The following is a 135,248-nucleotide window of genomic DNA, read 5'->3' as shown; positions in this document are numbered from 1 at the left end:
AAACCATGCAACAGGAGTACTTTGCATGATCTCTTGGGTTGAGCAGAAATACTTACCCTTGAGTTGCATTGATTTCCTAATGGCATATTGTAGCAGAACATAAGCAAATGATTTTGGGACTGGCTTCTCTCCCCACCCACCCCCACCCCTGCTTTTAATTGTTTGGCTCATGGGGGCTGTGAGGGAAAGTACGTGCAGAGGAGGCTTGCCATTGCGAAAGATGTGTTCCCTTGGTTTTTCTTCTCTTGGCTTGGCAGGAAACGTGGGCTTTTGACTTCCTGTAAGCAGCAGATGCCTTATTCTTTGTATTCCCCAAATAGGAAGTGTGAGAACCCTTCTGCCAAGCACATGGAAACTTAATTTCATTTTCAGTGCAGGATTAATAGCTAGGAAGTTATATTGTTGCTCAGGGTTGGCTACTGCTAATTACTTCAAACATTAATGCAACTTCCTTGAACAGAAGTGCAGTGTCATCTCTCCTAACTTGCAGTTCCCTGGGGCTAGGGGTGGCATGTCCTGTTTTGCCACTTGAGGTGACACGGGAGCGTGCCAGCCCAGCCCTGCTGCCATCCTGCCACTGGCACCCGCTGCCCCATTCCACCCCTGAAGTCTCCCTTGGGTGTGTTGCATTTGTGCCTCCCGCAGACCACCAGTGGCAATGATGGCGGTCGCCTCCAGTGAAATCTCTCGAGTTCTCCCCAAAATACTGCGAAATCTTGTGCGCTCTGTGAGATCTCATGACACAGGCGCCGAGTTGCGCCTGACATTGGGGGAGGGGCTAACATCACATATGCAATGTCATGGCGCATGATGTCACTTGCATTGTGTGTCATGTACAAGACTGTTGCATCGGGAGAGACTCCCAGTGTGACATTCGCCCGCCAGGTCGCATTGGTCTGTGTAGCACCTCCCAATGCTGTACGGCTCAGGGCAACATTCGGCCAGGCATCCTCTGCCCCCCTCACGATGGGGGGGGGCTGAGCCCCATCCCAGCAGACATTGGGGGGCTGTAGAGGCCTCAGCCCCATGGAGTTGACACACCTGTCTCATGAGATTTCAGCAAGATCTTTTGAGATCTCAGTGGAAACTGGTGCCACTGCTGGCACCACTCCTCTGCTAGCAGCAGAGGAAGTGGGGCACCCAAAAGGGTGCCACCTAGCAGGCTTCCACCACTTAAGGCAGTGTCCTCACCTTGCCTCATGGGAGGACCAGTCCTGCCTGGTGCCATCTCTTAAAGCCCTCACTTCCTGTATGAGACCCTGGGCCTGAAACATTTTGAGGCCTGAATTAGAGTAGGAAATCCCGTCCCCCACATGTACTCAGTCAAGTAGTACCCCTGAACATGCACAGAGCTGGCTCTAAAGGACATTTTTATTTCAGATCTGTAGGTAGACGAAACATTTGGGCTATGATTAATATATGTTTATCTTTCTGAGAATAATTCCATTTAATTTTGTAAAACACAAACAAAGGGAAAGAAAATATACCTTGACATCTTTATTCCTCCTGAAAGTTTTAAAAGCAGTATGCTCCAAATATGTTAACAAACCTGTGCAAACTGATCCTGATCCCAAGAATGTAATCTGAATGGAAATCGTAACAGTGATTATAGTGAGCTATGGGTGGGTTCGGATGTAACGATCCTGACTTGATAAACCATACAGTGATACCTTGGTTCTCAGACTTAATCCATTCCGGGAGTCCATTCGAAAACCATTCGAAAACCAAGGCGCAGCTTCCAATTGGCTGCAGGAGCTTCCTGCACTCAAGCGGAAGCTGCACCGGACGTTCGGCTTGCGAGAAACATTCGCAAACCAGAACACTTACTTCCAGGTTTGCGGCGTTCAGGAGCCGATTTGTTCAGGAGTCAAGCCATTCGGGAACCAAGGTACCACTGTAGTTCAACTTTATTAAAACATGAACAAGCGTTGGGCCCACATTCTCCCCCAGCCCTTTCTCCTTCCCTTATAGGTTGACTTTGGATCTTTGGTCATGGTTTCTTTAAACCACAGTTGTATACTGATTTCAGACGTTGGTTAGTGAACTAATGGAAAACCACAGCTCTCCATTTTGGAGACCATGAACAAGACATCAAAGTCCAGTGCATGAGGAGGGAAGGACACGGAGAGCACATGGACTTGATAATCCCTTAATCAGCTATGGTTTATGAAGCTTGGGTCATTATGACCAAACTGACCTACTTAATAAATATGGTTTTCAGAGTTTAGGAGCTGTATTTCTGACATCTGGCTACTGTCTGCCAGAGGCAGCTGAGGCATGAGTGTTGAGCTTGTGGGCTCTCTAGGTTCAATGAGGCCTTTTAAGTCTGGCTTTTTGTGCTCCTTCACACCAAAAGAGCACTGGAGCCACATTTCCTTTTACTCCTACATTTTCTTTCTTTGTGGAATAATGTCAAGGGCTGTTCATTTCTGTCTTGACATTCACAGCCTTTGGATTGGAGACATGCAAAATCCTTCAGCGTTGTAACGTGAAGTTTATGGAGATGTTTCCTCAGGGGGGAGGGCATCATTCTTTAAAAAGTTTCTTTTGGTCATGTCACTGTTCTCATCAATACCCAAAAATATAGATTGCCCGTTTCCCAAAATGATAGATTTGCTTTACTGCAAAAAAGAAAAGTGTGTGAGTGGGGAGGAAAGCCTTTCAAATTATCCTCATCCTGCCAAGCACTGAGCATGACCCAACACCGCATTTTTACTGCATACTTCCATTGCACTCTGAAAGCTCCCTGGGTTCAGAAGGGTCGCCTCCTATGACTTCAGAGTTGTACTGGAGCGTTCATAAATTAGGCCTTTCCTGTACATTAGTACTTTGGCCCCTTGCCATGGAGTTGTAGTCCAAGAACTTACAGCCAAGAGCTTGGGGTTGTTGCTGTCTGTGACAAAGGTTAAAGGATGGAAAGAATTCACTCTTTCCCTATTCTGCCACTGCCCTCTTTGACAAGTATGAAAAATTGAAGTGATGCACAACTAAGAAAATGAAATCCTTTAATATACCTCTAGGACTGAGACTGCTGACCGGTGCTCACTCAGTCAAGAGAGGGTTTAACTTTTATTCCATTTGGATGTTTCCCTCTTGGACTGCAAAGAACTAATGCCTGGAGCAAATCTGGAATACTGCAGCACTGGGGCCACTTTTGTGAAACACTAGTTTTTGTAAAGAGAAGCCATATGGTTCAGGCAAATGAAGTAGTTCCTTCAGCAGAGCCATGCAGCACAGGCCTGAACCAGTCTAGTCAAGTGAACAATATCATGGCGAAAATCTAAAGAACAAAAGACTTTGATTAACCAATGAACTAATTAGTTGCAGATTTCTAAAGCAGGCCCATGATGTAGCCAAATTTTGGCAGATGCTCCTTCATTCTAAGTGTCTGAATTCATATCTGCCTCTGTTCTCTTTAGACATATATTCAGAAGGTATCTGTTATGGACTGAGGAATGGTGGAAGGAACTAGCTGGGGAACTCCCAAGGCAAGAAAGCTCAGAGCCCAGGGTTGGTGGTGGGATGACAGTGAGTGGCCAGAGAGAAAGAGGCAGAAGACTTGGGGGGGGGGAGGTGTCAGAAATTGAATCCACATTAAATTCTTCAATTGCAATGCTTTAGCATGATGTGGAGAAAGTGGGTATTGATATATTTTTCTCCCTCCCTCATAGTATTAGAACCTGGGCCCATCCAATAGAGCTGAAGGTGGAGGACAGGGCATAGTTAAACTATGGAATTTGCTCCCATAAGATATAGCAATGGATTTGAAAGGGTCTTGGGCAAAATGGTGGAGAATATGGCTACCAATGGCTGCTAGCCCTGATGGCTATGTGCTCCCTCAAATGTTGGAGACAGTATGCCTTTGAACTGGAGTCCAGTCCGTGAGTCCAGCTTTGCCATAATAAATTTGTTCGTCTTCAAGATGTCTCAAGACTCTTTGTCTGCTTTCAATAAAATAAAATTATACGAGTTTGACTCCAATAAATGAACCGCTACACCAAAATGATTTATGCAATCATTTGATCAGAAAGATCAGAAAGTTCTGTCTCAATATTTATATGGTATGAAACCCAGTAATTTCCCAACTTCCCTCCACCACCTCAAGGGAGCAGAGGCTGAAACAAAATAAAGCACAATCAAAAGCACACCACAGTCCACAAAACTCAGTGGGTACACTCTTTTTCTCTGTAAGCAACATGTGACAGTTGTGAGGAGGGGCTAAGTGCACATGTTTCCTGATTCCTGCTCATGGAAATGTGGAAATTCCACATATGATGCAGGATTGGGACAAGAACAATAGCTGTCCCCCAACCCCAACCCGCATCTCCATCTAGCTCAATAACTTGGATTGTAACCTTCTGGAGTGGGGAGTCTCCTGGACTCATGGCAGTCCCTATGCAGCGCAGAAACATAGGAAATCAGAGTTCTACATCATGTGGGTTCACCCCCATGAACAGAAGAGGGACAATGGAGAAGTGGGTGGAGCTAGAGATGGGTGCATCTGTCCATGTTAGTTTCACTATTTCTCATTTTCCAATCTTTAAGTTCCATTCACTCCATTTCCACATGATTTTTTAAATGCCACACGAAAATCCATATGCATATTTGTGTGCATTTCTCCCGACGTATGCATTTTGGTATGGGATCTTGCCTGGCACATGTGCTTTTGCATGCCTAGAATCCATTTTTGTACATTGTTTTCACTAATATACATATTTTGGGAGGTGCATTTTCACTAGCAAAAACGTGTTTGTGTGCATTCTTTGGTTAAGAGAGCTGTACTGCAAAATTCAGAGCATGGCACATTTTGGAGGAGCTTTGTGCTTGGTTTCTGTCTTGGGTCATGAAATGCAAACTTGGTAGGCTGACATTAGAATGGGAACCAAAAGAATTTCACTCCCATCCTTAGGTGGAACCACCACATTTGTCCCCGCAGGGCCCCTTCAAATGTGAAATTTCCATATTTCTAAAACACTGGACTAGGATTTTGATAGGTGGGTTATCTGCAATTAAGGTTAGCGAGAATCATGCACTGACTGGATGCAATGGTATACTGCAGGGGTCAGCAAACTTTTTCAGCAGGGGGCCAGTCCACTGTCCCTCAGACCTTATGGGGGGCCAGACTACAGTGGTACCTCGGGTTAAGTACTTAATTCGTTCCGGAGGTCCATTCTTAACCTGAAACTGTTCTTAACCTGAAGCACCACTTTAGCTAATGGGGCCTCCTGCTGCTGCCGCACCGCCAGAGCACGATTTCTGTTCTTATCCTGAAGCAAAGTTCTTAACTTGAAGCACTATTTCTGGGTTACTGGAGTGTGTAACCTGAAGCGTGTGTAACCTGAAGCGTATGTAACCCGAGGTACCACTGTATATTTTTTGGGGGGGAAATGAACAAATTCCTATGCCCCACAAATAACCCAGAGTTGCATTTTAAATAAAAGCACACATTCTACTCAAGTAAAAACACGCTGATTCCTGGACTGTCTGCGGGCCGGATTTAGAAGGAAATTGGGCCGCATCCAGCCCCTGGCCTTAGTTTGCCTACCCATGGTATACTGTATCTATAGGGTTGGAGGAGAAATTCAATTACACTTTCCAAAACAATATGCAAATTGAAACATAGCCATCCTTCAGTATTCACACTTATCCAAAGTTTGCAATGCAGTTCACCAACCAAAAAATGCATGAAGGTATTTTATATATATATATGAAAATTGCTGCAGAATTTGGACAGCTAAATTTAAGACTGGAAAATGAGAAACCAAGAGACCTGAAAATGACAGATTCTCCCACCCATATCTGTGAGTGCATAAACCCGAACACAGCTTCTTAAAGTTGTAACATGAAAGCGGAAGCTACTATGGGCATATCTGCCAGGAGACAATAGAAGGATAGCATGTTTATTACATTGGCTAGACCAAAGAAACCTAATTATAGGCATGGTCTGAGACAACACAGAGCATCTCCACTGTGTGCACACAGAAAACATGAATGAAATGAAAACTCAGCTCAGCTTAAGGAAACAATTAACTATTTGCATTTAAAATCCGCTCTTGGGTTCTGTTAGGGCTCAGACTTCTGCTGTGCTTGTTGGCATTTGATCTGTACACCAGTGACTAAAATAACCTTGCTCTATACCATAAGCAAGACAAGCAGTCTGTTTTCTGTAGTAGCCCTTGTAATTCTGAACTCTGGAAGAGCTGGCATTTATTTTCGCCTCCTCGTGGCTTTCGCTGGTGATTGAAAGAGCCCAACCCAGCAGCAACTGGTGGGATAGGGCAGGGTTGTGAATTTGTCCTGCTGAGATGGATGTCGGTACAGTTTCCCTGGATGGGGCTATATAGTGACAAGGACGAGGCTGCACAGACGCCAGTCCACATTGCCCTAACCTCGCTGCTGCCCTGACCTGTCACAGCCGTTTACAGGTAAGCTGTAGCAATACAGGTTTTGGGTTGACAGCTCTGTTAGTCTGCCGAAATACCAGTGGTGGCATAAGGAAAAAATTGGTGGGGGGAACGGAAAAGACATAGGATATTTTGAGGTGGCCGAGTTGTATCACACATGGTAAGCTAACTGACAGAAAAATGGTAGTATATGTCAATGGCACAAGTCCAGCAAAGGTGAGGGCAAGGGCGGGGGCAAGCTCCTTGTATGAGAGGGCACTTCACACACACCCCTCCAGCACTACTCATGCCCAGTACACTGGGTCATATATATTGGACCAACCCAAAGGAATCCTAATGTGAATGGCCTCGGTCCAGTATATCTGAAGGAGCGTCTTGCCCCCATCATTCTACCCAGACACTGAGGTCCAGCACAGAGGGCTGTCTGGGGGGTTTTCACTGCAAAAAGCCAAGTTACAGGGAACCAGGCAGAGGGCCTTCTCGGTAGTGGCACCCGCCCTGTGGAACGCTCTCCCACCAGATGTCAAAGAGAACAACAACTACCAGAGTTTTAGAAGACATCTGAAGGCAGCCCTGTTTACGGAAGCTTTTAATGTTTGATGCATTACCGTATTTTAATATTTTGTTGGAAGCCGCCCAGAGTGGCTGGGGAAGCCCAGCAAGGTGGGCGAGGTATAAATAATAATAATAATAATAATAATAATAATAATAATAATAATAATAATAATGCTAGAAAAATAGATCATCTCACTGTGTGTGCTCAATAAGAGCTTAGCAAAAACCTCAATCAGAACTTAGAAAAAGCTGACAAAGGCCAGGTTTTTCAACAATATCTACTAGATTGTCGGAAAGAGAATAAAGGAATATTAGCAAGGTCAGTCTTTCCTGTAATAATTCATGAAAGGCTGGAGCGTTAGTATATGTGACTTTCAAGGCGAACTTTCCAAATGGAAAGCAACATTTGCAGAAAAGAGAAAAACATCTAAAAATAAGTGCTCATCATTCTTGCATGCACAGAAATACCAAGGGGCAAAATCTGGCTTTCCACATTGTGCAATGACTCATCCTCACTCCCCCACCCCCACTGCCCTGCCCCAAGTTGTAATTGGCGTGGAAGACATGTATTTAGCAGAATGATTCATTCCAAATGGCCACCGGGTTACTAGCTGGGCTGGAAATAAGGGGATGAAAACTGACGTAAAGGCCGAGGGACTTGGAATGCACCAGCTATTTGGAGACCAAGTATGGCAGACATTAACACTCAGTTGTCACTTGTAAATCTTCAATTGCTTTGACAGGTGGCAGAATGGGACATGCGAATACCTATATTTTTCAGAGAGTACCACACTGCTTGGAAAGTGGGTCGTGGCCAAAGCAACAGTCTATATTTTATTTATATCTGTGGGGCGGGAGAGATGTCAGGGGAGCCTGGTAAACTTTTGCCAAGCAAGCTTTCTCATTTTCAACTGTGGATGTGTCAAACTACTTCCTTACTCTGCTCCAGATTTGTGTAGGGTTTACTTCTTAGCCTTTTCTTATCCCAAAGATATCCCACAAGGCAGCAGAGGTTTAGGATCAGAGTTTTCCTTCACCTAGATTGTCTACCTTCCCAGGTTGATGAGCCCCACCTGCCCCTCACTTCCCTCTACAGCATGTTGCACAAACCACCTTATTGACTGTGGGACCCACTATTGTTCTTGTCTTCGTAATCTGCCAGAGCAGATGCAGGGGAAGTCCCTAACTCACTGAAGGATTGAGACCCATTGGCTACCCTCAGATGGTTTAGCCTGCCAGTCAAAGCTGTTCCTGGGGTGTGGCTGCTGTCTCATCATGCTGACAGCTTCTAAGAGCCACAGGCAAGATCACCCACCCAATCTGTGGTCTTGTGTAAGCTATTAAAGGTTAAGGAAACTCAGCCTCTTTTTCCCCCATCGGGTCACCCCTGCCATTTATTGTGTGAAAAAATTAATCCTCCTTTGACGCAGCCCATTTGTGTAAGAGGTAAGATTTGCAGAGCAAATGGAACATTTCTTTGATTCATACAAATTGCTCAACTTTAGAATAATGGACACGGTTCCACTAGGAAAGGACTGCCGCTCAAGGGAACTACAATGCTGAAGCTGAGATAAACGAAACCAAAAGCTTTTCACAGAACGAACAATGGAGGATGTTCTCATCTGGGTCAAGCTGGACAGCTACACCCAGAGAAAGTGCAACTCCTTCTCTGGAGGAAAAGCTCATTAATCATGTCACAACCGAGGCCAGAATTATAAAGGGAATTTCAGGTGCTCCATATTTTAATGCCCCCCGTCTTTTTTAACAAGCTAAACAAACATCTAATTGAGTCCTTGGTACCAAAACAGATGGTTTATTAAATATCATTCACCAAATATTTATATGAACTTGTCAAATGTATGAGAAATTCATAGAGTAATTATATATACCAATGACATAGTTGGTGTATATATATCTAATATTATGTATTAGATAGTATATAGCAGTTCTACCGGGTTGGTTCCCTTCATGGATCACTGCCTTGTTGTGGCAAGGGGGCTTGAATAACTCCGAGACGCTATGAGCTATGCCGTGCAGGGCCACCCAAGACGGACAGGTCATAGCCGAGAGTTTAGACTCAATGTGATCCACCTGGAGAAGGAACTGGCAAACCACTCCAGTATTTTGCCAAGAAAACTCCATGGACATAAAAAAGGAGAAGCTTTGAGAAGAAAGTGAAAGTTTCCAAGGCATGCTCTGGTTCATGGGGTCACAGAGAGTCGAACACGACTAAGATGACTAAACAACAACAACCGGGTTGGTAGGTGAGAGAAAGATGCTGCTGATACACCAGTAATATATCCTTTACTTACCCAGTGTAGGAGACAGGGATGTTAGAGAATTCTGATGGAAAAGATTATGGAGATTGTCAATGTTTGCTTATTCATCCTATGTCTGGAATGGAAATCAAGCCAATTATTGTTTTCAGTCTGCAAACAGTATGTAACTGGTGACATTCCCCCCCCCCCACATTGAAAGAAATGGCCTTTTTGCATTGAAATAAATGGTGTGGAATAAAATAATAATTGTGTAATTGCATAATTAAATGTGCAAAATTCCACCATGGAAACCATTTTTGTCAGAGCCGAACTGCTGCGAAACGGAAACAGCACTACATGCAATGAACACAGGTCAGAACAAACATTGCCATCTTTTTACATCCTTAGCAGGAATTATGGCAGTGGGCAATGTAACACTCAGAAAAGTCCAACAAATGACCAACACACCTCCTCATGTTACGTGCTTTGGTCTGAAACAAAAACAAGCAGTCCTTTTTGTGTGCCTCCCACACACCACATCTCTTTTGCTTCTGAAATTGGTAGAAAAGGGCAAGCACCAATAAATTAGAAATAAACAGTCCTGCTTCCACATATTGGAATACAGTACTGGAGAGAAATTAAACATGGTTGTTTCAATTTATGCTGAATTTATATTTGTGTTTCCCTTGGAACAAAGGGATGTCCGAGAATCTATTAAGAGCTGTAGCGACATCCAGCGAAACAAACGCAGCTAATGTCATGCTTGGGGCATCTGCAAGTGAGAGGGTACAACTATTTCATGTGTTCTATAGGGTCCTGGGTCTACTTCTGATCTCCCTTGTGGGTTTTTAAAATTAGAGCATCCATAAGTCATCAGAAATGCATGAATAAATGCAGAATAAAACTTGCATTTTGCAAAACTCTCACGTGTTTACATGTCTCATACTGTACATGGGTCTGACTTTTTAGAATTTACAGAAACTGTGACACTTTGGTCTGTGTTCTGGGCGTCCACTTATAAATGCACATTTGTTTATTTTGTCTCTGCCAAAATAAAGTTTGGGGGTAGCAATTGGCTGCCGTTGATTAAGTTGTAAAACACTTCAGGATGGGAACAACGGCAGTATTGAGGGACCCCTCTTCACGCACCCATGCATGCACACCTGGCCCCCACGGTTTGGTGTTGAACCCTAAGGCGCCTTTCTTCACTTCCTCAGCTATTTGCCTGCTAGGGACATGGCTCTTCCTAAGGTTATGGACTCGCCTTCATTGGAGGTTTTTAAGCAAAGGTTGGATGGCAGTTGAGATTCCTGCATTGCAGGGGGTTGGACTAGATGACTCTTGAGGTCCCTTCCAATCCTACGATTCTGTGATTCAGAGAGTTCCATCCACTTCAGCTTCTGACTCACCCCAACCTTGACAGTTCTGCCCCTTGAAAAGAACACCGTCCTTGGCATTTGCTCAGGTATGCCTGGTGCTAGGGCAATCCCCGGAATGGCTGTGCTGAAGTCAATAACGCCCAGCCCCACAGGGAGCTATATAAATATAGTCTGCAACTAAACCAAACACTTGGGGAATTCTTACTCAGTCTGCAGGGGGTGTATTCCTACTACATTTAAAAGAAAATCAAATTCCAAAACCCTTAGTGCAGTTGTGACTGCTACAAATTACCAGGCCGCTCTGAATCGTCCTCTTCTAGATTAAGAGGCGACGATTCAGTCTCTGCAGCTGTTGAGTGAATGCATATATTTCTTGACGCCGATATTTTTATTCTGGTCATGTTGAATAGTTAGCTGATACTGCATTACTGTCAAGGTAAGAATAGAAATGGGTGTTTTCTGGCTGAACAGCTGCAGACACTCCATCTGCTAAGGATTCCTTCACTCTGGGTATGCAAAGGTCACCGCCTTCTTCTTGGCAATGTTCCTGTTCCTGTAACAGCTGCATGGTGGGCAGAAATTCAACAGGTGTAGTTTTTGTGGCCTAGAAATGCAGAGCGTTGGGATGGTCTACATGTTAAGGGTATGGGAGCCCCCTTAGGGAAATAACCTGGAGATATGCCATGACATTACAATGGCCCTAGGTAGGACATGACTTACAACACCTGTGCCTGATTTTCAGGAAACTGAAAAGTCTGCTATTAAGAAGTTGTGGAGTGACTCATCTACCTTAGGGCTTTAAGGCTTTGACTCAAAGTAAGAGTGGAACACCTGCTCACTCTTGCTCAAATTACACACAAAGGATATTTGCTGTCGTTATGATTCTTCCCCATTCAGGACAGTGGTAAAGGAATGAATGAAAGGGTACACAATGCAAAGAATGTGCAGTTCACCTCAGAATTCCAGTTAAACATTCCACGGTATACAGCGGTGCAGAAAACGAGACGCCAGGTCAACAAGTACACATAGCGAAAACAGCAAGGAGACGAGCAGAGGCATGATGAAGATAAATTAACTCAAAAGGTCAAGTGGTTAAAATACGTAAATACACTTTCCCAACATCAGGCAGCCTCCCATTTAATGAAAGTAACATATTGACTTTTTAAAAGAAGAACCTCGGAGCGCTTCACAAACATCTTCTCAGCCCTGCTGATGCACAGAATCAGTTATTTAAACAGCAGACAGTGTGCTCTAAATGTTCCCATTTGTTTATTTGTCTATTTTGGATCACAGACTCTACAATTTCATCAGAATACGGCTCTGGAAACAGCAGCACCTCACAAATCTGGTGGTATCAAAAAGCTGAATTCCAGTTTGGATCAAAACTAACATAGCAACATTGCAATGAAATCAGAAGTGGTACAAATCCAAAACACAGCACGCATAGCATTGGATCTGCCTGTGTTGGCTATTATGCCTTAGCCTAAGCCGTATAGGGGGTCAGAAAACCTTAGGAATGAGACATCTGTATTAAAATACTGTGTCATAGTATAAAGGGAGCACAGGGGGAAAGTACTTGAGGAGCTATGTGATCACACATTTGACCTGGGAGTTTGCCTGAAAATAGCAGGCTGGCTTATTGTGCTCTTGGCAAGGCCTCCCCACTCCCATTCATTGAGAATCTTCATCTGTGGCACCAGGCTGCCTTTCTTGCCTTTCCAAGGCTCCTACTTACCTTGTCCATCTCTGAAAGATGCTATCCCGGAACAAGTTCAAACCCAGTGACCTTTCCCTCTTGACTAGGCTCTCCCGTTCCGAGTGACTGGACCCTCAATTGACAGTGCTAGCTAGGTAATAATTGGCCCAGAAATGCTTTTCAGACTTTCAGAGTGGGTTGAAGAACACCCTTCCAGACATCAGGCTTAGCCCCATACCCTTAGGTACTTTGGCTTGGCCCTCAGGGATGATCTTGGCCAGCAGGTTCAGCACCCTCCCATGATCTCCCTAATTTCTCTGCTTCATTTTTTACTGTCTCAAGGAGATGGGTTAGAAAAGAAGAGTCTGAGCCATGGGTAGGCAAACTAAGGTCCAGGGACCGGATCTGGCCCAATCGCCTTCTAAATCCAGCCCACAGACAGTCCGGGAATCAGCATGTTTTTACATGAGTAGAATGTGTCCTTTTATTTAAAATGCATCTCTGGGTTATTTGTGGGGCATAGGAATTTGTTCATCCCCCCCAAAAAATATAATCCGGCCCCCCACAAGGTCTGAAGGACAGTGGACCAGCCCCCTGCTGAAAAAGTTTGCTGACCCCTGAGCTATGGAGGTCCTTCTCTCATATGGGACTCAAGGATATGGATGAATCATGCCGCTGAAAAAATTCCGCAATGTTGCTCCTTTGTAAACAAGGAAAGGGATGTTGCCTACATGCGAACCTGGAGATTGTACAGGTATAGGAGAGAGGGAGTTTTTAATTACACACACACACACACACACACACACACACACACACACACCCCTACCTTTCCCTTTTTATTTCTCCACCTTAGTTTGCCCTTTTCCCCTCCACATCATCACAGTTACTGTAATGTTAGCCCTTAATGCTGGTTTTGAATTATCAACATAACAAGCCCTGAAACCTCGGGATACTGTTGGGAGAAGAGCCACAACAGACGCTTTAGTGTTTGAAAGATATTTGCCTTCTATTAGAGGGGGAGAGACGTTCCTGTGCTTGCCACCATCAGCTAGAATCCTCACTAGAGTTCTAGCCGTCGCATCTCAGAACTAACAAGGAGGGCTACACATAAATCAAATTCAGCACAGCTTTCCCTAAGGGAATGATTTCTGCTGACTTGGGCAGGGTTTTGTTTTGTTTTTTAGGTTAAGCCCTGATCTGAAAAGCACCAAGGCCTATGTATCATTTGACGGAGACAAACAGCGTATCCGAAGCAAACCCCATGTTACCAATATTGTGCTGATATGGTTCTAAATTGTGTAACAGGGTCTTTTCTGTCTGCATCTTTTTTTTACAGGAGCAGCTACAATTCTCCTTGTCCTTACACTCCAATCCACCAATTGACACCAGACAGACATCTTGAGGCAGCCTGGCCCTGTAAAAGAAGCAGGCAGAGCTCCACCATGTGCGTATCTCATATTACTCAAGAGTTCCCCTTTTCCATCCTCCCCCTTGACTATTAAGCTAACCAATAATAGCTGTTGGGGAGGGTATTTCCTAGCAACTGTCTGGAGCAATTGCAGCCTTTACCTTTATACCTATAAGTCAGCCAGTCATTAATGCCAGGAAATTACCTTCTCATTGGCCTATTGCCGTTATAATGAGTCTGAAATTGACTCATCGATTGTAGTTCTGCAAACTTGACAAGTCTACTTGAAGTTGATAAGGTTTCTTTTCCTCCGCTGATCAATTTTCACTAAGGGACTGGAGCTCTTATGAGTTGGCAGCCTCGATTACTGTGAGCAACCAAGGGGAGGTCAGGGACTTCATATCAATATTCCTTAATAGCTGGGGTTGGTGGAGGGTGGATGTTTGCCTTAATACCCAAAAATCTCTCTCCAGCCTTAAAAAGCAACCGTTTCCAACTGGAGAGTAGGGCGGATAGTTTGGAGCAAGTGTGGATTTGGAAAGAGTACGACAGAAACTGACAGAATGGGAGTTTTTGAAAATGTAAGCCGTCTGAAAATACCCATGCCGACTGTTGTGGACAGACATTCAGAAGTGTGCAAATGGGATTTAAAATGCAGCAAATAACAAAAACAAAAAACGGCCTTGCTGTGCCTTAAGCCCATAATGTATACCCAGCTTTAGACTTCTGGTTATACTAAGTGAATTGCATTTTGGTCAGGATGTTGAATAAACTCACACTTCTCTTAGTTTCTCCTTAAGGACTTAGTATTGATTTCTTGTTTGCAGTGAAGGGGGACAACCCTTGCTAACAGGACTCATTTGCAGGAGAACTTGATGCTATTCAGTTTGCCATCTGGGGTGTCTGCATGCACTGCTAAGTATAGAGAATTTGGGAATATGTCAATCCAGTGCATGCATGGCCTGGCAGAAACACATTAAACCAGTGAATGGAAATGGTAACATTTTACTCCTTTCATTTCCCACAGATTGGAATTTTATGTTTTCATGCACACTCTTAGAAAGCAAAATTATAGGGTCGTGTTTGTTTGGTGGGGTTTTTGTTGTTGATGTTGTTTAAAAACACCATTCTGTGTCAATTTAAACACTGAAATAAAAGTGTTACCATCTCTGGAAAAGGTCCTTTTCACTCAGGCGTGGACCATTTTCAGCCCAAAGGCCACTCACCCACCTGGGAAGCCTTCTGAGGGCCACAGGATAGTAGCAGGCCGGGTCAGAGACAACAATGGGTAAAGCAAGGAATGCAGATTTTGTCTTTGTACAGTAGCCTATCATCCATCCATGTCAGCAAGAAGCATGATCAGGGTTCAATGACACATCCTGCTGTCAGAAACACTCAAGTGAGGGGAGAAAGATCCAGGGAGAACCCTGTAGGGTCAACATTCAGCCCCCAGGTCTGAGGTTCCCCACCCATTTAGCCTGATGCCTTGTCTAGTCTTTCATTATTAGTAGCCCATGTTTTGCATTGCTTTCTGTCACCTTCAGCTCCACTGATGTTAAATTTTGTGGTGCGCATAGGATGGGAATTAGAAAGAAGTATAACTGGGAGGGGCAGCGCTAATGGGGTAGATATCTCCTGCATTCTATTGTGAACAAAATACATTAATACAAACCTTTTATTTAAAAAAGCCTTATTGTGACAAGAAGATATCATGGTGGGTTAAGAGAATGCACATGGCAGAGCAAAAAGTGAGCATTATACTCAAATTAATTTGGCTGAGCCTGGCACTGGGAGTGAAGTTTCTGTACAGCTGAAAGACAGAAGTGACCTTAAAACAGAGATGGGGAAACTGCAACCTTCCAGATGATCTCCCACCAAACCCAACTTACACACCCAATGGTCAAGGATTATAGGACAGACATGTTAAGAGGGCCACAGGATCCCCAGCTCAGTCTTAAAACATGTCGGAACTGAGCTGCATTCAGCTTTTCAAGCTTCAAGGAATTGACAGTTGTTTTCTACCTGCTGAACTCAATTAAAGGTGTGTATCTAGAAGCAGGAGTGGGTGTGGGCTTTTCTGCTAGTGTGAGATCTGCTTCCCCCTTCCTTCACAGAACAGAAACAGAACCTGGACCATAATGAAAGACATGGTGAACAGACATTGCTTACAGTCAGAGTTGACATAGCTGGAATCAGAAAGGATTTCCCCCAGCAGGTGTCATGAACCTGTATTGAGGTCTCTCCACTTACCGTATTTTGAGTCATCATCTGGAGCTATTTGTCTGCACAGACCTTGTCTAGTGCACCTTATCACTCTAGTAACATGTTGAATGGATTAATTGATTGATTAATCTGTATTGAACTGATGTGCAGGTTATTCTGGTGTGAGGAGAGGTTTTTCTTCAACTTTTGCTGGCAATTTGCACTAGATCTCTTTATCAGGCAGGTAGGCTAACTCTACGCAGACCAGGGGTAGGCAACCTGTGGCTCATGGGCCACACGTGACCCACAGGGGTAGTTTAACTGGCCCCCAAACTGAGCAACCCACTCAATGAGTCCCCACGCGCGGCGCTAAACTGTTGCAGCGCAGCGCGGGGACTGACTTCTGCGACGATGGAAATTGCATCTGCACCGCTGCTCACACACGCCCACAATCCAGCCCATGGACGGATCTCCGCTGGAGTGAACCGGCCCAGGCGAGGTAAACCTTGCCAACCCCTGACATGGACCAATGCTGGGTCTCTTTTGTCACTGACAGGAACAAAGAAGGCACTGCTTTCTGGCTGATACAGAATTAACTTCACAAAGCTGTCAAGCACAAATGTTGTGACTCTGTACAGAGACCTGTCTGAACAACTTCAGGACAGTGGGGGTGTCAGGCCACTCATTCTTGGATTACCTGCCGAGTCACAGCAGTAATCCCCAGATCTGATTGGTTTGTTCTGTTTCTTAGTATTTGCTGACACATAGATTTTGCCCAATGAAGCAGACAGCTCCCAAGCACTTCAAAGCATACAAGGGATGAATCACCATGGCTACAGAAATCCCTCCTATAATGGGATGTCTACTTCGAACTCACCAGCCTTTTATTTGCATCTGACTGACACTAAATGGATCTCCTGCACAAGCAAGGGTTTTTTGTACCAAAAGTCACTCAAGTCAAGCTATATAAGGCAAATATAATATCTTGCTGGAGCATGAAATTTTGAGGACACAAACTTGTCCACACATTAGAATTTAAGCAACGTGCAGCCTGTGCAATAGTTACTGCATAGTTGATGTGCCATGTTGGGGTCTGTGAACCAAATAGCTATACCTAAATGAACTGAGGACCACCTCTGCTGCATTATTTCCAGTCTCCAGAAGCCAAAATACATAGAGCAGTATTCAGTCAAGTTTTACTCAGAGCAGACCCACTGAAATGACTGTGACTCAGTTAGGACCATTAATGCCAATGGGTTTACTCTGAGTGAAACTTCCTTGAATACCACCCATAGAAAAACTGCAGAGTGTAGAGCTGGCAGTCATATCTGGTAATATCTTTCTATGGGGTTGCACCTAACTTTTATTATTTCTAATTAAGGCATTTATACCCTACGTTTCAGTTTCAAAAGCCTACAAGGCTTTTCACAAAACAGAACCAATAATGGTAACAGTATAAAAGCACACTTAAAATGCTACAGCTGATAAAAGCAGCAGTTAAAAAGATCTTAAACACCATTTAAAGCATGGGAGAATTAAGATGGGCTTCAGGTATCTGACAGAAAACCATGATAGTGTCAGGTGAACATGACCAGGCAGTGTTTACTTTGGCCACAAACACTAAAACGGCCCCTTCAGCTAACAAAGACAGCAATGACTCCCCAAGATTGACTTTAGATACTCAGGTCTCAGGCATTTAGGGCTTTGGTTCCGCTTTGGGATTTTCTGAAGGCAAGAGAGCAGAACTGAGCTTGCCATAGTGTACTGTGACAAAGGTGCAGGGATATGACTTTTTCTATAAAGTGGAATAGTTGATGTCCATATATTGTAACCCTGAAGGGAAATTAAGTTGAGACAGACATTAGTAAAGCCCAACGGTTGAGTTTTCATTTCACCTTAATCTCTCAAATGTACCACTATAATGTAGTGGTTGTCAACTGGTCATTTGTAGATTTAAACTGCCACTGCCATTTTCAGTGAATGTGTGGAAGAGGACCATGCCAACCAGCCCCACCCCAATATTGCCACTCGTAATCATCAATCTTGCATAAACTGGTAAACCTCATGTCAGAATAAAAAGGGAATCGGCACTCATCCAAACTCTTTCTACAGTAAACATAGATAACACTCCCTTTAGCCATCCACATCTGAATGATCTGTCAATTACTTTAATAATGCTCTAACTAGATATACATCTTCCCACAAACACACAAATAAAGTGAAAGAACACAAACAGAACTTTAAAAAGGAGATTGCCCAAACAGATATAAATGGGATGGTTGTTGCCTTTTAAATGTCTGTTCTTTTTGATCTGCCATCAAGAGACTACTAAGAGAACACCTCCTTTCCTGCTTCTCTTAACTGAGATCAGACTGATGTTAATGAGTGGCCTAGGAAACTGAGACTCTAGCTGTGTCAAACTTGCAGTCTCTTAAAAGGTCCGGGCTAGCATTACATACTGTCAGCATTGTTAGATTTAAAACAGGAATTCAGCACACTGCATCATTACTACAGATTCCTCTAGGGCACTTTTTGACATCAACACATGTCTGATTCCCTACTCATCATACCACAGGAAGAATAAATAACAAGAATAGAGGGTCTTGCAAGAAAATCAAGTACAAACTTTGGTTACAGTTCAGTTTGTTTGGAGCAAGGCAAACCATGAAGTCAGGTTTACACGTAACACCAAGACAAGCCATGGTGTAGCTCTCAGGAAGTGTGACAGCAGCAGGATCAGGGGAGAACTGAAGTGGTTGTGATATTTATCACCAGGCACCAGAACACATGCTTGTTCACAGTAAGACATAGTCTGGCATCCCATTATGCGCAAAGACCATAGTCAATGACAACATTTCCAGCAGCAAAAGATTTATTCAACATCATGTTTCAATCATCTGAAAGTGACAAATGTAACTTGCATGTAACCAGCTGCAGTTTATTCAAACCATTTAATCTTTGACTTCAAACATCTTAAAGCAGAAATAATAATGTCTAGTGAGCTTGGGTGAGATGGTTTGATGTAATGTGGCTAGCCTGGGAATTCTGATGTATCCTATTTATGGCTGAAATTACTTTCTTCTGTGAAGCAACACTGGTCACATACAAACACACAAATCTACTTACAAGAAGAACCTGTTTTTTGAATGCATGCATAATTTTACAAATTACTACAACACTGGAAAAAAATGCTGGAGAAGATAACAATGTTATAGAACACAACCTTATATTTCACTCTCTAATATTTTAAGGTCCTCAAGCAGTTCTCGGGCCAGGATTTGTAGATCTGCATTGCGGCTTTTTGACAGCATATGGATACGTGGAAGTGGCAGAGAGTCACGTATTTCAGGAGCTGACTTGGTTAAAACATCTGGCTCTAAAACCACAGACTGGAGAAGCCGTAGAACATGAAGACATATTTCTGGATCTGGATCTAAACGTGAAAGACAAAACTAACTAAACCAATTATCATAATTTATAAAAGAACAGACTTCTCATTGAGCACAGCAAATGAAGTTTTTCTACATCCAACTTTCATTTTCTCACTATTAAATGGAGTCACATCCATTGTCCCTGGCTCCTTGCTAATGTTCCTGTTTGATTCTGTGCATTTTCTGGAATGTGTGAACAAGGACCAAATGCACAGTTGTCGGCATGTAAGCTATTCCACACAATTGGGAATCCTGTTCATGCAGCGTTCGGGATCACATAGAGGAGCTGGACTGGCTCCCCATTCAGACTTTTCAACAAACGCAGAGATCAGGAAGATGGAACTTGTGGGTACCATGGCATAAGGGAGGCCAACAAGTAGAGCTCTGCTTTTTCCTCCCCATGCTCTAAGTTGTCTGGAGGGGCAGTTGTGAAAGGGGCTACGATGTTGCTGTATTATTTCCAATGTAGCATAAATACTTGCAGAAATATCAACTTGTACCTTTTGTTTATTGTTTACCAGGACAGTTTTGCAACTGGTATGTTACAACACAAAACTAGATCACAAGCTACCGGGTTTCCAAAGCAATGCCACTTTGTAACAAACATTTGTTCATTTAAAATATTAATACAGTCGTACCTTGGTTCTCAAACAGAATGTGTTCCGTTCAACTCCCGGTATCGTTAAAAAACCAAGCCGCACCGGACATTCAGCTTCCGAAAATCGTTCGAAAACCGGAACGCTCACTTCCCAGTTTCGATCGTTCGGGAGCCCATTTGTTCAAGAGCCAAAGCGTTTGAGATCCAAGGTACGACTGAAGCTGTGTTTCTGGACAAAGTCCACCCAAGGCAGTGAACAATGTAGACGTGAAACTACAATTACATTAAAAACTAGAAAATTAAGATAATAGAAAGATACATTAAAATATAAATTTAGGTAGTACAAAACAAGTGTAAAAGTGGCAGCAACAAATCAGAATAATGTTAAATAAAAACACATCTGCAGAAAGACACTTGAAACAAGTAGGTTTCAAAGTTGTTGTTGTTTTTTAATAATACAACTGAAGCGCACAACTTCACACCCTCTGGCTCCACATAGCAGCAGCTGCTACTGAGAACCCTTGTTCCTAAAACCTGCCAATCTGACCAATCTTAAAGGTGGTCCAACAAGTCAATGACAAAAGCTTATGCAGGTTGAAATGGGCATAACCTGCCCCAAACCATTTCGGACTTTTGACGGTCAAAACCCACACTTGGCTTTCAGCCCAGAAATGTATCCGTATCCAATGCAACTGACACAAAATTTATGCAGTATACTATGGATGCCTAGCAAAAAAAAGCACCCAAGCTGCTGCATTCTGTACTAGCAGAAATGTCCAGGTCAACTTGAAAGGCAACACAGAGTACATTACGGTAGTGCAGTTTCCACTACAACACCAAATACCTTTTCTCAGGGAAAAAGTGTTTCTGAACTGTGTTAGCTTAGGTCCGCATGAAACAATACAATATCCTCCCCGCAAAGAACTGGTGATGAAACATTTTGGGTGATTAAAAATATATATTAATAATTTAAAGACAATAGTCTGGATGCTTGCATGAGCTCATGAGTAGGAGCTGCCTATAAAAGCTGACACAATTTTAACAACCTACTGAAAATCTACCTTAACATCACTGACATGAACTGTACCGTAGTATTTGATGTCATTTGCGTTCAGTCACTAACAGAAGCAACTGATAAGCCAGAGAGTTATTGTAGTCACATGTGTCATTAGAAGTATACTCACAGATGAACTATTCTCTATAATGGGGTTTAAGTAATTGAATTACTTCAATGCTAAACTGTTAATCTGCAATCGGCTATGGAAGTGTGGTGTGAATTCAACTGACAGGTGCTTGCAACATTCTTTAGTCATCAAAGACATAATTTATCAAGCTGACAAGTAACAGGTACCAAGTTCAAATATTACTAATTTACAAGCTTTTCAATCATTCTACTCACAGTCATTATAACATTTTAGTATAATTTCATACAAGCAATATGTGAGCTGGCCACTGACTGCATGCTTAAACCTACAATATTTATGTACAAACCTGGAACGAAGTTTCATGAAATTCAGTGGCCCTTTTTTCAATGCAAACAAGCATATCATGAAGCTGAAATGCAGATTGCTGTCATAGGGAGTATAAAGTTACAACAGATATCTCTTTATTGCTTAATTTAAATGAGGTGGGAGGCTGCACTAGCAACAGGCTAAGTAATTAACAAGAATTGCACAGGTTAGGAACAATTGCGGCTGTGGTGAAGATTTGGCAGAGAACAATCAGGGAAATGGGTGGAAAGAGGGAATATTGGCAGTAAATCTCCCTTAAAAATAGACTGGAAAGTCCTGCTCTCAGGTATTTTCATTATTTTTGTGTGCTCTAGTCTTGTGCTTCCCTGCATTATTGTGCCTTTAGAATGTGAGTTTTCAGGGAGGGACACCTATTTCAAAAACACTTATGAAACTTGAGTCTTGGAGAGAATTCCACACACACAAATCTAACTAGCAGTAAACTAAACCTCCTTTTACAATAAATTAAGGGCTGACACCAATACTTGGTACAGAAAAGAAGCTTCCTGAAATATATTTGCAGTGAGTCAGGTCTCATTGCTGCACAATGGGCAAGTTGTTGCTATGCTACTGAGAAATACCACACACCAAGCCCGCCCAAGCTGGTGGGGTGCTTCCCTTCTATTTGCTAATGACAGGTTATTTCATCACTGGGAAATGTAAGAGCTGATGTGAAGAAGACCCCTCCAAACTGCACAATTTGGAAGTTTCAAGCATTTCCTCAAGCAATGTCCCAAATCTTATAAGGGTAGGTACCATATATACTCGAGTATAAGCTGACCCGAATATAATTTTAGCACAAAAAACTGGGAAAAGTTATTGACTCGAGTATAAGCCGGTTCACCACGCCACAAACCTGGTGGTGGTGGCAGCGGCAGAGGAAGAACAAGCAGCCTGAAAGGGCTCCTTTCAGGCTGCTTGTTCCTCTGCTGCTGCCTCTGCCGCTCGCAAGAGCAGGCATAGGAGCCGCGGTTGGGAGAGGCACAGCGCAGCGCAGCCCCTCTCCCAACCGTGGCTCCTGTGCCTGCCCTTGCGAGAGGCGGGCAGCAGCAGAGGAAGGGCTCCTTTTGGGCCGCTCGTCCCTCTGCCGCCCGCCTCGCTCGAGTATAAGCCGAGGGGGGCTTTTTCAGCATAAAAAATGTGCTGAAAAAGTCGGCTTATACTTGAGTATATACGGTAGCTGTGTTAGACACGTTTTATGACTGTATGCAGTGGAAATTAGACAGAATGCGGTGCTGAGGAGCACTAACAAAAAATGATTTGTTGTGTGTCAAACCTCAGAGGGCAAGTCTTGATAAAAATATTTGGAAATGCCTGGTCTATTGTATTACCTATGTGATTTAAGTCCTGCTTTGGCGTTGGCTGGGGGAACAACACAGCTGTTTTGGAGGTAAGCAGGCCTCTCTCAGTAGTCAAGAATCAAAATTGAGAGATTTTCTGTTCTTTGAAAGAAAAGTCTCAAATCGTAACAAACAGTCAAGATGAGGTATGTCTAAGATATATTTTGCACCAGTGCCCCTTGTCACATTTCAGTTCAATTCTGTTAGTCCCCTCCCATGGAGACCTGAAAAGTCCAAGCCCTATCATTCTGCAATAAGCCGTAATACATTTTAACTTGGGATTGCTTTTAAAAGCTGGGCAGCAAGCAGATACTGTGTAATTTATGGAAATAATGTATTTAATACTTTTATAATAATATATAACACTTTTATAAATATTTATAGATTTTACCAAGTGTTGATTTTAGAACTGATACATATCCTAAGACTGAATAACAGAGAAAGTTATAAATTAAATCAAAGTGAGAATCTAATAAATAAAATATAGCTGAAGCAGGAAGTTAACAAGGGCAGAATCATAACTTTTCCTTTTGCCCTTCAGGACAAATGTTCAGACTTATCTTTCCATCAACAGTTGCAGTGTTTTTGTTTTTAAGAAGATGTCAAGCCATTTAATTAAACAATAGATTACATCGAATAGTTTCAAGCAAGAACAGCTTCTTTGTTCTAACATTGCATTTCAAGGGCATGGTCTAGATCCTTAATTTTAATAACTGACTTTTAAAAACCCCAAGCCTGAAATTAATTAACTAATAGCTCAATCCTATGTACTTTTCTCACCATAAAGTCTCATCAAGTCCAATGAGTGGCCCTCCCCAGTAAGAGTGGACAGGATTTCAGCAGTGCATAAATGAAGAATGTGTGATAGTTTTCTATATGCATAGGATAATCAACATACAAACCGTTTTAGCAGGAGTAATCCCGTTTATACAACTCATCCTTCCATTCTCCATTCTCATGCCTATCACATCTTAAGTTCCAAACTATGTCTTTTCTTACATGCTATACAAGGTGTTTTGATAAACAACAAGGAGCTGGTTTATTTCCATTTAGCTAATATACTGACATTTGTTACGTAGTAAAAACATGTGTAGCACAATCTAGTACCGTATTGCATTCATAAAGGTCTTACCATTCAGGAGCCACCAGAGTAATGGAAAGAACCCTGGGCTTTCACTGATGTACTTCAAGCCTTTCACATTGATACTGACATTGTATAAGGACATCAGCATCAGTCTGTAAGAAAAGTTTAAAAGGGGACTGAGTATATGGATTTGCATCCCACTACAAAAGCTGCAAACCATGTTAAGAACACAAGCCTCAGGAAGCTTAGCACATTCCTCATGTTTAAAAAGCAAAGACTGAATGGATATATCAATATTAATATAATCCTGTGTGTTCTTTTTATTCATTTTGTAATAATGTAGTGTAAAGAAACCTGGCAGCAGTCAAATCCTATTGAACTAGTGGGGTGTTCATATGAACACAGCCTTATATGATCACACAACACATTCAGTGAAATCCTCTTAATTGAGACTCCTCAGCAATAGCCTATCATCCTGATTAAGTGCTTGTCCTCCTGACAAACAGAAAACAGAGGTCACTTAAAAAAATTAGCCTGTCAAGGCTTAATTGAAAATCCTGTCACAAATGTAACAAATTCCAATACAATTTTATCCTTCATTCATTCTCTTCTTTTTAGCTTCAACTTTAACTTTATTATCAGCTTGTCATGTCTCTAACAAACGTATATGGCAAACACATCAATGCCTAACTCCAGCTGACCCTTCTTCACGCACAAAGCTGTGCCTCTCTCACACCCAGACAGCCTGTATTAGATTAAACTTCACAATAAAAGATGTGCCCCATTCCCAAAATTCACTGCCAACAATGTTCCTGAAGACCCCTGTTACATCAGAACATAAACTAAACTAAACTACTTACAACGTTTAGGGCTGGGCGATATCTGGTTTTCAGCATCACAATATATCACCAGCTAAACATTGTGATATATTGATATATCATGATGCCCCAAATAAGGATGGAATTATGTAGAGGTGAACACAACTTCATATTATTAATTTGCTGAGATACTTGAGATCCAAGATGGCTTGACCCCACCACCTCTTTCAATGTTCTTTTTGTTTTGTTTAAAAAAGCTTGATTTTTCTGTATCTCGCTTTTTTTTTTCAACTGACATGTCTTGCAAAGAGAATAGGGTCTCTAAATGTCAGGATTTTTTGAAAATCTGTTGTTGTCTTCCTTCTTCACATTTGTGAATAAAACTTTTTTATCCTTAGGTACTACAAAGACAACCTCTGGAGCCCTACATAAATAAAATTTATGCTGAACTGAGTATCCCTGATATCACTTTTGGATTTTTCAGCTATGGCCCAGGCCTAAGTCAAAAACTTCTTCTAGGTGCTACATTAGATACTCTTGCTGAAAAGTCTGCAGTGAGTAGAGACGGATCCCTGAAGCTCTTTCTATAAGCTATGGCCCTGAACCAGGGGTAGGCAACCTAAGGCCCATGGGCCGGATGCGGCCCAATCGCCTTCTCAATCCGGCCTGTGGATGGTCTGGGAATCAACGTGTTTTTACATTAGAACATGTCCTTTTATTTAAAATGCATCTCTGGGTTATTTCTGGGGCCTGCCTAGTGTTTTTGCCTGAGTAGAATGTGTGCTTTTATTTAAAATGCAGCTCTGGGTTATTTATGGGGCATAGGAATTCATTCATAATTTTTTTCAAAATATAGTCCGGCCCACCACATGGCCTGAGGGTCGGTGGACCGGCCCACGACTGAAAAAGGTTGCTGACCCCTGCCCTGAACCATCAGACATATCTGACAGGCTCACAGGTACACCAGCCTAGTAAAGACAGAGGAGGTTCTGGAGGCCTGAAACACCACAGCTCTGCAAAAGGCCTACTGGAAAGACTAACAGCACTCCTGTTATCCAGCTCTACATTCCTGGGCTAAGTAGCAAGGGGTCAGAGCCATCATTAAAGATTTTTTCTGCCTAAGCAGCTTGTTTCTCTTGGATTTGCTGCCCGGCTTACTCCATCACCTGTCCTACCTAATTTCAGTACAGAGGGGTCAAGAAAGGTGAAAGGCAGATTCATTCAATATACCTTTTTTGTTTGATAAAGAGCTCTAGCTAAAACCCTGCTGTCTCCTAAGAGACAGGAAACAGACTGGTCCTGCAAGGAAGCTCCTCCTTTGGGAGGAAGTCATCAATCTTAATCCTGCCTGTTCTCATGCCACATGGAGCAACTGCCAAGTATTCTAGTCTGTTAGTCTGCTTCTGAAGGAGAACAGACTCACATGACATGCATTCTTCTAAAAACTTATGTCCACCACTTTGAAGTTCACATAATAAGAATATATGATCTGAATGTTTGAGCCATATCAATAGAGAGTGAAATTCCAAGATTACACAAAGACAATAAAACAACTTCTACTATTCAAAATCTGTGCTAAATTTTTGTGAAAAGAAAAGCTTTTTCTCCCCCAGTTATCAGCTTTCAATCAGATAGCAAACCAGGGCTTATCTGTTGTGAGGTTGAGAAGAAAATACTCTTAACAAGACTTTCCCACCATTACCTCAGATGAACAAGTTAGCCTTTTATTTACATTTCAGAAAGGCCAAAGCATATTTTGTTGAATTACATAAAGTCACCAACTATGCCATTATTTCTGAAGTGACACTACTCTTGTCAAACCACTTGTTACTGTTTACACAGCACTCTGAAAATATACACAGTGGATAAGTGCTATGCTCAGTCAGCTATTTTCAAAAGCCTCCAGAAATGTTTCATAACACCGCTTTGCTAAATTGTATGCTTCCTAAACCCTCAAACAATGAGATAATAAAATTTTAAATTATGCTTCTTCTGTTACGACAGGAATTTATTCCTTCCAACTTAAAATTTTCCCTTAAAAAATAAACGGTTGAGAATCAACATGAAAAACAAAACACAGCTGTCATTACATTAAACTGATCTGCTTTAGATTACTGAGTCTCGTTGGCTATCGTAGATTTTGCTCTCAAAATGCTCTGGTAAGCCACCTTCACCATAAGAGTGGTGGGTCCAAAAATATTTTCAGATTCTGTTGCTAGTATCTGCGCCTTTGGTCTATGTTCTTCTTTGGTCTCTGATACTTCTGAGTCATGGTGGCATCTGGTCTTAAACCTTTGGATTGAATGCAATCCTAGGGTGAGGTGGAGAGGCTGAGCCTTGGATAATTCACCTGCCCTGTACAAACTGGTATGGCATCCACATTTTCTCTTTTTCCTAACATTTCTGAACAAGCTTGACATAAAGGTGGATAGTATTTGAATTCATATGAAATACTTCCCCGGTATGCTTTATAGTGTGGATTCTGCCACTGGCACACCTGTAATATGACCTGTGGTCCCTGCTACTATTCCGACGGGGGGGGCGGGGGGGAGAGGAGAGGGGAAAAGGACAAGGATCTGCCATGTTCAGGTTGGAAATGCTATCTGAAGCAAAGGGAAAAGGCAGCAAAAAAAATACCTTGCATTCCACCTTGATAGGCTTCAAGATGCTTCAGTCACTACAGATACAAATTTTCTTTCCCACATCATGTTGCATCATTCCACAACCCCCTTTGGTTGCGGGGCTGTGGGGGGAGTGGGCTCTATCAGGGCCTCGAAGATTGTCTATTCAGCAGGTGCTGGGCCCCCTATGTAAGATGGGGATTAGGCAAAGAGACCTCAGCTTTTGCAACTCTCTCTGTTTTCTAAATCTATTATCCAGAGCAGAAATGTGAAAATGAAAATAGCTTTGATGGCAATCGACTCAAATCTTTCTCCAAGTTAGCAGAAAAAATGGGAAAAGAGAGGAAATCACATCCTTCTCCAGACCTTCACATTCATTCCTGCTTATCATATTCCAGAGGACGGCCATATCGTGATACAAAAGGATCTCTTGCAGTGTCTGCTGTTCAGTATCATTAACCCATGTAAAATTATGTAACATTTCTTACAGTGCAAGGGATTAATACTTCTTGATATGGTCTTTCAGTCTGTTTATCAGTAGTATCAGTAGATAACAAAACGGATTAAAAGTGACGTAGAGAAACATGGCTGTGCTTTGTGTTTTCCTTTCAGCTGTTTGTTTTGTAGGGAACTGAGGGATTGCTTATGGTGAACTGAAAAAGTAAAGCAGTAAAAAATACTAACAGAGGGAAACAGAGTTTAAACATCTTCTGCTAAGCTGTTCAAAGGGCAAAGCTGTCTGCCAAAGCAAACAGCCTGGGAGTTGATTCCTATTTCTTCAGCACCACATTCTATCATCAACTGCTCTTATATTTGCTATACTACAAAACTATACCGATACTTTAAAAAATGTTCACACGTTTTAATAAGGTATCTCATTTTAGTTATCTCTTGAACTATAAGTTTTCTGGGACAAGAAAATACAGATTTATGACCAGCAGTAGTTCTGTCTAGAAATGCTAACTTTGTAAGTGTTTTACAAAGCCTGGAGCACCATCTGGTGGCCATCCTTTGTGACAACATATAGAGACAACTGAAATTTATATGGCGTATTTTCAGTAGCAAACAAGACAAAGCTGGATTTTAATGTATTTGGAGCTACAGACTAAAGTACAAATCCTCTATCTTCCCTGCCTAGGAGTTACATATCTAAACAGCTTATTAAGGAAGTAATACAGAAAGCCTCTTTACCCATTCATAAACTCTTGCACAAATGTGTTTGGTTTGCTGCTCCTTCACCCAGCAAACTGACAGAGGCACATCTCTAAGGACGTCAGTTCTGAAACTTTCCAGAGATTTGGATTCGATCTTTTGGGCTGACTGCGAGGCTCAAATGCAAGGATGGCCAAAGTACTTGCTATAATTTTATCCCCATGTTCAATATGCTATGACATCTACAATGCTTGTAAGGAAGATGCTCTACTGCTACAATCTTTTCCCCCAGTGGGAAGGGTCAAGGGGAAGAAGTGAATAGGACAGTGCACACACAACAGCAACACCAATCCAGTGCTCCTGCCAGTACATTCACCCTGCCACTTCACCCATCCCACTCTTCTTCCCCATAAGCAGCAGCAACACAGCTGTTGGGAGGTCAGGTAAGTGCTGCTGCCACACCACACCATCCACTAACGACTGCACCCTGGAAACCCATTGTCTTCTGTCAATAAAGATGACTTGCCCACTCTTGTAGTGTCTTCATAAACCTTACCTGGGAGCCTCTCTCATGTTACTCATGACCAATGTTAGTACACACAAGAAAGCAGAGGCATTTGTATGGTAGGCAAGTATTATTATCCTCCATATTAAAGATACAGAGGGAGGGAGGGGTTAGGGGTTAAGTCTAACAGCAGCTTACCTAAATTATAGACTCCCCACTAACAACTCATTTTAGTTCACAGCACTTTAAACATTCCCCCACGCTATATATCATTCTTGACTATATTAGATTGTTAAGACAACAAGTTTCATTCTAAAAACATCCAATCATCATACACTTTAAGTTTTGTGCAGCATCCAAGCTTCATGTCTCCCAGAAGTTGCATCATTGTGTCCAACAATACTTGATTTGAATTAACTAGGAATTCACGACCACATGCTAAAGCAGCAACATCTACAAAAGAGAACACACACAAAAAAACCCATAATTTAAAGAGAGAAGAATTCTTATTCAGCACAATTTTGTAAGCTAACAGCACTACTGAAAATTCTGTACAGTAATTGTTGGGAAGGCTATGGGAAGGTTATTTCTAGAAAATAATCCCCCACAAGACAACAATAACAATGTGCTGGTTTTGGGTGCTATGTTTCACTACAGCATCTCCTAGAGATTAAAAAAATCAAGAAATGTTGTAGCTATGGAGGAAAACCATGGGCTGAGAGGGACAAATTCTGCAGAAACCTGAAATATAAGCACAACCCACTTCCTTATCAAGCCTAGTTGTAATGAGTTTTTACAAATGTTATTATGTAAAATAACACTGTTTTTGCAAATATTATGAACAATAAAGTACATACATAATTCAGATACATATATAAATGTATCAATCACACCTGACTAAAGTGTATTTAAGTATTATTTCACTGTTTGTAAAAGTTATTACAATCCTCACAAATGCAAAAGCCTACTTGAGGTATAAAAATAAATAACAAAAACATTACAATAATGTTTACATTGCTAATTTATATAAAAATATTCCTATATGTCCCCCACTAAAGAGTAGTATTGGGCTAGGTCTTGCACTTTATTATTCCAGTAGACTAATAGAGGATAAAGAGATTCCACTTTTCAATACATTAATTATATTTTTGTCTGCCTTCCTTTACTCTTATGAAGTTTGTTAATTTAGCTTACATGGTTAAGGATGTTTCTGAGGTTATAAAAAGCCTGTGTAGGATTTGCATGCCATGGACAGCTTTAATTTGAGCGGTGTGGGTGTCCCAGCTGCTTCACAGGCCTTTTGCAAGCCCTGAGGGATTTGCTTCGAGTGCTGGGGGAGAAGCAACAGGATAGCTTCCCCATCACTTCATGGTTACAGGATACGCTCTTAAGAACATAAGACGATCCTGCTGGGTCAGGTCAATGACCCATCCAATTCATCATCCCGTTTCCACAGTGACTGACCAGATGCTTGTGGAAAGCCTTCAAGCACTCTGCCTACTTCCTGGGTAGAGAGAGAAGGATCTGTGGGGTGTGGGTGAAAGATACACTTTTGGATAGAGACAGAAGGATCTGCGAGGTGGGGCAGGGAGATATTCCTGTATTGAGAGAGGAAAAGAAGGATCAGCAAGGTGGGGAGCAAAAGATGCTAATGGAGAAAAAAAGTATGTACACTGGGGTGTGGGGGAAGTATGTATGTGTAGCTGTTTGTATGTAGTGTGAGTGACTGAGACATATGTTTCTAGCCTGTATATATGTGGTGTTTGCATGCACTGGGCAGTGCAAGTGAGTGTGAAGTAGAGTGAATCTGTCACAGGGGCAACGTTTCCCTAGTTCTATTTAAAATCATGCATCGGTTTTATTATCCTACACATAAGAAGCAATTTACAGTGGTACCTCAGGCTAAGTACTTAATTCGTTCCAGAGGTCCGTACTTAACCTGAAACTGTTCTTAACCTGAAGCACCACTTTAGCTAATGGGGCCTCCTGCTGCCGCCAGAGCACGATTTCTGTTCTCATCCTGAAGCAAAGTTCTTAACCTTAAGCATTATTTCTGGATTAGCGGAGTTTGTAACCTGAAGCGTATGTAACAAGCTTATGTAACCAGAGGTATCACTGCACTCAATATTTGTTCTCAAGCAGGAAGTCATTAATATGGGGAGGTCAGTTTTGCTAAATGCTACAGCTAAACTACTAAAAGTTACTCTGAAGTATATCAGCTCAGAAAAAGTCTTTTGAAAGGTAGAAACTTTTTTTAAAAATGCTAACTTATATATGATGTGTTTCATTATTCCTATGACATTCCAGGACAAACTTACTTGTAACAATCCCTGCCAAACCTAACACAAACTGACTTTCATCAGAATCCATGTCTTGCTGTTTGATATCTTCACTTAATGATCGCACAAAACTCTCCATAGTCTGTCCAGCAATGCTAAAAAACTTTATAGCTTTACTCTGAAAATTCATAAGGAAAAATTACTACTTTATGGTTATGAACTTATGAGTTTTTAAATAATGGTTAGTTTTTTTCAGTAGGTAAAACTCAATGGCACTATGATACTGATCTGCACAGAACATTACCAAGACTCCGCTATTAAGACAAATGTTTTTCAGTGACTTTAACTCTCCTAGCAACTGTAGCAAGAAGAGTTTAACTAGGAAAATAATGTCTACAAACATTATGAAACTAGGCATCAGATTAGTAGGATTCCAACATATTATTGAGATGCCATTCAGTGCATACATCAAGAATGTAACCCATGTTCAAGAGGAGCAGCAGAACAGGTGGTTTCACCTATGTACAGAGCACAAACATTTCCAGATGTGTAGCTGTGTTAGTAGCAAAAACAACGAAGGATCCTGTGGCACTTTATTTCCTTTCATTAGTTTATTCATTCTTGAGATTTATATCCTGCACAAGAGGTCCTTGGCAGGTCACAACTCTATAAAATATAATCTTAGAAAACAGAAACCGAAATCAACCTGCAATGCAGCCTTTCTCAACCTTGGGTTCCCAAATGTTCTTGAACTACAACTCCGATCATCACTGACCATCTTGTCTAGGAATGATGGGAGTTGTAATCCAATAACATCTAGGAGCCCAAGGCTGAGAAAGGCTGTGCTAATGTATTCAGATGGCCTATCCAAAGGCCCAGAGGACAAGAAGCTAGTTCCAAAAGTTAGATTTATGAAAAACTAATAAATAATATCAGGGCATAAATAAATGTGTGCCATAATATATGCCACTAATCTCCTTGTTTCTGTGCAGGGGACAGCACCTCAGATAAAGAAAGAAAAAACCCCAAAGTGCATGTGCCAGCAGAGACAAGCTGCTCAGGTTGTGACAGAAAAAGCAACAAGGGAAATGTATTATACCATTTAACTTCAAAGGAATTCAAGGTGCCATACAGGGTCATCTATCCACCTGTCCTCCTAATTTAAGCTTCACAACAAGACAGGCCAACAGATAATGTAACCAAGTGACACCCAGTAAGCTTAATGGCAGGGTGGAAATTTGAAACTGGGTCTCCCTAGTCCTAATTTGATTATGCTAACCACTACACCATATTAATATGCTGCAGCAATTATTGTCTTAAACATAGCTGTTGAAAAAAAATTGTCTTACACATAGCAGTTGGGAAATTATGGTTTGAGCTGGGTAAACCTAGCACATAGACTGAATTTGTCATATATAGTTCATTCACAGATTACAATTACTGTGGGTTCATACATTTTGTATTTTCCCTAAGGAATTTTATTTTGAAGTCTGGATATTTATTCACAAATTAAAGTGACTTACAGTGGAATCCTATACACATCTACTTACTTGGTTGCTGATTTGGTACCAGGCCAGGTTCAACTTTACTGTGTAAATTCACAAAGCCCTAAAAACATGAGCCCAAAGTCCCTTAAAGGCCACCTAATTCCTTATGCACCATGATCACAGAGATCATGTGACGGGACATTTTTGGTGGTGTCCTTTACATCTACAGTGGTGCCCCACAAGACGAATGCCTCGCAAGACAAAAAACTCGCTAGACGAAAGAGTTTTCCGTTTTTTGAGTCGTTCCGCAAGACGAATTTCCCTATGGGCTTGCTTCGCAAGACGAAACGTCTTGCGAGTTCTTGCGAGTTTGTTTCCTTTTTCTTAAAGCCGCTAAGCCGTTAATAGCCGCTAAGCCGCTAATAGCCGTGCTTCGCAAGACGAAAAAACTGCAAGACGAAGAGACTCACGGAACGGATTAATTTCGTCTTGCGAGGCACCACTGTAGTTGGTCTTTACCAGAGACTGAGTCTTTAGTGTACCAGGTCCTGCTCTAAGGAAATCCTTGGCAACAGAAGTCTGGCAGGAGTTATCACTGCCTTTCAATGTATTATACCATTTAACTTCAAAGGAATTCAAAATACATCTTTGAAAACTGTACTGTTCACAAAGGCATTTGGAATAGGAACTTTTAACCACTTTTCCTGATGTATTGGGAAGTTTTTAATGTTTTATGTTTTACAATGTTATATATATGCTGTAAGCCGCCCAGAGTGGCTGGGGATACCTAGCCTGGTGGGCGGTGTAGAAATACTACTAATACTACTACTAATAATAATAATGTAGCAATTTTAGTGTCTCAATCACAGTAAACAAATGCAGATTGTCAGCTGCTATATGGACATTCTAATCAGAATGACACAAAAGTAATTTTTAAAAAAAAATGTTTGAGTCAACGCTGTCATTTGTGTATAATATGTAACAAATAAAGATCTCTGCAGTCACTGAACTTACACTTCCTAGAATACTTTTAACTGCTTCTTCATTGCTAGAGATACTCCACAACAACGTGCAAACTGCAGCACCCATTTCTGTACAGTATTCAGCTTGCTGCAATAATTGTTGCTTTGCCTCATTCAGCTGCTGCCGAACAGTTAATTTTTCCTGAAAGTAATAAAGCTAATATGTGATTCATATTGGATTATATCAGACCGTTCTAATTAGATTTCTCAATAAGTTCCAAAGTCCTCTGAGCATTAAACAAAAAACAAAAAAACTTGGCTCTGGTGAAGTAGATCTGCTAAGATTTAAATTCTTCCTAAACTGTGGAATTCTCTCATATTTGCATACGTAGAAGACTTTTTGCTTATTTATATTTAAATTTACATTCCACTTTCCTTCAAGGAGCTTGATATAGAACGCATGGCAAACTTAAGCATATTCATCAGAATTTCATCTCGCAGCTTCTATGGCAACATTACACTGTCATAAGCAGAAGAAAAGAACAGTCTGGATAATTATATAAAAATAGATAGTAGCAATGTTCTCAAACAAGTATTCTTGGTAATATAAGCCACAATTCTAACAATGTTTACTCAAAAGTAAATCCTAACTGCATTAAATAGGAATTATATTGTAATAGTTGGTAGGAGCATGGTGCTAGTAATGCCAAGGTTGCAGGTTTTATCCCCTGTAATGAATATTCCTGCACTGCAGAAGGTTGGACTAGACCATCCTCATGGTCCCTTCCAACTCTACAATTCTATTCCTAATGTAAATTGCGTTAGGATTACAACCTGAGCCAGGCAAAAGATATGCTTTCCATTAGTGCAGCTCCCTCTTTGGCAAAGGGGCAAGCTTTTGTCTTTGGTACCACAAGGAGGTTTGGAGGGAAACAGAACTCAAAAGATTTGTTAGCTTTCTCCTGAAAACTCTTGCCTGATACATCTTATGTAAACTAGTACACTTTTGGTACAATTGTTCCTCTATCAGCGTGGTAAAAATGCATTCTCCATGTGAAGATGCAGTTACAAAACCTGCAAATAAGCTATACAGAATTTAAAGGTAAGTGTGCATGGGGCTGCACATAAAGGAATGGGGAGGTGAGTGAAGCAGAAATAGCAGACATTCCCCAAACCTTGTCCAGAAAGAAAAAATGAAAACAATTCAAGAAATTACACTACAGAATTAATCCTAGCTAGAAAAGATCCAGTAACACTAAATTACCGCATTTCCCCCTCTATAGGACACACTTTTCCCCCTCCAAAAATGAAGGGGAAATGTGTGTGTATCCTATGGAGCGAATGCAGGCTTTCGCTGAAACCTGGAGAGCGAGAGGGGTTGGTGCACACCGACCCCTCCCGCTCTTGAGGCTTCAGGCAGCTATCCGCAAGCCTTCTGAGCGCGACGGGAGTTCCCGCTGGGCTCCAAAGGCTTGTGGATAGCAGCCTGTTCTGGGGGCGGGGGAAGCTTGGGCTTCCCCCATACCAGCCCCGCGGCTAAAAACAAAGCCGTGCGCAGCTTCTGCCGCCTGGAGAGGTTGCGCGTGGCTAAAGAGGAAGCCAAGACAGCCAGTGGGATGGATCCTGCTGGCTGTCTTGGCTCTTTGGGGCTGGGGGAAAAATTCTTTATTCCGCCCCCCTAAAAACTAGGTGCGCCCTATGGTCCGGTGCACCCTATGGAGCGAAAAATACAGTAATTGAATCATTCCTGTGATATGCTAGCATGAACATAAGACAGCAAACCAGCAGGAAAGTCCTGTATTGTAGGTTAATACATGAAACATACAGAGGCAAATCCCACTAAAGTCAATGGCGTTTACTACCAGGAAAGTGACTGGAGGACTGTAGTCTAAAATGTCAACAAAAGTTGCGATCAATAGTTACTTGGAACTCTCACTGAGCTCAATGTGAGTTGACATATGTTACAAACAGCTATGTTCTGATGGACCTCCACAGTGCTACTTAGAGCATCTGGAACCCTTAGTATGAACCATATATCCTTAACTGTTTCTGAACAAACACTCAGGATTGAAGATTTTTCACAATGTTGCATCCAAATGTAGCTTTAAATTTTTCAATATACTGTACAGCTGTAAAATTGTTTCAAAGGTGGAACTAACCTCTAAGTAATTTTCTAGCTGGCCAGAGAACAATTACATCAGAGATGGAAGAGGTTTCATGACAGAGCCAAGCAATAACCCATCATGGGAAGGAGGCCAACTTTGCTTAGTCTCTGATTCCCATAAATATGTGAAACTTTCATTTCAGTTTTTTATATTCTGGGAAACACCTAAGCAAGAGTCAAAGATGCTCTCTCTCTCTCTCAGAACCTCTGTTTTACCAGGAACTCTGAATGTGCTCTGAAATCCAAGAAAATACTCAAGCAGGTAACTGGCTAAGTTAGATAGTCTCTACTGGTTTTATTTGTAAATCTGTATGCGAGACTGTTGCCTTCCTTGTTTTCCTAATACAATTCTTTAGCTTCATTGGCATTAAAAAGCAATTCTCCATAATTTCTCCCTGGAATATTTTCCATGTGATGGATGGCATAGATGCTAATGTTATCCCTTGTTTCCTGAGAATATTACACAAGATTTTGGGAAATTCCATATTCACAGAACTCTGGAAAGATCAATCCAAAGCTTCTCTTTTGTTTTTTCTTATACCTCGGCTAGGTCTTTACAGCAGGGCTCAGAAACTCCCCAAGCAACTTGTAGGATGTAACAGGCTACCATAAGACAGAATGAACCTTCTTTCATACCTCTTTTTGCAGGAACCTTTCTACAAAAAGGAGGGGGGTTGCCAGTACGGAAAAGCATGCCCCCCCAACTGTCTCAACACATATGGACATTGCACTTCTTCCTACACTTAGCTGGAGTTAAGTCCCACTGAACTTACCTCTGAGTAGGCATGTTTACGATTGCCCTTATTGTTAGAGGTATAGCACAATTGTGTATGTAAAAAGAGTGGGTTTCAGCTAATAATCTACCTACCTTTCTTTCTTTCATACAATCTGCTTGGGCTGCTTCTAAACGGGCTTTATAGTGTTCGCAATCCATTCTTAATTGCTCCACTTCAATATCTTTCCTTTCCACAACTGTAAAAAATGGAGGGCTCAAGTAAAACAATAAAAAGAAGAACAAGCATTCTCAAATACAGTGGTACCTCGGGTTAAGAACTTAATTCATTCTGGAGGTATGTTCTTAACCTGAAACTGTTCTTAACCTGAGGTACCACTTTAGCTAATAAGGCATCCCGCTGCCGCTGCACCGCCACCGCATGGTTTCTGTTCTCATCCTGAAGCAAAGTTCTTAACCCAAGGTACTATTTCTGGGTTAGCGGAGTCTGAAGCATCTGTAAACCGAGGTACCACTTTACTATAATGCACATGTAGCCACTAATCAGTAGCAATATAAAATGTGGCTAAGTGAAAAAGCTCAGATTCTGCCATGAGAAATATGTAAAGAAGGTGCTGGAGAGAAGCAGTGAAAAGGCAGGTGCTTAACCCTTTCCCTGCCAACCATTTCTCCACTCCAAATCACTATTCCCTCCCAAAGCTGTTTTTCCCCAGGGAGCATCAGACAAGGAAAGGATTGGGCATTCCCTTATCTCTCTGACATTTTGAAATCCTCTTCTCACCCAACCACAAGTATTTTCTTTAGGTCAAGAATGAGTTAAACGTTTCTATGTCCTATCTAACTTGGACCTCGATTATTCAACTTTCAGTTACTTCAAGAATATTCACCACCACCACCACAAACTTAAGTTGTTCGCTCGAAGCTGCTTTTATGGCATTAATGATTTTATAGCATTAATGACAGAACCTAAGAACTCACTTGTTTCAACAGCATCCAATTTCTGCAAGTTCTCCAAGATATCATAATTCAGTATTTTGGGCAAAATGTCATGTAGCTGCATCACTTCAGTAGTCAGCCTCTCCAAAGCTCTCTTTCTGACTTTAACAAATTCCCCTTGCGTCTCCACTTTCTGTAACAGAAACAAAAACTCATTATCTTTTTCTCTGCACTTACTATTTACCGTATATGACATGTTGGCCACATTCTAGAACTGTTTTCAGCTTTTAAGACCCCTGAAATTTCTTCACCCTTCCCCCAACTACAATAACCACAGTCCAACCTAAGTTTCCAAGTCCAGAAGTCTACATTACAGGGGTGTTGTAAACAACTATTTCTCAGTTCTGAATGACAAATTGAAGGCACCATCTTAAGCACTAGCAAAAGAACCCGGATGCCTCAAATTTCAGTCCATGACTCCAAAGCCACCACGCACCAAGGAAAATGTTCCAGTCATAAAGTTTTCGATAACTTTTGACCCTCCATAAGTTGTCAGGACTACAACTCCCACCAGCCCCAGTTCTGTTAACTGCTAGGCCTGCTGGCCTCTGTTGTCTGTGACACAGACAGGGGAAGAGAGGGGAAAGAGCAGAAGGGCGTATCTGACTCCATGTTTGGGCCAAGGTCGCCCTTTATAAGGAGCTGGAGGCTGCACCCACAACTGCCCTTCTCCCTTTTTTTATCCCCTCAACCATCGTATCATTTAAGCTTGAGAGCGCGCGGCTATCCCAACGTCCCCCGGTGTGTTTTGTGGGGTAGAGGCGGGAACAGGACTGGGGACGAAGGTGCCTCAGAGGCTGCTGTGAGGAGGGCGAAGAGGGGCTCGTCCCTCATCCCCGCGCTCAGCTCCGGATCCTAACGGAACGAGAGCAGGCCGAGGCGCTTCCTTCGTCCTCCTGGGCCGAGCCCTCGCGCTACCTGCTCGCCCTCCCGCGGGCAGCACGCGCTGCCTCGGCTCGCGCGCTTCATAGCAACGCCAGCCAGCCGCGAAGCAAGCGAGCGAGCGAGCGAGCAAGATAGGAGTCCCTTCTGGCCCCGCCCAGCTAACCCTCCCAACGCGTGATAGGAGGAGGGTGGGGGGAAGTGGGTGGGGTCACGCACCTCGGAACTTCCGTTCCGAATTCGGAAGCCGCCCCAGTCCAAATTCTCGATGGTGTCCGCTCTACACCTTTCGCACCTCTGTGGCGGAGACCCCATACTTAACGTTGGAAGCTCGCGCAAAAAACCATAGAGATTAATTTCGAAGAAACCCTTCGCTCCTCCTTTATCAGCGGCGAGCTCCGTTTGGTGGAAGGGTGAACTCAAGCCTGAGAGAAGACGGGGGGGGGGAATGGCACGGAAATGTGAAGCAGGGGATAAAATTGAGATTCCTCGCATGTGCGCACAGTCTGTTAAGAGGAATCATAGAAGTGTAGAGTTGGAAGGTACCCAAGGGTCATCTATTCTAGCCCAACCCCCTGCAATGTAGGGTGGTGCAGTTTACATGAAATCGGTTCTGCATAGGTTAGCAATAAAATAATTTTTGTTTCTTTTGCCACGCGCCGCCTTGCCCCCTCCGCTATGCCCCGCCCCTTTCTCTCCAGCGGCCGAATTGGCGGGCTCGCGGCGTTCTGCGCCTGTGGGTCTGCGACGGAGCAGCGGCTGTGACGTCATCCGCAGGCGTCCGGGAGGCTGCCCGGGCTCGGCCCACGTAGGGCGGCGCGTTACCTTTCTCTCTCTCTCTCCGGCGAGCAGGGCTGGTGGGGGTGTCATGGCTCCCGCCGCCGCCGCGCAGCCTCCGGAGGTTCAGTTCGCACAGAGGCTGGCCGCCAACGAGAAGCGAGTTCGGGACCGGGCGCTGAAGAAGCTGCGCGGCTACCTCGCTCTCCGGACTCGGAGCCCGGCGAGTAAGAGCGGGGAAGGGATGCGGGGGAAGCACGTGGCGCTGGTGGGGCAGAGCAGCCGGGCGCCCCGGATTGCTGGAGCGGCGGAGAGGGCAGCGCGCGGGGCTGCTCACCTGGGCAGAAGAGCAGCCGCTCGAAACAGCGACAGGACTGAGGAGGGAAAGGCGGGCTTGGGGTTGAGCGGGCACGTGGGTGCCGGGACGTGAGGTGCTTGCAACTGGGCTCTGCTTCTCAGGTACCGTGTGAACTACTGAGGGTCGGTGTGATAAGCGAGTGTGGAGTCATGGTACGGTTGAAGGGGAGGCGCCGCTCTTCATGGGCAAATGGGCTCCCGTTATCTCTAGGGGTTAGGGGCTTTTTGTAGGACAGACTGGGGAAACTTGCCTCCTTTTCTCTAATGCGCAGTTTACTTCTGTTGCTCCAGGTACCTTTAGCCAGGAAGAATGGCTGAAAATATGGAAAGGACTGTTCTATTGCATGTGGATGCAGGATAAACCCCTGCTTCAGGTATGTACAATCTGTGTAAGGATGCATTGCCGTTGAATGGAGCAGTTGTCTGTGGACCTTGCCTGCTCCACCCTCTGGAGCAGTGTAATGGCTGGAGGGGACATTGTGGCCCTTCTTCATCATGCACTGACGTTGCTTATGCTTTTATTCGTGTATTTTCCCCCTCCGGCATGTTACAGTATATGGGGGTAACAAAATGCTCATTGTTCAGTTGGATTTTGGAGGTGATTTTTCCTTTGTCCCCAAAACAACATGAAAGACAATTGTACAGGGTGAGGAGTGTGGTAAGTAAATAGTAAGTGGTTGAAATTTGGAGACATGTTTGCTACTGTACAGGTAGCACAGAAGACTATGTTATAGGTCTGTCTCTGACCAAATTCTGCATTGAAATGTCCACCCTGTTTTGGGTAAGAAGGTTCTTCATTTGTCTACTATTTCAGACCACTGTGATAATATATTTTGACCTTATTGGTCAAGTTCTCAAATACAGTGGTACCCCGCAAGACGAACGCCTCGCAAGACGGAAAACCCGCTAGACGAAAGGGTTTTCCGTTTTGGAGGCGCTTCGCAAAACGAATTTCCCTATGGGCTTGCTTCGCAAGACGACAGCCCATAGGGAAATCTCAGGGACAGCGGGGAAGCGCAGCGCGTCTTCCCCACTGTCCTCGGACCTCCTCCGAAGCCGGGCGGTGGGGAGGGAACACCTCCCGCCGCCGCCCGGCTTCGGAACGGTGCTCCGAAGCCGGGCGGGGGGGAGGGAACACCTTCTGAAGGCGGGCGGGGGGCGAAAGTCTTTGCTCCCCCCTGCCTGCCTGTCCCGGAGGGCTTTTGAAGGCAGGCGGGGGGGAGCAAAGACTTTCGCCCCCCGCCCGCCTTCAGAAGAGGTCCAGGACCTCTTCTGAAGGCTGGCGGGGGTATCTTTGTCCCCCCTGCCTGCCTGTCCCGGAGGGCTTTTGAAGGCAGGCGGGGGGGAGCAAAGACTTTCGCCCCCTGCCCGCCTTCAGAAGAGGTCCAGGACCTCTTCTGAAGGCTGGCGGGGGGCAAAAGTCTTTGTCCCCCCCTGCCTGCCTTCCCAGGGGCTTTTAAATCGCCCCGGACAGCGGAGAAGTCCTCCGCTGTCCCGGGGCGATTTTAAAATGCCGCCCGCCAGCATTTTAAGATTGCCCGGACAGCGGAGAAGTCCTCCGCTGTCCCGGCGTTTTTTAAAATGCTGGGGGTGGGAAGAAAAGCCCTTGTCCCCCCCCCCCCCAGCCTTCAGAAGAGGTCCGGGGACAGACTGGTCTGAAGGCGGTTTCCCTAGGAACGCATTAATTGATTTTCAATGCATTCCTATGGGAAACCATGCATCGCAAGACAAAAAACTCGCAAGACGAAGAGACTTGCGGAATGAATTAATTTCGTCTTGCGAGGCACCACTTTAGTCTTTTCTTTGTTTGGGGGAGTTTAGAGAGCAGTTTCAGTGTTTGAGAGTGAGGGGGTAGTTTCTGAAATAGAAAAATGGAATCTACTCTTGGAACACTGTATACTAAAAAAAATCCTTTCATTTTTAGGAGGAGTTGTCGAACAATATAGCACAACTTACCCATGTAATAGAGAATATAGATGCTTGTAAGTTATTTTTAATTTTTTTAGTTTTTACTTTTAATATATGTTCAGGGGTTTCCAGCCAAGTTTGTTTGTTCTGCTTATTAGCATATAAAAAAAAATGATGTCCTGAAGCATTGTCTTCATTTTGTATGAAAACCACATGAATAGCCCATTATTATTTTTTGAGGGCAGTGTTTGGGGAACCACTGTTTGCTGCAGAACTGCGTACCTTACTACATATAAGAGGCTCTATTGGTCACAAGGTGAAATTCTTACGCATCATCAAGACTCCTGTAGAACTCATCAGTGCAGGCAGCTATACTTAACCATAGAATTCAGCTGAAACATGTGGAATGCTAGGTCAGACATTCTCTCCATCTGTACCGAGCAGTTTTGAGAAGCAACTGGAATAACATGTGAATAGGTCCTGTGTATATTTCTGTTTGCTGGAGGAGATGGACTCCAAGAAGATCAAACCTATCCATTCTTAAGGAAATCAGCCCTGAGTGCTCACTGGAAGGACAGATCGTGAAGCTGAGGCTCCAATACTTTGGCTACCTCATGAAAAGAGAAGACTCCTGAGAAGAGAAGAAAAGACCCTGGTGTTGGGAAAGATTGAGGGCACAAGGAGAAGGGGACGACAGAGGACAAGATGCTTGGACAGCGTTCTTGAAGCTACCAGCATGAGTTTGACCAAGCTGAGGGAGGCAGTGGAAGACAGGAGTGCCTGGCGTACTCTGGTCCATGGGGTCACGAAGAGTCGGACACGACTAAACAACAACAAATATTTCTGTTGGGAGAATGAAATGTCAGATCCCTCTGGATAAATCTTGGAAGATTAGGCCTTGGGGAGTGGGTTGGATTTGATGACTTTCAGATCCTTGCCAAGCCCTTCAGGTTTTTTGCTTCAGCAACACACTGATGGCTTTGTGCTTCCTTCACTTATTGAGAACAGAGAGATAATTAACTACCATTGTTCACCTTGGAGTTGTCTTAATTTTCCTTCACATGTGAAAATAGCTAGAATCCTGCTGGCCACATCTAGTCCAGCATCCTGCTCACAGTGGCCAGCCAGATGCCTCTGAGAAGCCTATAACTAGGGCCTGACTACAGAAGTGCTCTCCGCACTTATGAATCCCAGGAACTCGTATTCAGCAGCATACTGCCTCTAACACCAGAGGCAGCATAACCAGCCATCATGGCTAGGGGCCATTTGTAGCCTTATCTTTCATGAATTGATTAAATCCTCTTTTCAAGCCATCTGAGTTGGTGGTTGTCATTACATCTTGTGAAAACAGTTCTACAGTAGCTAGCATTTATTTATTTGTTTATCATTTTCTGTATACATTTTAAGGTGATGTAAATAATGCAATAAAAACAGTTTAAAACAATACAGAAAATAGTGGATAAAAATAAATGCAAAATAGACACCAGTGACCCTGCTGGGAAAGTGTAATAACAGATATGTCTTCAATTGTTTCTGGAAAATGCAAATAGTGGGCACCTGTCATATTGCTACAGGAATGCTGTTCCACAAAACACACTAAAATCCTGCATTACTGTGGAGCAAGCTTCTGAAAGCTTTGGAACTTGTAGGAAAATCTCTTCTGCAGACTGCAATGACCAACTTGGGTAGATAGAGGATAAAGCCATCTGTCAAGTACACGTTGTGTGAAGTAGTACTATCTTTTGTCTCTGCTGAATCTTCTAACATTCTGCTTCATTGGGTGGTCTCACTTTTTGTATTATGAGAGAGAGAAACTATCTGCTTTTATCACATTGCACATAATTTTTTACACCTCGTATGCATTCCCCACCTTACAGTACTCAACTTTCTTTTAAACTGCAAGCTTCAGCTTTGTATTTCCCCCTCCATTTGTGAAAGGTGTAGTGAAAATGTTTTGAACTAACACAGCTTGTATGGAACTTTAAAGCTGCCTCTATTTATTTCACTGCAGGGCATTTGTTCATTCAGACTTTTTGGCAGACCATGAACCGTGAGTGGAATGGAATAGACAACCTGCGCTTAGATAAATTTTACATGGTAAAAGCTGTTTCTTCTACTATCTTTTAAAGGAGCATAATCAGTGGTGTAGGGTGAAAAATCTTCCACTTTTTGGATTGCCCTGTTTCGTAAAATTAGGTAGTAGCATAATGAATGAACACAACACAAGTAAGATTCAGCCATCGGAATAGATAGAGAACTCTTCAAATCTAAAGTTAGAATTCACATTTTTAAACCAGAGTGGAGAGACGTGAACATGTCATGTTTAATCTTTACTGTTGTGTGCTGGGGGATTTTGGTGTTATGGAGAAACCTTGCATGAGTTCTGCAGTCCCACCATACTTCCGTAATCCATTTAGCATCAAGAGAAGACTTTAAATTTCTGTATGTGAAGTTACGTTCTTACAAAAACAGGAAAATCGGCTATAATCCTATAAGTGCTGATTTGAGGGTAAAGCCAAATCAAAACAGTAGGTGTTATAGACGTGTATAAGGTTGCATGGATGGTTAAGATGTTTGTCAACAAAGTGATGATTTCCTATCAATTGAAACATGATGGGATGCATCTTTTTCTAACCTAGTTGATCCGCATGGTGCTGAGACAGTCCTTTGAAGTACTGAAAAGAAATGGATGGAATGAAAGGTAGGTGGCACCTCTGGGGAGTGTGTGTGAGACAGGCAGACAGACAGACACACAGAAACTGTTCTTGCTCACTCTAAATCTATTGATGAATTACGAATTAATTTTCTTTTACAATCCCTGATAAGCATTATAGAACCATAGAATTTTAGAGTTGGAGGGGACCCTGAGGATCATCTAGCCCAGCCCCCTGCAATGCAGGAATATGTAGCTGTCCCATATGGTGATCAAACCTATAACCTGGGCATTTTTGGCACCAAGCTGTAACAAGCTGAGCTATCCAGGCTGGCATAATGGGCCTCATCCCAAAAACTCATCTTGTGCTCACTTCCTTTATACATATTTTTCTGCAAATCTGGTTTTGTATTCCAAGCAGCAATTCTAAGATAAAATGAACACATATGTGACATATTTCCAGGTAGACATACATTAACGGCATTGTTAAAACTTGTACTACAGCCATAAATTGAATAGCAATAGTAAGAATACTTCACTGGGGATTATTCATCCATAACATCCATAGAGTTGGAGCTATATAAAGTAGCAATACAATAATAATAAAAATTTCTTATAATTAAATTTCAGTGGTTCTGCTATTATTTTCTCCTACACACTTGCATCCTGCCTTTTATGCACACAATAAATTTTGTTGCTGAAGAAAAAAGAGGCACATGGCCTATTTGTTAAAACGGCCTCAGTGCAACCCACTAGAAATACCAGATTGTGCTCCTAGAAGAAAATAAAGGTTTGAGTAGAGGTGCAGTAGATTAATTGCACTGTGAGAAAAGTTAGGAATTGTTTAATAGTTAAAATCTGTGTTGTATCTATTTCCGATCTATATAAAATCTTCATTGCTTAGCTGCGATTCCCATGAATCCTGTGCAAGTTGTGTCAGCTGTGCAAATTATACCAATGTACATATTTGCTTGATCAAAATAATTAATGGCCACTGAAAATTTTGGATTTTGAAGTCCTACCATCTTATATCCAGTGAATTGCTATAAGTAAGTTGTCAGGGAACTGCCATCAGCTTAGAGGAGGGAGGTGGAAGGGCAGTTAGGTTACAGGGAGCTGCCGAAGATCACCGAGCCGGAGCAAAGCGGGGGGGAGGCAGGTCCCCCTTTGCCCATGCCCTCTCTGCGCAGTAGGCTTACACGCAGAGAGGGGAGGCGTAGGATGGGGGTCAAAAGACTGCTCTGCTGGGGAAAGTTTAAGGACCGCCCACTCCCAGATTCTGCTAGCAACTGAGCAGACATGGATTTGAGACGTTCTGCATTATGAATGTTTTGGACAGATAATAAAGCCTTGAAAAGACCAGTGGGAGTCTTGCCTGTTCGCTCTTGAGCAACCATGCCGGCATTCATAACATAAGTGTCTCTTTGGCATAAGGGTGCAGTGGGACACCTCTGCTCCCACCATGCCCCCTAAATCTGTTGTGGGGTTCCCCCGAACCCTTCAGAGCAGATTGTGGATGGTGTGGGGCAGTCCTGTTGCACAAGCTGGAAACCTTTATACTGCATTGGATACAAAGAAAAGTTTAGAGCTGTGTTTTCCAAACTTGGGGTTTCAGCTGTTTGGGGACTACAGTTCCCGTCAACCCTAACCTCTGGTCCTGCTAGCTAGGGATGATGGGAGTTGTAGTCCCAAAAGCTGGAGACCCACATTTGGGAAACACTGGTTTAGGGGCTTAGTGCAGAATTCTAGAATACCTCTACAATTTTAAATTGCATATTACTGACATCACACAGTTTTTTATACGTTAAGTTATTAAAACAAGCTTTCATTAAAGGATTTGTTTGGAGAGGGTAAACCTGTTGGAACTCTCACCCTGGTAAATCACTTAGAGAAGAAAACATCCGATTCACACTGTTGCTCTATTTCAGTGGATCAGATTGTTTTCTGTTTCAAAAGCACTGGCTACTCTTTTGGAACTGATGCAATGCCATATGACGTTGCACAGATGAATGGACCGTGCTTTATTTTCTCCCCGCCCTGCTTTTCATCCAGTTTTACTGAGCCATTTCTGAACCTGCTAATGAAGGAGGTTATTCACCCAGACAGCAAGGCTCCTGTTGGGATAAAATTGCATTTTATTGACATCTATCTGGAAGAATTGGCTAAAGTTGGTGCTAAAGAGGTAGGAAACAAAACGTCTCTGTGCATTGCTGTGTAATCTAGTAAGTCTCCCTAAAATATATGCTTAAAACAAGTGCTGTTAATGTCTTCACCTAGGAAGGATATTAAAGACAAGTTTACTCTGTGTGTGTTTACTATTTGCTTAGGGTGGGCACGCTATCTAATTGATTGTTGCTGTTGTAGTGCTATATAAACATATAAAATCAGATAAAATTTGAAAAAATTTGTTAATGCTAATAAAAGCAAATCCTAACCATGGAGCAACTTGTGGATTGCAGATTTGCTCAACTTTTTATGTTACCTAAAATGTAAAATGTCTTGCTTAAATACAGTGGAAATCACTAGACTTTGTATAATGCTTCCCATCTGACATTACAAAGGGGTGTCAGTAATATCATCATGATATGTGTTTCCATCTTTTTGAAATTGGTCAGGCTATATCAAAAGGAAACAAAATAATCCATAATAATGACAACCTTAACAGATGATAGGATAATACATCCTGTCAAATCCTGACAGCATTTCAGTTGGTTACACAGTAATTTATAAATATATATTTAGAAATAAAATATATTTCCTCCTTGTATTTCTGTTGTTGTAGGCTATCATATTGGTTTTAGCCAGCCTGTGTTAGTATCTTTTGGCAAGAGAGAGCTTATCGTCTATGATATATTTACTGTATTTTTCGCCCCATAGGATGCACCTAGTTTTTTGGGGGGGGAAATAAAGAAAAAGCCCGAGCTTCCCCCAATCCCAGCCCCGAGAACAGCCTGCTATCTGCAAGCCTAGGGAGGCCAGCAGTAAGTCGCGCCAGTCTCCCCAGGCTTCGGAATGCAGGCAGCTCTGCGCAACCCTCGGGAGGTGGGCGCGAAGTGGCGCCGGTCTCCCGAGGGTTGCACAGAGCTTCCTGAAGCCTGGAGAGCGAGAGGGGTCGGTGTGCATTCGGCGCATAGGACGCACACACATTTCCCCTTCATTTTTGGAGGGGGAAAAGTGCGTCCTATAGGGCGAAAAATACGGTGCCCCAACTGTAAAATGCTTCTTTCCCCTTGAGTCCTAGCTCTTTTCAAGTAACCTTGGGAATATTCAGATAGGAAAATTTCCCATCTCTTTGAGTAGAATTGGAATAGGTGGGCCAGGTTGATGTTGAACTAACCATGTATTTTATTTTTTTGCAGCTCACCGCAGACCAGAATCTCAAATTTATAGAACCATTCTGCAAAATCATTGCCAAGACCAAGGAGTATGTTATATAGCTATGTTTTGCTGCTTGACTCTGAACTTAAAGGGTTGGGGGGGCGTTCTTCTTAAATAGTAGATAACGTCTGGATAGACTCGCAGAGCATAATTAAAACAGAAGAAGCGAGATAGTGAAATGTTCAGTTTGTGAAGCAAAGCTTTCTTTTGTGTGCCTTGAAATGAAAGTGTGTAGCTATGGGAACTGCATGAGTTCCTTTTATACTGATGATAAAAAAGCTAGTTTCTGATCCTCGGGCGCTACTATGGTGATATTGAAGAAAACTGGGCGAATCCAAAGACAGCAGCTTCTGATTCACAATCTATGTGATTGACTTATTGGTAGTTCTTTTATTTACTCTTTCCAAATGGCATACAATTTTTGCAATTTTCATGGGTTAGTTTTTGATAGATTGGAAAGAGGGTCCATAAATTGGAATGCTTTTGTGATGCTCCTTTTTTCCCTCCCCTTCCTCCCCCCTTAATGGTTCAGTCATCTTTTGCTGCAAGTCATAATCCGTGGCATCTTTGAAACCATTGTTGATCAGTCCCCGTTTGCTATAGAAGATTTAATGAAAGAACTGAAAGCGGGGAGCGATGATGACTTATCAGAAGATGAAAGTAATGAAGGAGAGAACGAGCCAGTCAAAGGTATGGGTCTGGCCACAGTAATAACTGTAACTTCTAGAATGGATTCCTGTCATGTCTTCTGCTTTGAAAACTTCAACTCGGAATGCAACCATCTGCTTACTAGTAAAAGCGAGCTTATGGGAGCATGTGACACCTGTGGGAGCAGTCTTTCCTAGCCCCACCTAGAGATACCAGGGATTGAACCAAAACCTAATGTGTGCAAAGCTTAGTACTCTGTCTCCTTTTCAAATTTCCCCACCTTTCTGGCCGCTGTTTTAACATGACACATGTTGTGTCCTTCGCCTGAGGGTAAAGGGAGATTGTGTGTGTGCGCGCACGCACTGTCCTTGAGGTGCTGGTGTGCAACATTAACCATCTAACAGCTTGCATAAAGCATCTCTCCTTTATGTTGATGGCAGCTTCACTGACCTTAGTGAAGGCTGTTATGGATTTCACATTTGGTGCTCTGTAAAATGTGTTGCTTTTATCCTGCAGGCACAGACTTGCCAAGCAAACATTCCCAAGATTCAGAGGCACCAGACAACCTTTTAGAAGATGCAGATGATAACATTGGGCCTGTTCTCCAGGTTGGTATTGTCTTTGACAACATACTAATTTCTGTAGGGTCTGAGCACTAGGGAATTGCCTTGTTAAATCTGATTAAGTCTGATGGCTGCTGTCTTATAAATGAAAAGCTCTCACAAACAATATTCAACTAGCCTAATGAACTTTTTTTCTTTGAAAACTGGTAGAAGACCATTTTTATTGTCTTGCTTGATTTAAACATAGATCAAATTGCTGGTTCTCGAAGTGCAAGACCTGGAGCACAAGTGAATGTTGTGCAGTTTTGTGAGTGTTGGACTCACAAGATTTCCTGAAGAGTGGTTCCTATTGGGATTTATGAAAGTGAGGCCTGACTGCTGTAGGATCAGTAACCAAAGGCCTGAGGATGTGAAGGAGCATGGCTGAGAGAATGAGTGTGCTTGGACTGGTGGGGAAGAAGCACAGGGAGTTAAGTACAAAATTAGTGGCACAGTGTCTTAAGTGGTTCTGCGCTAAATTATTGAATGCAGCTGATCTATGTTTCTGTAATGCCTTCCTCTTTTATGTTTACAGTTTGATTATAAAACTGTTGGCGACACACTGTTTGAATTGGCCAGCAGAAAAAACACACCTGCTTATAACAGAAAGTGCCTGTACAAAGTAGTGAAAAAGTAAGTTCCTATGTAATAAATGTTCTTTCTGATTGTGCTCACTTACCTGATTATCCTCTCTTTCCTTTCACTTTCTGGAGTCCCAACACCCCTGCCCTTTTATCTTTTGCTTCCCCATAGTGCCTGTCAGCTCTTCATTTTTGGGTGTAACTGAGACAACATAATTCCTTTCCACTTATTTTTCAGGTTCCAAAATCTTGCAGAAGGTGAGGCTTCAAGAACATCTTCTGCTGTTTCGTTTCCATGAAGAATTGTACAGTAGCAGAGGAAAGAAAATGCAGTCATGTTAAATTTGCATAGGGTTTACCTGCTCTTAAAGAAGCATAGACAGCCTGCAGCCTCATAACCACATGCGGCTCTCTGCTCAATTGCAAGTGGGTGGTAAATAAGGGAGGAATTGATTGGGGGTGTGTGGAAGGGCTGACTTAAAGGAATAGTGTGGCAGAAGGAGAGGGAAGGGGTGCCCACCCAATCTTTGCTTCAGCCCAGCCAATTACCATCATGTAGCCACTGATAGATAAGCCCCAAAGGTTGCCCGTTCCTGCCTTTGGGGGGTGTGATAAGGTCTTGCCCTTCTCTTTGAATGAACAGTTTGTTCTGCTTGGCATTTAAGATAATGGAGAAAGATACACACCAGAACAGCTGTCACCAGTCAGGCTCACTCCAGATGCTGATTGGGGCTGATGGGAGGTGCTGTCTGACCACATCTGGAGGCCACCAAGTTGGTGATGGCTGGACTAAAGTATAGGTAGAGAAAAGAGAGTGTTGTATGGGTGAAGGACCTCTGAGCCACTATTTGCTTGGGGGCAACTCTCACTCCAGTCTTCTCTCACTTCAGGGACCTTTCCACAGGATGACTTCCCTGAAGACGTTTCTACAGATGAAGATGATGATACCTTCAGCAGGAGGAAGTGGAAAAGGAAATCTGGCAAACCCTTGGATAAAGCACAACCAGAAAAAGAAGGTGAGGTTGCTACCAGTATGCAATATCCTAACTTAGCCTGCAAACTTTGCTGGGAGGGTAAACCCTATGGAACTCAGAAGGACTTCCATGTAGAATCATAGAATGGTAGAGTTGGAAGGGACTCCGAAGGTTATCTAGTCCAATACCCTGCAATGCTGGAATCCCAATATGTGGTCCCCCATCCAATTTGAAACGATTCTGGACGCTGCTTAGCTTTGCAAATGTGCTAGCAGTTTTATTGTTGTGCCACTAGGAGGAAAACACCTGGAAATGAACCCAGGGCCTTGTTCTTTTCTTTTACTTTCTTTAAGTAACTGACCAACTCTAACTGAACTTCACTATGATAATAAATTGTCTCCACTGGAAATTAGAAATAGCTGTTGCTGTTGGAGTATTAGCCGGAAGGGAGAGGAAGCTTTGCAATGCCCTCAAGTTTTGTTTGTGTATTTAAAAGCATTTATATACCCCTGGCGAGTAAAAATCCTAAAGCAGTTTACAGAGTTCAGAAATCTATTGAAATCATATCTTAGAAAAAGCAAATGCCACAGATAATAATCAAAAATACAAGATGACGACAGAAGACTTGGCAAGTCTTGATTGTGTTACAAAATCAAGCACTCTCAATAGGATTTCTGCATGCTGTGTTGAATCAATAGGCTGGTCAGCCTTTTCTTTCCAGACTCTGGACATTTTGAAATGGGAATGAGCTAGATTCTCCTGACGCACCTGTGAAACGGCACACAGTGCTATTTTGTATTTCTTTTCATCTCTTTATTTGTAACTTTTGTCTTTTTCTTAGATATATGCGTGTATATTTTTGTATGCATATCGTTTTGATTGCTGTAACGTCTCTGTTCAATTAAACTGAAAGTAAATTAACAGAGGGTGGCTGGAACTAATGTTAATTGCCAGGGAAAGCCTGAACATTTAGGCCTTTCTGCATGAATGTAACCTTGTTTAGACACTCTCCTCTAACACAATTTACAGCAGCCATATGTTGAGGAGAGTGGGTCCATATACCCAGCATTCTGCCTTTTCGGATCCTGTTCCTGCCAACCTTCCACACATTGAGGCGCAGATGATTTGAAGCAATCCGCATTCTAAATCATGCAGGAAGCCTACATACATAGAACTGACTCCTTAATTCACACACACCTCCCCCCCCCCATACACACACATGGTAATGAGGGCATAGAAACAGAGCTGGTGAGTGTGGCTCTGATCTTCCCCTCAATGTGATCCAAATCCCAGGGGGTGGGCGGTTATCTGAACAGGGCTTATTAAAATATCTAACATGACAATCAATGACAATACAGTGGTACCTCGGTTTTCGAACGTAATCCATTCCGGAAGTCCGTTTGAGTTCCGAAACATTTGAGAACTGAAAGCAGAAGCCTCGATAAGGAAGCCATGTTTCCTGTTCGACTTCCAAGGTGCATTAGAAAACCATGGCATTTACATCCGGGTTTTCGGCGTTCGAGTTCCGAAACATTTGACTACGGAGGCATTCGAAAACCGAGGTGGTATTGTAGTTGTTCTCATCAGCTCTGTTAACAACAAATACTGTACAATAATAGTATAGCAGCTGCCCTAGTTGTGGACAGATCAGTGGCTCATCTTGTTTCGCATTCTGTTTTCCAACAGTGACTAGAGCAGTACCTCTGGGACACGCAGAAGCTGGGTCTAATAGTAGTATCCATTCCTCGATTACTAATCACTCGCCCCAGGAGTTGGGGCCACCCACTCTTTCTTCAGGTGTAGAGCCCCCTTCCCGGGAAGAGAGATCGGAGCTGCTGCTCAACAGCCTCTTCTTTGAATTTAAAAGCTTATTTATTTTGTCTTTACAGTTTGTTCTAGAAACATAAAAAATGGTATTGAGGAAGAGGAGGAGAGCCCAGGGCCACAGAAGAAGAAGAAGAAGCGAAAGAGGAAGTCCAGCCAGGTGGCTGACTTTGATATAGCTGCTGAATGTAATGAGAAGGGACTGGTCCCTGAGGAAGGATCCAAAGAGCCAAACCAGGACAGTGAATCATTAAATAGTAAGAAAAGACCAAAGAAGTCTTTAAGCATGGAGGTCAGTGAAATGGATTCTTCAGCCGTACCCACTGTAGGTATCAGTGGTGATTCTGTGCTGGAGACCTTGACTTGTTTGGTAAACAGCATAAAGAAACAGCCCAAGAAGAAAAATAGCCGCCTGCGGAAAGTCCCTATAGAATTCACCCATCAAAATGGACAGGCTCATATAAGTACCGAGGAAGATCCCAGCCACTGTGCTGCAGTATCCTGTGGTAGCAAAGCAATTAAGAAGAAACGGAAAGCAGGGACTGGCGTACTATCTGGGAGCAGTTTTTCTGAAGAGGCTGTTGAGCAGCCCAAAAAGGAAAACTTGGCAGAATCTGGATGCACAGTGCTCCAAAAAGTTAAATTGAGGAAAAAACAAAATTTGGTCAAGATTAGGGGTTCCAAGCAGAAAATAATCAGCCTGAAAAAGAAAAAGAAAATCAAGGAAGTCCTAAGTTCCATGGAAGAAGCTGTAACTGAAGTTGAAAACAAAAAGAGCAAAAGCAGTGTAAGTAGGTCTGTCCTGCAACTTACAATGTCTGGTTCCACCTCAGCTTGGGGAGCAGGTTGCGGAGGACTGTCTGGCCACAGTAAACATTCTATTGGGCTGCATTTTCTGATGTTTTACTTTACAGGTACCACCAGATCTGTGTACTTTTGCCTCAAACAGCTATATTTCCAACACAGATCCTTCTGCTTCTATTTGGAGAGAATGTATATAATGGCTGGTTTTACTAGTAAAACAGGTGACCAGATAGAAGCTAAAGAAGAAATCAATTCCCAAATCCCATGTGTTGTTGTTTTTTAAAATCTGTTTTCTGGAACTAAGAAGTTAAAGCTTTGACAGCTTCAGATTAGACAAGCAAAGGCCTCACTACCTGTATTTCCATGAGCATATTTAAATTCTCTACTCCTGGTCTGATTGCTGTTGGCCAGTTTAATGGATTTTCTCATACTAATGCGGACATCCTCTTGTCTTTCCAGATGAAGTCATGCAGTTTCAGTGCGTGGCTTGTCTAATGTTTGTGGTCTTAAAGGTTGAGGGAGTTATGTGATCTAGCTGTACAAAAAGGAGTGGAAGTCATGGACATTTTGCAGTGTATATAGACTATGTTGTATGCCTGTGGTTTGCTAACAAGGTTCCTGTGAGCACCAGTAGACCTAGTGCCTCCTACGTTGCCTGCAAAAGGCCTCTTATAAATATCCCCTCAGGAATCCACAGCTCGTGAGATGGAGCAGGGACTGAGCCACTGCTGCTTACCAGGAAGGAGAGGAGAAGCAGTGGGCTCAGCTGGGTGCAGGTGCATCAGCAGGAGCTAGTCCAGGGCTCCTTCCGGACCATTTCCACCAAGGCCCCTGGTGCTGTTCAGCTTCATATTACTGCGTCCAGACTCTGCTAATTGGTCTCTGCTGCTCTTTTCTCTCCCTGCAGGAATCAGGTGGCGCTGCTGTGCTGCTAAAGAACAAGAAGGCAAAGACGGGAAATGATTTTGTGAAATTTGAAAAGACAACTCTACCAAAGCCAGTGTTCTTTAGAAAAGCTAAAGGCAGCATTTCCCCCATGCAGGTATAGTGACAAAGATGCTATAATTTGCAGCTAAAGCAGAGACAGTTAGTCCGTTTCAGCCCAAGCGCCACATTCCCTTCAGGGCAACCTTTCAGGGACCACATGCTAGAGATGTGGAGGGCTGTTGTATGAGGAAAGGCCTGACATGCTCCCTTTGTTGTTCCTTGCGTGAAAATGTTGGAGGCTTGCATGCCATGCTTGCTATCTCCTAACAAACTTTAGGCATAGAATTTTCAGAATTTCTCTTCTCTGCAAGCCAAACTGCATGTGACCACATTAAATGTGTATTTGTATTTGAGGAGCAGAGTTTTAATATTTTGGGGGGCACATAACATCAGCTTGCAGTGAGGGGTGATAATTATTAGGATCCCATACTGCAATTGCAGTTAGGGAAAAATATCCCACTGGCACTAATGGGAACTTTTCCTCAAAGCTTATTGGTCACACCTAGGTGTCTGCAAAGTATATTCAGTAGGAATTGTATTTATATATTAAAATGTTTTCCTGTACAAAACACACCAGAACTTAAGTGAATATTTAATACTGCACAAAACTGCAAATATTCAGTCTTTCAGAAACTATAAACTACTGAAGATGATGAACTGTGTTTTTGGGAAGCACCTCAGATAGTAGAGAGACACAAAAAGTGTTTTAATTAAGGGAAGGGTCCAGAAAAACAACTTTATCTACCACTTTAATCTCTCTTTGTAGTTAAGCAAGCTGCAATCTTCCAACTCCAAAAAGGTCACCTTTGGACTGAGTAAAAACATGACTGCTGGTGAGTTCAAAATGACTTCAAACCTTGTTGCTTCTGTGAAAACAGGCAGGTAAAACAGTGGAAGGTTTGATGCAATTTTAAATAGCAGTTGCTAAATGCTGTCTGTGCATGTAATTGTGGTAAGAATTTACTTCTACACCAGCTGTTTATTGCCCAGGTGAGGGAACATCTTTTAAATAAAACACAGAACCAAGAGGAAAATGGCATGCATGGCTCCATTCTGAGATCAACTTCCCAACATTTACCTTGGGTGTCCCAAGCCATTTGGCCTCAACTATCACACTTTAACCCAGTTGCCTTAGCCACCAGGCCTTCAGTAGTGGCTAGAGACATTTCAATTCCATATCTTACTTCCCTTTCCCCAAAACATCTGGAGGAGCTTCAAGGAGATACTGGATTTACATCCTACTGTTGACTCAAAACAGACATAGCAAAACATACTGGCTGGCTTGTCACTTTTAGGGTTAGATAAGATTACATGTTTATAGCTTAACAAGCATGAGGGTTGCAAAATGCAGGCACACAGGAATCGTTGACTGATGCATTCTATTCAAAGGTTAAATGCAATTAATAATGAAACAAAGACAAAATCCATATCTAATGTCTTAATCAACTACCAAAAATGTGCCTCATTGTGATTTATACACAACTCTTTAGCACTGCCTTTTGTACCACACAGAGCAGTGTGCAACCATTAAAACACAACATTCCTTTAACAATATAAAACAAACCAATATAAAAATGAGGAGGTATCACAGTTAAAAGCCCCAAAGCGATTTCGCCATGTATAAAACATCAGCCTGGGAAGCAAAAAGCAAAAGGTCTCACCAATCAGTGTGTGGGAGGGGTTCAAATGAACACCGCAAGTTGAGGTACGCCATAGCCTACCTGCAGCCAGCAAGAAGGCTCTTCTCTTTCATAGTAACTTATCTTGTATCCACCATAGGTTCGACAAAAAGAGGGGCCTCTCCACCAGCCCTTAGGGCACAAGTAATCTAGTACAGTCATAACTTGGCTCCCGAACAGCGCAAACCCAGAAGTGAGTGTTCTGGTTTGTGAACGTTCTCGGGAACCCGAACATCCAACGGGGCTTCTGCGGCTTCCGATTGGCTGCAGGAGCTTCCTGCAGTCCTTCAGAAGCCGCGCTTTGGTTTTTGAATGTTTTGCAAGTCAAACAGGCTTCCGGAACGGATTCCGTTTGACTTCGAAGGTACGACTGTACAATTGTCAAACAGGTTTATGGAAGAAGAGGGAAGAAGCTGCTGTCTGTGACACCACTGAGGTGGGAACAAACCTCTCATTAGATTCACCACCATCTGGGCTGAAAAGGAGATTCTGCGCCCCATATGAACTCTGTCCCTGAGCACATCAACAGCTAATAGTCATTAATGGCTATACCCTGCGTATCCGAAACACCATGCCTCTGAACAGTAGTTGCTGGGGAACATGATTAAGAGAATGGTATTCTTGGTCTTATGTCCTGTTGTGAGCATCCCATAGGCTCTTGTTTTGCCATTGTGGGAAACAGGATGTTGGACCAGACAGACCTTTAGGTCAGGCCCAGTTGACACATGTGGTCTGGCGTACCGAAGCAGACAGGCTCTTTGGTGATAAGTATCGAATACTTTCAGTCTGCAGTGTTCCATTTGTTCCCCCAGAATCTCTCTGGATTCCTTCTGTGCACAAACAGCTCTAGCAACCATCGAAATGTTTGCGCATGCTTGATAACAATATGATGCAATACTCAAGTTTTTGCTTTTTAATCTTTCCTTTGGCAGAATTTAAGACGACAGACAAAAGTATCCTGGTCACCCCAGAGGGAGCCTCCCGGGTGGCTTTCAATCCTGAGCAAAAACCATCTCACGGGGTGCTGAAGTCCCCTGCCAGCTCTTCTGCAGAAGCAACACCTCAAATGAAGAAATCCCTTTTAATGCCAACTAAGAAAAGACCAACTGCTATTGACTTCTTCTAAGCCGATAAGGAGAGGAGTAGTTTTTGTACAGAACAGTCCAGTATAACCAGTTGCTTCTGGAGGTATTTTGGGAATCTTCCTTTTCAAGTTAATGGGATAGTATACATAAGGTTCTGATTGTGTGACCCTTGGTGCTGTCAACTGTAATAAGCACCTATTTGGCTGTACATTGAGACTGTTTTGTGTATGCTGTTAACAAAAGAAAGGTAATGGCACATGACCTTAGGGTTCCATTTATGGAGGCCCATCTTTTATTTTATTTTTGAAATAACCCTATCACATTGTGAATGAATGTGTACAGATTTGTTCTGAACTGTTGTTGCTTGCACTCTTTTAATCATTGGTTGTTGTTTTTCCTAGTGAAGAGGTTTTTGGCATTTATTGGCTTAATTCCATGGGAGCTAAGAAGTACACAACCCCTCTCACATGCTTCCTGTTCTGCTTTTCCTTCTTTCCCTTTCAAGCCATTTTCTCTTATCTTCCTACCAAAGCGTATGGATTAGAAATGGAATGTCTGTGTTGAGGTGAACTACTTCTGTGGAACAACCACTTGCACCTCAGTTGGGTAGCCTGCTGCCAACACACATCTCATTACTGTCTATAGCCCAAGTTTTCCAGTTGACACATATTTCCTAAGCACTTGAAATAGCGTTGTGGGCTACTTCAGATATGCTTCTCCTTTTTGTGTAAGAAGGTATGGTGTGTGTGTGTGTGTGTTTTGTAAATTTTTGCATTTTTATAATGTTCTTATCCCTGGGCCCTTGGATAAAGACTAGGTCTTGATTATTATCCTCCCTTCATTAAAAGGAGCCAGATTAGTATGGCCTTTATTTATATCTGAAAGCCTTAATGCCTTTTGACACAGGGTAAAGATGGTTTGGATAGTAAGGTGGCTTTGAAAGCAAGGCCATATTTTTAATCTGCAGTGTAAGTTTTAATGATGTTCATCTTACAGTATGCTAACATGATGGTGCCTATCTCCATTCTCCTGTTGATTTCTGTGCAAAACGATAAAAAATTTTGTACCAGATAATTTATTTACTGCAAGTTTTAGACACTCAATCCCTTTTTCTCAAATGCAGCATAGCACGAAGACATAGCCCAGGAAACATTGTGGACATTGACACTGGGTCATGTGGGTCATTTTTTATTTTGATGAAGAGATCTTTGTGGTAATATTCTTTGTACTCCAGCTTCAGAATAAATGGGCAGTCACTTCAATAACTATCTCTCCACAGTGCTAATAAAGTTTCAAGCTAATAATACTCTTACTGACTGTTTCACATGTCTTATGTGTTGTGTTGTGTTGTGCTGTGTTACTGTCCCCGTCTGTGGCTTGTGGTGTTGTTCTGAGCGTGCTTGGTGGTTGCTTTATCTCCTTGCAGTTTTAAATACTGTGATGTGACTTGGTTAAGACAGACATGCTTGAGTTTTGGAGATGTCTTGTATCTTGTGTTGTATATGGTCAATTAGCAAACTATAACGGAAGGCATACATCTTAAATAGAAGTATTAATATTGGTTCTTTAAATGGAGTTTAATATAAAAAAGCAACAAATGTGGGGCACTGTGTTGGAAAACTACTTGTTGTGATAAGATAGTGGGAAGTGGAACCTAAATAAGCCAGTGATTTACTTTCGTGCAAGAATATGGACAGCAGTAGTTGTATGTTCATTCTTACGTTGGAGATGTTGTTATAATTATCCAGCTAGAAAGATGGAACTGTAAAGAGATTGGAGAAGAGTTTCTTTAGTGCTGTGAACCTCAGGGCTTTGTGGTTGCCCTAACAGTCAAAAGATGGTTCTGTTACTGTCAGATGGCAGCGGTGGTTGCTCGTGAGTAATCAGTCAGGACTCAGACCTGTCTTTTACAGGTTTTATTTGGGTGCAAAACTATTTACAGTGCAGAGCCACAAGTTCATGTCTGCCTCAATCGCTAGCAGAATCCCGGAGTGGTTGTTTCCAGGACCTCCACCAACTTAAGAGCTTTGTCACCGCCAGCCTTTTCCTTCCTTCTTTGCGTTTTACACCTCTGCGCAGGGTGGGCGATGGAAGGGGCGTGCTTCCCTCCTGGCCGGCTTGGTCAGGAGCGGTGCTGAGGCTCCCAGCAGCATCCTCTGGTCCTTTCCCCTCTTCCCCACTGGAGGTGTGGCTTTCCTCACCACAGGAAGAGGAACTGTTTTGTAAGATTTTCAGAGGTTCCCTGTAACCCAACTGCCCCTCTGCTTCCCTACCCTGTTCCAATGGCAGTACCCTGACAGTTACTGAGGCTGTTGCAGGACAAAAGTCAGGGTCCGTATCATTCAGAAGTAGGGGGGGGGGCAAGCAAGGCTTCCCCATTGATACTTGCCCAAGGGCTCTCTTTTTGCTCCCCCCCCCCCTCAGACTGGTATTGCAAGCAGCACTAGATAACAAGGTCTAGCCACCATTTAAATTCCCCACAATGCCCCTGATATAGCATTAGTTCAAGGCATTGTGGGAGATTTAAAATGGTGGCTAGACCATGCTGCTGCTAGTCAAGCCTATCAGGGACCACAGGTAGAGAGGTAGGCTCACTAGAGTTTACCAGGGGGCCCTTCGTTCATGAGGCTGGCCCAGACAAGACCATCAACACGTCTTGATGAATGTTAAGGTAATGTGAGTGTTGTTGGGACTTTCGGAATGATGGATATTCTAATTTAATGGTTGATTTCTGATGGGGGGGTTGTAAACATGCATGTGTAGGATACATTTTCCTGTTCTTCTGTGTTTCCTGATAATTTCATCCCAAGATGTTAATTTCAATGAATGATACAATATGTGATGTTTTAATTTAAAACTACATATCTAAACACAAGGTGAAAATAAAAACATGTCCTGTTGTTGATAAGACTACAAAAAGCAGGAATCTCGGCTTTCAAACCAGTTTGACTGTTCTTGGGTGCATTCTAAAAATACCTAGGATTACTTTGAGTTATAACTAGTCCTGTTAAAAAGCAGAATTTGCAAATATCTTATTTTTAAAAGAATATTCACTCGGTTTTGTAATTAAACTGGCTTAAATGAAGCAGAATACTGTTTAAAAAAGGTTTGTGTTTAAAGCTTTGTATTTAAAATATTTTAGGAATAAAAACATTTTTTATCAAGCTTTTGTGAGTTGAATGGCATCGTCCTTTGACCTTTTTGTTCCCTCCAGTTGTAGGAGCAATTTTTATTTTTCCATTATGCAGCATATACATCTCAATAACTCCAGATCCATGAAAATGGGCCACTTAAACTTGGCTTTGAAAGAGCACTGTTGCATTTTATTTACATTATTTTGTAGCAGGGAGCCGTATTTATTCAGTCATTAAATTTATATGCCCTGCCTTCTTCCAAAGGAGTCGCAGCAAAACTGCCAATACTAATAAAGTTCCATTAGACTACTAGTTCCACAGGCAGAGGTCAGGAAGTGAGGTATGACAGCAACAGGGATGGTGTCAGCAGCCCAATCTTCTCCATGTGTTCACTAGGGCTGGCCTTTTTAACATTGTGGTATATCAACAGCTAAATATTATGATGTACTGATATTGCCCAGTCCTATCCTGTACCACTCTGGCTTTTGCAAGCAGGAACGGTATGGGGGCTTAATCAGCCTCTCGCTCGCCCCATAGCTGATCAAAAGGTCCCCCTCTGGCTTGTGGGGGACTTCCTCAAACTGCTCCACTGGTGCACAGGCAGCCGTGCGCCTGCCCACCCCTCAGTGGAGCAGTTTAAGGAAGCCCCCCTGCCACCACCTCCAGCTCACATGTATATCACTAAGCCAATATCACTCACTGCAAATCATGGCCACGTTCCCGGTCCTGCTGCTGCTGTGCTATCCAAGACTTAAGACATGGTTTGGCTTAGCATGTCGTCTGAAATAGGCCTTGTTTCTCTTGCTCCAGGCAAACAAGCTGTAAAACAAGAACAAAGCTTGGTTATATCTTGTGAAACAAGACGAAACATGAAGCTGGGTTCAACCCAGTAAGCTCAACTATGGTTTAGGCCTGGATAGTGTGGTAGTGCCCCTGCCCCAAGAACTACAGGCTTTTGGCTTACTGATATATACAAACCAAGTCATGGAGTGCAGATGACTAATACAGGCACCTGCTCAGTGGCACGAAAAATCTCGGGAAACCTTGGCACTCTGTAAAAAAAGCTCACAATCTTTACATGTATAAGTGTGCCAGAAAAACCACACCACATTTCCCTTGCTTGTACTTCTGTGTTTATTTATAGAAAAGCTTTTTTCTCATGTTATCCCTACAAAAATGAGTTTATACAAGGAATAAACAAAGATAGACACGTACACAAAACTAAAAGCCGCACCGGAAAAGCAAGAGAGCCAGAGCTAATGATAAATCAAATTAAGCAACAGCAGAAATCAAAGGGATGATTAAAAAGAAATGCCTTCAAGAACCAGTAAAACACAAGTGGAGAAGAGAAGGTAACCTCCTGAAGAGGGAGTGCCACAAATTGGGCCCTACCACAGAAAAAGACCTGTCACGTGCTGCCACCCACTTTTCCTCAGAAGCAGTTGCGCTCACACATACAAATGCTATAGTAGCAGGGGCGTACGAAGTGGGGGGCGGAGGAGGCGGTGACAAGATGGCCCCTGCCTCCCCTCAGCTGTAGATCAGCCAAGGGCGCGCGCAGCCTGTATGGGTGACGCTCGCGTGGCGTCCGTACAGGGTGCCGCTCTCGTGCACAGTCCGTACGGGCTGCCCCGCCCCAGGTGCCGGAGAGTGTTCCTCCGCCACTGTATAGTAGCAGATCTTTAAAGAATGGGTAGGTTCACATGGGAGGAGATAGCCCTTCCAAGCAGGCCCATAATTAGGGGGTGGTGAGGTGGACCCCCACAAGGGCACAGGCAAGGTGGGGCACAAAGTCAGCTAAAAATATATATACATCAATAAATAAAAATATCAATTATTGCCTCATAAGGCAAGGTTTTAAATGGAGGTTGAATTGAATGGGTGGAGGGGGGATGGAGAAGAGGTGGAAAGAATAGCTAATTTGTCCATGACTTGGTACCTTGATCCCAAGCAGCTTAGGGGAAGTTACCAGCATCTTGAATCGCACTTGAAAACAAACTGACAGCTAGTGGAAGTGATACAAAAAGGGGGTCACATGGTTCCAGTACTTGCCCCCCCTCCCCCAGCAAAACTTTAGGGGCGAAATTTTGCACCAATGGAATTTTCCCGGTGGTTTTCAAGGGCAGTCTCACATAGGGTGGGGTGGCATGGAGGGGATGGAGAGAACTCTGCCAGACATTCTGCTTCCGCGCACCATCAGAAAGGCCCCCACCAACTGGCTTCTGTGTTCATTGGCTCTTCACTGGAGTAAGGTTCCCTGCCTCCACTTTGTAGTAGCAAACTACAATATTATCCAAACAATGCAAAACAGCAATAGCAAGGTAGAAATTTTCAATGGCCGGTCCACTGTTATTTACTATAAAGCTCTTGCTTTATATGGGATGGGATAAGCCCAGCAATAAGACCCTTTGAAGATTTCCATTGTCATGCATAACTTGGCTTTACTATGCAGTTCATGAACTGAATTGACAATTCCATTAACAGACTTCTCCCCCACCCCCCAACCTCCATTAAAGCTCCACAGCATATTTGAGTAATACAAACAATCTCTGCCTGCGGTAAGCTTTTATAATTCTGAGCATCTAGGACTGTTCCAGCCTTGGTCTCTCTTGTAAATTTATTCTTTTAAAAGTTCTTTATGCATGTGGTGTAGTCAACAGTGATTGAGTCTAGATCCTATTGCCAAAACATTGTGTTTTTAAAAATCTAGAGTCGTGCTTCCTGAAATAGGTGGCCTTCATTATATTCTATGGGGCTAGGATACTATGCAATAAAAGACAATCCTTTACATGACTGCTAAGTGGTAATGAATGATGTTACAGGGGTGGGGTGGGAAGTAGATTAAATTTAGATACGTGGGAATGCAGGGTGTGCTGAATATATATCCTCACCAAACCATAGTGACCTTCAGTCTGTAACCTTCAAAATGGCCCCTTGTATCCATTACTGAAATGTCATAAATCTGCTCTGCCAGACAAAATTGTATCTCCCTTGGCTGTTCAAGGCCATCAGCTTCGCTGCGCTAACAGCTGGAGAAAGTGATTCCCATCCCAGTATAAAATGTGCCCATATACAGTGATACCTTGGGTTACAGACGCTTCAGGTTACAGATGCTTCAGGTTACAGACTCCGCCAACCCAGAAATATTACCTCAGGTTAAGAACTTTGCTTCAGCATGAGAACAGAAATCGTGCGGCGGCAGCGGGAGGCCCCATTAGCTAAAGTGGTGTCTCAGGTTAAGAACAGTTTCAGGTTAAGAACGAACCTCCAGAACAAATTTAAGTTCTTAACCCGAGGTACCACTATAAAGGCAGCCAAAGCAACAACAACAAAAATAATAAACAGTTTCTAAAGCTGAGAATGCCTGACACAGGTTGTTTCCTAACTGAAGTCTTCCCTACCTAAAGGCATAAAGGCACATTTTAAGAGCCAGAAAGCTCTGTTGTTATTTTTTGGGGGTATTTTTTTTCAATGTATATGGACAGTGGACTGATTAAATACAAGCTGGAACACCCCAAATCAAGAAAACAGCTTTTGATAGTTTATAAAGATTGTCTGTGGCAGCCTTCACCATTCTGGTGCCTTCCAGATGTTTTGCACTACAATTACCATCAGCCCAGCCAGCATAGTTAAGGTTGATGGGAGCTGTAGTGCAGCACATCTTGAGGATCTGTTTGGGAAGGCTGATCTATTATTTATTTGCCTTGTTTTCATAAATGAGTGGTGCTTTAAGGCCAGAAACAGTAACATACAAGTCACATGCTCTTTTTAAAATATTAAAAAGTTCCAACTTTCCTTTGGGGGGGGACGTTTTTAGCTAGTTTGCTGACAGAACAAAGTTTGAAAACATGGTAGCAAATATATCAAAGTTTCAGGATTAATAAGGTGAGAAAAATGCTGTGTTTTTCCATTTAAATGTAATTAAGCACCCAAGTCTGTGAAATCAAGTCGTCCCCCCACCCATCTGAAGTTTTCTATTTAGAAGTAATTTTCAGTAAGAATATTATAAAATAAGCCCAATAAATCCACCCCAATAGTTTGGCACATGCAGTATTATTTGGGATTGCCTCTAAATTATGTTTATGGCATGCAAACTACAAGCTCATCAGACTTAAGTTAGCCATGTCTTTCGAGACTCTTTGAGATCAAAACCGAATGTTAACATTTTAGGATTTAAATAGGAAAAAATGCATAGTTAAACATACCAACTCAAGCATACAAGGTGGTGGGGAAAATAAAAGTATATATATGCCATCTTAGAATATGTGAAACTTAACAACGATCTGCTTATGTATATAGGTGAACAAAGGGCCAAGATATATTCAATGCAAGTTTTGGAGGGAAATTATCTGAGAACCTGGAAGACATCCTCATAGGTGAAGGACATCCTTGATTTAAGAATGCTCTGTGAGCACAGACTGTCCCTGATTTTTAATGCTGTTCTTTGCTCCCCTCTTTCCATGCATTACATGAGCCAGAAGAAAAGCAAATACAGGAAGCCATATTTCGGTGCTTAGCAAAATGGTGAATTGCATATCAGCTTTGCCGGGTGGGTGTGTAATGGTTATATTTAGTCCATTCAATAAAAGGGCATTTTCCCTCACTGTAGCGAAAGAACAAAAACACATAATTATTGTCACCCAGGTAACACTACTGAAGATGAATACAGACATAGTTAATCCATTTACCACACAACCGTTGCGGCTCTATCTCAAACACAGATCTGTTCTGTCTGGATCCCAGCAGCAGTCTTGAGTTTTCCGCTGTGTGCGTGATTTTCAGAGAACTGTGACTCTTTCCAAGCAGATATCCCTCAGCAGTGGGAAGTGGCTTGTGACTGCCAGACGACAGCGTGTGACGCAAGAAAGCACACATAGAAAGCAAGCTGCTGAAACAGACTGTTTGTGCTAGAAGGGTTTGTCTTGATGCTTGCAAAAGCTTTGTGCTCCTTTGATCACCATCTTCATCAAATAAATACATTTATTGGGGCATTTCTTTTTCTTTTTGCCACTTCCTACTTGGAGTATTGGATTCAGACGAATCTCAGAACAAGAACCAAAGCAGGCCATTTGGGACAGATGCAAGTCTTATCTGAGCCAAAGCAGAATTTCCGAAAACACCAATTCAGAGTCTGAACTGAATCATGTTGATGCCCACCATCTCCTACAGTGTATTTGAACTTCCAATAGCAACAGACTCCCCTTTTCTCAACTGGACCCCCATTCTTTTCCCATAAGAGGAAGATCAGAGGTGATAAACCTGTTGCCTCCCAGGTATTGCTGAAGCTTGACCATTGACCGTGGTTCCCCCCCCCCCATCACTGGAGCCCCCACCCCTCAGAATGTCATTGGCAATGTTGGCTGAGGTGGCACAGAGTCAGAGTTCAATGACTTCTGGAGGGCTATACTTTACCCAACTCCTGCTTTTAGCTTTTACTCCTGAAGATAACTTTAGCGAGTTCAAAATGTTGAGATAGAAGAGCTTTTGGTCATTAATTGCCCTGCAATGAAAGTGCTTTAAAGTTCCTTGTGCCAAAATAGTAGCAAAAGTAAAGTCTCTTTAATCTCCTGTTTCACCCAGCTCCTTTGGAATCTAAATTTTAATTATTCAGAACTTGTCATTCTGTTTTTGAAATAGGCCTTCAAAGCGATTAATTTGTATTTAAAATACGATTCTAATGTGTCTCTATTTTGGGCCTCAAATAAGCGGCGAGTTTGCACTGAATCTGTTGAGAGATCAATGACTCAGGACTTTGCAGTATGCGGCCGTGAAAGCTATAATTACATACAGTTTTCTTGATGTATCTACTTTATGTGATTCCTTCCCTCCTACACTGGTCTTGGGGAACCTCAGTCAATCCATAAAGCCTTTTCACTGCACAGCAATCACTGCCACAATCCGCTGTTGTTCAATAATAACTCACTACATAGCTTTTAAAAAAATTTAAAGTTAAAAATACTGGTATGTAAGAGCTGCTAGTCAACCATCCAGCTTCTATTTAAAACTTCTGAGAAATGGCGTTGATTTTAGTCCTCTTTAGCAAAAAAAACAAAAAAAACCCCCAGCAGATTAAAATATTGTGTCCGATTATTCAAACTGACCATAATAATTTTCATCACAGGGCAGTCTTGACAAGACTGTCGATTTTTCAATTAGTTTCTCACCCAAGACAAAGATATCTCCCACACCTTTTCCACTGGCAGTTCATGGCAATATTACCTAATTCAATTCAGCTGAACAGAGAATTCCATTTCTTATTGAGGATGACTGTATGGATTCCCAACTAATGTGCTAATATGCAGCCTTCCCTGGTACAGTTTGCATAACTTGGTCATGGTTGTGAGGCAAGGTAAGGTGCTTAGCTTCAGCTTGTTGGGGGACTCCAGTATGACAGCCATGGTGTGGTAGTAGTGGGATGCACATCAATAACAAGAAGTCCAATGACATTATCAGCAATGGGAGAAAAATGGGATAGTTGTACCAGGCTTCATTATGTCCATTTGAAAAGTAGTGGAATGCTTTTAAAGAAGCAGAATGGCATCCCATCCTACTTCAAGCACTCTTTCTCTGTTTCCCCTCTCTTTATATATTTTGATTTCTCTTATCATAATAATAGCACTGCTGCTAGTATAATTAATCAAATGATTTCATGCAAAGTTGCACCTCTTTGTTGACTCCAGCAAACCAAACTGTAAAGTTGCAAAGCCAAAAAAAACTCCATAGCTGGATCCAGAGGCAAGTGGTGCACATTTTTTCCAAAACTGAATCAAAGCCAAAGGCACTGAGCTTAAACATAACAAATGAGTCACAGAGAAGAAGAAACAAACAGCAAGGGGGGGGGGGGAGTTGCAAAGATTATATTTTACAGTCGAACATAAGAAACAAAATGCTAATCTCACAAAAAATGTATTTTAGTTTCCGCCCCTACCTTGTATCAACATCTTAAAAGTTTTCCATATAAATTACTGATTTTAAACCGGAAGTTAACACTTCTTCAACAGCTAGGAAATTATAATTGTACTGGTTTTCAATAGAAAACGCATTACTGTACGGTGGTACCTCGGGTTACAGATGCTTCAGGTTACAGACTCCACTAACCCAGAAATAGTACCTCAGGTTAAGAACTTTACCTCAGGATGAGAACAGAAATCATGCGGTGGCAGCGGGAGGCCCCATTAGCTAAGTGGTGCTTCAGGTTAAGAACAGTTTCAGGTTAAGAATGGACCTCCAGAATGAATTAAGTACTTAACCCGAGGTACCACTGTACTGTGTGTGGCAGTGCCTCATAGAAATGTTATTAACAAAAAAAGCACATAGAACTCTGCAGTTCTGGAAAGCACATAGAACTCTGCAGTTCCGAAAGGGCACAGAGTATAGCATGCGTTGAGTTGGGACTGATAAATGGAAAGGGTACTGTGGTGCATGTATAAACATATGTGGGTGTAGGCATTTGTCATACAAACATATATTGTGATGTCTGTGACATAAATGCTGGAGGATACAGAAGCAGTTAGGCTTTTAGTGCAATTACTGGAGCTCAGACAATAATTTGTTTCAGAGTACTGCCAATTAGTAAATCTACTATGCATTAGCAGTGGTAAGTAGGCTGTGTGGGCAGATTTAATAAAAATATAAGATACAAATCAGAGAATCCCATTTATATCATAGCAAATGCTCGCTTGCCATTGGTGAGAAAGAACTGGCCCTATATGAACAGGAAAAGAAGTTTATATAAATTGGATGAAAATGTGCTCATGTTCTGCCTTGACCATCACTGCTATACAGAGGATTTTTTTATTCTGTTGTGGACTTTTGTAGGTGTCTTTATGGTAGCTGGTTTAAGAAAAAAGTGAGGTATAAATTCTAAAATGCATTAAGAAATCTGTAGGGAATAACATTAGAATAACTTTGCTGGATCATACCACAGATCCATTCGGACCAGCCCACCATCATCACAGAGTAATATTGCAACAGAACAAGATAACTATTCCGCAGTGACTGGTAATTGGAAGTGTCATACCAGGGCTAACAGACATTGACAAGTAGGAATTGCAACAAAATGTTGCAGTTTTTATTCTCTCTAATTTTTTTATTCTAGTTTTTTTTTCTGTAATCCTGCAAACATTGCCCCCAACCCCAGCCTACTGATACCTTCATCTTTCGCATGGGTAGTGCTGTTTTGGCCAGATAACAATCCAGAACCCGAAGAATGAATTAGCTTTCTGTGTGTTTTGGTCTCTATAAATTTCTTCCTTTTGCGGTCACAGTAACTTTGCTATGTACTGTACCTCTTTTGATGCCCAACTGTCATGGGCAAGCATCTCATCGTTTTCACATGTGCCTCTCCTAACTGAGATGTGCATTTAAGTGGGAAGCGAAGCCCACTGCGAGAATTATTCCTCCAGCTGGTCGTGGCTGCTTGTGTCCCGGTGTGGCCATTTTAGGCATCTTTATAGCGATTATGCAGAAGCTGGAGACTTGCCCCTCTTTGCTGTCGTGCCCACGGAAAGGGTCCAGTAGGGCTTGGGGCCTCTCTACTGGGAAGAGGAAACCGCTGCTGAACAAATCTTAAACCACAAAAGCGCCTTGAATAACTGACAGCAGCTTTCGTCGAGCCACGGCCTTTCTTATGAGGCGGGGGCTCCACCCCACCAGAGCTTCTGAAGGCGCCAACGATCTGTCAAAGTCTTTTCAAGGTGGGGCGCGCGTGCCACAAAGCTCGCTCCCCCCACCCCCATTTTATTTTTTTTACATGTTTGCTTCAGCGCGTAGGAAGACGGGCGGGCGGGCTTTCGGGCAGGGAGGCTGGGGTTGGGAAGCCCCTCACCGGGGGCGCCTCTCGCGCGCAGCTTTCCTCCTCCTGCCTCTCAGGGAGGCGGGCAATCACGCGCGGGCGCAGAAAGCGTCGCACGTGGGCGGTTCGCCCGTGGTTCCTCCTTCCTTCTCCCCCCTCGCCCACCCCGCACCAGGCTCGGCCTACGGGGGCAGGTGGCTCCTTGCGCGCGCCGTCCCCGCTCCCTCCCTCCCTCCCCCTGCTCGCTGGGCGGCGTGTGCGGGTGCCTTTAAATTGCTTTCGCGGGAGCTGCCGCCTGCTCAGTCTCATCTGTGATGTAAGAAGAGACTTTTAGGTGTCTGCGCCGATCGCCTGACTTTCTTCTCTTCTTTTCCCCCTTCCCTCCTGCCGCCGGTTCTCCCGCTCGCTCTCTGCGCCGCTGTCCTGGGCCGCCCTGCTGCTGAGGCGGATTTGCAAAGCCGCCGCCGCCGCCCCTGGGTCCAGCCCGCCCGGAGCTGCGCTGTCCTGGGCGCAGAGGGCGCGCGACTGCCCGGCTCCTCGCTCAGCCGCCGCGGGTGCGCAGGCATGGAGGAGCAGCCGGAGTGCAGGGTGCTCTCCATCCAGAGCCATGTCGTGCGCGGCTACGTGGGCAACAAGGCGGCCACTTTCCCCCTGCAGGTAGGTGCGCGCGTGTGCGTGTGCATGTGTGCGTGCGTGTCAGAGAAGAGACAGAGGGCAAGCCGGAGGGACACAACCGAGCGGGCGGCGGCAGGTGGCTCCTCCTGCCGTCTCCAAGGCTGCCTGAGGCGCGCAGCCCGGGAAAGCAAATACCGGCGAGGTTGTGGCTCCAGCGTCCGCGGAGGGCGCCTAGGACACTCGTCGGGCGGCCTGGCTGGAGGCAGAGACTTGCCGTTCCCAGTCCAGAGGGAGCTGTGGGGCTTAGGCGTGTAGTGATTCTTTCCCGCTCCACCTCGGTCTCTCTAGGCGAGGCTCTGCCAAGGAAGCCCCTCCTGACACAAGCCTCAGCCTGTGCAGAAGAGGAGGGAGAGGGCGGAGAAAGCGCCCCTTCTTCGGGGATGGGGTGTATTTGGGGCGGAAGGGAGATACTGTACAGTGCATATATATATATATTTAAGGAGCGGATGCCTTCAGGCAAGTTCCTAACCGCAGCAGCGCCTGCCAAGTAGGGCGAGGGTCAGAGAAATATGCCGAGAGAAAAACAAAACGAAGGCGCACCCCGTGTCAGATTCTAAGCTCTGGGGAACGATGGGAAGTGTCAGCGGTGGCGAGGTTGCTTGGCCATGACACGTCCTTCCCATTAAAAAAATAAAATGTTTTCATTTGGGTATCTTAAAAGGCTTTCCAGGGTCGGTCCTGCAGCTCCCCTGAATGCCATGAGTGATCCTTCAAAGAGCCACTGCTTTAAAAACACAGAATCAAGTATGTTAAAATTCCGAATCTGGCTCTTTTCCTTCAGTTGTTGTTAGCTTGTCTATGTTAACAGGCCCTTTTTTGGTGTTGCTGATTTTCATGGTATATTCATAAGGTGCTGGCCAGTATTACTACATAGCACCAACAGGAATGCAAAGTATGTAGAAACAACAACTGTACTGTTAACAGTGGTTGTTTAGGCGATGTTTTAATGACAGTTAGACTTTATTGAGGGACACCTTGTTTCCAGGTAGAGCTCGGGATTTTTTGGGACTTACAGTGCTGTCCAGCATGTTTTGGAATGTAGCTTCAAACCATTTTTCAAATGCTGCATAATTACATTTCCTAAAATAGCTGTGATAAAATGCAGTATTTCTGGCTGTCATGTGATTCCCAAAGAATCAGAAAAGAATGGTCACTTCATAAGAAATGTTGCACACAGCTAATTGATTTTTGCACTGCATCAAGCATATTGCACAGGCAGCAACAGAAGTAAATAATGAGTAACCTCACCATGGAGTACTGTAAGATGAGTAACCTGTTCCCAAAAGAATTTGTCCAGCTGAGCACAGGTCAGTAGGTTCATCACACACAGAGAGCTCAAAGCTAAAGCAGATACTAGGGCTGGATTTTTGGATTATATAGCTGCCATTGTCCCAGACTACTTGTGCTAACAAAGGATAAACTTCTTTTTTTTTTGTAGTATCTCCATTTCCCAATATATGAAATAGCCATTTAAATACATTTGCAGTGCAAGTCTGTACATGTTTATTCAGAAGTAAACCATAGTGTGTTCAATGGGGTATTCTCCCAGATAAATATGGATAGGATTGTAGCCTTAAAAAACCCAAAGAACTTTTAGATTTTTCACCAAAGGACCTTGAGCATTGCTTGATATAAAATGCTTCTCTGTAAAATTTGATATAGCCAGTTGATGCCATTTATAAGTACAATCACTTGCCGACATTTTTTACAGTTACTGCCTCAACTGTAGCAGACGTACAAAAAGAAACAAGCTACCACTGCAAATTTCAGTGTGAAAAAATATATATCCTAAGAGTTATCCCAAATCATTATCTTTTATCTTGCCTTCAGCATATATACTTGCCATTGTCTCAGTCCACCTGTTGAATTAAGCTTCTGACTATGATAGCACAAAAGCACTAGATTGTCTTTGTGGTGCTTTAAGCACCTTCTCTCATTTTATGGCTGCAAACCCATAGAACTGTTCTTCTGGAATTCATCCTAGGCTAGGAACCTGATGAAACATCACCAGCAGAAAGTTGCCATGGTGAAGATTAAGCATTTTATTAGCTACTGTAAGCCTATGAAGGGATTATTTTAAAATTTTAAGTACCCTAGAAATGCAGTGAAATGCAATTCAGTGTGCTGGTGTCTGCCCTCCCAAGTTGTGTCTGTATTAGCCAAACAAAAAAAGAGATCTAAATGTGCATCTGCCTCTTCACTTTTAACAAAGTTTTAAAATGGCTCGGGTGTGGAAGGGAAATATTATGCTGGGGAGGGAACCATAGCTTGATGGTATAAAACAGGCACCATATGCAGAAGGTCCCAGATTGAGTCCCTGGGATTTCCACTTGAAAGGGGATTATATAAAATATGGAGTCTTCCATCGGTAGGTTGGGACACAATATTGAATCATAGCCTAATCCAAGGTGGGTTGTAGCAGCAGTACTAGCAATTTCCATATATATATATATATATATATATATATATATATATATATATATATGGTAAAAGAATTAAGAAGAGGGTCCCCAAATGCATGTTTTGGTTAAAAGTGAGTCACAGGTCTGGAAAGGTTGAAGATCACTGATGTAAGGAAGAGTCATTGTCAGAGTAGAGACAACAGTGGACTAGGTCAGCAAACATTTTCAGCAGGGGGCCGGTCCACTGTCGCTCAGACCTTTGGGGAGGCCCGAACTATATTTTTTTTGGGGGGGGGGATGAACGAATTCCTATGCCCCACAAATAACCCAGAGATGCCTTTTAAATAAAAGCACACATTCTACTCATGTAAAAACATGCTGATTCCCGGACCGTCTGCGGGCCACAGTTAGAAGACAGTTGGGCCACATCTTGCCCCTGGGCCTTAGTTTGCCTACCCATGGGCTAGGTGGACAAATCATCTGACCTACTATAAGGCAGCTTTCTATGTTCCTTTGTTACTGGTCATTAGTAAATAATTGCTCTGGCCCTTGCAAGCATAGAGCATAATGTGCTTGCACTTGTGATGGAAGTGCAGGGTTGGAGAGAGGGATTCACATTTTTTCAAGAAACAGCAAGTTGTGGTTTGTGACTTCTGGTTTATGCACAAGCTTCACTTTTTGCCTGGTACTCAGCATTGTCAGCTCTGATTAGCAGTCAAAAGCAGCACCAACCTACTGGTCGAAATATATCCAACACCCCCTTTTGCTTTTCTCTGCCAATCACTGTAGTGCTTGAGCATTTGAAAGACCAATGATAATATCCCTTCCTGCATTTACTGTAAGGAAATTAGTCTGGGGGAGGTGTAGAAATACAGGCCAACTGAGGCAAATTTCAAATATGCTGCACACTGACAAGGAAGGAACTGCTATTGAATCCTGTCGGAATGACCCAGAAATCCGCCCCCCAGATTATGTGTGTGGAACCTAGCAATGCTATTGCTTGTGTTTCATTGTCAAAGCTAAGAGCTATTTAGGGTTGATCCACACATTGAGAAGCATCTCATTGTACATCTTAAGAGGCCAGGGAGCTAAGGGAGCAAAGTCTACTTTCTATGTGATGAATTTCTTGCATTGTCACTACAGAGAACGACAGCCATGCTTAAGCAGTTATTTAGAGGATGTTATAAGAATTTTAAGGTCTCAAAGATAGAATAAATATTCATAAATGCACACATATCTAAATATATGAACGATGGGTCTGAAATAGTATGGGAAGGCAATCCTGAAGCCATTTTGACTCTCCCAATGACCTCAAATATTCCTCTGCAGTAAGGGAGGCAAATGAGGAAAGTCTTCCCATTGTCTTTTTGCGTGCAAATCCTGTCTTTAAGGTGCATTTGTGTATGAATAGGGTAAGCCTGTGACCTGGATTGAGGAACTAAAGTATTAACCATCACAAAAGAATGGCCAGACTGCCCAGGTAATGCAATCAGTGACCATTATCAGGTCTCCCGGCAGACAGGAGTTCTGCTGTAGACCACCTCCTTCTGTGATGTATGTATGATGTTTTAGGGGGATGGTATTGGGCTACAGGGTGGGCAATTTCAAAAGTCTACATAAGGCCTTGTGCACCATTGTTCAGGTTTCTCCTCCCTCCTGCGTGTGGTGAGTGGGGACCCTGTTGCAACAGTTCCTTTAATAAAGATCAGGCTTACTAGCCACTTTGCTTTTCAGTTTACTCTGGTTGGCCTCTGTTATTTCTCCTACCAATAGGGAACCCACTCAAGGTCTCTATACGTTCTCTTGGATACCCCATAAGGGAAAAGGAGCAGGTTTTCTTAAAACAAGGATACTTAAAAACAAGCTGAGACACTGTGAATAGATGGAATGTACCAAAGTATTTTCAATAGGCATTGTTGGTGTAGCTAGCCTCCTTGAGGGTCTTTCAGCTGAAAACTGGAGCAGAAATGTTTTAATAAATACATAAAGGGTGAAGTTTGTTGATATGAAAAAGGCCAAAGCTTTTCAGAGCCACTGAAAAGTAACAGTAATACATAAAAATGGAGCAGAAATATGAGTGAAATTAAAACACTTTATGAATAAACACATCAACTAAAAGGTGTGACGAAATTTGTCTAGCACCAAAAAGACATCATACTGGGGGCAAGGTGAACCACTCCCCTTGGAAGAGAGTGCCATGGTTTGGGTCACCAGAACTGAAAAGATCATCTCTTGTGTCTCCCTCCCATCTGTGTTCTGAAAGTGAGCATGGTCAAAGAAAGGCCTCCAAGGAACATCTTAATGGCTGTATATATTCATGTGGCTGGATAGGTTCAGGTGATTGTTAAGGCAGCCTGGTGCTAAGTCATTTGGTACCAGAACTTCTAGTTATACCATGGCATGCAGCCTATGACAACCCTCAACCAATCCCAGAAGAGTTTACCTCAACATAAAAGGTAAAGGGACCCCTGACCGTTAAGTCCAGTCGCGGACGACTCTGGGGTTGCGCGCTCATCTCGTTCTATAGGCTGAGGGAGCCAGCGTTTGGCCGCAGACAGCTTCTGGGTCATGTGGTCAGCATGACTAAGCCACTTCTGGTGAACCATAGCAGCCTACGGAAACGCCGTTTACCTTTCCGCCGGAGCGGTACCTATTTATCTACTTGCACTGACATGCTTTCGAACTGCTAGGTTGGCAGGAGCAGAGACTGAGCAATGGGGGGCTTACCCCATCACGGGGATTTAAACTACCAACCTTCTGATCGGCAAGCCCTAGGCTCTGTGGTTTAGACCACAGCACCACCCGCGTCCCAACCTCAGCGTAGCTCTGTAATATTTTTGCAGTTCCCCACTATACTGGATCAACACATGTATATGAAACAGAATTTCACATCAGGATGTAGTGCAGACCCCTTTATTCCCCTTTGATTCCCTTCTTAGGGGAGAGGCCATAACCCAGCGAAAGAGCATACACATTGCATGCAGAAGGTCCTAGGTCAAATCTCTGACATAACCCAGTTTTAAAAAGGAGAGTCAGAATGGACAGTACTGGGATAGATGAACTAAGGTCTGATCTTGTATAAGACAGCTTTTAACTGGGCATAAGATGATGTATTGTATAGTAGCATCATGCCAACTCATTTTTGTTTTACTTTAAGTTTGTTAAAAACTTATAAAGTGACTCTGAATGTACCTTGGGGAAAGAGTTACTAGAATTAATGGATGGGCATTTTTATAGGGCACATTACAGAGTGTTTCACATGCAGTGTCTAGTTAATCCTTACAACAGATATGTACAATAAAGCATTGTTATCCATATCTTGCAGCTAGGGATATGAAAAGACATAGGTTATTTTGACTACCTAGCAAGTTTGCATGTTGATAAAGCCTTTGCTGGTAGAGAGAAAGAGAAATATGTTTTCTGATAGAGGAAGTTCTATAATATTTTGCTTTTTGCCTTGAATATCTGTGATGCTCAGGCATCTTGCCAGCCCCTGCCATCTGGACCAATTATGAATGGAATGGAGGCAGAACCAGTGATACCTAAATAGTCTGCATATTTCATTATGAACACGTCTCATTTGTCACTTAACAGAGTTTTGAGGACCATTCTCTTTATTGACCACATGGCTTTAAAATCTGCTCTGGGTAAGTGTCTCCATATTAGGAGAGAGAGAAGATTTTTTTTCCCCTTTCCACCAGAGGATAATCATCATGCAAGTCAGTGCTGGAGCAGACGTCAGAGCATGCCAGTATATGCTCTGATGCAATGTAGAAGCTGTGAAGCTAATCTGTCCTCTCTAGTGGCAGCTGTTTCTGATGGCAGAGGTTAGTGGTCTTTCTGAGCAGTGGAACCTCTGTAGGCTAAATTGCCCTGAATCACAAATGAAAGATGTTTCAGCATTCTGAGTCATGCTGACGTTTCACTCCTATTTATAGAAGGCAAGAAAGCTGTTTTAAAAATCAAAATGAACAGTAGTAAAGAGGTAAAAAAATATATGAGTGAAACCAGCAGTGGTGATGAGAGACGGCTGCCACTGCTGATGCCACAAGACTCTTTGCCCATGTTTGCAAGCAAAACATATAAAACCACTGGTGTGTGCAAACTATGAGGTTATTTATCAAATTACCAGCATGTTTATCTTCTTTATTGCACTGTGGCAAACAAACAAATGTGTCCATTGTAGCAAGACCAACTTTTATTTTAAGCTAAAATATAGTTGTATTTGCTTTTTACATGAGGATACCTGGCTCGGCAGTTGTCAGGGGTTGTTTTCCAGCCGGCACTCGCTGGAACTCTCAGGTGGGCACCATTGCCATTCTAAGAGAACGAGGGAGGTGTTCATGGTGTGTTATGGCATCTCTTTTTCTAAAAAAAGCACTGGCAGTTGTATATGGGAACCTTTGGACCTCAGGACTTCACAAGCTGAATCAGCAAGTGTTGTGTGGCTGCAAAGAAGGGTAGTGAGAGTTTATTTAGGCTGTATTAACAGAACCAAATTTTCCAAGTCATGAGATGCAGTAGTTCCACTTTATTCCACATTGGCTGGATCTTTTGGAATATTATGCCCAGTGCTGGGTGCAGCACTTAAGAAAGCTACAGACAAATTAGAACAGATTCAAAGAAAGACAATGAAGATGGTCAAGGGTATGCAAAACAATTCTTATGAAGGTAGCTTAAAGAAGAAGAAGAGGAGGAGGAGGAGTTTGGATTTGATATCTCGCTTTATCACTACCTGAAGGAGTCTCAAAGCAGCTAACATTGTCCTTTCCCTTCCTCCCCCACAACACACACTCTGTGAGGTGAGTGGGGCTGAGAGACTTCAGAGAAGTGTGACTAGCCCAAGGTCACCCAGCAGCTGCATGTGGAGGAGCGGAGATGCGAACCCGGTTCACCAGATTACGAGTCTACCGCTCTTAACCACTACACCACACTGGGAACTGGGTATATTTTATCCTGGAGAAAAGACAGAGATACAGTTATGTTAGCATTCTCAAAGTGCTGAAGGGCTGTCTCGTAGAAGAGAGCAAAGGCTTGTTCTCTGCTGCTCTGGAGGCAAGAGTAGATTTAATGAACTTAATGGTGGTGGATTTGGGCTGAACATTAGGAGAAGTTTCTTAATGGTAATAACAGTTGGGCTTTTAGGGCTCTCACTTCCTGGGAGCAGAGGCATTAGAGATGCTCTAACTCTATTTCCGCATTGAGTAGAATGGTGTTGGACTAAATTGCCTGCAAGACCACCTCCAGCTCTATGACTCTCCTGGGAACTACAGATTTCATTTATTATGCAGTGGACAGTGTGCATAGTTGGGATTAAATGGGTGTGCAATCTTTGTTGAAATCACCATTCAGCCATGAAACTCTTTGGCTGAACTGTTGCCTCAGCCAATTCTGTTTCACAGAGTTGATAAAAGGATAAATAAAGGTTAGAAAATGAAAAGCACTTGGGACTCTTCCAGCCATCCTCTTTACTTGCATTCAGGATGATTTGTGCTCATGATGGTATTGGGCTGGTTGTTCATGACCTACTTTAAATAACGTTTGTGCCTGTAAAACCTTTGAAACAGACATACTGCTTTGTTTCCAGTTGGTGCATGTCATAGAGTGGTAGAGTTAGAAGGGATTTCATGCTGAAATCCTCTAACTTCATGCCACAATGTTATAGAGGGTTGTTGCACTATTAGATCAGTGGTGCCCCTCCAGATAGCAATAATGCAGAAGCATCATAGAACAACTAATAAACTGGAATGATGTGTGGATAGTTTAGTATAAATCCACTACTAATGGATTATTATTGAGTCACTGACAGGTTGCAGAATACACCCACAAAACACACTCCAGTTTGGAGGGGCCCTTTGTAGAAACTAGATCTGTGCAGGTGGACCATAAAGAAGGCTGATCGCCAAATAATTGATGCTTTGGGATTATGGTGCTGGAGGAGACTCTTGAGAGTCCCATTTCCCAAGGAAATCAGCCCTGAGTGCTCACTGGAAGGACAGATCCTGAAGCTGAGACTCCAATACTTTGGCCACCTCACGAGAAGAGAAGACTCCCTGGAAAAGACACTGATGTTGGGAAAGATGGAGGGCACAAGGAGAAGGAGACGACACAGGACGAGATGGATAGTGTTCTCAAAGCTACCAGCATGAGTTTGACCAAACTGCGGGAGGCAGTGGAAGACAGGAGTGCCTGGCATGCTCTGGTCCATGGAGTCACGAAGAGTCAGACATGACTAAACAACAATAACAGATCTGTGCACTGGATTTGGTTGAGACCTAATTGGACCTATTCAGAGGTCTCGTTGGAGTTGGGTTGTAACAGCCCTTGATTGCTACAGGTTAGGTTGAGTGGCCTAGAGCCACCTGGGACTTTTGTCCAGCAGGAATGTCCAGCGGCAAGTAGCCATGAGCAAACATGAGCAAGTAAAAGGGGAAACCACAAAAAGGAGGGGACCTACCAGGTGGCTGCCTCTTCACAAGAGAAGGTTGGGTGGTGCACTGCTAAATTGCCTCAGGGATGGCTGCTATGGCAGCACAGGCCAAAGTGGAGCGATCCAGGGGCCACAAATGAGGGCCACGGGGCAGATAGGGTGTCCGTACAGAGCACTAGAAGAAACAGCAAAGCCAAACTGACATAACAAACAAGTTCTCTATCTCTACATCAGGGGTTCAAAGCTGCCCTTTGTTGTTAGGGCACCAGAGTTAATTTCAGCTTGTTGCTTTCTCACTTAAGTGCAAATAAATAGTGAGTTGCACTCCACAAAGTAGTAATCAAATTCTTAAAAATCCAAGTGAAAACTTTACTTGGAGTGTGACACATTTGTTTTCTCTCAGTTAGAAGCCTGTAGTAACACATTTCTAATTTCAGTTGGAAGAACATCTGCTGTTTTCATAACAGCATCCTTGATCCAAATGAAGGGCTAGGCACATACCCTCAGAATTCAGAAGTGCATGCTGGCTTTGCTCCTTAAACTTTAGCCTCAGGTTTTGCACCTGTCAGCACAGCACAACCATGCTGTGGTCTGCAGTACAGAATATTGTCTTTCAAGGGTTGTGGCCTTTTTCCATGTGCCCAACTTCCAGATACACATTTCAGGATATTTTCTGACTATGTGAATGAGATTATCTTTAGCAGAGGCCTACCAGAGTACCATATTTTTCCATGTAAAAGACGCCCCTTATTTTTTTTTTTTTTTATAAAATTTTTATTGGTTTTACAACATTTTTAAGAAAAACAGACAAACACTAAAAATGACAAACATACACGTATAGTTTCAAACATATTTTCATAAACCTCTTTTCTTGGACTTCCCCATACCCCCCCTCTCTGCATCCCAATGTCCATAGTTCAACTAGCAACTCCCAATTGTTACTTTCCAATCTCTATCATCTTAGTCCTCTTTTATAATCTGACCTTATATCCCTGTACCCCTTTGTTTCTGGAAACCACGGCATTTTAGCATTCATTAAGTTTATAGTAGTCCTTAAGGTAGCTTTTGAATTTTCTCCATTCTTCTTCCACCGTCTCTTTTCGTTGGTCACGGATTCTGCCTGTCATCTCGGCCAGTGTCATATAGTCCATCACTTTCATCTGCCATTCTTCCAAAGTGGGTAAATCTTGTGTCTTCCAATACTTTGCGATGAGTATTCTTGCTGCTGTTGTGGCATACATGAAAAAAGCTCTATCTTTCTTTGTCACCAATTGGCCGACAATGCCCAAGAGAAAGGCCTCTGGTTTTTTAGGAAAGGTACATTTAAGTACCTTTTTCATTTCATTATAGATCATTTCCCAGAAGGCCTTAATCTTCGGGCATGTCCACCAAAGGTGATAAAAGGTACCTTCAGTCTCTTTACATTTCCAACATTTGTTATCGGGCAAATGATAGATTTTTGCCAGCTTGACTGGGGTCATGTACCACCTGTATACCATTTTCATAATGTTTTCCTTTAAGGCATTACATGCCGTAAATTTTATACCGGTGTTCCATAACCATTCCCAGTCAGCTGACATAATGTTATGTCCAACATCCTGAGCCCACTTAATCATAGCCGATTTAACTGTTTCATCCTGTGTGTTCCATTTCAACAGCAAGTTATACATTCTAGATAAATTCTTAGTATTGGGTTCTAACAGTTCGGTTTCTAATTTTGATTTTTCCACCTGAAAACCGACTTTCCTGTCCTGTTTAAAAAATTCCATTATTTGGCGATATTGGAACCAATTTTCTACTTTATGCTTCAATTTCTCCTGACTTTGTAGTTTGAACTTATCTCCATCCTGTTCTAAAATTTCCCAATACTTCGGCCATCCGACCTCCATATTGAGTTTCTTCACTGCTTTAGCCTCCACTGGTGACACCCATCTAGGGGTTTTGTTTTCCAATAGATCTTTATATCTTATCCAAACATTAAACAATGCTTTTCTGACAATGTGATTTTTAAAGGCACTGTTGACTTTATCATACCAAAGATATGCATGCCAACCAAAAGCGTTATTGAAACCTTCCAGATCCAAGATGTCCGTGTTCTCGAGGAGCATCCATTCTTTGAGCCAGCAAAAAGCTGCTGCCTCATAGTACAATTTTAGGTCCGGCAGGGCAAAACCCCCTCTTTCTTTAACATCTGTCAATATTTTAAATTTAATTCGGGGCTTTTTGCCCTGCCAGACAAATTTCGAGATATCTTTGTGCCACCTCTTAAAACATTCCATCTTATCAATAATCTGCAAGGTCTGAAACAAAAATAACATTCTAGGCAATACATTCATTTTAATTACTGCAATTCGGCCTAACATTGACAGTTTCAAATTTGACCATATTTCTAAATCTTTTTTAATTTCTGACCAACATTTTTCATAGTTGTCCTTATACAAATTCTGATTCTTAGATGTTAAATAAACCCCTAGGTATTTGACCTTCTTGACCACAGTCAAACCTGTTTCCTCTTGAAATTTCTCCTTTTCCGTATCTGTTAGGTTTTTCCCTAAAACTTTGGTTTTTTGCTTGTTCAACTTAAATCCAGCTACCTGACCAAACTGTTGTATTATTTCTAAAACCTTTTTCGTACTAGTGTTTGGCTCTTGCAAAGTCAATACTAGGTCATCTGCGAACGCTCTTAACTTATAATGTTTAGCTCCGACCTGCACACCTTTGACCTGCTGGTCATTTCTTATCATATTCAGCAACACCTCCAGAACTGAAATAAAAAGTAATGGGGAAATCGGGCACCCCTGTCGTGTTCCTTTTTCTATCTTAAGTTCCTCAGTCACAACATTGTTTACAATCAGTTTGGCTTTTTGTTCAGAATATATTGCAGCCATACCATTCTCAAAACCCTGACCTACCCCCATCCCATGAAGATTCTTCCTCATAAAACTCCAAGAAATATTGTCAAAGGCTTTCTCCGCATCCACAAAGATCAATACTGCTTTAGTGTTTATATTCACCTCTAGCTTTTCCAAAATATCTATTACATTCCTTACATTGTCTGCTAGATGTCTTTTAGGGAGAAAGCCTGCTTGGTCTTTATGAATCTTCTCCATCAAGACTCTTTTAAATCTTTTTGCCAAAATGTCTGCAAAAATTTTGTAGTCCACATTAAGCAGAGATATTGGGCGGTAGTTCTTAAGTTGGGTCTTTTCAGTCTCTGACTTTGGTATGAGTGAAATATATGCCTCTTTCCACGATTCAGGTGCCTTTTTTCCCTCAAGGATCTCATTACAAACTTCTCTTAGTGGTTGAGTCAACCATTCCTTCAGCGATTTGTAGTATCTGGAAGTCAGTCCATCTGGTCCCGGAGATTTGCCCAGTTGCATATTCTGAATGGCAGCCTCTACCTCTTGTTCTGAGATTCTCTGGTTCAAATCCATCTTACTTTGATGAGAGATGTTTTGTAGTCCATATTTTCCGAGGAATTTGTCTATATCTTCTTCATTTTGCGGGCCTTGGGTGTAGAGTTTTTTAAAATAACTTAAAAAGCAATTTCTGATTTCATTGGGTTTGGATATGTTCTTTCCATCCACCTCTAGGCTTGTAACTGTATTTAGTTTCTGCCTTTTCTTCAGTTGCCATGCCAAAAGTTTGCCACATTTATTTGCTGATTCAAAAGTCTTTTGCTTCATTTGCCTTATCTTCCATTCAATCTCTTGGTTCATCAATTCCATATATTGTGTTTGATATAATTTGATCTCTCTTAAAATGTCCTGAGACTTTGGTTTTGTTCTTAATTTCCTCTCTCCTTCCTTTATCATTTCCAGAATCTTCTCTTTTTTCTCATTTTGTTTTTTCCTCTTTATTGAGTTTTGTTGAATCAAAAATCCTCTCATCACCGCTTTACTTGCGTCCCAGATCACTCTTTTCTCCACGTCGGTCCTCAAATTTATTTCAAAATAGTCTTTTAGGGTCTTTTGGGCCTTCGTGAGAATCTCCTTATCTCGAAAGAGGGTGTCATTCATTCTCCATCTAAATTGACCAGTTGTTGTGAGTTTCATCTCCATCTTCACGGCGTTATGGTCGGAGCAAGTTTTTGGGCAGATTTCCACTTTCTTAATCTTTGGAGCCATTCCACTAGTAACCCAGATTTGATCGATTCTGGTCCAGGTCATCATTGCTTGGGAGAAAAAGGTTCCCTCTCTCTCCAGAGGATTCCTTGTTCTCCAAATATCTATCAAGTCCATGTTTTCAGTCATTTCGAAAAAAGTCTTAGGGAGTCTCCCTTCTTTGGTGACTGTAAGTCTTTGTGCCTTATCCATATTGGTGGAGACCACGCCATTCATGTCTCCCATAATTATCATATTGTAATCCAGATAATCCATCAAAGTTTCATGAAGTCTCTTAAAGAAGTCGGATTTGCCTTCATTTGGTGCATAAATTCCAACAACTAAGAATTTTTCTCCTTGTACTTGTATCTCCACAGCCAGATATCTCCCTTGTTCATCTTTAAATATCATTTTTGGAGCCCATTTCTCCTTCACATATATTACAACTCCTCTCTTCTTAACTTTGTCTGATGAGATAAATTCTTGTCCTAGCCTTTTGTTTGAAAGTAATCTCCTGTGGGCTCTGGTTATGTGAGTTTCTTGTAAGCATATCAAGTCCAATTGTTCTCTATTCAATATATGAAATACTTGTCTTCTCTTCAAAGGCCCATTGAGCCCATTACAATTCCAACTAAGGAATTGCAGAGCCATCTTGTTATTTTCCTAAGGCTCCTCCAACAGCTCCAAGTTGTTGCTCTTCTTCTGATGGTGGTGGTTTTTGTCCAAACGAGAGATTCAGGATATCCAGTGCTCTCCTCTGTTCTGCAAGTGCGTCCACAGTCCCCTTCTGTAAGTCCTCCTGGTATCTTGCCAAAAATTTGTCTTTATCTTGAATTGTCTTTATTTTCACTTTCTTTGCCTTGTAGTCGAATGACAGTCCTTGTGGGAACTCCCACCTGAAGCGAATAGAATTCTTCTTTAGCAAGAGAACCAAGTCCTTGTAGGAGTTTCTTAAATCCAAAATGTATTTTGGGATGTCTTTAAAGATCTGTACAGCTGAATTTCCAATTTGCAAGGCCTTTTCAAAGTGTAATCCTAGTATTTTGTCTCTTTCCTCCTTGGATCTGAGTGTAATCAGACAATCTCTCGGTGTCTTTCTGTCTTGCTTTTTCCCCAGTCTAAAGGCAGTCGTAATTTTGAATTCGTCTTCCTCAAGGTCCCAGCAATCCGCAAACTCCCGTGTCAAATATTCCACAAGGCTGTCTCTTTCATTCTCCGGAATCAGTCTTAATTTTAAGTTTCTCTCTTTCCTCTGTAACTCCCACAAGGCCAAAGTTGCATCATGCTCATAGACCTTCTTGGCAAGCGGCTCTAATTTCTCCTGTGTCTCTCCAGCAGTGGCTTTGGCCTCTTCGGCAATTTGGCGCGTGGTGGCGTTTTCCTCTACCAATTTATTTATAGATTCTGTATTCTGGTTTAATCTTGCTGATATTTCTGTTAATTTTTGTGTGTTCTCTGAAGTCTGTTTTGTCAAAGACTCCAGAGTTTGGTTTATCTTGAGCAGGGCCTCTGTCACAGCTTCCATAGAAACGGCTGCTCCTTTGTCTTGACCTGTTGTTCCTGCTGATCCAGCTGTTGCGCCTGAGATTGAGCCTCTTTTCTTTGCCTGTTGCAGCTGCAACTGTTGTTGTTGTTGTTGTTGCTTGATCTTGGCTCTTGTGACTATCTCTTCTTGTGGGCCACTCATGTCAAGGTCAATTCCCACGGGATTTATTCTCCCTTGGAAAATTCCACTGTCTTAAGCCGTGCCGAGCTTTACTTTATCCTCTAGAGGGAGCAAATCAAAATGGCCATAGAGCAAAATTTCCAAATACAAAAACAAAGGAGACAGTCCAAGGAGTAAGAAAAAAGGAAATTAACACAGTCAAAGTCAATGTTGCTAAATGCTTATAACTTCAAATTGCCACAGTTGCCCAATTTATACTGTTTCTTCTTATAATATACAGTAGTCAGGCACTGTGGAAACTTTGTATCAAAGTATCGCTTCACAGGAAAAAGTCAGTTCAGTGTACTGAAAAGGCAGACCGTTTCGTACTTTCAAATAGATGAGACAGCAGAGGTTTTTTCCCCCAAATAAATCATGCAGTTATTAGTCAGATTCACCTCCCCTCTGCCCTGCTTGCTAGAGGGGAGATCAAAGGTTTAAATGTCCGGTTTAGCTGATCAAAGAGCGGGTTTAAACGGATGCAGGTTTAGAGCTCCGTTGCTTTCGCTTTCATACAGTCGGGGGGAGGCAGACTTCCTTTGTTTAAATCTCCCCCGTTTTTAGCCCAATTTTTAAAATTCAAAGAGTCCCGGTTATTTTTCAGCTCTTACTCACGGGGAATCAGTCCAAATTTTCTTTTCAGGAAGGAATCGGCGCTCTCCGCTTATGGCGACGCGGCTTCACTTCGCAGACTGGGTAGCGACTCTCAGCACCGCGCTCACTCCCGATGTCGATCCGTAGCCTTTAAAAAGGCTCTTTCACGGTACCGGGGGGCGCAAAGGTGCCCACCGAGTCTCCTTGTTCTCAGGCTTCAGCGCCTGGGATTTTAGGGGTCCCCCGCTTGCCGTAGCGGGTAAGACCCGAACTTGCGAAGCAGTCCTTCTCCGGAGCTCGGAGCTAGGACCGCCATTAAGCGCTGGCACCGACCGGAAGTCTCAAAAGACGCCCCTTATTTTGGGGGACTCCAAATTAAGAAAACACCCCTCATCACTACCCGTGTATAAGATGAGCCCCAATTTTAAACCTATTTTTTGGTTTTAAAAAACCTACTTACACACGGAAAGGTACGGTATATTGAGAAGCAAAGTGGCTAGTAAGCCTGATCTTTATTAAAGGAAAAGGAAAATAAACTGTTGCAACAGGATCTCCACTCACCACATGGAGGAGGGAGGGAAGGAGAATCCTGAGCCCTTATAAAGACTCCTAAAATTGCCCACCCTGTAGCCCCCACAAAACATCATACATACATCACAGAAGGATATCTGTGTATCTGAAGAAGTGTGCTCATACCAAGAACTAACTTAGTTGGTCTTTAAGGTGCTACTGGAAGGAATTTTTTTTATTTTATCACAGAAGGAGGCAGTCTACAGAGAAATCCTGTCTGCCAGTATATCTGATAATGGTCACTGATTGCATTACCTGGGCAGTCTGGCCATTCTTTTGTGATGGTTAATACTTTAGTTCCTGAATCCAGGTCACAGGCTCACCCTATTCATACACAAATGCACCCTTAAAGACAGGATTTGCAAGCAAAAAGACAATGGGAAGGCTTTCCCCATTTGCCTCTCTTACTGCAGAGGAATATTTGAGGTCCTTGGGAGAGTCAAAATGGCTTCAGGATTGCTCTCCCATACTATTTCAGACACGTGGTTTATATATTTAGATATGTGTGCATTTATGAATATTCTATCTTTGAGACCTTACAATTCTTGTAACATGTATATGTATTTTTTCCACACAAAAAATCAACAGAATTTGGATTCTCAACCTCCCCCCCCTAAGAGTCACTGAGAAGGGAGGGATCAAAAGTGCTGCACCAAGCTCTGTTTCCATGCCCTGAAGCAGAGTGCCAGCAGGTCCTCCTTCACACCTCTGTGGCTTAGCAGCAAGATGAGTCAGTTGGCTCTCACCAGAGGGCTTCCTGGTCCCTTTCTCATTGCATGAATTTTGAAGCTGCACGGTTTGGTCTAGGTTCAAATATTTGGTCCTGAAGGTACAAAGGCAGGTCTCTTAGACATACTTTGAAAAGGGGGTGCAGGAATTCTGCATACTTTCCCCAAGAGTTTCATTAACGTTTGCTAGAATATTGCAGTTGACAGTGCAGCTAAATGATTGACGTCTTGAGTTCCAATGCTTGGGAGCATAAGACTGAGAACTTGGACCCTTTGTTCTTTGAACAGCAGACACACAGGCTAAGCACAGTTTGTAAAGGTCTCTTCATTTTAAAAGCTATTTGCCATGTATCTTCTGGGAGTGGGGGAACACACTGTTAAAGAAGAACAAGTCTGAGCCCTTCCTTGGGCTCATGGAACTAACTGTACAGTTTGTTGGAGACTGGTCATTGACTTTATTGGTCCACATTAACTACAAGAGTTTATTTTCTGTTTTCATGACAAGCCATAGATTTATACACAATAGTCATCATTTGCTGCTGGTTTTATAAATTCTCAAAATTGCATAAAGTAAAACTGTTGAGAGTTAAATGTGAACTCCTACTTTGGACAATCATGACCTCTTCAGGGTCATAATAGAATACATGAATCAGCATTGTTTCCACTCTTACACCCTGAAATAGCTAACTCAGTGCCTCTTGCCAGGGTGATGCATTATTGTTCCTTATCTTTAAGTCAATTGCCTACCCACTGTATTGCATTATTGCCCCAGGAATATATCTCCAAAATCTTAATGAGATTTTGGTACCTCACTGTATTCATTTCTTTCAAATACAGCTAAACTATGTCGTCCCATTATATAAGCTTGATGTGCTGTGCTAAATAATAAGAGAACAAGAGATACAAATTGAGTAGGACCAATTTATGATTGGTTGACCTATGCTGGCCATTATGTTCTACTCTGAGATTACGCTGCAGCAGCTTTATCTGAGGGGAACTCAGTTTTACAAAACGTAACAGCAGTCATGTTGACCTATAGGAAAAAATCATAATATTGAGGTAGCAGCAAGCTTGCTTTTTTTTTTTTTTTTTGAGAATTCAAAAGAGGAGAATAGTAGAGATTCTGAAAGCTTGCACACTATTTTGTGATATTTTGAATGATCTAAGATAAATAAAGGTAGTTTTCTAACATAGCTTTTGAGTATTGTAAATGTATTTCTTTTAAGCAATATTTTTAATAGTAATTCTCTCCCTCCCTTAGGCTAGAATTTCCCAGAATGAGTCATGCCCCCCACAAATATATATATATGCTAATCAGAGACCCCTCACAAACTCAATCCCAACTTTTCCCAGAACTTGGCATATGTTTTGATCTACTGCAGGGCCAGCCCAATGTTCATAGAACCCTTGATACCTAAATTCAGTGGTCTAAAGTGGCCACCTCAATCTATCTTAATAGTAGATAAGCAGATACACAAAGTGTTTTACATTTACACTGCAGCATTTAAATACAGCTTGTGCATCTTCTCTGAATGAGTTTCTCTTTGATGGCACAGCACATGTATTTGCTAGCCAAATTCTGCCCTCCATTGATCTTGCACAACCTCCTTGAATTTGATCCAGGTGTCTTTCTTCTTGTGTTCAGTTTATAGTTTTTTTCTTGTTTAGAGTGGAGGATCTTTGTAAAACAGCTGTGAAAATCACAATACGTTCTTTTTTTACTTTCCCTCAATTTCTGTTGGACGTAACACTACTTGACTTGTACCACAATCAGCTTGTAATTAAAATTGTTGTAGATTTAAAGGAAGAAAAAAATGGCATGTGAGTGTTTAATTTGAATGCAGGAGTGATTAGACTAGTTACAACAATGACAAAAATAACAATTATTTCAGTGACTTCATTTGGTTAAAATAAAGTCAGCATAGAGAATGAATTAATGGTGTTTTCTTTTTGTTTTGGATTTGAATTCAAAGCAATATGTTTTATCCTTTAGAAAGCACCATGCAAGTTTGATCTAGCTAGGTATGTTCTAGGTCAGGCATAGGCAAACTCGGGCCTCCAGATGTTTGGGGACTACAACTCCCATCATCCCTAGCTAATAGGACCAGTGATCAGGGATGATGGGAATTGAAGTCTCAAAACACCTGGAGGGCCGAGTTTGCGTATGCCTGGCCAATAGTAACAAAATTCTACACAGACAGTTTCAGCAAATTCTGCCATTCTGCTGCAGCCGAAAGAAAGGCTGCTGTGGCGTGGGGGAGGGGAGGTGGCAACCAAAGCTGGGGGCGGGGGAGAGTATACAGAAGAAAAAGTTCTGGCTGAAGATATGAGACTCAGTAATCTCAGAATGCATTGTTAATCCTACTTGACAGCTGCTTAATCTGAAGAAGAAAAAAGTTCACATATTGAGATGCGCAACTTAATAAGAAAGAAAGAAATCTCCTGTATCTGAAACCATTGTTGCTTTTAAAGCACAATAACTTTCAAATGGTTTGAGTGATTTACTATAAAATTTTGGGCTTCTAAAGAAAAACCTTGCCTGCAGGACAACACTTGGAACGCCAATGATTTATGTAAAACTGCCTTGCACAAAGCCGTCTAATTGTATTTTGTAGTTTCTGTCTGGAAATTAACAACTAAGCTGCTATCCTGATAAACTGAAGACAGGCGTATTTGTTCAGATGCACTCTCTTAAATACTGTTCCTAATTTGGTGACGTGTATTGGAACACTTTGAGAACTTTGGAATGTTCCAGTAGAGGAGCTATGCTGTGTCACGATCCTGCAATGCAGTTGACATGCAATTAAGTGCCACTCTGCCTTGCAGCTTGCCACTTCCATCAGGGGACGGAGGAACTGAGATTAAAGCATGCTGTGGATTAAAACAAACTGTGGTATTACTTTGATTTGGCAAACAGTTTTTCATGTGGCTCTATTTTGTTTTTGGTTTTTTTGTGCCATAACTTTTCAGCTGATTCTTAGTTGGTCTCTAAAATGCTACTGGAAGGAAGTTTTTTATTTTGTTCCATCCTTCCAAAGTTTAAGATATTCCTCTTTAACTTTGTTTGGTGAATCACAAAACAGAGAAACCAGTAGGAGAACACTTCAATCTCCCAGGACATTCTATACAAGATCTCAAAGTAGCTGTTTTACTACAAAGGAATTTCAGAAATAGACTGGAAAGAGAAGCTGCTGAATTGCAACTCATTACCAAACTTAAAACCATGGAGAGACCTGGTCTGAACAAAGACATTGGATTCTTATCTCATTATACATGACTAAGCCATTTTTCACCTTCTCACCCCTTGCCTTTTCCTGTAAGACCTATTACAGTCGTTAAGAGTCGTCAACAGGCTCATCTCAGCTATCTGCCAATCTCCCATTCCCACCACCCTTCTGAGTAATACCCCTCCCCACCTTCTCACTATATAGAAGGATCTGGCAACTTCTGTTTCAGTGTATCTGAAGAAGTGTGCATGCACACGAAAGCTCATACCAAGAACTAACTTAGTTGGTCTTTAAGGTGCTACTGGAAGGAATTTTTTTATTTTGTTTGGTGAAGAGATGGAAAATTGGGAGCTTGTTTCGGGCATAGAAGTGACTAGTTGCATCTAATGATGCTATTAAAGGCTGGTGGTAGCTGGCTTGTAGTGTGCATTGTTGCTTGCAGTATTTGAATGTGTTGCAGACATTGCTCATCTTGGCCCTGTGTGGTCTGCAGTCATCAGACTAGGTACTCAGATTAGCACATGTTTACTCATTGCTGAGATGGATGAATGTTTAAAAATGGGTATGTAATTTTCTGAACAATTCTGTCAAAAGATATGTGATCTAGTCACATGAGTCCTGTTGGGAAAACTAAAACCTCCAGCTATCAGAAACAGACCACAATAAACCCATGCTTGGTAGTATGATAGTATTATCCAGTTATTACACAGGGTGGATGTCAGAATAGGTGGCTTGTAACAATAATTTTGAAATGAAGAAAATAATTCCTTTTGCTCAGGGCTCCCCATCAAAAGCAGATCTGATTACCTTCCCAGTCTTCCAATCAGCCATTCTCTTCTCCCCTCCATACAAGTTCTACTACGGAAAAGCTGTTGCTTAGTAAAATGTTACATGTTTTACAAGCAAAAGATCCCAGATTCAGTCCCTGACATGGCTGGGAGAAACTCCCGTTTGAAACCTTGGAATGCTACTCACAGTCATTGTAAACAATACTGAGCTAGATGGACTAATGTTTTGACTCTGTATAAGCTGAGTTCATATGTTCAGTTATTAGAATTGGGAATATGAAAGGGGACTAGGCCAAAATGTTTTATTTATTTATTAAATTTTTATACCACCCTTCATCCAAGGATTGCAGGGCACTGATGGCGGCAACTCTTCTCTGCCAGTGACCAGTGCAGCAGGGCACATGGCAGCAAAGCAGGGAGTGTAGGCAGTGGCAGCAGCAGCAGGTATGGTGGTAGTGGCGGCGGCAGCAGGGTGGCACTTCCGGTTTTGCCTCAGGCGGCGAAATGAGATGCATTACCCCTGTACTCATGAGATGGGTAGTGGAGATGGATCCTGGCTTGTATAGACTTGGGCTTGTGTATAGGCTTTCTCTATAGTTACAAACCTTTTGGATTGCATTCAGACACTGATATACGAGGCAATTTAAACCTGCTGTTGTACAACCAGTAAACGCTGTGGCTTACTTGTTTGGCTATCTGTATCTATTAGGAATCGCAGTAATGCATTCTTCTTGTTTCTAATGACTATTTAATCAAAGCAATAATTCACTGCAAAGTAGAGTGGTGTCCCCCCCCCCTTTGGTGGTGGCCAGCTTGTCTTTAAGATGGAGTTAGAATTTTAAGGAGCTACTATGGAAATGTTTTATCTTTTAGAGTTCTTTATTATTTTGGCTCTGCAGTTATTTCCTCAGCACTTTCACTTTCTTTGTCTCCGCTGTTCTTAAGTTGAAGAGATAGAGAGACAGACAGACAGACAGACAGACAGACAGACAGACACATATTGGTTGAATTTCAAATGGTCCTTGAAGAAAGAAAGCTTGCATGGAATTATATAAAACACACACATCTTCCTATACCATATGGAGCACATAGACTTCAAAAGTGCATAAAGTTTTGAGTGCATGTGTAAGTGACAAGTGAAATATTCAGTACCTGGCTAAAGGGCATTCATCACATCGCAACGGTCTATGAGGCAATCAGTGGTGATTTTGAGGTGGCCTTCACTGCATTTATCAGGCAATAACTATAGCTACTGCTTGCTTTAGTGAACCGTGACAAATGGTTACCAGCTTGAATTCTTTCTTCTTCAATTAAACTGTGTGAAATGACCATATGGATCCAGTTTCATAAGTGCTTGCTTATTCCACTCAGGCTTTCAGCTGACTTACATTATTCTAATTGCTCACAATGAGATTTCACTAGTAAAGGAGCTATACTAAGGTTGGTCACACAAGGAGCTTAAAAAATGTTAACACCAGTAACTTTTAATACTGCATTTTTAAAAACAATCAGTTAGGAAAGCTGTACTAACTTGGGCCCTGATCTAGTAAAAGTCCAGATATGTCACAATTAATGTTAAGTGTGATTGATTTTATCCTAGATCACAGGTGCCAGCATGCTGCACTCCAGATACTTTTGGGCTGTAGCTCCCCTTGTGTTTATTTGTTTATTAAAACAAATAAACTTTAAAATAAGATACAATAAACCACAGAGCTCAAAAACAGCCTTTCTCCAAGTGCCATTTTGTCTCAACCTACCAGTATTTTTTATTAAGTGTTAATAAATATTATCTACCTACCTATCAATTTAAAGTTTGTATGGGAATAGGTGGTCCTTCAGATATCCAGGTCCCAAGCTATAACGGTCTCTTAGAGGTTATCAAATCAGCACTTTCATATTGGTTGCAAACAAATAGGACGCCAGTGGAGCTATTTTAACACTGGTGAGATGTTCCCTGTGGCTAGTACCAATTAGCTGCCTTGTTCTATACCAGTGTAGTCTTCAGACGTGAAATGCATTGCAATAGTCACATTTTGAAGACTGTTGTGGCCAGTACACAAACAAATCTCTTCCAGCTCTATGGTTCTGTGTTTTCCTGCAGTAATAGCAGTTCACATTTGTTTTCCTTTGCTGGGAAGTATCCAGGGGGCTATATACCTTACTATAGATGATGTCAGGATATGTGTGCATGGATATCTTGGGCAGCCAGATTCACACAGCTGCCTGTGTGAGAGCAAATTATTGGAGTGGCATGAGGGCTCTTAATAAACTGCCGTCCCTATATTTTAAAGTTAATGCAGCTGTGGTTGCAAAGAACCAAGAAGCCAGCTTTATCAGTGGTTGGTGCAGATTCATCCAATCTGTACACTTCCCTAGGCCACAGAAAAAAAGATACTGCAATCTGCTGATATTTTGTAAGTGAATCTGATATGAGCCTTACTTTAGTATGGCATAGCCTAGTTATGTGGCTTAAATTTACGTGAAGGGGCTACCCTGTCATGTCAAGGAAGACACAATGTCCCCCAGTGTACTGCGTGACTAGCAAAGCTTCAATTAAACTGCCAGCAAATTGCTTGAAAATGGATCATACACGATTTCTGCACTATTACTATTGTCTCCCTGTGACTCACTCTGCTGTATATAGTAGCTTTTATTTTGAAGACTATTTTATTCCTACCAAGAGAGGTTTGAGAGCAAATATATTAAATGTCAGATGTTTCCATCATATTTGCAGCCTAAGACTTAAGCAATGGATGGAAATGTAGCATGCCTTGAAATATCAGATAAATATATACGGTATTTACTGTTATCTCTATTGCTACTGCAAAGAGTCATTTACCTCTTTGCTACAACACCATACACATATCCATCTCACCCGCTCCTCCCTCCCAGGCTTGGCTGTTTTCGGAGAGGGGTTTTTTTGCATGTTGCGTCATAATTCTGTGCAATATCAAATATAGTCACTGCAAAGGAATGCTGTTTATTAGATTTTGCACTCTTACAAAATAGTAATGTTTCTGTAAACAACCTTCCCTCATCCTCCAAGAGTTTCCCCTTTTAGGCCCTTGGGATGCTGAGAACTGCACATTCATATTTTCTACCTTTTTCTCTTCCTGTCCTTATAATTGCTGTAATATTGTCTTTACAGGTTTGCCCTGTTTACCTTCTATTTTAGTTTATTTATCAGTATCTTTCAACTGCGTGTGTTGGCAGAAGAAGGGAGACTTCCAGCAGAAGCCTTTTATTGTTTATGGGTTTGCTTAATTACCCAGCTTTTAGTAATCAACATACTGTACTTAAATGCATAGTGGGCCACAGAAATATGTTGCTGCCCTAGAATAAGGAGGAATTTTGTTTATAAGTATTATTTGGTTTTTTGCAGGTTTTGGGCTTTGAAATAGATACTGTGAACTCTGTCCAGTTTTCAAATCATACAGGTAAGTATATACATATATCTATTCTCTTGAGATGCTTTTAGTTTATGGAAAAGGGGATGGATTTTCCCAATGAAGGGATGCAGAAAGTGGAGTCTCCCAAGGATCAGTATTGGGACCTGTGCTTTTTAACTTGATCATTTAGAGTTGGAGATGAACAGAGAGGTAGCCAAGTTTGCTGATGGTACCAAATTGTTCAGGGTAGTTAAAAGTGATTACAAAGAGCTCCAAAAGGATCTCTCAGAACTGAGTCAGTGGGTGATAAAATGGCAAATGCAATTCAGTGGTAAGCAAGTGTAAAGAGATACACATTGTTGGGGGGGGGAATCTTAATTTTAACATATACAGTGGTACCTCGCAAGACGAATGCCTCGCAAGTCAAAAAACTCGCTAGACGAAAGGTTTTTCCATTTTCGATTTGCCTCGCAAGACGAATTTCCCTATGGGCTTGTTTCGCAAGACGAAAACGTCTCGCGACTTTGTTTCCTTTGTCTAAAAACAAAGACATGTTTTGTTTATAAAGTTAATTTATTTTTCCTTCAATTTTTGAACTGCTCTTTACAGTATGTGTGACTTTAAAGAGTAGTTAATAAACTGTTGTTGTACCAAATTTGGCTTTGTTTGGACTTTTTTTGACCATAGGAACGCATTAATTGATTTTCAATGCATTCCTATGGGATTTCGTGATTCGCAAGACGAAAAATTCGCTAGATGACAAAACTTGCGGAACGAATTAATTTCGTCTTGCAGGGCACCACTGTACATGCATGGAATCTGAACTTGTGGTGACTCACCAGGAATAAGAACTTTGGGTCAAAGTGAATAGCTCAGTGAAGATGTTGACCAAGTGTGGCAGCTGCTAGGGGTCCATGCAAGGGATCATTAGGACAGGAAATGAAAATAAGCCAACATCATAATGCCATTATACAAATCTAAGGTGTGATTACACTTGGAATACTGTGTACAGTGCTGGTTGCCTCACCTCAAAACACCTATTGTGGAGCAGGAAATGGTGCATTAAAAGGCAACTAAAATGATTAAGGGGTTGGACTGAAGATTACAGAATTTGGGACTTTTTAGTTTAGAAAAAAATATGAATAAGGCGGGGGTGGGACATGAGAGAGTTGTATAGGATTAGACATGGTGTGGAGAAAGTGGATAGCAAAAAGGTTTTCTCCATATCTAATAATGCTAGAAGTAGAAATGTTGGAAGATTCAGGGCAGACAAAAGAAAGTGTTATGGAATTCTCTCTCACAAGAGGTAGTGATGGCCACTAACTTGGATGATTGTAAAGAGGGTGACAGCATGTCTGAATACCATTGTTGGAAATTGTAGGTGGAGAAAGTGCTGCTGGTCTCAGGGCCTACTTCCTAGAGGCCAGATAAGGAAGCTTTTGACCTGCCAGATATTGAAAACTGTGACTCCCATCATCCCTGGCTAGTGGCCATTCTCGCTGGGATGTAATTCTGCAACATCTGGAGGACCAAAGGTTCCCCAAACCTACTGTAGGCACATATGAAATCTACTGTGAGAGCATGTTGTTGGATTAGATGGGCCTCTGACCCGGTCAAGCAGGTTCCTCTGGCATTCTTATGTATAATCGTAAATAAATGTTAAGAATACAGAACACTCAGGGACCATTCCCAACGGCCCAATGTTGATGACTTGAGGAGGGATTAGATTTGGTCTCTGTGCTGGTCTCTCTCTTGCTGCTGTGGAGACCTGAATGGATGGGTGGTTACAGCTGGTGTTTTAACAGTAGTCAGCGTCAGGCCCCCAAACAGGGCATTTCAGGGATAGAGCTGGACTCGAACAGAAATCCACTGATTCCTATGCTGGTCCATTGTCAGATGGATCTTCTCTGTTGTGCCAGCCTGGAATTGGTGCTGCAAAACAACAACATCAACAACAACAACAACAACAACAACAAGGAAACCGCCTCTCACCTTCCACCCAGACCAACAAGAGCCAACAAGGCTTCGGATGTGGTGGTGGCTCTACTGCTCTGATGGTCCCCTAGGCAAGGTTAGGATTGTGTTACCTCTCTTTATTTGTTGGTATTGAGAGGATCCAGCTTTATGCGATATCAAAGGAGCATAAAGAACAGACTCTTGCATCAGATTTTCATCTGAGTCTGATCATTCCAGCCTTGCAAAGGAGCTTGGGTCTGGTGTTGCTGTGGCAGTGTTGGCAGCGAAGGCTGGGCTGGCGTGCGGTGTGCTCCTTTCACCCTCCGATCCCCGCCCTCCCAGCGTGTGTGCCCCAGGTGCCATTAAAGCACGTTCTGCCGCTGCTTCACACAGTGGGTCAAATCTTTCTTCCTCCTTTTCCAGCGGCCATTAAAAAAACACATGTTTTAAGGGGAAACTACTTTGCTTCTAAAAGTTTTGGAAACAACAGCCCCTTATCTCTCCAGTGATGAAGGATTTGACAATCAAATGCTTAGAGTGTTTGTTTGTGTATATATTATGTTTCCTCCTTGGTTCTCCTCCAAGGAGCATGGGCTAGCATCTGTAGAGGTAGTTTTTTTTTATCCCCACAAGAATGCTAAGAGGTACTAAGGTTGGTAGTAATTTGTCTGAGGCTACCCAGTGGCAAATTGACACTGTCATCTGTCACTATAAGCACCTGCCCATACATAGACTTCATGGTTCCTTCAAAAAATTTGACTTCCTGATATTGGCGAGGGAGGGAGGAGAGAGATAAGGAGCATATATTAAAACATCTTCCGATGGACACTTGTTTTTTTCTGAATCACTCTGTTCCTTACATTAACGAAAAGGAAGATGTTGATATGCTATTTGTGATGCTCAAGAATATCCTTCTTTTAATCCTCCTGATATAGAGAGAGCATTTTAAGCTGGAGCCCGGAGGGAGCTCTGTTGGCTAAGTTGCCTGGCGAGGAGTATTTACTGTATGATTAGAGTGAGTGACTCACCTCCAAACGACATTGTGCTTCACGCTTGAATAAAAGGAGCTTGTCACACAGCCTACGTAGATGCTCTTTTTTTAAAAGAAGAAGAAAGGGGGGAAAGGGGGAGACAGTTTCAGTTTGTCACGCTCTCTCTCATGTGTACGAATATAAATGTTTTGGGGGAAGGGGGAGGAAATAGACCCTGATAGGCTTCTGGCCTGCTCTTAACAGTTTGGCAGGCTTGTTATTAGCATGCATATAAAGGACTCATTTGGTTTGCTTCCTATGCTTGAAAAGCAAAACAGGTGTGTGTTGTAAACTCAGATGCATTGTTTAATTTCACATTCGGGGATGCAGTTGGACTGGGATCCAAACAGGATTTCTCACAACAGGAATTCTCACTCCTGAATACGGCTTAAGCACATGCTTCCAGCCAAACATTTCCCACTGAGGCGTGCTGCAGAATGCTGATGCTAACTCAGACATTCTCTGTGGCCTCCTGTGGGTTTTGGCTCTGTAGCATCCTGTGTGAGGAACCTTGCAACGGGTCTACCCTAATACCAGGAGGCAGCAGGAGGCAGGATGGTTGTATTTATTGGTTAACAACAGATCAGGAGCTCAGCACCCAAGCCCCAAGAAGACCATAGAGTAGAGAGGTTTAAAGTAATGTGCAAAGCTATCCTCGATGCCTGTTGTTGCAGTATCAGTTCTGATTTGAACAAGGCTAATAAATTTGCAGAACTGTGTTGGAGAATTAAGGAAAATGCTCCCCCCCTTTTTTTTTTGGAGGAACAAGAGTGGAAATTTGAACCTTCGTTTCCAAGGATAACATATTATAGTATGCTGACCCATTTACTGCTTGCCCAGTACCTCCTGCCAGTCACAATGGGACACTGTGTCCTTGAATGCTCTTTGACTATTTCCCTCCCTCTCAGAGTTTATTCAAAAGTGTTCTTGGCACCACTTCTGTTCATCTTTGAACTTTTGTACCATCAGATGCCAAAATGCAATTACCGTACGTTTATAAAAGGGGTCAGAGAAAGCAGGTGGGTGAACTCCCTAACCAAAGCTAATGTGGGGAATTAATATAGCCAGATGGTAGATTTCATGCCTCAGGTGGCTTGAGGAACACCCTTTTGTTCTTTCACTTGTGGAATGTGATTGGTTTTCCTCCAATTCTATATTTGGAAAACCCCAGTTGCTTTCACAAAATAATAACAGGACTATTAATGTTGATTTATTTCCTTTTGAAAATGCATTTATTGGGTCAGAAATTACTAGATTAATCTTGTTTTAGTGCTCTCACTCATTCCTCTACAAAACCTGCCACAACAATTTCAGTTTTAATGAGATTATTGTGCTGGAGATGCTGTGGAGTCAATCATTCCCTCTGTTTCCAGTGTTCAGGCTGTAACTGCCATTGCTTTATTTATTATTTGCATATTCCATTTTTAAACTGCCCTTCATCAGTTAAGATCCCAGGGCAGTTTACAGTATATGGAATTAAAACAGTAACATTTAATTTAACAAAACACTCTAATACACACCAAACATGAATTCAAAATTAACAATAAACCAATCATCAATAGACAATATAAATATAACTGACTTGAAACACGTCAGTTTTCCCCAAAGGCCTGGATGTAAATATGTGTCATTAGATGGGGAACCTTTGTCTTGTAGGTCAGATATGACCTATGACCTGATTCCATCTACCCCACAGGGCTTTCTGAACACTGCAGCCTGCTATGGGTCTTTGGGTGAGTAGAGGTGGACTAGTAGTGTGGACACCATCAGAAAGTGAAGGCAGCACTCTTCCTCCCCTCATCACCAGGAATGATTGGGTTGCCAATCACCCACAGTCTATATTACATTCTATACCTAGTGTGAACATCCTCTGGCCATGAAGGATCCCCTCAGGGGAGAGGTCTTGAGCAAATGACCTTTGTAGCCACAGTCTAAAGGTAGCTCTGCAGACCTCAATATGTGTAGTACCAGCTGGGTGTTCATGGGTATCCATTCCTCAAGCTGTCAATTTACCTGCCACCACCTGCTGCACAATTCTCCAAACCTGAGATAATTCCCCACACAGACATTATAGCAAGGGTTAGCGCAATCTAAATGAGAAAAAGGTACAGACCAGTTCCAGAGGGATACACCACCAGGTGTAGTCTTACTTAACCCATCCAACCTGTAACTTTATTTGGTCTGTTTCTTTGCTCAGGTTATGATCACTGGAAGGGGCAGGTGTTAAATTCAGATGAACTTCATGAACTATATGAAGGACTGAAACTGAACAATGTAAATCATTACGATTATGTACTTACAGGTAAGCTTCTTAATTTTTGCGAGAGTGTTATCATGGCGACTAAAGAACCTGAAATACGTAGGCTGAGGGTAAAATGATTCCATAGCTGTTGTTAAGGCAAACGGGGTCCTAGGTGGCCTTCTCTCAATCTCTTAAACGTGGTTAAGAGATAACTCAGTGTTATGTCTCCATTACCTCTCTAGGAGAAGCATTTTTAAAAGGCAACCTCAGCAGGAAGCTTGTAATATAAAGCTTTGCATCCAGCAAAATACCCTCGCTCACATTTCTGCAGATTATTATTAATAACATAGTTTCACCTCAATGCATACAGTGCATATGTTTTTAATTTCATTTTCTGTATTCCTTACTGCAGTGAATAGGCTTGTTATAAACTTGCTAGATGAAATTGATTGCCATATTGATTTATATAACTTCCTCAAGAAGGGAGGTGGTTTCAAAGCCGGGGATAACGGAGAAATTTAATGATACAGGTCCAGAATTATCGCCCATAAAGGCTACTCTGCCATGAAGGGTATTGCACAACTGACAGTTTATTTCCCCCTGCTCTGGTTTCCATGGAGTTCTTGGAGGTAAAAGAGATATTTAATAACAAAGTGAATGAGATTGCACTGATGTGGCAATGAATTTTCAGCATAAACAGATTCCATTTGTTTTGAAGACCTTTTTAATTTCCCCCCTGAGGAAAATCTTAACGTGCAAAATGACAGAATAGCTTCACAGAATTGCTTTCTTCTACCAACCACAGCTGGCCAGCTAAACTATTTTTCTACCTGCACTATTGCTTATTTTTATTTTATTTCTTATCCTGCTTCTATCTGGGCTCAGGGTTGCTTTTTTCAAAGTATAGTTTGAAATAATTGAGGTAATTCCAAGACTGGAAAGTCTATATCATTTAAAGTTGATTTTTAAGGTATTACTCTGTGTCCATATTCAGAGCTTTTCAGGAAAGTGTAAGTTGTGAGGAACTATATTTTCAGGGAGTTGTGTGTAAGTGGGAAAAAGAAGCTTTGATGAAAGAGGGTATGGCACCAGTGAAACAAATCACATTTCAGACATTCATATATTGTGCTTGCTGGTTATAGAGGTTAAAACTCTAATTTTAATCTTTATTTTTGCTCATTGTCTTGGCCCTGTTTGGGAAGAGAGAACAATAAAAAATTTCTGAAAATATTGGCCCAGGATGCGGCACCCTACACAGACACATTCCAATGAACCCAGTTTGGATTGCTAGTCTAATATCTAAGAGCAATACAGTTTATTTATTTATTTATCTATCTATCTATTTAGATTGACAAATATATAAACTATTTAATCATAGAATCTCTAAGCAGCATGCATAAAGCAGCTGTAAACAATATACAAATAAAATAATCAAAATTTAAATGCAGTTATCTGCAACTTTGTTTACATGTTCAGGCAAGCTTGCTAAATAATTTTTTTAAGCAGCTTCTACTGCATGTGGCGACTTTGGTCTCTACTTTCAGTATCACACATTGTGACTAAAGAACTGAAGAACTAAAGTCACTGTTATAAGGGATATGGCGTTGCTGCTGTTTTTGTCCTCTTTGCTTTATAACGCCTATTAAAACAGCGGCATGTGATGTTATCACACGGGCCTTCTCCTTGCCACCGTCTCACATAATTGGCTGGTAGGGGATGAGAATGGGGAGTTTCAGAGTGTGGTGGCATCATACTGCTTTTTTGGGGGGGGGGTTACTATATGTTGTTTGAAAACATACAGAGCAGCAGCTGCCCCTTGTCCCTCACAATACATTTTGTCTCAGGTCTCCCTAGTGTCTCTTCTTATGTCTTGTTTAGACCTAAGACTAAGGTCACTGCCACACCATACATTTGCACCACTTTAACAGGCATAGCTCCTCGCAAAGAATTCTGGGAGCTCTGGTATGTTAAGGGCTATGACCTCACAGAGCTACCATTCCCAGCACCCTCAACAAACTACAATTTTCAGGATTCTCCATGAAGTGGTGTAAGAGTGCTTTAAATGTATGGCATGGATATAACCTAGGCCATATTTCTCAACTCTCTAAGGAATGATGACTAGACATGTAAATTATTCACTAAAGTAATCTTGCTAAACTAATGAATAACTTGAGTAAAATGTATAAGGGTCACTCCTATATAGGCAGGGCAAAGTTTGCTCTGAATTTCATCTGAATGACCCGCTAGAACTCAACAGTGTTGAAGAGCAGAGGCGGGGGCTGGGGAGTTCTTGCTTCATTTGGTTTTGCAGAATAGCAGACCATCTATTCTAGTCACGGCCATCTTATACAGTAAATTTATGTATTCATTCAGGATTTCTGAGGTGCCATTCACTTTGCCTCACAACAAGCCCCTTGTGGGTGGGTGCTTGATTTGAGTGGCTGCAGCTTGCAGATGGGAGAACTTAGCCAAAACTAACAAAATATATTTCAGTAGGAAAAATGTAAGGTTCTGGCTAGAATGTGTGCAGAGGAGGATGACCGAGATAATAAAAGGTCTGGAAGCTAAGCCATATAAGGGGCAGTTGAGGGAGTTGGACATGTTTAGCTTGGAGCAGAGTAGACTGAGAGGAGATATGATAGCCATCTTCAAATATCTGAAGGGCTGTCACATGGAAGATGGAGGAAGCTTGTTTTCTGCTTCTCCAGAGGGTAGAACTCAAACCAATGGATTCATATTACAAGAAAGGAGATTCCAACTAAGCATTAGGAGGAACTTTCTGGCAGTAAAAGCTGTTCAACTGTGGAACAGACTATCATGAAAGGTGGTGGACTCTGCTTCCTTGGAGGTTTTGAACAGAGCTTGAACGGCCATCTGTCAGGGATTTTTTTAGCTGTGATTCCTGCAGCATTGCAGGGGATTGGACTAGATGATCCTTGGGGTCCATTCCAACTCTACATTATGTGATTACTTCCTCCAGCTCACTCTGGTTTATGGAGGGGTTGTGGGGGGAGAAGTTGGGAGGGTTCCATTTGACATGTGTGTGTGTTTGCAAAAGTAGGGTAGCTCTACCCTTGATAAAGAATACATTTATAACATTTACCATCCTCTGCACTTGAACTGGCAAAGCTGAAAAACTAAATGAAGATCAAAATGTGACCTGTGGCACTTCAGTTTGTGGTGACTGAGTCACACATGGAGGAAAGTAAAAACCACTACAGCCAATCTGCATCCTGGACAGAAAATTTGGTTGTCTTTCCTCAAGGGAAGAGAATGATTTTGTTAGCAGAAAAACTGCTTGGAAGCTTATAGTGGTTTCTGGGTTTGTGTTTTGCATTGATCTCTTAGACCTATGAAAAAAGATTGGCTTAAGTGTCCTTCCGCACGTCCAGGCAGATAAACTCTAATATAGCAAACTCACCCCAATTTATAGAAGTGACAACTACAGTACTGGCCAATTCATAGAGCTGCTGCCACTGAACAGAAATTGGGTGTGGAAAATACTTTCCCAACATAATCTTAATTTCCCCTCTTATCCCTTCAAGGCTACACAAGAGACAAATCATTCCTTGCAATGGTGGTTGATATTGTTCAAGAGCTAAAACAACAGAACTCCAATTTGGTATATGGTAAGTTTCTAATATACAAATTATTCACTTTACATTATGTAGTTAGGGAGATCTCACAGATGGAAGATATTGGTGGCCCTCCTGAACATAACTCTAAAGGCTCAGGGAAGGCAAAAGTGGTTATGGCATTGATAGTATATAAAAAATAGATCATGATATTTATTGTGAGTAAATTAGTTTTGATGTCACCAGCTGGGACACCAGAGAAATCTTTTAGCAGCGCTGTAGTGACAGTAAAAGGGCATTAGCAAGTTCACAGCTCATGGGTGTTTTGTCTGGCAACAAGAGACTGATCTCCTCTGATGTTATAGTGGAACTTGCTGCCTTGACTTAGCTGCTCTGATTTCAAAGAGGCAACTGAGTGCTGGAGCATTCGCTAGAGAGAATTCAGATTCAAAGGTCACTGAATAACTTTCGTTACATTAGCTGTTTAAGTCTTGCCTGATATCCTGGAGCTATGAGACAAGACTTTGTTTGCTGGAATCAATATAGGTTAACATCGCTTTCAAACTGTTCTAAGAGGGCCTGTTCAAGTTGCTGCTGCCTGACCATTTGGTCCCTCTATGTATGAGTGACAGATTCACAGCCTATAATCCTTCTATCCTTTTATGGATCCTGTACAAAGTTTTGTGTGTGTGTGTGTGTGTGTGTGTGTGTGTGTGTGTGTTTTAGCAAAGATCAAAACAGTTTATTGTAACTACCATGGAGGTTTTCAATGAGCCTGGCATGGTTATGATCTCTTGGCTCTTCATACTTAAATGTGTTCTTATACGGTGGCATTATTGCATCTGCATTAACAATTTTAACTTTCTCTTTCAGTATGCGATCCTGTGATGGGTGACAAGTGGAGTGGGGAAGGCTATATGGTTGGTAATCATCTCACTCTTGGCCCATCTTAATGAATAACGTTATACCAAAAGAAACCCTATTTCTTCAGGACATAGATACAGACTGGACCAGTATAACAGGGAACGAAAACGCTGTCTGCATGTGTGGAATGTGTGGTGTGCTGGCTGCTTGAAGTGCAACTACATGGTGGCTACTTTGTATGGAAAGCCATTTACGGAAAGCAGCTTGTCTAAAAAAAAAATAGGCGATTCCGCGTGCCCCTCCCCCACGCCACAGCAGCCTTTCTTTCTGCTGCAGCAGAATAGCAGAATTTGCTGGAACTGTGTGTAGAATTTTGTTACTATTGACCAGGCATAGGCAAATTCGGCCCTCCAGATGTTTTGGGACTACAACTCCCATCATCCCTGACCATTGGTCCTGTTAGCTAGGGGTGATGGGAGTTGTAGTCCCTAAACATTTGGAGGGCTGAGTTTGCCTATGCCTGCTATTGACACTCATGTGCAAATGTTGACAATCACACACACACATATACACACACATTGGGGCATTCACAGTATTCCTCTGGGGATTGTCAGTATTTTTATGTAGATGCCAGCATGTAGCAAATTTTGAGCACTCCCTCATATGAAATCTTCAAGTGCAGTAATAGTTGTGAATCTCTTCCTACCAGTGTGCTTATCAATTTCTGGATTGAGCTGAGAAAATAACTGCTCATTCATGGATTTGTTTTTGGAGGATTTGAACTTTGTTAGAATAAACTGTGAATAATGAAGAATCTGCTTAAGCTTTCCAAAGCCAATATCATTTTTCTTATTCTTTACAGTATGTTCCAAAGGATCTTCTTCCAGTTTATAAGGACAAGGTTGTGCCTGTAGCAGATATAATAACACCTAATCAGTTTGAGGCTGAGTAAGTATTGTTTTTCTCATATATTTTTAAAGATGTAGAAATAAATTGTTTTCATTATTTTCCTGATTAAAATGAAAAGTTGCAGTTTGTAATTAATTAAAATTAATATTAAATGCATTCTTGACATTTCTTGCCATGTATAAAATCACGTGCTCACAAATCTAAATTTTGGTAAGTTTGCTAAATTAGTTTGGCTGGGATTGTTTAAACAACATGGAGTACATATGCTGTTTGAGTCTACAGTGGTGCCCCGCAAGACGAATGCCTCGCAAGACAGAAAACCCGCTAGATGAAAGGGTTTTCCGTTTTGGAGGTGCTTCGCAAAACAAATTTCCTATGGGCTTGCTTCGCAAGACGACAATGCCTTGCGAATTCCTGCTGGTTTCCCCCCCCCCTTTTCTAAGCCGCTAAGCCGCTTATCAGCTGATCCGATCATCAGATAAGCCGCTAATAGCGCTAATCCGCTAATCCATCAATGGGCTTGCTTCGCAAGACGAAAAAACCGCTAGACGAAGAGAATCACAGAACGGATTCTTTTCGTCTTGCGAGGCACCACTGTATTATTTTACAGGGTCTGTTAGCTGAGAGGATTAGAAGATGCCAAGGGTTGATGAGCAACATAGATTAACTTCTTGTATTTGTTAGTGTGAAGGCAAACTTATACATTTATCACACTGAATAACACCTTAGTAAGACAACATTCAGAGCCTTTTGATTAGAAGGCCTTTGCCAAAGATAGTAAGAAGACTTTTAGAAATATAAATTTATAACTTTTGTTATAAATTTGAATTATTAATTATACCTTCTTGCCTTGAACTCTCCTTCGAGTACCCCTGTGTCAGAAAAAGCAGCTAAAATACCTGAAATAAATTAAATGAAATATGTTATGGTAACAGTGCAAAAGGGAACTCTATGCAAACTTTTCTCTATCTGTTGAACCAAGGCAGCCCATAAATTCACAGAACTGTATAAAACATGACACAGAAATAGATTAAAGAATGAGAAATAGGTTAAATAATGAGCCTCAGCTGGTGAACAAAGAGGCCAGAATTATACTTCGGGTTTTATAGTAGCTCAGAAGGTTGTTAGAACCTTCCTTAAAAGTTCCCTACTTGCTAGACTCTTGAGCTTCCGTAATACTATGTCAGAGACAAAGGATACAACATAGGGGCTTGTTATACCATGTCTCTTGTTTTTGAGGACCAGTTTGATGGGAAACTGTTTGAATCTTTGTGCAATGTGGCGTTTATTAGTTTTATCTCATTTAAAGTTGGAGGATGATATTCCACAGTAAAGTGCACTATAGATTTTATTGCTAAAATCTTAGTTAGCAAAAGATACTTATTTTAAAAGGACACTGGACTGTTATTTCCTGCTTTGTAGGTTACTTACCGGGAGGAAGATACACACTGAAAAAGAGGCTATAGAGGTAGGTGTTCTTGAACTCTTAGATTTCTAACTGCCCCAGTGAAAACTTTTTAACGCCTCCATGTAATCGCTTGTGGGTCGAATATGGTGCTGTTGGTAGACTTGTAGAAATCACACAGAGATGTCAAGTGTATGGAGTGGTGCCTCCATGTGACAGCTGTTGTAGCCCTTACCATTGCTGTGTGATTGTGACTGCTCAAAAAAGGGTTGTTGTGACTGCTTGTAGACATTTGTACACTTAGTGCAGTTGGTCTGCTTCCATGCATTTACCACAGGTTAGTAGCACGTAAGAACTTTAAAAACAGAAGTGGACAACTTTTTTTGTATTCAGGGGTAATTTGTGGAGTGGCTGCATGACAGGTGTAGGTGGGACCGGAGCCAAACGTGGGCAAGACCACCTCTTTTCTCTGCCCCCATTCACAAACCATGTTAAGCAAAGCCATGGCTTAGTGCAAGAAAGCAAATTTGTGCACTCCTGGAGAGCAGATTGGAGCTGCTTTGCTCCTTCTTGGTGATGATGATGATGCACTTTGCTGAGCTAAGCTGTGGTTTGGCTTAGCATGTTGTCTGAATTCAGGCTCGTAGTTTAGCTCTCTCCAAACAAACCACAAGTGGGTAACCGAAGTTTGGCCTATGGCTTGCAACTTGTGGTTTGTCCAGGAGAAATAAGCCATAAGTCCAAGTTCAGATGACACACTAAGCCAGACTATGGTTTAGCTCAGCAAAAGGCAGCTGCAAAATGACTGAGAAAGAAGCAAACTATGGCACACTATGCCCAAGAATTAACCTCATCACTTGCACATGGTTTTTGAAACTGGGCCCAAGGGTTGCAGGTTGCCCACAACTGTTTTAAAGTATCAACTGGGACTCAGCCATAGTTAAAGCCACAGTGTTTAGGATTAACTCTGTCGTTGTAAAAATGTTAATGATTCAGTGCTTTACTCTGCACATGGAGCAACTTTTTTTTGGTTTTGAAAAAATCACGGAGAAATGAACTCGACACTGGAGAAAACAACACTTGCAATTCAAAATTGACTTTCAGCATTGCTTTACTTTGCCGTACTGCCCCCTGGTGCTAACATGCTGGTGCTGTGACAACAATAGTAGGAAATGAGCATAAGCATATTCCATTTTACCTAGGGCTGCCATATGTCCATAATTTCCTGGACATATCTGGGGTTTGCCCGTTGAAAATGGCGTCCGGACTGAATTTTCATAAATTGTCTGGGTTTCCACTTTTTGAAATATGGCAATCCTGACTTTACCATAAGGTTGATTAAGACACTTCCCTAAGAAGATCTTTTAGTGCAATTATGTCTTTGTTCAAGTCTCCTGATTCCACATCTTAGCTCCTGGCACTACTTTATTTCCAAAACAAATTCATGGTGACCCACAAAGAAGCCCCCTTTAATTTAACCATCAGCCACAAGAAAAATAATAAGCGGAACAGCTTCTATTGCCAGCAAACCAGTGTCTCATGCGGCATTCAATAAGTGGTATGGAAGGAGCCCTGAGTTCTTGCTCTTGGTAGTTCCTCCCTATTGTTAATAAGAGAAGAGAAGATAGTTTTGTCAGTGTACTCTGGGTGCATGGCGAGCTGTTCCTTTAGGCTTTGATTCATGATGACAGAAGAAAGAGCCAGGCTGGCATCCAGGCCGGGCAGATTCAGTTAACGGGCACAGAAAACTGTGATGCTAAACTAAAGTGGCAATTGTGGAGTATCTCTGCACATTTGAAAAGTGTGCTGTATAAAAAGATAAATCGGAATAATTGTGTTTTGAGATAGAACTATTGTTAGAGTCTAGTAACTGTTACTGCTGTGATAATTATGTGTTAGATCAAGGGTTGCTAAACGGTGGGCTGCAATAAACACACAAGACATAACCGGCTGTACTTTTGAATAAATAAGGTATACTATTCATTGTATCAAATGTAGATTTCAACAGAAGTAGCTCATAAAGTTCAACGGAAAAAGCAGGATATTAGCCCTGTTTTGCCATCCTGGGCTTCAGGACTTAGACTCTGTGAAAGGATTCTGTGGAACTGTAACAACCTTTCATGTGGATTGTTGAACTTCAAGAACAGACAGGTGGAATAGACACTTATACACATATGGACCTTATGCATGAACTGATTACAGAATGAACTGATCCACTGGGTCCTCTGCTTTTTCCGTTGAACTTTATGAGCTACTTCTGTTGAAATCTACATTTGATACAATGAATAGTATACCTCATTTATTCAAAAGTACAGCCAGTTACGTCTTGTGTGTTTATTGAATATGTTTCACATAACCATAGGTTTGTTGTTGTTTTGCAAACTGGGACTCAACCATACTTAAAGCCACAGTGTTTAGTCTGCAGCATATGTGTGGATTTGTGGTTGAAGAAGGCAGGTGGTACATCCCACATAGTAAATATTCATATTGATTTTTAATTGTATTTTTATTGATGCTTTTATTTCTTGTATTGTATTGCAATTTGAAGCCTATGGAATTCACATAACATGTGATTATATAAGAAATAAAAGACGCAATAGAGATGTAATCAAAAATCATACAGCATCTGTAGCACAGCACATTACAAGTGCTACAAGAAGCAGAAAAAACAACAACCCATAAGTGATCCTCCAAAACCCTTGGCAATTTTCCAGTGGTCTGTGGAGGGGGAAAATGTTTGGGAGCAACTGTGCTAATAGTTATGGTCACGAATGTGTTTTCATGACACAGTTCTGCACTGATATAGCTATGGAAGTCCTATAGATATAATTTACAACTGGATTGTAGTCTTAAATTTCTGGTAAACACACCCTGTCTTTAAATGGGATAATTGGGTACTGAAGTGTAGATATTCCAGCAATCTACTGAATGCTATTGATTCCTGTAAGTAAAGTCCTCTGATGTTAAGTTTCGCTAATTAGGTTCTGTCTAGACAAATATCCTGATGCCAAGAATAAACAGGCCCCTGATCTTTGCAGTTTTTCTCCCAGCAAAGCCAATTGAATGTCAGCCCACAGATTACACTTTTCCTTGCATCAGAAAGCATCTCCTGACTATTACGGCTATTTTTATCCTTATTCTCCTTTTTTTTTAATGCTTCTGAAGTCACCAGGGAATACCCCTCCTGTCTTTCATTGCTAATTATAATGCTTTGTTTGCCATTTTCGGTCTCATTAATGGAAGCAAGCCCAAGTTAAGTAGTCTCTGGACTGCCTGACAAGTTAATAAGATGCTAACTTTAGGTCTATAGATTTTCTAGTCACATTCCAAAATCTTTACTGAAGAATTTTCTATCAGTCTGTCTGCTTGCTCAGTCCCATTCTGAAAGGGAAAAAATATCTCTTTAAACATAATAAAGTTTCAGCCAGGCATAAAACAATGTGGTTACAATGCCATCTCATTAAAACACAATCCCATCTCAATTATACTGCAACACTCAAGTTAACACAGGTGGTTTTTTTTATTATCTGAACACTTGTTTTGGAACAAAGAGCTGGCTGAATCAGGCACGAGAAATATTCTCATAAAGTGAGCCCCAGCTACCCTCAGGGGCACACTGACATGCAATACATCATGTACAACCTTGGCCTTTGTTTCCACAACCGCAAAGTTATGAGCTGAGAACCACCTATGCAGAAAATCAAAGCCAAGTTTAGAATAGTTTAATTACAGTGGCTCCCCCAAAATAACCCTGGGAATTCTAGTTTTGTGAAGGTTCTGATAAATATTTTGTTTGGTCCCATCTTAGCACGGTAAATATGGCTCTGGGAGGCAGGAGAGCACACCTGATACATGCAGTATACCCACATGTAGTCACTGTGCAACAGCCCTGTGGCTCTTGGCACAAACAGGATACTAAGCCCAGGCCTTCTTGTTTTCCATGCAGATATCCTACTTTGTTATCCTAGAGAAAGAAGACTGCTTTCCGTTCTTTTTGTTAGAAACAAAAATGGACTGTGTGAAGAAGAGTTATTTCCAGTGCAGCAATCTTATACCAACTTAATTGGGAATAAGACTTATTGAAAGCAAGGGGACTTGCTTCTAAGCCAGGGGTAGTCAACCTTTTTATACCTACCGCCCACTAATGCATCTTTCTTGATGGTAAAATTTCTTTACTGCTCTCCACTCCTTGATGGAAGGAGGATTCAGCTTGTGCCGTAGAACCCCCTACCACCCACCTAGAATCCTGAAATGCCCACTAGTGGGCGTTAGGGACCAGGTTGACAGCCCCTGTTCTAAGCAGACATGTATGGAATTGCACTGTAAGAGCCCAAATTGTCAAAAGTAGCGTTACTGGAGCAGCTTGGCTTTTTGTGAGGTGGAGGGTATTAAAAATAGTGGCTCTCACTAATACAAACTTTTTAAATGTTAAATATAACATACTTGTAAGTTTGTATTTTACATTAGTGCCTGCCTTTTAGAGAAATGCTGGGACTTTTAACTATTTGTCATTATTCTTCAATGAGAATTAACTGCTTAATATTTTGGTTCATGGAAAGGTAATGGATATGCTACACAATATGGGACCCGAGACTGTTGTAATCACCAGCTCAGACCTCCAGGCACCTTCAGGAGATGATTACCTGATAGCATTAGGAAGCCACAGGAAAAGTAAGTTGATTTATTTGTTTAAGTGAGAAAGCCCTGCTTTGTCATATGCACACACATTAAAAATACACCCCACAATAAAGGAGAACATTTATTGAAAATTAAGTTTCATATATAAATACAGATACATGTAAAAATAAATCAAAGTTACCTTTCTTTCGAGATATTACTAATACATTTTGCAGACACTTGTTATTGTTGTGGTGCTTGTTGTTGGCATCAGCATCCATCCATCTCTAGAGACAATGGAGTGTGCCGCCAGGGTTGAAGTCAGCTCACTGCATTAACAGCACTGAAGTGAGCTCCCCGGGGTGCAAGCCTGGGCAGTGTGTAAGGAGTACATGGGCTGCTCGGATGACAAGACCCCGCTCTTGCCTAGCTGGTGTGGTCCAAAGGAAAGGACCACAATTGGCCTTGTCTGCTCAATTTGCCAGAGCCTTCCTTCGCATGTAGGAGAAGGTTGCTATGTTGCCCACCTATGAGTTAACCTCAGATTCCTGTTTGATTACATTAAACTGGGAAGAATATAAATATGAGCCTTCCTTGACAGCTTCACAAGATGGGACCACAGTGACACAGAGGATCCGAATGGAGTCTCCTAAAGTAGATGCTGTCTTCGTTGGTACGGGAGACCTGTTTGCTGCCATGCTCTTGGCCTGGACCCACAAGCATCCAGACAATCTAAAAGTATGGACAGACACTTTCCCCAGTTTTCCTTCCTGCCTCAATGACAGAAAAAATATTCTCATTTCTTTACTTTAAATTCTTAGTATGTAAATTCGTAAATGAAGACGACAGGATAAGGAAACGAGGCCATATAAAGCAATAGAGGATGAATGCCCTTGTTCAGATGTAACAGTAAACCATAGGTTAGTGGTATGAGAATGAGCATGTGATAGTGTTGGCTTCATGCACTTCCAGTGTCAAATTATACACCTACCTACTGCATCAGTGCTGGTTATGCTGCTGGGTGCTAGTTCCTAGGTGGAGTAAGGGCTATGGAAACCTGCAAGATCAGCTTGAACAGAGGCAATGAAGTGTCAAAATAAAACAAAAAGGTGCATACAAGTTAAAATACTCTCCACGTTGAAGGTTTTTGGGCAGTAGGGTTGGAAAATACTGGTGCTAGACACTTTGGAAGGTTGCTACAAGTCAGAATAGGCAATACTGAGGTGGGAGTGGTTGTAGATGAACTGATAGGTTGATTTGGTATAAGGCAACAGCATCATATGTTTGCACATACCATGAGCAACTATAGCTTTCTGAGGTATTGTCTCAAAATTTCTGAAAAAGCAAGAGAATGCCATGTTAAAATATTTTATGTATTAAATGCTGATGCCCAGAATATCTGTATTGTGTTATATACCAGTCTGTCTTCATTTTGGGAAATAATAGAATATAATGTGCCAAAGGCTTTGTTTGGAAATAAAGCCTGCTACCTACAACTCGGTTTCTCCTGCATATTCCTAGTGAAATTGCATTTAAATTTGATGTTTCTCCCCATGGGCACATATTTCAAAGAAAACAGATCCAACAAATTGTCTTCAGTGTCAGTAAAGCAGTAGTGCTACTGGCCTGAGTCAATAAAGTGCCAATGAAACTGAAATATGTTCCTTCTAATTGCAGGTGGCATGTGAAAAGACAGTGTCAGCCATGCAGCATGTTTTGCAGAGAACCATAACGTGTGCAAAAGGTAACCTATTTACACCATGCTTCTAAATTCATTCATTTACCATTACTGGAAAATACATATTAGGGAGGGGGCATAGCAGTATATTAGGGAGGGGGCATAGTAGTACAGCCCATATACAATTCAGTTGAGTTTGGTATGAACATGATTTTAAATTGACCATCTATTACTCCTTTAATTTCATGCAGTGGCTCAATGCTTACAAATTAAGGGGCAAATAAGGAGCAATACTTACAAATTCCACTCTGTAAATCTCCCAGGTGAGAGCTGGGAGGGTCCACCCCCTTTTGTGTGAGATAAGGGTTAAAATCTACCCATGACAGAGAGTTCTGTATTTTATTTTTTCTCTCTCCTCTTCTATTTTCTCTTTTTGTTTTTTGTTTTTCTTTCTCGTTTTCTTTCTTTTTTGTTTTCCTTTTCCCTTTCTTCTTTATTTTTATTTAGATTTGTTTGGTGGTGTTTATTGCATTGTACGTTGTAGTTTCAATAAAAAATTATATATAAAAACAAATTCCACTCTGTAAAACAATGCTACACAGATCATGCACATCAATTAATATTTTGAATTGTGCTCTATTATAATCAGCTTTAATGCAATTTGTGTTGAATGTAATTGTGTATGACCAAAAGGAAGGGCCTTATTTACACTTCGGGGTTGGGAAAACTATTCTGAGGGCGGGCAGGCATGAAAGATGCTAATAAAATTATGTGTGGTTTAGAGCAGCTGTGGCCAACATAATACCATCTAGATAGTTTGACTACAACTCCAATCACCCCAAGCCAGCATCACCAAGAGTCAAGGATCATGGGGGGTTGTAAGTCTGGAAGGCACCACATTGGCTTAGAGACGGCAAATAGAAACCCTGTATTTTTCCCTCAGGGAGTCATTCATTGAAATAGTGATGGCCACCAACTCAGATGACTTTAAGAGAGGGTTAGACAAATTCGTGGAGGATAAAGGTATCAGTGGCTACTACCCATTATGGTTGTGTTCTACCTCCATTGTTGAAGGCAGCATGCGTCTAAATGCCAGTTGCTGGAAAGCCCAGCAGAGTGTGCTGCTTGTCAGGTCCTGCTTGTGAGCTTCTGGGGAGCCACTGAGAGATTCTAGACTAGATGTGCCAGTGGCCTGATCCAGCAGCTCTCCTGGTGCTCCTGGTCCACGACTCCTAGAATCTTTGATCCTTATCAATTGTGACTGGGGCTGTTGGGAGTTGAAGGCTATCAGCGTCGGAAGGGCCACAGGTTCTCCATCCTCAAGATAACAAAAAATTAAGGAGTGTGCTGCCCAAGATGGCTTGGACGGCCTTTAATACCAGCTAAGTTGCACTTTGTGTTCAGAGGCCGTATTCTCCTGGGAAAGAAAGAGTGGGGGCATGTTGTTTTATTGCTTGTGCGCTTCCCAAAGGCATCTGGCTGGTCAATGAGGAGAACAAAGGGCTGCATGAGATGGACCTTTGGTCTGATCTTGCAGTGCTCTTGTTGCATCCTGAATTGCAGTAGAGCTGAGATTCAAGCATATTGATTTGGGAGTCGGCGGGAAGGAGTGAAGGGCTGGGAGGGACAAGTTTTTCTTCTGGGCTGCTTTTGTTAAAATTAAACACCTGTGGCATTTCAGTCTCTTTGTTGCTTTTGTTTTTAAGCCCAAGCTGGAGAAGGAAACAAACCCAATTCAGCCCAGCTGGAACTGCGGATGGTCCAAAGCAAAAAGGACATAGAAAACCCAGAGATAATAATAAAAGCTACTGTGTTATAAAGGTTGTATATCTCCTAACAACGCACAATGTATTGATGTCCTCATTTTCTTTCCTGTAAATTGTAACGTTTGCCTTAGATCTGTGACAGAAACCTGACTTCCATGAAATAGTGCCCAGCATAGATGAGATCCACTACCAAGCACATGTGCTGGCCTTGCTCGAATTAAGAAGAATGAAAAAAGCTAGGTGTATATTGCAACTCCCTCCCAGGTATGAAGATGGCTGTCAGATCAATTCAGTCTTGTTGGGAACCCTGGGTTTGGGAGCACAAGGTTTCTTGCCTTGCCAAAGACTTTCAGAATGCATTTGTTAGTGGAATGATTGTCTGGAGTGTATAAACTGCGGGAAAGCATCTTGTGCCAATTGAGCAGGTTACCTCTCCCCTTAAATGCAGTGGTTTGGCAGCCTGCTTCAATGTTGAGTACCTCAAAAAGTAGAGAGAGATTCAGGCCAAGTGTGGAGAGGGGTCTGCAGATGGTTAGCTTTTAGGTTCTCTGTCTGTACAGCCCTTGGAAGTATAAGAATGTGTTGTTGAGAACAGCTCCCATGTCTGGTCTGTGAAAAATTGCAAGACTCCACTATCCAGAGGTGCTAACCCTTTAATATTAAGCAACCAAAAGTCGTCAGGTTTTTTTGTTTTGTTTTCTTTCCCCCTTCTTTCTCTCCACAAAAAACACAGATGAGTAAAAGACAATGGTGGTTCTACCTCTGATAGAATACACTTGACACAGTTTTATCAAAAGACTCACAAGATGCAAGTTTCCTTAATAAGTACTTCTTATGAAACCTGAATATCCCATTTCATCTTGTAATGGCTCGGAGGGGAGTGAAAGTCTTTGTTGTTTGTTGAGACCAATTCACTGTTTATGACCACTGGTTAGCGTGCTCCTGCTTCTGGGATGGATGATAAAAAAAATACTGTATAATCAATAGGTTTCTCCAGACATACACATCCACCAAAGGCACTACACACCAACCACTGCTGTTGTACAACCTCCATGCCTTTCAATGACACTTAGGCAGGAATCTCATGCAAGCCTGATAGAAATGAATATAGGTTGCACCGTAGACGTTTGGGAGGCATTTTACCCATATTATTTATCAATGCAAGGCCCAAACCTTCAGGAATTTTACAGGAGTTATTGTTAAATTTCAACTTGAAAAAATAAATGACGGTCTGGATGCTCCAGTGAGCATGTCTGAATACCTTGGGAATCAACACAGAGTGCTAGATTCTGTTACATGCAATAATCTCTTAAAGTTATTAAAACAATTTCAGTTCCTCTTAGTTGTTGATAATTTAATAGTGCCAGGACTAAGCATATTAATTCAACTTAGAAGTTTAAACCTGTTTTCCTGTTTCTCTTCTCTCTGTCTCTCTGTTCCCCGCCCCCAGAAGAATTATGGATAAATTGACATTTGTACTCTTTGTTTTATTTCTTGTTATTTTCTTGAGATAAAACAGGGTATTGAAGCAATCCATGTCACTTTGTAAAACACTTGTTGCAGTGTTACTTCCTCTTTCCTTGCAAATGACCAGGGTACTTTTCGCCTAATTTTTATTAGAACATCCTTTTCTCTGGATCTCTCTGGAAAACAGGATTTCTGCAAAAGTGCTGCCATTAACAGGAGTGCTGCTTGAGTCTTAAAGCTCCATTGTGCAAACTGTTGTTTGCTGTTGTTAAAAATCAGCTTTTAATTACTTTATTGCAATGTTTTAAATTTCTTAGATGCCTTCTACTAAAAATGGTCTTGAGGTGATCTACAATATGACATACAAACAATATAGAAATATACAAGAACTAAAAACAGGGGTAACAGCAACCAACAAATAATTCAATACAATTCAAAAAGCAACACCAGCCTTGCCCCCACTACCATAACGCCCCCCAAAGAAACATGTTCATAATTGTCACTAAGCAAACCAATTTAAATGTCTAGCTGTACATAAGAATGTTACATTAACAGTCATATGCCTGGTGCCAAAACAATATTTATGTTGGTTCAAGGTAGGCCTTGATGGGGACAACATTCTAAAAATGAGGGGCTGCAATTGAAACATTTCAGCTTTTTCATTCATTTAAAATACCCATTTGTCTAATCATTGTGGTTGTAGATGTAAGCTTGTTAATAACTTATTTCCACTGTGGTCCCCAGTGTCACACAAGTTCCCCACCCTTCCCTGTATCAGGGATAGGACAATGTATGGCCTGCCAAGGTTTTTCTCAATAAAAGCTTTTCCTGCCAGCCTCAGATGAGCACGACAGCAACATGGGGGCATAGTCACAGGAAGGTGGTGAAACTCATCAGACCAGCTACAGTATGAGTGGGGAACCTTTGGCTCTCCAGACATTACTGAACTGCATCTCCGATCAACCCTAGCAGGCATGACCAAAGGTCAGGAATAATGGGAGTTGTAGTTCAGCAACATCTCAGAGGCCAAACCTTACGCACACATGAGCTGAAGTTTACAAAAGCTTTACATTGTATACACATTGCCTGCAGACTTCAAAGTATGAATTAAATTAGGAATTGCTATTTTTCAGAACATATTCACTCACTCACTCATTCATTCATTCATTCATTCATTCTTTCATCCAATAACTGAGGATGCTTTATATATTATACAGAAGTGAGATGAGAAAGAGCATGAGTGGCTCATCTCACCTTGGAAGAGTACCCATTTCAGAAAGCATGAAAAGGCAAAACACAAGAGTTTCCTATACTGTCTTCCCTCTACTTCTGCGCAACATCCAAATATGCCCTGAATGGACTGGCTGCCATGGGAAATAATACCTGGGTTTCTTTAGCAGAACCAACAATGGCAATGTGGCTTATGTCTGTCTAAGCCTTACATCAAGCTGAGGTTTTGCTTTTTCACAGTGTTTACAGTTAGTTTCAGGGCTCAGTCCCCAACACTTTTCTTCACTTTTAGCAAATCTGAAGGGAAATTCCATGTAACTAATTACTGGATTTTACTGTTACTCCTTTTAGTCACCACTGTTGTGAAATTGCCTTTTATAAATTAAAAAAGGGTAGTTTTAATTGCATGAGATTCTTGCCCTTGCTCATGCTGACAGAGCCAAAGAAGGCTCTTAGGTTAACAGCTGCAAACCAGTAATCATTTTCCTATTCTCATACAACAATATACACTGCCCTGCATTGATAACGACATTCAACACAATTTTCAGGTTGGAGGGATATAGTTGTTGAGCAAAACGTAGCTGCGTGGAGAGACAACTTCTAAAGCACAAATACACTTTAACTATTAACCCCATCTGATCACAGAACACTCAAAGGATTAAAGTTTCTTTTTGAGTACAACATTCTATGTTAACATCTCCAGCAGCTTAAGGAAGCTTGCAAATTAACAGTCATGATCAGTCCTGGCCTTCTCTGGGCTTGGTGGGTTTGTTACTGGTAAAATATCAATAAATTTATAGCAATAAAATATTCATACACTTTTTTCATACAAGACATAAAGAATCTTGAAAACTACCCATTGCTATATAGATCTGCTGTAAGTTGAACCTTCCTGGTATGTGAGTTAATTAAGATCCTACAAAATCCACATAATACTGTCTTTGTCCCTCTTCAATGTATTGGGGCTATTAGACATTCATTAAAATTGCAGCACTTGATTTCCATAGATAAATGAGGATAAGTAGTTTCATTAGGTATGCTTTTTTAAAAATACTACTATTGTTGAGGTGAATTTTGATTTAATGTGGGATTTTCATATATGAAACTTTCCCAAATACTTTCCCCATAGAACACTGGACAAGCCAATATGAACTGATTTTAGCCAGGAATCCAGAGAAAGGGAAACTCTTTATCCCTCCCAATTTTCAACTTAATTTCTAGCATATGCAGGACAAATTGCACATCAAAAAAGCACAAGTAAAATTACTAATTTTTAGTGAGATTTTTAGAGAAAATATTATTCATATTAGGTCTTGAGTCTACCCAGATTAATTTACAGCACTCCCTTATTTTAAGTAAGTCTTATGCTGCTAACATGTTAGAACCTGATTCCAGTATTCTAAGGCTTATCAGGAGAATCACTGGAAAAAAAGCATTTTAAAAAATCCCAATAGGCTATTGCAGGCTATTTTGAATTGCTGCAGTTTTTGGAGACATTTCTCTTTAATATGGTTTGGGCAGCATTTATTTCTTGTCGTGTCATCATTTCACAGCCCTTGAAAAAATGTAAGCAATACTCCGCATAAACCTAGCAAAAACCATGTCAGTTTTCTTTTCTTTTTCTTTTCGTTTAGCTGTAACAGACACCCAAGGTTTCCAATGATTTTTTTTTGAATTAGATGCAGATGGAACAGCTATTAAATATTCTACTTCACCCTTTTATACTTTGGAACATTTATTTAAAGGAGTGAGCATCTCGTAAGGGTCATGTCCTATTTACAGATCCGCCCATAGGGAGCCTTACCCTCCAGAAAGAACTGCAGTGTGTGAACCTATCAGCTGGCGCCCTTACTGATGCCGCCTGAGCCTTTCCCTCAATAGGGTGCCAGCCAATACAATCCCTGCAGATGTGAGACCCCATTCTCTGCACCAGTGTATCAGCTTCTGCAGCGGATAAGTTATGGAGAGAGAAAGAAGAAAAGCTGATAAAGTCAGATCAGATCCCTTTGGCCATTGTCTTTCACTAGAGCAATGAGATAGATCTGGAGAGAGGCCAAGTCTTTCTATAGCCATAGGTCAGAGGTGGCCAACATGGTACCCTTCAGATGTTGAACCGCAATTCCCATTACCCTGATCATTGGCCATGCTGGGTGGAGTGGATGGGAGCAAAAGTGCAAAACATCTGGAGAGCGCCAAGTTCACCACCCCTGCCTAGTGAAACTCGAATGAAGCTAATTCTCTCCGCCATAACCACTTAAGCTGCTTTTTTTGAAAGGATCTGGAATTCTTCCTTCCACCAACCCCCATATATAGGGTAGACCGGGACTAGCTCGCCCAGAGAATCAGACTGAAAGTAAAGAAGATGAGCTTAAAGCAAATCAGCGTGTGTCTCTAATAGTCCCAGAGGCACGAGTTAAGTAAATACTGCAGCTGTTTTTATGATTGTCTTCAACTGGAAAGCTGGTGTTATCATCTACTGTTGCTAATTTGTGTTTAATTCCACTTTTTGTAAAGATTTTTCTTATTGTGGTTTCAGTTCTTTGTGAAGCATAGGGGCTAACAAGATCTTATGTGCAAGTATATGTGATCGAGCTCTGAAGCTTTCTTTTTTTCAAAAAAAGGCAAATGGCTTTGTGAGGCAATGGTTTTGAGCATAAAAATGATGGGCAGGGGAAGGGGTTAAGCACTCCCTCCACTACTTCACTTAAAGCCTCCCTCTTCCAAATCTGTTCTTTAAAATGTACGGCATCAGGAATCTGTTACATGCATTTGCACATAACCTTTAATTAGTCCCTCAGCAGGACCAAAACTCATGTAAAATGAAGTATCTCACAAGCTTAAATCTAGCTTATATGTACCCATAATACTTTGACTTCCTTGCACCTAACGACATTTAGAAAAGTAAATAGAAACTGTCGTTTGTGAAATCTTACTTTTAAATGTGCTTTTAAGAAGCATATGTATTAAAATTTGCTATGTTTTAGATGTTTATTTGCCAAATTGCATTCAATATGCAAGAGATCTGTGATCAGCGCAATATTTAAAAAAAGAATTAAGAGGACCAAGATTTCTAGCTAAAGATACTGCCTTGTTAAGAGTAACCTTATACGTATCTTGATTGGATGGTGTTAATTCATTGTCTGTCTGGTACTATTGCAGTGATTGTACTAGTCTCAATTTACAATATGTGGCAAGAAAGATTGTAATAAAGCTATATATGTTTAATAACACTGTGCATAACTATTGTTAGATTCTGTTTTGTATATGTTTAGCCACTTCATAATTAATCAGAACATGAATAGTTTGATAGTGTTGCTGAATCAGGTGGCCTTTTATCAAGTTTCCATCCCATATTTGAACCATTGTTGGTTCAGGGGCAGGGCCCACAGACAGTATATCCAAGGGGGAAGCAAGGTAAAGCCACTGGAAGCACAGAATGAGAGGGTCCATGCAGATGGCCAAGCTACCCTTTAATGAGTACTTTTGCTTCAACGCAGTGTGGTCATCTGTTTCATACAGTCAGGAGATGAGGAGGATCTTAATGCACATCTACAGGTAAAATGTCTGGTAGACTACGCAGTGAAATGATCACCTGTATGCATGCCAGAAAGAAACACTGAGAGGTCTTGCTGAAAAACTAGATGTTAACTCTTTACTGTCAGATGTAAGGTGGGACTTCATTGTTTGCCATACCCCTTATGTAACAGGATTTGACTCTTCCTCTGCTCATGAGAGTTAGAGTTACTAATTTGTTGACTGAAAAAAAGATGTCAGGTCCCTTCATCCCAACAGGAGTCCAGGGCTCATAGCTTTTCATGCCTGGATAGGTGACTACTCTGAGCTTGATACTACATCAAATGCCTTTGTTTTGTCTTCTGTGCCAGAATAGTTGGTGAGGAAGTGTATTGATGGTGCTGGACTTAAAGGATTGGGTTGTGTAAATGGATTATTTATTCCATCTTCAGGCTGCTTGTAGAAATATCTCTGCTTGGGAGAGCTAGGACCCTCCAGTGAAGGGAGAGTATTAGAGCCAGCAACAACCACCAATTCAGAGAATCCTGACAGCCGCCCTATTTTCTCAGTAGTCCCCCTGCCCTTTGGGTCTTGGACCTTAAATATGGTAGGGCATGCATATTCTACTGGCTGTGTACATGGATATATATTTTCCCTCTCCAAAGGGACCCTAATTACATACTTTATCCCCTCATCCAGTCTCTCTTTGAACCATACAGTTCTTCATAAGGCAGCCTGACTTTGAATGTTGCAGAAGCACATAGGTTCTGCACTGCCCCAATAAACAGATTGTGCAGCTGATAGAGCAGTTGTATGGCATGAGCAGCAGAATTCCAGCCTAATTGGAGCGCTGATGAAGTTCCTCTCTTAAGGATTCTACTTATGCAAGTGCATTTGTGCCTTGGTAACTTCTCAGACATTTAGGAGGCAAAATTAAGCGATCTTGTGAAAACGTAAGAACAGGGTCTTCAAAAATCATGCCTGTTGAGGAACTGGTAAAATGCAGAACAGAAGAAACAAATTGTTCACTTGTTTCCTTTGAATTAAAAAGAATCTGCCCAGAAGGGTAGAAAATGTTGGCTTTTTAGTCATCCCACTCCTTCCATGCAGTTTTCCAAAATTCCACTTCCAGAGCCACACAAAACAGCTGCTATCCATGCAACTGAAATATAGTATTCCAAGCTTGTTGGTCTCGGGCATGTACGTTTCTGAGCAAGGATGCATTCTTGAACTGGAGACTTCTGTTAAAAACAATAGTTTGGTTGCAGAAAAATATAATAAAGGAAGCACACTGAAAGCATTTCTAACCTTAAACAGACTGTGCCATATAATAATAAGTGGAAATGACATGCATTATTTACATACTGCCTTTTCATTGCATTGCTACTTAGAATAATAATTGTGTCTAGGAGAATGTGGCATGTGTACTCTGTATCTGTATGTATTGAAGTTCTAGCTACAGCGGGGTAGAAGTAGAATATGAGGGCTGGCAGTGCAGGCCTTCAGAAAGGGAAATAAAATATATATATATTTTTATAGACTGTAATATGATTTCAAGTCTCAGCTGCGCCACATCAGCCTCTTCCAGGAATGTAAATCTGCAAGATTGGCTAGAAGAGGGTGGCTATAGAAACGAGAAAGGTAGCTGAGTCAATCCCAACAGCCCAAGATGGATTTAATTAATATATAAAGATGCCTTTGAAATATATTTTTAGCTCTAAAATATTAAATGGATAAATATTTACAAGCAAACTTTATATGTATTTGACATTTGTGTAGTGCTTTGTATTGAAGAAACTGATCTGTTATATGTTTATACCTCTTATTAATTGTTCTTGAGTTGTAGGGACAAAGAGTAGATAACTTGTTTATATGCCAGAAAAATAATAATGATAATACGTGATGTGTAACTGTGTCTAATGTTAGTGGCCACAATCCCAATGAAAATGTTGTTTGTATACTTCTGGTTTGCCACATGTGACTTTTATCCATTTTGTAGTAACGTTTACATGCTAAAATATGTAGGAAGATGATAATAAAGTCAATGAACTACCTAAGTGAAGGCCAAGAATTAATTCCTGTTGAGCTAAGAATTATGATTTATGGATTTATTACTCAAAAAAGTAAATAATCCCAGAGCCTGTGTATCACTCTAAAGTAAGGAATTGGGAGGTGCATTCTCTGCAGTGTTCTCTGTCAGTTTGTTCAGATTTATGAAGATTGGCAGGGTGGGACATGGAACGCTTGATATCACCCCTTTGCAATAATTCAGACACTTGATGAGAATAATAGAGAAATGGCACAACTGAAGCTAAACTTAAAGGTTTGCCAGCCTTGTAAACTAAGGAGTCAAGCCAATCAGCATTTGAACTAAATAAGATGGTGGGAACTGCTCCACCGTTTCTTGGATGGAAGTGTTCAGTTTGTAGTTGGGGAAAAGAGTGTGTGGCTAAATGGCTATTGCAAAAAAATATAAAATAAAATAAAAATCATAGTGGTTTCCCTGGCCACCAAAGGCATCCCTAGCCCAACATCCTGTTCTCACAATGGCAACCAAGATGCCTGTGGAATCCCTGCAAAACCTGATTGCAAAAATCCCTGCAAAACCTGATTGCAACTGCACTGGCTCCATTTGGGATTCTCAGCAACTGGTATTCAGTCATGCTATGTTGCTCACTTCATATAATTAAACAAAGGCCTGACTGTTGTTGTGTTTCTTTGTAGCTATACGTAGGTTATTACAGTGGAGCAGCTCTGCATTTTTTTAAAAATAAAATAAAGCGGCGTTCCAACTTCCAGTGCATATTTTATTTATTTAAATGTTTATAAATCACACTGTGATAAGAAATATAACAAGGGGGTATACAACACAGAAACAATTCTACAATCACATTCTTAAAAACATCAACAGTATGTCAATAAACTGGTTGCTAATAATTCTAAAGGCCTTTCTGAATTAAAGGAATGACTCTTCCAGACTTCCCTTGGCGAGGATTCCACAGGGCAGGGCTTGCTACAGTAAAAGCCCCGTTTCTGGTGAAGGCTGATGGATGCACAGGGGCTCCATCAGAAGATCACAAGCAGAGCCCAAGGAGTAAGGTGCTTTGGGTCCAAGTTGTTTAGGGATCTGTGAATTAAAGCAAGAACACTGCCTATTTTACTGAGCTAGTTTCAACCAGTGCAGTTCTCTCAGCAAAGAAGTCACATGTTGCCAGTAACTTGCTTCTGTGAGCAGTCTGGCCACTACGCTGGTTGCATCTTCCAGGCCAGATACAAGGGCAGCGCCACTTGAGAATACTGATGCATGGACTGGAATGGTTGCAGCTGACGTACCAGCTGAACCTGGTAAAAGGTAGTCCAAGCCACAGAAGTCACTACGTAGAGCCTCTAATGACAAAGAACTTGGATCTTTCATGGAATGAGGCAATTTTGTTTCCCCCCAAACTTTTAAAAAGATGGCAATATAAGGCAGCTTTGGGCTAATGCACAAGATCAGTCCATACAATAGGGCTGGAATGATTCATCAGCCTTTATATCTCTGCCTTCTTGCTGCTCGAGAAATGCGCGACTTTGCCGAATGGAGGATCTCTCATATGAGATCGGGTGAGTTATGAACTATCTAACTGGAAACTGACTCTCAGCCTCTCCTAAACTAGCAAATAACAACCAGCAGAAAGGGCCCAACATTGTTTGGGAATCCCAAGGCACAAAAGATCAGTGCTGTTTTGAAAGATTCATTCTATCATCTTGATTCAAAATGGTTTCCATCTGTATCCAATTAGACCAAAATAAGATTCTTCCTTGATCTCCAGAACCATCATGAAAAATGTGGTTATGATATCTTGATTAAGATGTGTCCAAATACATACAGAATGAGGAAACTAACAACTTTCCAAGCTATGTAGTAGATAATTGTAAGCATCAGTGAAGCCCAAGAGAGGCTTTGATTAACGGTTTACTGTACTGTGATACGGAAATGGTCAAATCTGCTGCAAGATTACTTTTTGCTAAGTTTATTTATGCCACCAGAGGGCACTCTGCCAGGACCATATCCAGCACAAAGTCCACTGACATTAACATGTACCATTTGTTTCAATTGGCTTTCTGTGGAGAAGATTCTGTGGGCAGTGCTCAGAATCTACTAATAATGCCATACATTAATAAATGCAACCCCCCCAAAAAACCCAACAACGTGGTATGCTTTTTTTGTGAAATCTTTGCCATTTCTTATTAGGAATATTTTAATCCTGTAAAATTAAATTCCACCCCCCATCACAATAAAAATTATTTCTTTTCCAAGCCTTAGGACTTTGTCTTCCATTCTTAAACAATATTCAAATTGTTAATTAACCTCTGTATGGCTTATTTGAGGGACTATATCTTAAGTGCGCAGTTTAGGCTCAGAATGGCTAAATATATCCATGGGCATAAAATTACTAAAAGAGGCAGCAAACATTACTGTGTAAACCCTGATCTTTGACATATAAGAGATGTATTTTTAGGACCTACCCTGTTCTGATTAAAAATCGTTTAAACTTACTTCAATTTTGCATTTTTATATTGTTATCTTCCCTAGGACAGGTAACAAGGATGGGTAAGAAATAAAAAAAAAAGCACTGGCTGGAGATTGACTAAAACACATCAAAACAAACAGATGAGATGCTAAAACCACAGATATTGTTGTCACCCGTTTTCCAGCAAAACTACATGAAACATTCAGCAGATGATCATTGTAATGTATACATTCAAGTATAACGGTGCCTGAATGATACTCAAGCATGAAATTCATGCATCTCCATAAATTGAGTTTGACACCTCTGCTGCAGGCACACCATGAGATTTCCAAAGCTAAAATTGCAAAGGTAAAGGAGTTGGGAGGTATTTTAAGTGGCAGTTTATTAGGATTTTAACAGAGTATAATAAAAGAGATTGTTCCCTTTATACTTGCTAATATAGAGGTTCACTCTATAAAATTAATGAGCAGAGACTTCTAAAATGGATATGGGGAAAACACTTTACACAGCTCAGGCAACCTGAGAATTAATTTACCGACGGAGTGTTCTGAATCAAGAAGCTGTGAATGGGTTTTTAAGCGCACAGGACAGTTACGAGATCACGGAGGACCAACTTCGGTGATGTAATCTACAAGAGCAGCAATCGAACCTATTTACAGAAACAAAACTGTTTACCACCTCTTTATTCATAGATAGATAGAGTAATGGGGAGCAGGGTTAGAAAGGAGAAGAGTTCGCAGGTACAGCACAGGGAGAAGGGGAAGCAGCAGAAAATGACGAAACAAATCACAAGTAGCTGCTGAACTTGCACTCTCTCCCACCTCCTCTCACACATACTAGATTCAGATGATGCTGTTTCCTCCAAGCAACTTGCGTGGACACAAATATTTATTTCAATATTTCTTAACCACCCCTCTGCAAAAAAAAAAAAAAAAAATCATGACTACAAAACTGAATAAAATCCATGCACAACACAGAAATAGAATTTGAAACAAAGAATGACAAAATACAATGCCCAAAACTAAAAACAATTCTTTTTTTAAAAAGCAACTGGTGGAGCACAGTTTACACACAGAAGGGTTCGATCTCTGCAATTTGCTAAAAAGGGTTAAATAATTGGTGATGTGAAAGATCTCTGTCTGAGACCCTATAAAGTTCCAGCCAGTCAGAGAAGACAAAGTAGCTGGGGGGGCCCAGCCAGATGGGCGGGGTATAAATAATAAATTATTATTTATTATTTATTATTATTATTTATTATTATTATTATTATTATTATTATTATTATTATTATTATTACTGGGCTAGATGAACAAATTGTTTGAGCTGCTTCAGGAATGCTCCAGATGGAACACAAAGAAGTTCCGTCCTAAGTACATAAAAGGAGCTCCCGCTGGATCAGGCCATCTGATTCAGCATCCTGAATTGAGAGCCAGTGTGGTGTAGTGGTTAAGAGCGGTAGTCACGTAATCTGGGTAACCGGGTTCGTGTCTCCGCTCCTCCACATGCAGCTGCTGGGTGACCTTGGGCCAGTCACACTTCTGTGAAGTCTCTCAGCCCCACTCACCTCACAGAGTGTTTGTTGTGGGGGAGGAAGGGAAAGGAGAATGTTAGCCGCTTTGAGACTCCTGAAGGGGAGTGAAAGGCGGGATATCAAATCCAAACTCTTCTTCTTCTTCTTCATCCTGTTCTTATGGCAGCCAACCGGATGCCTATGGAAGTCTGCAAGCAGAACCTAAGGGAAACAGCACTCTCCCCAAACATGCACCTCAGCAACTGATATTCACATCGTGACTAACAGTCATCGATAGCCTTATCCTCCATGAATTTGTCTAATCCAGGTTGGTGGGCATCACTACCACTTATGGGGGTGAATCCCATAGTTCACATATGTGCAGTGTGAAGACATACTTCCTTTTGTCTGTTGTGAATTTTCCAACATTCAACTTCATTAGATGACCTCAAGTTCTAATGCTACATTCCAAGCTCCAGTATTCATGGTTCTTTCAGCTCAATATCTGTTTAGGTTTCCCTGACTAAAGCTTCCATATAGGTGCTCAAATGCCTGATAACAGAGTGAGCAAAGCAGAGAAATGGCACCAGATCCGCTGTTTTTTTGAGCTTGTTTTTGTGTGGTGGAAATGCCATCTTACTATGAGAGTTTGTCTTTAGGCAAGAATGATCAGAGCAAAATAGACTGAGCCATGCTTTTATATAACCAGGCAGAATTATTATCTCTGAGACAATGGGAAACCCTGCTGCAACAAATTTAATTTCTTTTCAGTTCAGTGGAGTTTAATACAGTGATTGGGTTGCCTCATCTAGGATATGGGACGTTGCTGCCTTGAGATTTCAGAACTCATGGGATTTTGTGAGGGAGAAAAATGGGTGCCCATGACTACCTATGAAGCTGCAATGCTCTGGAAAATGAGGTAACCTTCAGAAAAGAAAGGTGAGGTCATGAGGAGAAAACTTTGTAGTAGTCAGAAGACGGAGATAGTATATGAGACAGAGGAGCCAGGGGAAAGCTCAGGGGGATATAAATAGGTGTTATGCCTCTGAGGTGATCCAATTTCTCAAGTCTCTCTTGTAATGGCAGCTGTCTGACAGGAGTTTACGGGAAGGAGTACAGGTGTTTGAGAGAAGTCTGCCACAGCAGACAGGATGGAGGAACAGCCTGGCCTAGTCAGAGAGAAGAGCTCAAAAGTGCTGTGGAACAGATAGTTGGACCGACACCCTGGCTGAGGCAACACATGCTGAGTGGGTGGCTCCATCTTGCTTCTAGTGCAAGTGGGTGGCTAAACCAGTGGCCCTTCGATGGACTACCACTCCCATCATTCCTGACCATTTGCCATGCTTGCTGGAGCTGATGAGAGTTGGAGTTCAGCACTATCTGGAACGTCACAGGTTCCTCATTCCTGATCTAGTGTGCCTGAAAGTCAGTGTGTGCACATGAACATTAAGGCACCATGCAGTGCACAGAACACCATTTCACACATTGCACCTCCTGAGCTACATTTTCAACCCATGCCGCCATCTTGTGGCAATTAGAATGCAGCAAGCATATCCACACCTCATCTGTGAAATGTTGGGAAGTGTAGCATAAAACAAAGCTCTCTTGAAGGAAGTACTACTTTTGAACCACGGGGTGCCCATTTTTACTGAGCTGAAGCAGTTTCCCACACCCACATCACACATTTAAATCATATTTGACACAGATTTAAAGCACACGGCTTCCCCACAAGGACTGCCAGGAGCTTTGGTTTGTTGTGAGTGCTGGGAATTGTAGCTCTGTGGGTGTAAACTGGAGTTCCCGGGATTCTTTGGGAGAAGCCATGTTCTAATTGTGCATTGAATGTGCTTTAAGCATATAATGTGCATGTGATTACATGGACAATCAGCTGTTAAGAGGAAAGAAAGGAGCGCCCTCTGGTGGCAAACAGAAAACTTTTCCACACCAAGTAGTCTGTGTAATAGGAAGCTGTTAAAAAAAACCATGTATTATTCCACAGAAAATTGTTTTTCCTTTTCCATCCTGAATCATTCAAAGCCCGTCCCTTCAACACACACACACACCCCTGGTCACACTCTCCATGATTCTTTATGAAGTGTCCTGCACAGATTCGTGTTCTTTAAAAATGTGCCTCATTTTCTATTTTTTAAGGGGGGAAGTGCAGAATAAAAGATAATAACCACCTGTCTGAAGCGCTTGGGGGCTGTGCCACACAGTACAAAGGCATTTGCACAAGAGATTCTGAATGAAGAAACAGCAAGCAACATGCAACCAGCAGGATTCTGTTCTTCTGTAAGTGTGGAAGGGAATTTTACCACACATCCATACCTTGTTACACAGACACCTTGATAAGCACCATTTCGTTAATGCTTCTTTATATTGCTTCCAGAAAGCACCCTTCTTCTTTCTGTCGCTATTAGAATGTCTTGACACATATGAAGAAACAGAAAAAAGACATTTAATTCAATTTATCTTTACCACAGATGATAAAGTGGCATTCTCTGGGGATGCACCCCCTCCATTAAGAAAACAAATGTTCAAGTGAAATGTGGTGTGTCACCATCATTCATGCAAGGGAAAATTAAAAATATATAGATTTAAGCTTCTCTTGTGAATGCAACCTACAGCTGCCCCCAGATGAACACAGCAAATGAACATCTGTTCTGACTGGAACAATGTTTAATGAGGACAGAGATGATGATGCACTACTTGCCCTATTAGGGCCCATCGGCTGGAGACAGCCATGCACTCACTTATACAAAGGAACACACTGATAATAAATCGTAAGACAAGCCTCCATTCGTGCTTTCAGAACCCTAACCTCATGACTCTCCCTACAGACAGAAATGTCAGTTTCTTCTCTTTTAATCAGATGGCCTCACAGGAGACACACTGTTTGAACAAGACAGACTTTTCAACTCTGTTATTGAACATATAAGAGGAGTGAATAACCTTTTTTTTTAGTTCAAGGGCCACATTCCCTTCCAGACAATGTCCACATGGCAGTCCTGGGGGTGGGGCCAAAGGCAAAAGATGGACATAGCAATTAAGGTGAATTTTGCATGTGTAGTGTACAGTAGGCTGGTTTCTACACACATCCCTCTACCCCACATCCAGGCAAGCAAGAGTCACTATCAGAGCTGGAGGGCACATTCCAGCCAGGCACAAACACTCCAGGAGGGTGCAGAGCAAGGCTGGTGAAAGGTGTGACCTGGGGAGTCCCAGTGAGATATCTGGAGGGCTACATTTGGTCCCAGGGCCTGAGGTTCCCAACCCCCTGATTTATATCAATACCAAATATATGCATTTTTGTTGCCAGGGTGTCAAAGGGAACCAGTCATACCCCTCCCCAACAACTACCTCCCCTCTCTGATCGTACCATGCAGGAGCCTCCAGATCTTGGCCTTTGTATTCAGAGGCAAGATTCAGGGTCTGAGGACTGTGGTGTTGGGTCTGGAAAGCATGTGGGCAATGTGAAGGGGAGGGCCAATAGCTCAGATGAAGAGCATGTGATTTGGGCACAGAAGGTCAACCTGTTGAAGAGCAGAGGATTTCAAATAGGAAAATATCTCCCTCAAGGCCACTGACAGTCCATGTAAACAATACAGAGGATTAGCTAGAGTAATGAGCTGACTCAGAGCCAGTTCATGTCAACACCTGGGTTACACATAATATCCACATAGTGGGAGACACAGCATCCTTTCCCACCTTGTATACAACCTGCAATTCAAACCAGGGCCTATACCACACCCGCCAACATTTCTCTGATGAAAATAGGGACATCTCATTCCATAATGAAAATTTGACTACAGTGGTGCCCCGCAAGACAAACGCCTCACAAGACGGAAAACCCGCTAGACGAAAGGGTTTTCCGTTTTGGAGGCGCTTCGCAAAACGAATTTCCCTATGGGCTTCCTTCGCAAGACCAAAGCCCATAGGGAAATCTCCGGGACAGCGGGGAAGCTCAGCGCTTCTTCCCCACTGTCCTCGGACCTCCTCCGAAGGCTGGCGGTGGGGCGGAAAGCCCTTCTCCCCGCGCCAGCCTTTGGAAGGCTCCTCCGAAGGCTGGTGGTGGGGCGGAAAGCCCTTCTCCCCGCGCCAGCCTTCGGAAGGCTCCTCCGAAGGCTGGCGGTGGGGAAAAAAGCCCTTCTCCCCGCGCCAGCCTTCGGAAGGCTCCTCCGAAGGCTGGCGGTGGGGAGAAAAGCCCTTCTCCCCGCGCCAGCCTTCGGAAGGCTGCTCCGAAGGCTGGCGGTGGGGCGGAAAGCCCTTCTCCCCACACCAGCCTTCGGATGGCTGTCCTGAAGACTTGCGGTGGGAGGAGGGTTTTCCTTCCCACCGCCAACATTCAGAATGCTGTTCTGAATGTTGGCGGTGGGGAGGAAAAACACTCCTCCCACCGCAAGCCCCGGGAACAGAGGAGAAGCGCTGCGCCCCTTCCCCTCTGTTCCCGTACCTGTCCTGAAGGCTTGCGGTGGGGAGAAAAGCCCTTCTCCGCACCGCCAGCCTGGCAAGCGGTTTCCATAGGAACGCATTAATTGATTTTCAATGCATTCCTATGGGAAACCGTGCTTCGCAAGACGAAAAACTCGCAAGAAGAAAAAACTTGCGGAACGAATTAATTTCGTCTTGCGAGGCACCACTGTATTTATACCCCACACATCTTACTGAGTTGCCCCAGCCACTCTGGTCAGCTTCCAACATATATAATAACATAATCAAACGTTAAACATTTGAAAACAACAACCTTCCCTATACAGAATTGACTTCAAATGGCTTGGGGCTCAGATAACTCCATACCCTCCAGCGTTTCTCCAATGAAAATAGGGACATCCTAAAGAAAAGTGGGACATTCCAGGATCAAAACAGAAACCGGGGTGGCTTCTCTAAATCAGGGAGATCCCTGGAAAATAGGGACACTTGGAAGGTCTGCTATACACATAAGTAGTCCGAGTCTGTCCAAAGCCCAGCTTGTAACCTACATGTCTGGCCCTTGGTATATAAAAAAAGAGATCTTCATATCCTAAAGCCTGGTGAAATCTCAAAAGCCAGAGGTTCCTGTGATCAGGCATGGGGTTTCAATGCCCTGCAGTGCTCATCATCAGACTTAGCAGAACCAAAATAAACCATGCAAATATGCATCATTTACATAATACATATAATTCACAGCAGGTAATTTATCTTGGCATAGAATCTAGGTCACCTTGGAGCAGAATCCTGATTGGTTGATCGATTACCAGAGTATATACAGCCCTATATAAACTATGGTGCTACTTCTGTGGCAAGAGCCTTCAGCTGAGTCACAGCCTGGGATCCTAAGCTTGTACTGCAAATTCACAAGATAGGAGAACATCTTGTATATTTTGCTCACAGCATGCAGCTACTGATACTAAATACATGTTCGTAAAAGTGACTTTAGCAGTCATCATTCCTGCTTTCTTTCACTTACCTACCCAGCCATAGCCATACCCTTTGTATGGTATTGTAAATCTGATTCCAGGTAGCAGCATTTGAGAAGAGCATATCAAGGCTCCTTATACTGAGACCACTGCTCTGTCTAGCTCATAATTGTCTACAATAACTGGCAACAGCAATACCATGGTTTCAGGCAGGGTTCCCTCCCAGCCCTACCTGAAGATGATGGGGATTGAACCTGGGACCTTCTGCATGCAAGGCAGGTGCTCTACCCCTGAGCCATGGCCTAAGGTCTGAGCCATAACAACAAGTGGGCATCATAGGGAGAAAAGAAGCAAGGCTTGCTGGAGAAAGAGGTTTGGAAGAGAGATTCCTACTCTCTACTGCCAGAGTTGAGCACAGTGGTGATTGCTCCAAGCATATCTACCCTCGCCCACCTTTAACAAACGTTCCCCACAAAAATACTTAAGCTAGAATAAATCACAGACATTGAGCTTTCAAAATACAGTAAGTGAATATTTTACTTAGAGGTTTCCAGAAGTTACATCAAACAAGTCTCCATCTGCTGGCAATAAAATGAAGATGGAAAAGGTTCCAAATGAAAAAGAACTTGGTTTCCTTACCAAAAGGCTGCTGAGTACCTGCTAAGACACCTGCAACCTGAGCTCAGTTTAACCATTATCATCATCATCATCATTTATATCCCGCCCTCCCCGGCCAAAGCCGGGCTCAGAGAGGCTAAGATCATACATGCAAATGTGAGTCAGTAAATTACAAAAGGCTTTGTTTGTGAACTTTGTCACTTAACACAGCTTGCTCTATATTATAACTTCTTCAGAGTTTTTTGTCGGGCAGTAAACCACTAAGAAGAAACAGCCATGAAACAGCTTCTTGAGATGCTTTGTGTACTGGCCTTTTGTAATGCAAGAGAAGGAAGTACTCAAGTTTATCCTAGTAATAATTCAATACGTTGGCCAGTCATAGCTCAATATTTACACAAATCAACAAAGTAGACAAAACATGCTGGAAGCTCTGTTGATCCTTTAATTAAAATCCAAGCAGTGGCATAATACCTTACAAGGAAGCTGTAAAGTAATGAGCTAGCTATTGAGTTTCAAGGAACTTTCCCTCAGGCTGGATGTTACACAAAAACATGGGAGTGAAAAGAAGGCGGGGGAATGTTGCTGATACAGGACATAATGGTAGCCCGTCTGCAAAATACAGCAACTTTGGGCCCCCTCCAGACTGCTATTTTATTGCAGCTGTATTTTGTGACATGTTCATGGCACAATAGCAGTGCATTAATGATGGATTTATTCTGCTTCAGTTTGTTCTGCAATGCTTCCCCATTGCTACCACATTATTGCTGCATGGAGGGGCTATAGAACAACAAAAGTGAAACAAAAAGAAAATCAGAACTTTTGTGACATAAAAAGGTAACAGGATTTCAGCAGGAAGTTATAGGTGATGTCATGTGCCAATTGGCAATGAAGCAGTGTGACTCCCCCAAAACCTTTGCAGGTGCAACCTGTATTGAAAGCAGGATGGCTTGTCACTGCCCCAATAACATATTGAGCAGAAATGATCATGAATGCTCAATAAAAAGGATGCCTAGAGGGTCCATTTAAGATGGCAGTTCAGGAAGTTCTTCACAAACTAATAAGGTTCGCTCATTTATTTTTAAACTTTTGTTGGAAGCCGCCCAGAGTGGCTGGGGAAACCGAGCCAGATGGGCGGGGTAGGTATAAATAATAAATTATTATTATATTATTATCATTGTGTCAAGTACAAGAAGTCTTATTTTGCAGCAAACTACATTGGGACAAATAAACAATGGCCACTCTCCTTCTGGAAAAAAAAATATTGAACCATCCTTGATTTTGATCTGCTTCTTATTGGAACATTAAGCTCCTGTGCTACCACATGGTAGTCTTTAAAGTATCAAATCTGGATATTGATTTAAAATGATACCCTAGATACAGAGTCAATAGAAATCAACTATCATCTAGCAGATGGAGGGCATGTTATTTTATTCCCTTGACAATGTAATCCTTTGGTGGTGCAACTGTGGCCTTTTGTGCTTGGCACAAACCAAACTAATTCGGCTGCGAAGAGGTTCCTGGGTTACTACGCACCTGTTTTGCCACCTAAAATGAAATGGGAATGTGCTGTTCCCTGTCCCCACACTGCCATGCCCCGCCCCCACTTCAACCACTGCTGGAACGCTCACCCCCTCTCACCGAACTTGATGAGATCTGGGGTGTTCTGCAAGGCATTGCCACTCCTCTTCTCTGCTCCAGGGGCAAGGAAGATGAGCAGCAATACTGTGCGCCAATGCTTTGTGCAAGGAGGCTGTCCTAGACTTTTTTTTCCCAAAGATGGCTGGACATTTTATGTTAAAACCTATGCTTTCCACACATGTGTTTACAATGTCAGTGTTTCATCCTGTAAACCCAGTTTTGCCTCCTATAATGAGAGAAAACAAAGTTAATTGGTCTCTGTCCACTCCCAGTTCGCACATTCATTTCCCAAAGGAATTCACAGTAACTGGCCTCCTAGGAGTCAATTCATAGGTGATTTTTTATTTTTATTTTTATTAACAGAGGCAATCTTTGGGTGGAAAAAGGGTGCATTGCTCCCATGCCAGAAATGCATCACAAAAGCAGAATGGAGGGAGAGAGAGAGAGAGAGGGAGGGAGAGAGAGAGAGAGAGAGAGAGAGGGGGCATGTGTTTGTGTCGCCCTGCCCACTGCCCACATTTGGGTCTAGCCCCACCACAACTGGCTTCAAACCTGGGCAGTGTCAGCATGCAGCCCCAAATAGATTGCATCTGAGGTAATAGGGCCCTCAACAGAAAAGGGGGTTCCCTGGTCCTACTTTATAGCCATGGTTCCCAACCCTGTTAAGAACATCAGCCATGAGGCTTGGGAGGATAAAGGAGGGGAAATAGCAGTGTCTAATAATACAGCTTGAAGTACCCTCAGGTTTTAAAAAGACCTCTCTCCTTACATATTGCCTTACATTTTCTGCAATTCAAAGCTGCACTGGAATAAAAATAGCTTTCCGCCGCTTAATAGTCTACAGATGCAATGATAAAAAAACACGGCTTTCTCTATGGAAAGTGGCATGTGCTTTTGTATGGACCATAAAGGAAAGTCAGTCAACTGATAAACGTTCCTGTACATTCACAGACCACTGAGGGCTGGAGGTCACTATACACAAAGCCATGCAAGCACTTTCCTCATAGCCCTGGCGGTCATGTGTACACCAAGAGAGAAATATCTGAGGATAGTACGCTAATGCCTCGCCTTGAGAAATCAACCAGCCCAACTCAGTTCCCCTCCATTATGTAGACACCCCCATGAGGTTTTTGTTAATTGATTTCTTTATTTGTATACTTCCTTTATTATTTCTTTCTCCAATGATCTCAGGGCAGCAAATACTGTTCTTCACCTGCTCAGTTTATCTTTACAACAATCTTGTGGGGTAGGTTAGGATCAGAGACAGCAGTCACCCTTGATCATTCCAGGAGCTTTGTGGGGATTTGAACTCTTATCTCCATGGTTCTAGTTGAACACAGTAGCTACCAAGCCACGCTGGCTATTTTGCATACCATGTTGTTCTTTTTCATCCTTAGCATGTGGTATTTATCTTTATTCAGAGTCCTTTTCTCTTCTTTTGCTGGCCTCAAGCCCTGGGGTTTGCTTTCAAAGTCCTGATAGAAAGTTTCCAGTGGAAACATTTTTGTTCACCTGCCAGGAACCACAAATCACTGCCAAGCTGCTTACAACAGGCTTTATAGAATGTGCTTTCAGCTGCATCTAGATCACCCTTACAGAGCCATGTGCCTTTCTAGGCGATTGTGATAGGACTCACTGGTTGCCGTTGACCACCTTGTGTTAAACAATAGATCAGACACCTTTTATGACTGATGCATCCTAATCATACCCAATGCAGCTGACGCACAATCACCTTTGCAGCCATGACTGCTGTGGGGATCATGGTCATGATTATGTGTTCATTGTGCTATAAATAAAACCCCACATCCTTCCCTGCATTAAAAGTATGTGCATTTCTGGTAGACTGGGAGATCCGCAAGTTGAAACAGGCCAAGATAAACAGGGGAATCTATTCAAAGATGCCTGGGCTTAGGATGCAGCTAAGTAAAGTCTGTGATTGGGGGCCATTTCACACATTATCCTTTTATGCTGTGCCTGTTACATATATCAGTGCTGTATGCACAAAGCACTTGGAATCTCATCTAGCTAGCCAGAGTCAGTGAGGGCAGGGCACCC

At 42.1% G+C, this 135,248-nt stretch overlaps 3 protein-coding genes across 6 annotated transcripts; 2 read left to right on the top strand and 1 right to left on the bottom strand.

Moving 5' to 3' along the window:
* Window positions 1–18,756: 18,756 nt before the first annotated feature.
* On the bottom strand, window positions 18,757–38,799 carry HSF2BP (heat shock transcription factor 2 binding protein). Of its 4 annotated transcripts, none has more exons than XM_083498455.1 (8): window positions 38,685–38,799; window positions 37,566–37,716; window positions 36,723–36,826; window positions 33,743–33,892; window positions 31,281–31,419; window positions 29,298–29,415; window positions 23,915–24,018; window positions 18,757–19,335 (listed from the first exon to the last, which is right to left on the bottom strand). In XM_083498455.1, exons 1-8 carry the CDS (start codon window positions 38,778–38,780, stop codon window positions 19,127–19,129), a joined length of 1,071 nt encoding a protein of 356 aa, XP_083354581.1. In that variant the 5' UTR covers window positions 38,781–38,799; the 3' UTR covers window positions 18,757–19,126. The 4 variants fall into 4 exon arrangements, with proteins under 4 accessions (XP_083354581.1, XP_083354582.1, XP_083354583.1 ...); XM_083498456.1 differs by lacking the exon at window positions 38,685–38,799 and adding an exon at window positions 38,502–38,660; XM_083498457.1 differs by lacking the exon at window positions 38,685–38,799 and adding an exon at window positions 38,373–38,503.
* Window positions 38,800–39,232: 433 nt separating this feature from the next.
* Window positions 39,233–59,886, top strand: RRP1B (ribosomal RNA processing 1B). Its single transcript, XM_083498448.1, has 16 exons — window positions 39,233–39,469; window positions 39,891–39,973; window positions 41,524–41,581; window positions 43,519–43,604; window positions 44,147–44,208; window positions 46,213–46,342; window positions 47,520–47,584; window positions 48,071–48,228; window positions 48,703–48,794; window positions 49,324–49,421; window positions 49,608–49,627; window positions 50,260–50,385; window positions 52,233–52,954; window positions 53,879–54,013; window positions 54,725–54,791; window positions 56,570–59,886. The coding sequence occupies exons 1-16, from the start codon at window positions 39,334–39,336 to the stop codon at window positions 56,761–56,763; spliced, it is 2,232 nt and encodes a 743-aa protein (XP_083354574.1). The 5' UTR covers window positions 39,233–39,333; the 3' UTR covers window positions 56,764–59,886.
* Window positions 59,887–68,818: 8,932 nt separating this feature from the next.
* PDXK (pyridoxal kinase) lies at window positions 68,819–121,574 on the top strand. Its single transcript, XM_083498473.1, has 11 exons — window positions 68,819–69,307; window positions 93,258–93,312; window positions 98,449–98,553; window positions 102,039–102,122; window positions 102,942–102,988; window positions 103,795–103,880; window positions 105,264–105,309; window positions 109,806–109,917; window positions 110,465–110,601; window positions 111,541–111,607; window positions 113,248–121,574. Exons 1-11 carry the CDS (start codon window positions 69,215–69,217, stop codon window positions 113,358–113,360), a joined length of 945 nt encoding a protein of 314 aa, XP_083354599.1. The 5' UTR covers window positions 68,819–69,214; the 3' UTR covers window positions 113,361–121,574.
* The last annotated feature ends 13,674 nt before the right edge of the window (window positions 121,575–135,248 follow it).

Source organism: Podarcis liolepis (assembly GCF_965112155.1).
Source record: "Podarcis liolepis genome assembly, chromosome: 4".
In the NCBI taxonomy this organism is placed as follows: domain Eukaryota; kingdom Metazoa; phylum Chordata; class Lepidosauria; order Squamata; family Lacertidae; genus Podarcis; species Podarcis liolepis.
Note: the sequence above shows the minus strand (reverse complement) of the source record. Positions and strands in the feature narration are given on the sequence as shown.

Bases quoted from the DNA above. Each gene is read 5' to 3' on its own strand.
- HSF2BP (XM_083498455.1), bottom strand. From the start codon at position 38,780: ATGGGGTCTCCGCCACAGAGGTGCGAAAGGTGTAGAGCGGACACCATC. The intron at 33,893-36,722 runs GTAGGTAGATTA...TATTACTTTCAG, and splicing joins ATTGTATGAAAGAAAGAAAG to GAAAAATTAACTGTTCGGCA. The intron at 31,420-33,742 runs GTAAGTTCAGTG...ATGAATTTTCAG, and splicing joins TTAAAAGTATTCTAGGAAGT to AGTAAAGCTATAAAGTTTTT.
- PDXK (XM_083498473.1), top strand. From the start codon at position 69,215: ATGGAGGAGCAGCCGGAGTGCAGGGTGCTCTCCATCCAGAGCCATGTC. The intron at 98,554-102,038 runs GTAAGCTTCTTA...TATCCCTTCAAG, and splicing joins TTACGATTATGTACTTACAG to GCTACACAAGAGACAAATCA. The intron at 105,310-109,805 runs GTAGGTGTTCTT...GTTCATGGAAAG, and splicing joins CTGAAAAAGAGGCTATAGAG to GTAATGGATATGCTACACAA.
- RRP1B (XM_083498448.1), top strand. From the start codon at position 39,334: ATGGCTCCCGCCGCCGCCGCGCAGCCTCCGGAGGTTCAGTTCGCACAG. The intron at 39,974-41,523 runs GTATGTACAATC...TTTCATTTTTAG, and splicing joins AGGATAAACCCCTGCTTCAG to GAGGAGTTGTCGAACAATAT. The intron at 44,209-46,212 runs GTAGGTGGCACC...CTTTTCATCCAG, and splicing joins AGAAATGGATGGAATGAAAG to TTTTACTGAGCCATTTCTGA.